Source organism: Staurois parvus, unplaced genomic scaffold (assembly GCF_062004578.1).
Source record: "Staurois parvus isolate SC_StPar_1 unplaced genomic scaffold, SC_StPar_1.0 ptg000159l, whole genome shotgun sequence".
NCBI lineage: Eukaryota > Metazoa > Chordata > Amphibia > Anura > Ranidae > Staurois > Staurois parvus.
The window spans coordinates 7,139,224-7,277,652 of NW_028317955.1; the positions used below are offsets into that span (position 1 = coordinate 7,139,224).

The 138,429-nt window shown below is 44.3% G+C and overlaps 1 protein-coding gene across 1 annotated transcript; it reads left to right on the top strand.

Moving 5' to 3' along the window:
* Window positions 1–64,134: 64,134 nt before the first annotated feature.
* LOC149463169 (coiled-coil domain-containing protein 73-like) lies at window positions 64,135–120,172 on the top strand (the record flags this gene model as incomplete). The annotated part of the gene is made up of 7 exons (XM_089675921.1): window positions 64,135–64,216; window positions 69,278–69,313; window positions 71,823–71,897; window positions 81,695–81,733; window positions 100,500–100,635; window positions 106,545–106,624; window positions 120,044–120,172. Coding segments are annotated over exons 2-7 (483 nt in total), but the record flags the coding sequence as incomplete, so codon positions are not given.
* Window positions 120,173–138,429: the final 18,257 nt, after the last annotated feature.

The following is a 138,429-nucleotide window of genomic DNA, read 5'->3' on the forward strand; positions in this document are numbered from 1 at the left end:
AAAAAAAAAGAATATTTCTGCTGTCTGTCACAAACAAACATGACATACTTACCAGCTCTGCACAGAGCAGCCTCAATCCTCTTCCTTTCGGGTATCCTCCGGGGCTCCTGGCTCCTCCTCTTTGAGCAGTGCCCCCAGGGAAAGCCGCTTGCCCTGGGGGCACCTCTGCATGGTCTTCCCCCGAGCTGCTGCTCTATAGGAGCACATAGGACACATAGAGCCATGGCTCGGTCCCGCCCCCTGCTCTATCCACATCTGTTGTTGTCTCAGCCAATGAGGAGGAAGAGTCTTCAGACAGTAGAGGCTGTCGAGAACATTGCTGGATCAGAGGGGGCTCAGGTAGAATAGAATACATGAAGATAAAAAAACCTTAGAACTGCTTTAATGAACAGATACAACTACAGGCGTACCTCGGTTTACAAACGCCTCAGTTAACATTTAACCACTTGAGCTCCTGAGGATTTACCCCCCTTCCTGACCAGGCCTCTTTTTGCTACTCGGCGCTGCACTAATTCAACTGATAATTGTGCGGTCATGCAATGCTACGTAAATTTACGTCCTTTTTTTCACACAAATAGAGCTTTCTTTCGGTGGTATTTGCTCACCTGTGCGCTTTTTATTTTTCACGCTATAAACAAACAAAGACCAAATATTTTGAAGAAAAACAATATTTTTTACTTTCAGCTATAAAAATATATAGTAAACTCAAAGTTAGTTATAAATTTAGGCAAAAATGTATTCTGCTACATGTTTTTGGTAAAAAAAAATCCCAATAAGTGTATATTGATTGCTTTGTGTGAAAGTTATAGCATCTACAAACTATGGTATAGATCAGCAATGGGCAAACTACGGCCCGCGGGCCGTATACGGCCCGGCGGACCTTTTAATCCGGCCCGCGGAGCTAGGCTCCCGCTAGGCTCCTCTCACAGTCCGCCCTGTTTCCTATGAGGATCTGTCCCCCCTCGACGTATCTGCGCATGTGCCGGAGATCGCCGATCGGCTGCTAATGCCTGAAACTGGCACATGCGCAGATACGTCGAGGGGGACAGATCCTCATAGGAGACAGATTTTCATGCTACACCGAACGGCGCGGGAACAAGAGGAACGCGCGGAGCAAAGGTAAGTGAATTGACACAGGGGGGGACATGGGGAATGAATTACTATAGAGGGGATGAATTACTATATGGGGGATGAATTACTATGGGGGATGAATTACTATATGGGGGATTAATTACTATGGGGGATGAATTACTATGGGGGATGAATTACTATATGGGGGATGAATTACTATGGGGGATGAATTACTATATGGGGGATGAATTACTATATGGGGGATGAATTACTATGGGGGATGAATTACTATATGGGGGATGAATTACTATATGGGGGATGAATTACTATATGGGGGATTAATTACTATATGGGGGATGAATTACTATGGGGGATGAATTACTATATGGGGGATTAATTACTATGGGGGATGAATTACTATATGGGGGATGAATTACTATGGGGGATGAATTCCTATGGGGGATGAATTACTATATGGGGGATGAATTACTATATGGGGGATGAATTACTATATGGGGGATGAATTAATATGGGGGATGAATTACTATATGGGGGATGAATTACTATGGGGGAATAATTACTATATGGGGGATTAATTACTATGTGGGGGATGAATTACTATGGGGGATGAATTACTATGGGGGATGAATTACTATATGGGGGATGAATTACTATGGGGGATGAATTACTATGGGGGATGAATTGCTATATGGGGGATGAATTGCTATATGGGGAATGAATTACTATGGGGGACGAATTACTATATGGGGGACGAATTACTATGGGGGATGAATTACTATATGGGGGATTAATTACTATGCTTACTATGGGGGAATATTACTATACTTACTATGGATGACACATACACATCATTCATCTACTCTTGGTCCGGCCCCCGGGTCCAATATATGAACCCATTGCGGCCCTCAAGTCAAAAAGTTTGCCCACCCCTGGTATAGATACTGCAATTTACGAAATTTTTTGCTATACAGCGCTGTGCTAGTTTAACGGACAATTGCGCGGTCATGCAATACGGTACATAAATGAAATTTCTGTCCTTTTTTAACACAAATAGAGCATTCTTTTGGTGGTATTTGATCACCTGTGCACTTTTTATTTTTGGCGCTATAACCAGAAAAAGTTTTGAAGAAAAAAAAATTTTTTTGAAAAAAACAATATTTTCTCATTTTGGTCATAAAAAATATCTAAAAAAACTAAAATTTCGTCATAAATTTAAGCCAAAATGTATTCTGCTACATGTTTTTGGTTAAAAAAATCCCAATAAGTGTATATTGATTGCTTTTTGTGAAAGTTATAGCGTCTACAAACTATGGTATAGATAATGGAATTTACACAGCTTTTACTTTCTGACTGCTCATCGCATTTCTTGAGGTGATAAAATACCAGGATAGTACAAACACCTTCAAATGACCCCTTTTCGGAAATTAGACACCCTAAGCTATCTGCTGAGAGGCATATTGAGTCCATGGAAGATTTATTTTTTTTCCACAAGTTTCTGCAAAATGACAAAAAAGTTGTCATTTAAATGATTTATTTCTCGCACAAGCCATGGGTATATGTGGAATTACACCCCAAAATACACTCTGCTACTTCTACTGAGTATGTCAGGGCCTCCGAAACTGTGATAGGTAGTCTGGAAGTGTAATGAGGAAATAAACCCCTTTAAAAGCCTGAAGGTGCTTATTGGATTTTGGGGTCCTGTACTTGGCTAGACTGCCAAAAAGTCTCTCACATGTGGTACCTCCATACCCCCATAGTAGCAAAATTTATTTTGGGGAGTAATTCCACATATAACCATGGCATGTGTGAGCAGTAAATCATTTAAGTGACAATTTTGTGTAAAAAAAAAAATATATTTATTTTTGTCATTTTCCAAAAACTTGTGGTAAAAAAATAAATTCTTCTATTGATTCAACATTCCTCTCAGCAAATAGTTTGGGGTGACTACTTTCCAAAAAGGGGTCATTTTGGGGGGTGGGGGCGTTTTATGTCCAGCATTAGAAGTTTATGCCACACATCATTCATTCTTCTAACCACCTGAAGACCAAGCCGTTTTGTTCACATGAAAAAAATCTGTATTTTTTGCTAGGAAATTAATTTAAACCCCCAAACATTATATATTTTTTTAAAGCAGACACCCTAGTGAATAAAACGGTGGGTACTACAATTTTTTATGGCACATAGTACTCGCGCAGCGATTTTTCAAAAGCAATTTTTTCAAAAAAAAATACACTTTTTTTACTTTTAATGCACAAAAACACAATATATTGGCCAATTGTTTGGTAAACTATAAAACATAATGGTATGCCGAGTAAATAGATACCAAACATGACATGCTTTAAAACTGCGCATGCCCCGTTCAATGGCGACAAACTGCAAACATTTTTAATATTCATAGGCAGCGCTTTAAAAGCCTTTAAAAGCCACCATTTTAGATTTACAGAGGAGGTCCAGTGTTAGAATTACTGCCCTTGATCTGACCTTCACGGCAATACCTCACATGCATGGTGCAACCGCTGTTTACATAACGTCACAGAGTCAAGGTCAGGTGTGCTCGCATGGGAGGGGCAATTTTTTTTTTTTTGTTATTTTGTTTTTTTTAAATTATTTTTACATTGTACCTTTCATTTTTTTTTATCACTTTTAATGCTATAACAGGGAATGCAAATAACCCCTATAACTTCAATGGGCATTGTCATATATTCTTTTTTGAGAAATCTGCTCGAGAAGGCCGTGGAAGGCAGCGGGGGAGGGGGGACATCATCTCCCACTGCTTGTAAAAGCAATCTTGCAGCTAATTATCCACTAGAATTGCTTTTACATGAAAGCCGATCACCGGCTGAAAAAAACGATACCAGGATGATGCCTGCAGCTGTAGGCATCATCCTGGTATAACCAGCCAGGTAATGACCGGCCGTGACCCGGCGGTGGAGACCCGCTGCTGACACCCGTGGGACAGGTAGGGCGGGCGCGCGCCTTGCTCGCTACCCCTACCTGTTTAGCAAAACCACGTTTTAAGACATGGTTTTGCGCAGCCGTGCCGCCCTGCAAACGTACTAATGCAGTGGCTGGGGCTGAAGAAGTTAAGTTAATTTTCGGTTAACGAATGAAAATCCATTGAAAATAATGCCTCGGTTTACAAATTTTTTTTCGCAATACAAACGGATTACTTGGTTTTCAATGCATTTACAAATTTTTTTATAATCATGTCCCTGTTCAGTACTATGTCTTTAAAGTGCACTTTATAAAGAGTTTTGAACAGATAAGACTTTTTTCTGACCTCCGGAACGGATTAATTAATTTTCAATACATTTACAAATTAATTTTTGATCAGGTCCCTGTACAGTATTTATGCCTTTAAAGTGCACTTTATAAAGAGTTTTGAACAGAGTTTTGAACAATTCATCCGTTCCGGAGGTCTTTCTGACCTCCGGAACGGATGAATTGGTTTTCAATGTATTCCTATGGGAAATAGCGTTTCGCATTACGAATTTTTTCGCAATATGAAAAGTTCCGCAGAACTAATTACATTCAGAAACCGAGGTACCTCTGTATACGCTTTCAGTGGTATGCTTAACACACCAAAGGGAAACAAATAGGAGAAGTTCTTATAGAGGTGCTTGCAAGTACCAGCAACAGTCTCCTTAACCCTATCATTACAGCAGAACCCTGAGACTGAGAGGCAGTCTCCCCTCTGATGATGTGCCTTAGCACGAAAGGCCTCAGGAGGAACTGACAGCCTGTGACGTCTTATTGCCGCACAGACCACGAGGAGGTCTGGCGGCCATCTCATTCAGGGTCAGTAATTTGTGTTTTTATGTGATTTTATGTTTGGGCACTTGCCAGCACTGTTACTGAATCACCCTGCACTTAGTCTGTTATTAATAAAGTTCTCTAAGAAATACTACACTATGGGTACTCTCCTACTCTTTGCCCCTTATTGAGGGGTCAGCAGACACAGCTCCCAACTTTATCCAGAAGAGGGAATCCTTTATCTGGATCCTTTTATCCGGCCGACCCACTCCGATCCTTAGGAGGTTCTGTGAGCCCAGCTGACCATCGCTTGGTAACACCCCTTTCCTGAGGGAGATCGGCATTCTGTGGAATTCAATATACATATGCGCATTTCCTATGCGCGGTCGGTGAGTGCGCATTTCTGCCATTTATTCCGGATTCTTCATAGCTGTGTCCAATTTATTACATTGATCATTTTATGAACATTTTATCACCTATCTTAGATCGAACTTTTTCAGGTTGGAATTTTTTATATCGAACTTTCTGTGTGTTATTTTTAGCGCTGCACTTTTTATATATTTATTTTTACTTAAGGCTGTTGTGATCTCCTTCAGTGCTATTAGCTGCTTAGTTTACTGTTATACAAGAAGAGCTCACCACATCTTTTATATTCTGAGCCGGGAAGAATTGTCTGACCCACTACTGATGATGTCACATTTCTGGACCTTCTTTATGGACACTTTATTTCTATGGGTTGCTTCTGATTTCGATTTGCTTCATTTCACTTCCTTACACTTTTCGTGTATTCTCTGTGTATTGGCAGCGCAGCATTGATGTCAGATAGAAAAGCGATCCCCAGCCCCGGGAGAACGACTTCTTACATTTACATCGGCTGAAAGGAGAAATCAACAAACCTGTCTATACTTACCTGCTCTGTAATAGAATTGCTCAGAGAGGCCCTGATCCTCCTCTTCTCAGGTCCTCCGTTGCTGCTTCTGGCTCCTCCCCTCTTGTGGTGCCCCCAGTAGGGAGCAATTCCCATGGAGGCACTTGTGCGGGCTCGCTCCCGAGTTCCATTGCTGTGTCCATTGAGACAAACAGCTGGACTCGGCCCCACTCCCGTTCCTTCGTCACTGGAGATGATTGACAGAAGTGTGAGCCAGCGGCTCCTGCTATGGATCTGCCCAGTGCCCAGGAGGGACAAAGACAGGAGAGCTGCAGCTCTCATGCACAGCGCTGGATCGTGATGGGGCTCAGGTAAGTACAAGGGGGGGGAGGTAACCAGGTACCCAGGTAATCCGGTACCAGCAGTCATATGTCGAATGGGAAGTGAGCAGGGAGGAGCAAACTACAGGCCTAGTTAACCCCTCGCCTACCGAGCACTTATACCCCCTTGTTGCCCAGGACCATTTTCAGCTTTCAGCTCTGTTGCACTTTGAATGACAATTGCGCGGTCATGCAACACTTTACCCAGATGACATTTGTAGCATTGTTTTCACACAGAGCTTTCTTTTGGTGGTACTGATGATGCTGCACTGATAGGTAGCAATGATGCTACACTGATAGGCAGCAATGATGGGCACTGATAGGCAGCAATGATGGGCACTGATAGGCAGCAGTGATGGGCACTGATAGACAGCAGTGATGGGCACTTATAGGCAGCAATGATGGGCACTTATAGGCGGCAGCAATGTTGGGCACTGATAGGCGGCAGTGATGGGCACTGATTGGCGGCAATGATGGGCATTGATTGGCGGCAGTGATGGGCACTGATTGGCGGCAGTGATAGGCACTGATGGATGACACTGACGGGCGACGCTGACTGATGGCATGGTATTTTTGCTAAACAAAAAAAAGACAAATTAAAAAAAAAAATGTTTCTTTGTTTCTGTCGTAAAATGTTGCAAGTAATGTTTCTCTTCACTGGTGGGTGTAACAGCGTATACCCAGAAATGGACGCGGTTCAACCATTTTGGCTTCAACCTCCATCTTGGCAAAGGGATTAACCATCCTGACAAACATATTTCTCCCTCATTCTTCCCCCCTCCCTCCTTAGAGAGGCCCAGCGACATTTGGCCAGTATGTGTGTGAGTTGGGAATGTCACAGGAGGTTCATAGGAGCTATAAAGCCCCCCAAGGGAGCCGGGACCTCCCTGTCCAAAGAACCTGCAAATTGTAACACCTCGGAAGAGATAAGGCAAGCTTTCCCAGGAGTTGAAAGAGATTCCAACCTAATAAACCCAAGTCAGCGTAGGTGACAGAATCAGATAAACACTTTTCAAAATCCATTTGTCCCCTATGTCTCATATCTTGGAATATGAGAGACTTACATAAAAACCGGACATATCGTCAGATTGGATAAGAGGAGGCGAACAGTTTGATAGGTCACTCGCATTGTCTCGAATACATAGGAAAACAGAAAAGTAGATCTTGTGAACCGTACAGTGTATAATTTCATAATTCATATCTAATCAATCCTCAGACGTGTCTGCATAATAATCTACCTGCGGGTGGAATGTCACTTGTGCAGCTGGAAAGTTATGGGCCAAAATATGAGTTACGGGAAATTTTGGCTCTAGTTGAGGTATCCACCCATACCTCCACGCCCTAAGCCGGGTATTGGTCCTTGACGTCAGAGACACCCCCTGCTGGGGAACTACAAAATAGACTGTCAGGCCTAAGAGTCTAAGTTGTAGACGTCTCCCATTTTAACATCAATACCACCTGGGGAGACCCGTGCCCTTTTGCTCTGAAACTTGTATCTGCTAACCCAGGACTTTGGCAAGTACTTTAACCCTTTCACCTCTTTCTGATATCTCTTTGCTGTGCTGTTGGTCTCTGTATGTTTATATATATATCTTAGTTACATCTTTTCTGTAAATATTTTTATTGCACCCGTTTGAACTTTTAGTAATAAATCTTTCCTTCTGAAATTGTTGAACTGTTTCTATAGCGCTTTATTGCAATTTACAAATTCCTGCCTCTAAAGAGAACGCTACTGTGTTTGTTTAACCTTCTGTATAACCGGCCTGCGGTGACCGTATTATGCAGATGATTATCTCAACCATTATGCTGTTTTAGCTGATATTGCCGAGTTTCCTCTTTCTCTGTACAAAAAGGAGGTGGTGGCAGTGTGAAGGGTAATTGCGTAATTAACCTGACCCAGTAACAATCGCTCAGGCTGCCGGTGCATCGATTGTGGTCCAATTAGCTGGAAAATCGTTGTGCAGGGTGCAGCTGGGTGGGGCATTGTTACGCATGTGACATCGCAGTTTTAGATTGGCTAGTCCTTCGGTCACAAGTTTGGTGAGAAGAGCTGGGATCTGATGCCACGATCGTGACAGTGGGCACTGATGAAGCCGTACTGACAGTCACCAACTCTCTGCTCCCAGAGCACTGAGAACTGAGCGATTGGCAGGCTTTGATCGCTCAGTTCTCATTCTTAGAGCCAGCGGGGGGACAGATGCAGCATCCACCTGGGGCAGGGAGGGGCCTTTCTTGGGGAAGAAACATAGAAGAGTGACGGCAGGAGAAGATCAAGTGGTCCATGGAGTCTGCTCCAGCGGGTGATCGCAGGAAAGGGACCTTCTAGGACTGACACATGGAGCACAGAGAGGTGGATCCCCCCTCCCCCCCCGGATGGTTCTATTCTTCATCCTCCCCTCATCCTGGTATAAGAGACAAGCAAGATATCCCCCCAGGTGGGACTCGAACCCACAATCCCTGGCTGAGAAGGCCAGTGCCTGATCCATTAGGCCACCGGGGCTTTGTTATCTAGCTTTATCTCCACCCCCCCCCCCTCCCTCCCTCCATCCGTCTATCTATATTATTTATTTATTTCAGGTACTTATATAGCACCGTCAGTTTACGCAGCACTTTACACATATATATTGTACCTTCACATCAGTCCCCGCCCCCGAGGAGCCTACAATCTAAGGTCCCTAACTCACATTCATACATACACATATTAGGGCCAATTTAGACAGGAGCCAATTAACCTACCAGCATGTTTTTGGAGTGTGGGAGGAAACCGGAGTACCCGGAGGAAACCCACGCAGGCACAGGGAGAACATGCAAACTCCAGGCAGGTGGTGCCGTGGCTGGGATTTGAACCAACGACCCGAGTACTGCCAGGCGGAAGTGCCAACCATTTAGCCGCTGTGCTGCCCCTATATCCATTTATCTATCTATCTATCTATCTATCTATCTATCTATTATCTATCAATCATCTATCTATCTATCTATCTATGTATCTATGTATCTATGTATCTATCTATCTATCTATCTATCTATCTATCTATTATCTATCTATCTATCTATCTATCTATCTATCTATCTATCTATCTATCTATCTATCTATCTAATCTATCTATCTACCTATCTATCTTTTGTTTGTATTGTTTTTTTATATCACTCTATATGTCTTTTACTATTTTTTATATTTATCTATTGTGTATAGTACAATCCTGGACCCTGAGCTCTGTGTATAGTGCGATCCTGGACCCTTAGCTCTGTGTATAGTACAATCCTGGACCCTGAGCTCTGTGTATAGTACGATCCTGAACCCTGAGCTCTGGGTATTGTGCGATCCTGAACCCTGAGCTCTGTGTACAGTACAATCCTTGACCCTGAGCTCTGTGTATAGTACAATTTTGGACCCTGAGCTCTGTGTATTGTGCAGTCCTGGATCCTGAGCTCTGTGTATTGTGCAGTCCTGGACCCTGAGCTCTGTGGAAGACATGATGCCTTTTTTAGACCCCTAAACCTTCCGATGATCCAGAGGAAGGCAAACCCCCCCCCCCCCCTTGGTCAGATGGTCTCCAAAGGGGAAAAAAAATTCCTTCCTGACCCCCTCAGGCGTTTGTTTGTCCCTGAATCATCAGTCTGGGGTGCCCAATTCATGTCCCTGTACAGTGCTCAGAAGGTAGAGGCAGGGCCACAACATCCTGGGGGCCCCATCCAGAAAGTTGGACACTGAAGGTATCATAGACACCCTTTAGAATTGGGTCGGGTCGCAGCAGTGAAAGTGTCGGTGCTTACACCCAGTCCATGTATGTGTCACAGACGGGTCTATGAATGTGTCCATGTCTGCACTGGGGAGAGAGCGCCAAACCGGACAGTCCTCCCCCAGCGCCCTCCCTGCCTGGCCGCTGCACCCATCACACTGACAGGCGCTTGGCCGAGGATTTGTATATTAGGAGTGGGCGGAGCCTGATGGGGGAGGGGAGAGACTAGTTCTCCATCAGGTCCGCTACACTTTTCATTGACAGCACAGGTACTGGGCGGGTCCATAGCTGCTCTTTAATCCAGCGGCTTTCAGATCCGCCCACTGCTGGGCACCGTCAGTCACAAGTGAAGTGGACCTGATTGGGCACTAGTCTTTCAGCTCCTCATCAGGCTCCGCCCACCCAGTGCAAGTCATTCCCCAAATATGGGCAGTGGCCAATGACATCCCTGTATCCTCCCCTCATTGTGTACATGAAGCTGTCGTCCGGGGAATCTCCTGGCTGATGGCTCAGGCTGGCCATCCATTCCTAGAGAAGTGCGGGTTTATAGAAAATCATCCTCCTTACCTAGATGGCTGCAGCATGGATCCCAGCTGCATCTGTCCCTGACCGGCTCTACCCCGAGAACTGAGCGATCAAACACCGCCCATCACATGACCGCCCATCACATGACCACCCATCGCTCGGTTCTCCATCCTCAGTGAGCAGAGAGAAGTGACTGTCAGACTCTGGCTCTCTTCTCTATCCCTCCAGGACTCACCAGAGCTCCGGGCTGTGGAGGGGGCGGGGACGGCTGGCTCTAGATCACAGCAACACACTGAGAGGCCGAGTCAGCTGACGGTCAGTCATGTGGGTGGATCCCAACAGTACGGTCGGGATCCCTGCAGAGCCAGAACTGACTCTGTGATGTCAGATGACAGCTTAAACGTAAGCTCCTAACCATAACCCCAACCCTAACCCTTTACCCCCCACCCCTAACCCTTATCCCCTAACCCTAATCCCCCCACCCTAACCCTAATCCCCCCACCCCTCTTACCCCCTCCCTAAATCTAACCCCAACCCTGTCACCTGACATCACAGAGCCGCTCCTGGCTCAACAAAGGTCCTGACAATATTGTAGGGATCCACCTAGATCCCTGACCGGCTCGCTGGTTCACACTTCTCTGAGCATGGTGCCGTGATTCTGAGCCAGCCGCTACCACCCACTCCACAGTCCGGCTCTCCAGTGAGCTCTGGGGGGGCAGAGCAGCGAGCGGTCACTGACTGTCATCCCTCTTCTGCTCTCTGAAGACCGAGAACCGAGTGATCAGTGGTCATGTGATCGCTCAGTTCTCGGGTCTTGGAGCCAGCGGTGGACAGCTGCAGCCATGTAGGTTGGGATGGATGTCTGTTATTTTCAATCCCACACTTCTCCTTGAAGAATATGTCACGGCCATACTTGAAGTGGCGGTAGTAAGAACTTCCTGAATTTGCGGCACGTGTCGGTAATGTTAGTGACACCGGAGCAAATGCTTGCCTGAATTAGGCGTAGGTAGCTCTTAAAGGGGACTCCCGCCAGAAAAGTGGTGTTAGAGCCGTTCTGAATTCCCCTGAACATACACAATAAGTACAGGAGGAAATGGAGAGGAAGAAGGAAAGGGTCTTCCTTCTGGTGTCATACTAACGCCACCGAGACCTGCGTAGAATCTGTTGGCCCTCTGGCGGTGCTGGAGATGGGGCCATTGGCTGCTGCTGGAAACACTCACTCATGTAGGAGAATTCGCTGATATGCAGCTCTTCCGTCTCCGAATACTCCTTGGACATGAATTCTGTCATTTCTATTTTTCCATCTTCCGGTTCCTCAGGTCCCATTATCAGGGGTGAGGGTGATTTTCCGTCCTTCAACTCTGCCCAGTTGATGTCCTTGAAAAATGAATGGCGTCTTAGACCCTTTACAAGGAGCGTTCTCTTATCCTGGTCCTTATGTAAGAGCTGCAATGAAGAAGGGAATAGAATTAGAAACATTGAATAACTAGAACGCCGTTTACTATTAAATTCTGACAGTGACATATTTCATCTTCCTTACTTGTCCCTTTAAACTCGCTCCCCAACCCAAGGGAGCCTGGGAAGGAAGGAAGAGAAGGTAAAACCCTGCAAATACTTACTCTTTCCATGAAGTCCCGCGGGGAGGACCCAATTCTCTTGGGGTATCGAGGATTCTTGTTGATTACATCCAACGCATACTCTTTCAGAGTCTTTTGGCGTCTGAGGAAGGGATGTCTGTGGAACGTCATCTCATAGACTATCACTCCCAGGGAGAAATAGTCTATGGTGGTGAAGTACGGCACATTTTGCAAGACCTGTAGAAACAAAAGAGGAGATAGAAGGATTAGGACCTTGTCAGACCAGGCAGAGGACAGAGGAGACTCCATGCTGACATATGTGACGTATGGAGCCTCCAGGAGTCCTAACATAGTACTCAAAATACATCAAACTGAGGCGGAGCTTGTGAGCATTGGAGGTGGGGCTTAAAGTGTATGTATAGTCAAATCTTTTCTTAGTGTTGGATCCAGTAATTTAGGGTTCGGAATCCTGGCAGATTATTCATTGCTGTCTTTGTACCATTGGACAAATTTCCCTTCACTTCCTGTCCTAGAGGAAGTCAGACGGGACAACTTTCTCTTTATTTCTTTTTCGGTGAAAATGATCACCGGTACAAATAGAGGATGAATCTCCCCAATGGTGACACCAATATAAACCTGAGAGAGGGTCTAACCCTTCCTCGCTCTATCCAAAACTAAAAAGCAGGTTGCCTTGAGGTACACTTTAATTGTGCATGTTAAAGGAGACAGACAGAGGTGTACGGAGCCCAATAGCTCAATGTTCACAAGCGCTCACCATGGTAAAGAGAAGGCGTAGAGCAGGTGAGGCGTTCCTGAAGCTTTTATCCCATTTGTATGTGTGAATTGGGCAGACAGATCCATCCATCTACACCCGGCCTCAATGTCCTCTACAAAGAGGCTCCAACACTGCTACAACTCTCAGAACTTCCCACCTTTTGTTGGATATAGTTCTGACCTGGGGACCCGGTGACAGCAACCGGGGCCCCAGTGGGGGAATTCTCCATCTAATGAAAGGGGAGCCCCCTTTATGTCTTCTCTATATCCCATAATAAACATTACAATGGCGTCTAATATCAGGATGTCATGAAACTTACCTCTGGAGCCATGTACAACATTGTACCCGAACGTCCTCTGATCCTATTCGACTCGGTGACACCGAACATGGCCAATCCGAAATCGGCAATTCTGATGTGTCCGGCGCCGTCCACAAGAATGTTTTCAGGTTTGAGATCTCTGTGAAGAAAAGAAGAGAACAGTTAGCTCTGCATATCCCACATTATATTAAAGAGAGAAAAGATACAAATATACATCTATACAAAGAAGAATGAACATTGATGGGTGGACATCGGCTTCTTTTTTTTATCCGACTACAGGAAGATCTCTGTTCCAGGGTTCCCAGCTCCGCCCACCTGCTATATTCATTATGAGGTGCTCTCACTCCTCTTGCTGGATTTTGTATAAATCCTACATGAAGCAGAATATGGCATGAGCAGGGAGACTTCTGCAGCAGATGGAATGAGACTTTACAGGAGAGAACACAACGGGGAACTCTGGTGGAAAGTCTTCCTGATATCAGAAGCCAAGGAGAGATTCCACCCAGAACTACAAGGACTCATTAAAGCAGAATTGGGGGAATAAAAGAAAATACTTGTAGTGGTCTCCCCCCCTCCACACTGCAAGGGTTACATTCTGGTTTATGCCCGGGAACCAGGAAAAAGACATTGACCTAATCTCCCGCTCCCTCAATGCACCGAGGACACCAAGGGACCGCCCCTAAATGGGAATATCGGGGAGAAGAGGGAAGCGGGGAAGGTCAGTAAAAGTCCTTGTTATTGGTCCCCTAGACATAAATAACTATTTAACCCTTGCAGTGCAGTGGGAGCCCTAGTGGAAGGGAGGATTTTCCTTTTTCCTGAGGTTCAGCTTTAAATATCCCATTATTATTCAGCGGATCCAATACTCACCTGTGCACGATTCGGTGAAAATGCAGGTACTGCAGGCCACATAATATTTCAGCAGTGACGAATCTGATGGAGAAAGAAAATATGAATTAGTATTCAAAATCATCACAAACCAATAAAAGCTAAATGTACATCGGGTATATGGATGGAGGGGTATGGATGGAGGGGTATGGATGGTGAGGTATGGATGGAGGGGTATGGATGGAGAGGTATGGATGGAGGGGTATGGATGGAGAGGTATGGATGGAGGGGTATGGATGGAGGGGTATGGATGGTGAGGTATGGATGGAGAGGTATGGATGGAGAGGTATGGATGGAGGGGTATGGATGGTGAGGTATGCATGGAGGGGTATGGATGGAGGGGTATGGATGGATGTGTATGGATGGAGAGGTATGGATGGAAGGGTATGGATGGAGAGGTATTGATGGAGGGGTATGGATGGAGAGGTATGGATGGTGGGATATGGATGGAGGGGTATGGATGGAGAGGTATGGGTGGCTGTGTATGGATGGAGGGGTATGGATGGAGGGGTATGGATGGAGAGGTATGGATGGAGGGGTATGGATGGAGAGGTATGGATAGAAGGGTATGGATGGAGGGTTACGGATAGAAGGTTATGAATGGAGTGTTATATATAGAGGGTTATCAATGGAGGGGTATGGATGGAGGGGTATGGGTAGAGTGGTATGAGTGGAGGGGTACATGTAGAGGGGTATGGATAGAAGGGTATGTATGGAGAGGTATGGATTGAGGGGTATTGGTAGAGGGGGATGGATGGATAGGTAGGGATAGAGGGGTATGGATAGAGTGGTATGGGTGGAGGGGTATGAGTAGAGGGGTACACGTAGAGGGGTATGGGTAGAGGAGTACATGTAGAGGGGTATGGGTAGAGGAGTACATGTAGAGGGGTATGGGTAGAGGAGGACGTGTAGAGGGGTATGGGTAGAGAAGTACATGTAGAGGGGTATGGGTAGGGGAGTACATGTAGAGGGGTATATGTAGAGGGGTATGGGTAGAGGAGTACATGTAGAAGTGTATGGGTAGAGGAGTACATGTAGTGGGGTATGGATGAAGGGGTATGAATGGCCTGACTACGTGATTGCCTATGCTCAGTGGTCAGTCACCCCAACTGTAGTGTGTCCCTATCATTGACTTACCTTATGGTTTTTTCATTCAGAGCGTTGTTTTCCATCAATCCGAAGAGCTCCCCTCCGCTCAGGAATTCCATGACAAATACCAGATGAGTCTGTGTGAAAAGAAGAGGTAGAGGTTACATTAGACATAGAAGATTTCACGTTGTGGATTAATATACAGAAACACGCACACGAGTTCGGAAAACCAAACAGAGTAAATACGTAGGCCGCCATGGCTGGACTATCCTGATCACAGTACTAGGTTTGTCTGGCTGTTAGGGTGATCCAGTCACTTCAGTAGTTTGGTCACCATCCTAGAAGTCTCATGTAGATCAGGAGGTCTGACTTCTGTCCTAGCTGTAGGCTCCTTCTGGATCCATGACTCAGAGTTCTGAGTCCAGAGGCAGCCAGGCAACTAGTGATTTCGGAAGAAGGTCAGCAATGGCAACCTCTGTAAAGAAGACCCCTACTCTGTACAGTTGTCCTAACCAACCTCCAGCTTTGTAGGAGGCGCTCTAGAGTTCTGCTCTTACCTATACTGCTCACCCGACTACAGCCAGAGCCCTCTGTTGTGGGACACAAGTGGAGCTCCCTTCTGCCTCTCACCTTTCAACACTCATTGGCTGAAGGACTAATTGATAGGTCCGAAGACAATCATCGGTGGAAGAGGGAGGCCTTGTGTAAGTTCTGACTTCCGATATGAGTATTTTTGGGTCTGGATCAGTGTTGGGGCGCAGTACAGGAAAGAGAGGAAGAAATTGAAAGATGGAAAGACTTACCTTTGTCTGGAAGGATCCAAATAGGTGCGTGATGAACGGGAGCCTGCCACAGACTTGCATTACAGTGGACTCTATACGCGCCGATTCATAGTGACCTTTCAGTTTGCTTTTTTTGACCAGCTTCACTGCCAGCTTCCGCTGAATGGCGGAATGGGAGGCCAACAACACCTTCCCGTAGGACCCCTGTCCAAGGATCTTATGGAAGGTGAATGTTTCCATCGATAGTGTACATGTCTGGTCATAGCGATCGGAACTGTTTGAAGATGATTTGTTAAATATTTCAGCGCCGCATGCGATTTGTGAGCGTGAAGCGCTACATATCAAGCTGTGCAATGGTCTGGAAGCAGAAGGACCACTCAATACTGCGCTGTGGAATGATCCTGATGAAGATGGACCTTTCAGTATGGCACTATGGAATGATTCGGGTGAAGATGGACCCTTCAGTATGGCGCTGTGGAATGATCCGGGTGAAGATGGACCCTTCAGTATGGCGCTGTGGAATGATCCTGATGAAGATGGACCCTTCAATATAGCGCTATGGAATGATCCGGGTGAAGATGGACCCTTCAGTATGGCGCTGTGGAATGATCCGGGTGAAGATGGACCATTCCATAGTCCTGTGTAGAATAATCTGGATGAAGATGGACCATTCCATAGTGCTGTGTAGAATAGTCTGGATGAAGATGGACCATTCCATAATGCTGTGTAGAATAATATGGATGAAGATGGACCATTCCATAGTGCTGTGTAGAATAATCTGGATGAAGATGGACCATTCCATGGTGTGCTGCGGTCTGAAGCCAGTGGGTGGAGCCTCCTCAATGTTCCATTGCTGGGTCCTGGGGTTAGATAGATCTTGCTGATAAATGGAACCCCTTTGGTCGTCGTTCCATCGTTGGCGGATTGGATCTTATATTCATCTGGAGAGAGAAAAACAAACAGTTATTCCTATTCCTCTGACTACACATCATGTATAGATAACCACAGAATCTGCGGACATTTCATTCCTTTCTACATATGTAAGTGAATGTCATCCGTGTTGTGGAAATGATCTTGTATCACCCGGCCCCCTTTATGGGAATTCTATACATGGACAATGTGGGGGTTTTTGGGCCCCGGGAGTCCATTCTCCCATTATCCTAAGAATCATTCCAATGTCCTGTATTGGTTTTATCTCAGCAGTTGTACAACAAGGGGGCTTCCTGAACTCTGTGAATGATCTATAGACAGAAATATACGTAGTGCACTCACTAGAATGACATCATTGAAGAATACACCCCACATTACTCCCTGTGTACCCCAACCGTCTACTATAGGTGGTGACAGTACAGAGACGTGTATATACAGAGATCCCCCCACATTACTCCCTGTGTACCCCAACCTTCTACTATAGGGGGTGACAGTACAGTGCTGTGTATATACAGAGATCCCCCCACATTACTCCCTGTGTACCCCAATCTTCTACTATAGGGGGTGACAGTACAGAACTGTGTATATACAGAGATCCCCCCACAATACACCCTGTGTACCCCAACCGTCTACTATAGGGGGTGACAGTACAGAGCTGTGTATATACAGAGATCCCCCCACATTACACCCTGTGTACCCCAACCTTCTACTATCGGGGGTGACAGTACAGAGCTGTGTATATACAGAGATCCCCCACATTACACCCTGTGTACCCCAACCTTCTACTATAGAGGGTGATAGCACAGTGCCATGTATATACAGGGATCCCCCCACATTACTCCCTGTGTACCCCAACCGTCTACTATATGGGGTGACAGTATAGAGCCTTGTATATACAAAGACAGGGGTCTGAACACTTCCCTACTCTATGCAGTTACCCCTCTAGGTGTATATAGCTGTGACCCCTGTAGGTGTATATAGCGGTGACCCCCCTAGGTGTATATAGTAGTGACCCCTCTAGGTGTATATAGCAGTGACCCCCCTAGGTGTATATATCAGTGACCCCCCTAGGTGTATATATCAGTGACCCCCCTAGGTGTATATATCAGTGACCCCTCTAGGTGTATACAGCAGTGACCCCCCTAGGTGTATATATCAGTTACCCCCCTAGGTGTATATAGTAGTGACCCCTCTAGGTGTATATAGCAGTGACCCCCCTAGGTGTATATATCAGTGACCCCCCTAGGTGTATATATCAGTGACCCCTCTAGGTGTATATAGCAGTGACCCCCCTAGGTGTGTATAGCAGTGACCCCCCTAATTATATATCAGTGACCCCCCTAGGTGTATATATCAGTGAACCCCCTAGGTGTATATATCAGTGACCCCCCTAGGTGTATATATCAGTGACCCCTCTAGGTGTATATATCAGTGACCCCCCTAGGTGTGTATAGCAGTGACCCCCCTAATTATATATCAGTTACCCCCCTAGGTGTATATATTAGTGACCCCTCTAGGTGTATATATCAGTTACCCCTCTAGGTGTATATAGCAGTGACCCCCCTCGGTGTATATATCAGTGACCCCCCTAGGTGTATATAGTAGTGACCCCAGTGTATGTAGTATATATGTGGGTGACATACATTACATTTCCCTGCAGTGTTTGCATTATATCTCTCTATTAGAATACTTACCATCAGCGTCTCTCCTGGTTTTCGGTCGACAAATGGGACAAAAGGGCCAAATCCTGTGTGCAGCTGCTCTAACCCCCCGCCTAATTGCCCTACGCACACCCCTTTTAGGGGCGATAACATGGGGCTGTGCGGTTTGTTGGCAGCCCTCTGCCGATGGTCCCGCCCTCTCCTGTGTTGGATCCTCTTGGTTGGTGTTCAGAGGGTCAACTTTCTTGTCTTTCTTGAATAGTCGTCTAATTGCCCCAGCCACACCCCTTTTAGGGGCGGTAACATGGGGCTGTGCAACTGGTTGGCAGTCCTCTACCAAGGGTCCCGCCCTCTCCAGTGTTGGACCCTCTTGGTTGTTGTTCAGAGGGTCAATTTTCATGTCTTTCTTGAATATCCGTCTAATTGCCCCAGCCACACCCCTTTTGGGGGCGGTAACATGGGGCTGTGCGGCTTGCTGGTGATCCTTCATTGGGAATTCGTCTCTCTCCTGTGTTGATTGTGCTGGAATTCTGCTCAGAAAATGATCTCTGATTAGCTTGTTGAAGTTGAACATCGTACGACGAGCGATTCTGAAGAGAAAGTACAATTGCTTCCTCTCTCTTCAAAGGTCAGTCACAATCTGAGGCTCCCTCACCGTGTGATGTCACAGTGAGCATGTGACCTGTGATGTCACAGCCTCTGCTCTGTTGCCATGACAACCGGAATATGCAAATGAGGCTAGTCTACTTTCAAACTGAGCATGTGACCTGTGATGTCACAGTGAGCATGAGGTCACATGACCAAGCCTGTGCTCTGTTGCCATGACAACCAGAATATGCAAATTAGGCTACTTTCAAATCTGTTGGCAGCCATTTTTTTTTTTTTTTAATTTGAATTCCTTTGCTGCTTCTGAGAAAATAACTGACATTTTTTTTTTTTTAAATTTGAATTTCTTGGCTGCTGCTGATGTGGGGGGTGGGGGAGGGTAGTGCAAACACCCCCAAAATGAAGGTGTGACCCCCGGGGTGATGTCTCATTTTTTAAAAATCAAGAACCAGGCTGGTATTGAGGGGATAAAAAATACAGGAAAGTGTCCTTAGACTTGTTAGACGTCCAGTGAAGCCGAGTGCAAGTTCCCTGGAGGAATAGAGTGCACTGCGCTGAAACTGCATTATGTGCAATGGCTGGATGTCCTGTATATTCCCCGAACACCAGGAAATCCTGCAAAACAATCCCATCATTTCTGGGGGTCAGGGGACTCTTCCACCCCCCTCCCCCACCACTGTGATTGCTTCTTCCCCACTGCGGCCTAATGGATTTAATGAATGGATGAAACCATCTACTGGGGGGGGGGGGGACAGTGCTGTGTACATACAGAGATCCCCCCACATTACACCCTGTGTACCCCAACTGTCTACTATAGGGGGTGACAGTACAGTGCTGTGTACATACAGAAATCCCCCCACATTACTCCCTGTGTACCCCAACCGTCTATTAAGGGGATGACAATACAGTGCTGTGTGTATACAGAGATCCCCCCACATTACTCCCTGTGTACCCCAACCGTCTACTATAGGGGGTGACAGTACAGTGCTGTGTGTATACAGAGATCCCCCCACATTACGCCCTGTGTACCCCAACCGTCTACTATAGGGGGTGACAGTACAGTGCTGTGTATATACAGAGATCCCCCCACATTACACCCTGTGTACCCCAACTGTCTACTATAGGGGGTGACAGTACAGTGCTGTGTACATACAGAGATCCCCCCACATTACACCATGTGTACCCCAACCGTCTACTATAGGGGGTGATAGCACAGAGCCTTAAATCCAGCCCATCCTGTTACACTCCGCAATAAATTAGTGTTTAATGTTTTCCCTGCTTTGGTTCCTTGATGAGCCCTGATCAGACATAGGGAGGAACAGGTTTAATTGACAGCAGCACAGAGATAAGACAATATAAGTATCTGAGCATAAAATCTATTTTCCACTCTCTCCCTGCGAAGGATTATAAATGATATAAACAATCGGCATGAATTCCATTAATTACTCTGTAACTACATAAATGATGAGAGAAATTTTTGCTCATAACAAGACATCAAGTTTCAAATGAAACCAAGAGTGCAAGGAGCAATGTCTCTACATATTCTCCAATTACATTTTCCATCCACACAACGGATCTGACAAATGTGACATATGTTGTAGTTATGGCCTAAGTTTAGTTTTTTTTTAAATCAGCACAAGGGATGGCACTTACATACTGTCTCTTGGGCTGGTGGCTGCTCTCTTAGTAGAAATCCTCCCTCATATTTTCCCCCACAACATCAGAAGCTATTAATTTGTCAACCCTACCGCCACTCATAGAACACTTCATTGATGGAAGCCATAATACAGCTTTGATGAATAGAGGAGGGGGGCAGGAAGGGCAGGCATTGCTTGCATTCTTGATGAGTGCCTACAACAGGTCCAGTTTCTTTATTAACACCCTGCAACACCAAAATATTACCGTTGCTGGGGTGTCAGGGTGAGCAGAGGACAGGAGACTTCAACTTAGAGAGCAGCAACCAGTAAAAGGGACACTTCTCATATGACTGTAGGAACTGTTCCTTGTGATGATAAAAAGTTCCTTAACTTTAAAGTGTATCTAAACCCAAAAACAAATATGTTATTATTGCCAGTTCTTAGATGTGGTGGCCACTTTTGTTTTTTCATGAGCCTTTTTATTACTTTATTATCCCCGGGGATCCTTCTATTCACACACTTCCCGTCTTGTCATGACAATGCTCACTAAGTGTACTCTATCTATGAAGGAGTACTGTTGTCACCCTGGGACAGGACTGCAAACACCCCCTCCTTTTCTCCATAACATAGTGGTGAGGTGTTTTGTAGTCCATGGTAGATGGGAATAATGGTAACTGATAACAGTCAGCAGAGGCATTGAGCACAGGAGTAATCAACTCTCAAGATGTTTGGTAAGAATAACAGGTAGGTATGTGCACTTAAAGTGACACTAAAGTTCTTTCTTCTAAAATAACAATGTGAGGGAAGCGTAGGCAGGACAGAACACACACGGAAGATGATAAACACACAAAGTTTTATTGAAATCTGGGAGACACTCAATCTGGGTAGGAAGGTAGCGTCTGGGTACCCAAAAAAGGGGAAGAGAGGGGCGGAGCCCAAAACAATTGTAATCCGGCCCACGATAGGGCAATTTAGGCAGCGATGGCCCGAGTAAATGGACCCATACCGCAACTCTGAGCCAATCACTAGGCTTGTGGTGCGGTGTTTACATAAAAGATGTTCATTAGGCTGGCAAAAAAAGGGGTAAGGTAGTGTGTCCCATTTGAATGAGGCCTCGATCCAATCAGAGTGGCTCTGTGCCTTGTGATCACCGTAAACCAATCAAAGCTATTACAGTAGTAAACAATGGCCTTCTAGTGGAGGCTGGGTTCATTCTTAACATCCCTAGTGGTCTGATTGTTTCAGATTTTTGGTGCTGAAAGCGGTACCATTATTTTGCATGGAAATATGTATTTTTTTTATTGTAGGCTGTAATTTTAGGAATAACTCACTGAAATCTGTACGAACAAGAGTCTATTAAACATCCCGGGTATGATAAAATTTGAAACACGAAATCATAAATTATAATTTAATAAATAATCATAAAAAATAATAATATAATAATAATACATTTAATTCAATAATATAATCAAACCAAAAACACTGAAATTTGAAATATAGCGCCAAGTTCGCACATCACTGAGCAAAGTTGCAAAATCGTTTTCAGTGTCTGATGACGAATTTCCCCCATGAATCATTATCACTCATTTCTGCAAGTGGTTCTGATTTACTATCGCTGTTCTCTAGCTGATCTAAACCCGCTTTTGACCTAAAGGGACACTTTTTGGACGCCATGGACTTTTCTCAGTTTCCAGGCAGAAAGAACAGACAAAATGCAGGCAGGGCACAGGACAGAGCACTAGGGACAAAATGTATGTGAAATGGGTTGAAACAGCAATGTTTTGCTATGTAAAATTTTTTTTGAAAAAAATGACATTTTTTAAAATTTTCAAATTTCCCGCCGCCAGCAGCGCCCGTACGTCTCGACGTCACAGGGACCAGAACACAGAAGCCAGATGCCGGCATCGGCCAGAGGAGATGGCCGGGGACGCTGCAGGGGACACATCGTGGGAGCGTAGGACAAGGTAAGCTCTGCAGGGACTCAGCGTAGCTCGGGGTTACCGCTTTTGGCACTGACATTTTACCCCGAGCTACACTCGGGAATACCGCTATGGAGGTTAATATTCATTCATTATTAATTAAAAAATAATTTTCTTTACTTTCCCAAAAAACTATTAGAAGTGAAGAAGAGTATTTTCCTAACTCAAACCCTGGGGTAATACACAATCACACAATGCAGCCCACAGGAAAATGACTAGTTTTGTGCTGAGAGAATGCCATTTGTGTAACCCCTCATGGTAAATGCCCAGCCAGAGCTAATACAACCCCATGCAAAAAGTATGGAATCGCCACTCTTGGAAAATGTTCATTCAATTGGTTATGTAGAAAACAAACTAATCACAGACATGCCTCAAAACTATTTTCATTTAACATTCCAACCTTCTGGTTTTAAGAAACACTTAAAAAAAAATAAAAAAGAAAGAAAACTGTAGTCAGTTGCAACTGTATTTGGAGATCAAGCAGAGGAAAAAAATATGGGATCACTCAATTCTGAGGAGAATATTATGGAATCACCATGTACTTTACGGTTCTAAAACAAACATCTGCGTGCTTGCACACCTGTTGCACCAAGCTGATTGACATGAATCATGGTTCAAACACGAGAGATGTCAGTTGTTACTATAACTGACAATTGCGCGGTCATGCAACCCTGTACATAAATTAAGTTTATGTCCTTTTTTCCCACAAATAGAGCTTTCTTTCAGTGGTATTCGATCACCTGTTCATTTGTTATTTTTTGCACTATAAGCAACAAAACACCGACAATTTTGAAAAAAAAAAATTTTTATATTTTTACTTTTTGCTATAAAACATATCCAGGAAAAAAATGTAAAAAATCAAATTTCGTCATAAAATTAGGCCAAAATGTATTCTGCAACATTTCTTTGCTGAAAAAAATCCCAATAAGTGTATATTAATTGGTTTACGTGAACGTTATAGCGTCTACAATTGGCGGTATATATACTGGAATTTATTTATTTTTTAATACTAATAATGGTGGCGATCAGTGGTACTGTGGCGTACATTCTGGCACTGGGTAGGAACTGACTAACTGCCACTGACATCCCAATGACACTAATACAGTGATCGGTGCTAATAAAAAGCAGTGACACTTTACTAATGACACTGGGAAGGAAGGGGTTATTGTCTGGGGCGATCAAAGGGTTAACTGTGTGCTGTGTTTTACATAATGTGCTGTGTGTGTTTTACTAGTGAAACATCCTGCTGTGTATTACTCTGCTGTGCCGAGAAATACACAGCAGCATGTTATTGCTTGCAGGAGAGAGACCTGTGTTTACACACAGGTCTCTTCCCTGTCAGTGTTACTCGCGATCGCCTGATACTGGCGGGGAATCTCCAGCCGGGACCCGGTGATTGACATCTGTAGCCGCCAATGGCGGTGTGGGTGGGGTGCGCCCCCTATCCGGAAATGAAAATCACGTATATATATATATATACTTGATTTTGAGCACCCCTGCCGCCTGGTAGCACTACTTCTGCTTTAGGGCAGAGGGGAAGCTGTTAATTTGGTAAAATATATTGATATATATTTTCGTCATGTAGGTTCTGATAAAGAAAGAGGGGATAGAGAGGAATAAAGGATCGAGAGAATGGGTCTTGGGGCAGAGAGCAGCAGCTGGATCCCCCTAGCTGGGATAGACTTTTCTTTATTTTTTTTTTAATCCACCATTTACCATCTGTATACTCCAAAATATAACAGATAAAGCCCTGTGAATAATAGGATATCACGTAAGTCAAATTTGTATGTAACACAGAATAATGGAAACCATCAAATGAAAGTTCACATAGGCCTAGTTTACACTTACAGTAAAGAGGTGGTAAAAAGCAGATTGAGCTGCGTTTTTACTGCTCCCAACTGGAGATACACTAAATTGCCAAAAGTATTGGGATGCTTGCCTTTACACTCAGATGAACCTTAATGGCATCCTAGTCTTAGTCCGTAGGGTTCAATATTGAGTTGGCCCACCTTTTGCAGCCATAACAGCTTCAACTCTTCTGGGAAGGCCGTCCACAAGGTTTAGGAGTGTCTATGGGAATGTTTTCACCATTCTTCCAGAAGCACATTTGTGAGGTCAGGCACTGATGTCAGATGAGAAGGCCTGGCTCACAGTCTCCACTCTAATTCGTCCCAAAGGTGTTCTATCGGGTTGATTTCAGGACTCTGTGCAGGCCAGTCAGGTTCCTCCACCCCAAGCTCTCACTCATCCTTGTCTTTATGGACCTTGCTTTGTGCACTGCTATGCAGTCATGTTGGAACAGGAAGGGGCCATCCCCAAACTGTTCCCACAAAGTTGTGGGCATGAAATTGTCCAAAATGTCTTGGTATGCTGACGCCTTAAGAGTTCCCTTCACTGGAACTAGGGGGCCAAGCCCAACCCCTGAAAAACAACCCCACACCATAATCCCCCCTCCACCAAACTTTACACTTGGCACAATGCAGTCAGGCAAGTACCGTTCTCCTGGCAACCGCCAAATCCAGACACGTCCATCAGATTGCCAGACAGAGAAGCGTGATTCGTCATTCCAGAGAACATGTCTCCACTTCAGTCCAGTGGCGGCGTGCTTTACACCACTGCATCTGACGCCCAGGTACAAGGCAGTTTGCTGTATGTCCTAATGCTTCAGTTCACACCAATGCACTGAAAGAAAATAACACATTGCATTTTTGTGCAGCCTGCTGACACAATGGGAGAGATGTACTAAAGCTGGTTCACTCAGAATTTAGTGCACCTGTGCATGGTAGCCAAATCTGCTTCCAAACTCATATTGTTCAATTAAACGCTTCCGGTCTGCCCTATAGCAGAAATACTGCTACAGGGAGGCACGATTCGTGGCACGATTCGTGCTCCCGCAGTGATTGTGGTCGGGAGAGCGCCCTCCGACCCGCGGGTGCTGTGATTCGGTGCCCAAGGGATCAGTCATCCGATTTAGACCAGTGATGTTCGGCCTGAATCGGTTGATCGATCCCTGCCCTATCAGGGATATTCCTGTACCTGTGTTTACACTTACACAGGTACTGGAAATGATGCAAGTTCTCTCTCTAGGCACATTCTGTCCCAGAGAGAGAAGAAAGAAGACAGAGTGAGTGAAAGCAGCACACAATTTCAGTTAGAACACTTTTAAGACACATTTAACCCCTTGATTGCCCCCCCCCCCCCAGTTAACCCCTTCACTGCCTGTCACCAGTGTCATTAGTACAGTGTACAGATTTTATTACTGATCACTATCACTATTAGCGTCACTGGCGACTTCAGATAGCGTTAGCGTCAGTTAGCGGCCCTCCCAGATAGCGTCAGATTGCCCGTCACTACATCAGTCATCACATTTAACCGCTTGATTGCCAGGAACACGCTCACATACACAATACACCTCCATTGCTAGTATAGTGTCTGAACAGATCAATATCTTTGATCAGATCAGCACTATACCAGAGTTCACATTAGTATAGTGTCCCCAAAAATGCAGCGTTAGAGGGATCAGACCCGGCACCTGCCAGCACCTGCGTTTAGCCCCTGCACTTACCCCCCTTCTCCCCCAGCAAGTGCAGTGTCAGTACATCACTGTCACTTGATACATTTATTTTAACAAAAACCACCTCCTAAACAAATGTGATAAACAATAACCCTTAACACAAACAGCACCTTCCCCTGAAGGTGTAACAGATTTATATATGTAAAAGTGTTATAAGCAAACTTTAAATAAAAACTGTGAAGTCCATCAATCAGTCCATCAAACAGTTATTAACTCTCACTATCCTATAATATCATAGTTCAAGATGTTCAGAAATTCTTCTAACGATCTCCCATGTGCATGTACCTCAAAAAAAGGAAATAACATATAGTGCATTATCCTTTATATAATATAAACTTAATTCATCTCCCACAATCCAGTGACCAATAGTGATAGTGGTGAAAAAAACGGTGGAAATAGTGAAATAATCAGTGAAAACACTGTGTGTGTGAATCACCCTTCAATCCCACACACAAAAAAAAATACATACATTGATACATTGCATGCAAAAAAACCTTAGTGTTTGCAGAATCAGGCCTGATCTCTGTTAGCACTTGCAGGTAAATTGCTTTGTAGCGGGTCAAGCAGTTCCTGACAACCAGGTGCTCTTTTTCCGTGAGTCGCAATAGGTACCTATAAATTTAGTGGCCAAAATGTCTAACCAAAGGTACTCTAGTGAAGAGGCCTACAGGATTCTGAGCATCTGAGCATGTCAGATGAGAGCGAATGGGAAGCCTCACTGACAGAATCAATCTGCCTCAGAATACAAACCTGTAGACAGCAGCAGCACCCTGACAGATAGCTCAGACGATGGGGAAGAGGTTCCTGCTAAGATCAGGTGTACCCAACCCCATTACCAGGTTGCTGAGATGTTACAATCGCATGATGATTCTCATATGCAGCCAGTACTAGTGCCACTCTACCTTTTGGTGAACTGGCGAGCACCAGCGGCCTAGTCTGTCCTGGTCTTATACATACCAGCACTGCAGTATCACTTGGTGATGTGGCGATTGCCATAAGTGCAGTACAAGCAGCCCACAAATTCTGCAACACCCGTACTTCCCCCATTCACTGCCCAACCCGGAATTCAGGTGGAAACAGCAAATTTAACTACTGCCTTTGATTTTTTGGAGCTGTTTTTCACGGAAGATCTGTATGCATTGATTGTGGATCAAAGGAATTTATATGCACAACAATTTATCGCCACCAAACCTTGCCAGACCATTTGCATGGAACCCATTACGGTTTCCGAATTTAAAGCTTTTTTGGGCCTAACCCTCAACATGGGCATTACAAAAAAAAATGAATTGCGATTGTATTGGTACACAGACCCGATTCATCATATGCTGGAGTTCTCTGCTGCCATGGCCAGGCATAGATATGAGAATATAATGCTTTTTATGCATTTCAAAGACAATTCACTCTGTCGTCCTTGGGGTGACCCTGAATTTGACCAGATCCACAAAATTCGGCCCCTCGTAAACCACATTAACCAAAAATGTGCAGATGTCTATACTCCCCAGCAAAACATCTGTGTTAATGAGCCCCTCGTTAGTTTTTCTGGCCACCTTGCATTCAAACAATTTCTCCCCAGGAAGCGTGCCAGATATGGAGTCGAGATGTATAAGACCTATGAGAGGGCAAGAGGCTATACATGTAATTTTTGGATTTACGAGGGAAAAGATAGTCACGTGGAGCCCCCCGGATGCCCAGACTACATGGGGAGCAGTGGCAAGATAGTTTGGGACTAGGTGTTATCCTTTTTCCATATGGGGTACGTTGCTGGTCCTTGTTGGGTATATATGCTATGTTCTTTTTTTTATGCAGCCTGTGGGCTGAATGAAAAAGAGAGAAGAAATCTCTGCCAGAGAAAGTGTGTGGTATGCCCACCAATAAAATCTACCACCCTGCATCCACCCACTTTTAATTGTGGGCACAGCCATTTCTCTAAGGCCTCATTTATGTATGTAACCTTCCTCTGAAAAGTGATCCACAATGTATCACATTTAACAGGCAGTACAGAGGTGATATGTCGCTAAGTCGGTGATGTTGAAGGCTAATTTTTAAAGCATGTCATGTTTGTTATCTATTTACTCAGCATACCACCAGCTTTTATATTTTACTAAATGATTGGCCAATATTGGCCAATATATTGTGTTTTTGTGCATTTAAAGTAAAAAAAGTGTATTTTTTAAAATAAATTTGTGTTTGAAAAATCGCTGCGTGAGTACTATGTGCCATAAAAAATTGCCACACCCACCATTTTATTCACTAGGGTATCTGCTTTACAAATATAATGGGGGTTCAAAGTAATTTTCTAGCAAAAAATACTGATTTTGTTCATGTGAACAAAAAGTGTCAGAAAAGGTTTGGTCTTCAGGTGGTTAGAAGAGTGAGTGATGTGTGGCATAAACTTCTAATGCTGGGCATAAAATGGCCACCTCTCCCCCCCAAATGACTCCTTTTTGGAAAGTAGACACTCCAAACTATTTGCTGAGAGACATGTTGAGTCAATAGAAGAATTTATTTTTTTTACCACAAGTTTTTGGAAAATTACACATTTTTTTACACCAAATTGTCACTTAATTGATTTATTGCTCACACACGCCATGGGTATATGTGGAATTACTCCCCAAAATACATTCTGCTACTTCTCCCGAGTATGGGGGTACCACATGTGAGAGACGTTTTGGCAGTCTAGCCAAGTACAGGACCCCAAAATCCAAAAAGCACCTTCAGGCTTTTAAAGGGCTTTATTTCCTCATAACACTTCCTGACTACCTATCACAGTTTCGGAGGTCTTGAAATGCCAGGATAGCAGCAACCCCCCCCCAAATGACCCCTTTTTGGAAAATAGACACCCCAAGGATTTGACACGAAGCATGGTGAGTATTTTGCAGATCTTGTTTGTTGCCACAAGTTTTTGGAATATGAAGAAAGAAAACAAAAAGATATTTTTTCTTTTCTTATTTTATATTTCAACAATCACATTTCATTGGAGAAGTTCTATGCCATATTCTTGTACTACTCTCCACTCCTACGCCTCCCATTTAGGGCAGCTTCACGCTTCTGTTCAGAAAAACTCACATACATTCACCAACATTTATCTGTTTTTATGTGTGTTTCTATTTCTTATATTGTGTTTAGCTGCACTTTGTTCCTGTGAGTTTTCTGGCTATTCCTTGTGTCATCGTCCCTCTGTTTGTGGGGGATAGAGAGGAGAGATAGAGGAGCGTTCTATTTCATGGGGGTGTTCTGAGAGTTCTGTAATATCTTCAGCTCTGCCCTGATTAGTGTCCTAGCTCCAGTTATTACAGAGGAGGAGGATGAAGATGAGATTGGGCCATCAGCGTTGGTACTGGGTTCATCCAATGAAAGAAAGAATTATTGTGTGGGGTCCCACCCGCTGCCTTTATGCCTGGTCTGACTGAAACCCCCTAAAAATGTGTGTGGTCCCCCACCCCCCATAAAAAGCTGTACCAGGCCCTTTTGGTCTGAAGTGACTGGAACCCCAAAAAAATCAATAGACTCCCCTGAAAAGCCATACTAGACCCTTTAGATCTGGTCTGACTGGAAACCCAAAATTATACATGAGGTCCCCCCAAAAGACATACCAGGCCCTTCTAGCTGCCTGGGACCTGCTGGGGAGATTTCACTTTGGGGCTCATTCACACCAGCCCTGGTATCAAACACCAGGGGCACCCCTAGGGTTGGTGTCACCCGATGCAATAACACTTGGCGACACCCCCCTCCGAACCATTATGCTCCCCAATCTGCAGATCCGATCCATCCTGCAGGGATCGTCGGCTTTCTTTACAACTTACCTTTTTGTGGAGCGGGTCCGGTGTCACCCCGTATAGGTTGCATGCTGACGATCCCCGCAGGATGGATCAGATCTGCAGATTGAGCATAATGGATCGGAGTCCGATCCATTATTGCTCCCCAATCTGCAGGGGATCGTTGGCTTGCTTTACAACTTACCTTTTCTTGGAGCGGTATAGGTGTCACCACATGCAGTAGGTGTCACCCGGTGCGGCGCGCACCCCCCACACCTGCCTCGGAGTGCCACTGCCAAACACATTGACAAGGCAATGTACCCCACAGTGGAAACGATGTGCTGGCAGCATTCTGTGAGGATTGCATGTGTTTATGCAGCAGGTTGCTTTGTGCTCAGTCTGGTCTGACTGGAAACCCAAAAATATGCATGGGGTCCCCCCAAAAGACATACCAGGCCCTTTAGGTCTGACTGGAACCCCCAAAAAAGTGTTTGATCCCCCCCAAAAGCCATGCCAGGCCCTTTAGGTCTGATCTGAGTGGAACCCCTTAAAAAAGCCACACCAGATTCTTGAATTCTGGTCTGACTGGATTCCTCCCCCCCCCACAAAAAAAAAGCGTAGGGTCCCCCCCGAAACCATACCAGGCCCTTGAGATCTGCTAAGGCTTTTAAGGGGAACCCCATCTTTTAAAAATCTGCGTGGGGTTCCCCCTCAAAAGCCATACCAGACCCATAATCCGAGCATATTGCCTGGCAGGACAGAAAGGGGGGAGTGAGCGTGCAGCCCCCCCCCTCCTGAACCTTACCAGGCCATATGCCCTCAACATGGGGGGTACCTTGCCAGGGGCGTCCCCGAGGCAAAGTACCCTGTCCCCATGTTGATGAGGACAAGGGCCTCTTCCCCACAACCCTGGCCCGGTGGTTGTGGGGGTGCGGGGGTGACTTATCAGAATCTGGAAGCCCCCTTAACATTAAGAGGACACCCAGATACCGGCCATCCCCCTCCGTGGATGAGTATCGGGTACATAGTACACCTGATTACTCATTCACAAAATAAAATCCAGCAATAGATAAGAAAGACACCACACCGTGATAAAGTCCTTTACTGAAAAGAAAACACAGACACAATAAGAATGCAGCCATGTAATGGTGAACTGAGGTGTACCTATCCCGTCTCGGTGTTCCCGACCACGCCGCTACATCCCAACTGAATTTATTGACCGCTGTGTTTTCACTGGGTGGGAGCATCCCCGCCCCTTTTTACAGGGCGGAGAATACCGGAACAGTACTCTCAGCGGTTGCTCCCCAACATATTTCTGTCCACCAACACTGTGATTTGGGCGGGAAGTGGTGAGTAGTGAGGTGGAGGGGGATGTGAGGAAATGTGTGTAACATGTCTCTGTACTCTGTCACCTCAGAGAGCCCAGCTACCTCATGATTGGATTCTGCCATTATCAGACAGAAACATGAACAGTGACGTGATGGGAGCAGAGCTATTATCAGAGATACAAAGAGATTTGGGAACCTTGGGCAGCCAGTCATGTGTCCCCTCTCTACAGATATCACAGTGATATGGTTCCCATGGGTTACCTCAGTGTGCACTACCTCAGGCCTTGTGTTGTCACCATGCACTTTACTCAGGAGGTGACCTTAATGTATATATGAGGGCGACTTCATTCCAGTGTGATAATACAGCGACTGGTGTGCGGAGTGGTCTGGCACATTGCGCTCTTCACTCTTTCTTGAAAGGAATTGTGTTGAGATGTCAGAGACATTTCTTTCAGCTCAATTGCTGACCACGCAGTATGAAGCGATGGATTTCTTCGCGCTGAACCGTGCCGGATAAAAGTAGTGCACACCGCCGCAACGCAGTGCTGTGAGCCGGGCTCCCCGGAGACAAGGTATGTTGTCTTGTCATGTGGGGGGACTGTGCTGGAATAGCCGCCCAATGCAGTCCCACCGCATCCAGTGTGAAGGAACCCTGAGACTGCTTGTTTATAATTGTTTGGGGAGTGAGGATCGGCTAGAACAGTTTTTATTTTTCTGGCTGCCTGGGACCCGCTGGGGCTGGTATGAATGAGCACTTTGGGCTCATTCATACCAGCCCTGGTACCAAACATTAGAGGCGTCCCTAGGGTTGGTGTCACCCGATGCGATAACTTGGTGACACCCCCTCCGACGATCCTTGCAGGATCGATCGTATCTGCGGATTGAGCATAATGGATCAGACTCCGATCCATTATGCTCCCCTATCCGCAGATCTGATCCATCCTGCAGGGATCGTCGGCTTTCTTTACAACTTACCTTTTTGTGGAGCGGGTCCGGTGTCACCCCATATAGGTTGCATGCTGATGATCCCCGCAGGATGCATCGGATTTGCGGATTGAGCATAATGGATCAGACTCCGATCTATTATGCTCCCCAATCCGCAGATCCGATCCATCCTGCGGGGATCGTCAGCTTTCTTTACAACTTACCTTTTTGTGGAGTGGGTCCGGTGTCACCCCATATAGGTTGCATGCTGACGATCCCCGCAGGATGCATCGGATCTGCGGATTGAGCATAATGGATCGGAGTCCGATCCATTATGCTCCCCAATCCGCAGATCCGATCCATCCTGCGGGGATCGTCGGCATGCATCCTGTACGGGGTGACACCGGACCCACTGCACAAAAAGATAACTTGTAAAGGAAGCTGACGATCCCCGCAGGATGGATTGGATCCATCCTGTGGGGATTGTCGGCTTGCTTTACAACTTACCTTTTTGTGGAGCGGGTCCGGTGTCACCCTGTGCGGTAGGTGTCACCCGGTGCGGCGCGCACCCCCCACACCTGCCTTGGGATGCCACTGCCAAACACATTGACAAGGCAATGTACACCACAGTGGAAACGATGTGCTGGCAGCATTCTGTGAGGATTGCATGTGTTTATGCAGCAGGTTGCTTTGTGACAGTAAAAAAAAAAAGGTGCGATGTGTTACACCGTGTGCACTTTTCCCTGACATGTAAATAGAAGTCCAGAGTTCATGCCGCCATGGCCTGCCTATAGTCACACAGCCATTCCTCTAAGGCCTCAATTATGTATGTAACCTTCCTCTGAAAAGTGATCCACAATGGATCACATTTAACAGGCAGCACAGAGGTGGTATGTTGCTAAGTCGGTGATATTAAAGTCTAATTTTTGTTTTATAAAAAAGAAGTTATATGAGGGTTCTTCAAAAAGTTTCAGCATTTCTAAAATTTCTATTATATATTTTAAAAGTCTAAAATTCTATAATACATACCTGTGTTTCCCCGAAAATAAGACAGTGTCCTATATTAATTTTAGGTGAAAAAAATGCACTAGGGCTTATTTTTGGGTAGGTCTTATTTTTATTGACGTCTCCACCAGCTCCACAAAAAGGTAAGTTTTAAAGCAAGCCCCCCCCTCTCTCTCTCTACCCTCTTTCTCCCCCCCCCCCCCCTCTCTCTCCCCTACCTACTACATGAAGCTGCAGTACTGTCACCAGGGTCGGGGGATTACATACTTACCTGCTGCATACTCTGGCCGCCCCTCCAGCACTCCGACTTCAGCACCGTGGCAGTGATGTGGACCCGCCCCTCAATGCCTGCTTATTTCAGAAGCGGCATATACAGGGACAGACTGAGCCTCTCATGGGGCCCTGCAGTGACCCTGGGTGACAAAACTATGGCTCAGCTGCCCTTTTATCCCACCCCCCATCTGAAAGAGACCCATTTCATGGCCTATTTTGTACTTATTATCCCTAGCACCAGGTGTTGTTTTTTTGTATGTTTATGTACCTACAGACCTTCCCAGGTCCAAAATTATTATTGAGCAGAATTAAGTTTGGTCCTCCACAACAGTCCCCTTGGGAAAATGAATTGTCCACCTCTGCACTAACCCTTCCACACTCCAATCTAAAAGTCAGAGGAAAAAGTTTTTTTTACTTTAACTCTTTTGTGTCCAGGGGTGGTTATTGATGCCTAGATGTCCAGAGCACATTGAGCACCACATGTCAGTGGTATGCATTGATAAAAGTATATGTAGAGCCAAATTCATTTTTTTTTAGTGTTGAATAGAATAGGTGATAGTTAAGCCCCTATCACTGGCCCTTTACTTGTTCTTTATGCCGGGGAACATCCTACTGTCTCTGGGCTAGAAATAGTGAGTGGGAGCTTAGTCACAGTGCTGGGGGAGCTGAGTTACCATGCTGTCAGCACAGAACTGCAACACTGGCTCTGCGCATATATGTTACTGCACAATGTTAAAGCCCACCACTGTGTACGGCCAGCAGCAATGAGTCAAGGTTACTTTTGTTGTCTGTGTCCTGTTACTGAGATTTCTCCTCACTTCCTGTTCCAGAGACACCGAAGGAAGTAAGAGGTTTCTTCAAAGCAAGTGGATATCCCCCATTTTCACCCGGGGGGGAGGGGGGTCAGGCTCTGAAACATGATCAGCCAAGGATCACTTTTTCAGACTGATCTAGAGTCAGTGATCTACAGGCAGACTGACACCTACTGAACTCCTGTTTTCCAAGGGTTTTTAAATTGAAGTACCACACCACAGCTGCTATAGATGTGTTTGGCACACACTTGCATGGTTGTCCTATTGACTTTCAAGGGCAAGTTTTGCAGGCATATTGCCAAGTTAAGACTAGCACACTGCATCACAAGACTTTCTCTGATTGGACAAGGTCAAGACCACCACCTTGTCCAGCCAGAGTACGCCTTGTATTCGTTAAAAAGAAACAAGGTAATCTGTGAATAGCAGCAAAGAGCTGTGGTCAGTGTGCAGTGGGGCAGCCGTTGCTATCACTGGAGAAGTGCTGACTTGACAGTTTCCCCAGCAGTCCTTAAGGTCTGAGTAATGGATTTTTTTGTTTTTTTGGGTTTTATATACAGTATTTGCATTGTCTAAGATAATTTTTTTTTTTGCATTGTGTAGGTATTGGTAATTATGGACAAAGATGAAGTCAGGTCAGAAGAAGTTTGCTTTCCATTAAAAGGTTCCACAGAAACACTGCTGCCTATTCAGCTATTTGAGTTTAAAACACATTTATTCGAAGTTGTGGAAGAACTACGTATGGTGCGGGTAGGAGACATTATTTTTCTTATTTTTTTTATATAGATAAATGTGTTTACAGGCATCATTAGAATGTTTCAGTATTCGTAAATACAGGAATGACAGCCAAAAAAAAGAAAAACATGTTAAAAAAGTTTAAAAATGTAATAAATAATTATTTCACCAGTTATGCTGCTGTACTACACTGGCGACATTATGTAAAAAAGAAATGCAAATAAAAAACAATTTTTTTTTATTTCTAATTTTCTAAAATAATTATGAAAAAAAAAATTACAACTTAAAAAAACTTGCCATTCCTATTACTAAATACTTCAGACTGTCTATGTTTCAAAAAGGGGACATTTGGGGGGTATTTTGTCCTGGCATTTTAAGGGGCTGAAGAAGTGAGATAGGCCGTCAGTACATCAGGACTGATCAGTTGTCAAATACACAGTATATACCATAGTTTGTAGACACTATAACTGGCGCACAAACCTATTACTATAAACTTATTGGGATTTTTCTTTGCCAGGGACATGTAGCATAATACATTTTGGCCTAAATGTATAAAGACATTTGATGTTTTAATTGAATACTTTTTATAACAGAAAGTAGAAAATACTGTTTTGTTTTGTTTTTTAATTTTTGGTCTTTATTTGTTTTTATAATAAAAAATAAAAAAAACCTAGTTTTGATTAAATACCACCAAAAGAAAGTTCTTTTTGTGTGAAAAATTTATATACATTTTATTTGTGTACAGTTTTGCATGACCACCAATTGCCAGTTACAGTAGGGGAAGTGCTGAATAGCAAAAAATGACCTGGTCATGAAGGGGGTAAAACCTTCCAGAGTTTAAGTAGTTAAGTAGCGCAGGCACACAGATGTCTCATTACGTCTGTGCACATGCTCTATTTTAGGGAAATAGCGCCTTTACATCGGCCTTCATCCATTCATGTGTATGAGTGACTGTACATAACTCTAGGACATCAGGGACATCGGAAATAAGGAGTGTATTTAAGCCTAACAAGCATATTGACCGATGTACATGAAGCCAGTACCAGGAATTATTAACCTGTTACTTCTGAGACTGTGAAGGTAAAATGTGGGAACTTGCTGACTTTTAAAGCTGAATGCTGATCAACAGCTTATTGATACTGTGGTCCCTCTCTCAGATTTAAGAACAGTTGTAAAATATTTCCCCCAAAAATGAATGCTAAAAAAACTACATAACCATCACCTGCACCCCATCATATTTTCATCCACTGTGTGGGTCTGTGGAAGGGAGCAGCAGGAGGCTCTATATAATATCCTTTACCTACAGCTCACAAGAGCCAGCCTAGGCACATGGAACAAAGAATGTTCAAAATTTGCCCCATCATTGCCCCAGGCTCACTCTTACAAATGTCTCAGTTTTACAATGTGCAGGCGCCATCCCACAGATGCCATTATTCACATCAGTGTGGAGTTGTGTGATTCATTTTGATTGGCATCCCAATACACCTTTCCAGCACACTTGCATTGCAGTGCAGTTCATTGTAGGGCAATGCATAAATGTGCTTTACCAGATGCTGCACTGCCAAAGCTACTGCATGCACAATTTCTGGTACGTTGTGGTGCTTTAGGCATCCAATTCAAATTAATGGGCTGCCGTACCCTAACGTATATCAAAGTGCATGCATTTAATGCACCGCAGGCTGCTGTTAATAGTCCTCCTAAAATTGTTGTATCCAATTCAGTATTGGTTTTATCAGTGAATCCCTAACCAGAAGAAAAAATAAAGTATTGGTGGAGTGTTAGGGCTCGTTCACACGTGACTAATTTCTAACGCTTGCCAAATGCCCCTATAGCATTTGAGAGGCATTAGACAGGCATCTGGGAAGCACCTCAAATGCTCCCTAAACGCCCTATGCGAGGTTTTGTGGTGTTTGATAGGCATTTGCCAAGCATTAAGACCGCACCATAAACACCTATAATAAAGTTTAATGGTATTAACGCTACAAAAACACCTTGCGAACGCCCCGCAAACGCCTGCCAGGCATTTTAGGAGCATCACCATAGACTTGAATTGGAGGCTTCAACTCCTTCTGACTGACATGAGGCATCAATTTTGCCGCGACGCTAACGCTTCAGTGTGAACAGCACTGGTTGCTGCCATGTGTAGAATTTTCATAGGCATTTGAGAATCGTTAAAAACACTTCCCAAACGCCTGTCTAACGCCTGCTGACAAAGCTAGTGTGAACTGAGCCTTAGACCCTTATTTGATAAATACTTCTCAGGTCTAACTTAGGGGTAGCTCTCTGTTCATTGGCACGACCAGTAAGGGTCACCATAATACTTGAGAATGGTCAAAAGATGGCAATGCCACAGATCTTTTAGCAAGTCCAATTCATTTTTATTTGCCACAGTAAAATTCACAGAAGTAACCGATGTACTTCAGGGATTCAGCAGTCCCCTTACAAAAGTCACAAGGATATAACATATATGCAGACATTTGTCAATGACCGGATAAAGTACAAATATAGGTACATAAGAGCTGCCTTATTAGATATTCAAAAGCATAAATGCAACACAATTGTGTAGACAATATCACTATTAACAGTCCATAATGCTTGGTGCAACAGTCCAGTCTCTTATCTGTGCCAGTGTGCTACTCTTCATAAAAATTAGTGCCAGTTCACATGCTGTGCTCCCTGCCAGTGGTCCCACTCACTCACCAACTTCAGTGGACTCTTAAAGATAAATAAGAGTCTAGTGCGCTTAATAGAAAAATCCAGCTCTGCTGGGGCTTGTAGTCCTCCTTGATTTGGACGATCTCTTTATATATCAGGGCAGTCACAGCAAATGGATGTCATATGTGGAAACTAAAAGATGAGGGCCGTATAGTGTAATTCCACTTATTTGTTAAAAGAACGAACAGTGTAAGTTACTCACATAAAAGAAACGATCCCACGCATAAAATCCAGACCATACTAACAGCACCACATGCAGTGAATGATAAAAGTGAGGCTTTGCACCTTTTAGCTAGGTGTCTCATCACACAGCACATTAAAAGAATTTTACATCACTTCCACTTTGAGCACAAAACATGTTGTCACTTTCCCACCTGCGAATCATGTAGTGTTTCCATTTTTTTTTGTCTAACCCTTGTTTTTTCACTGTGTTAGTACTGGAGTCGGTAATCAAATGCTTTTTTTTTGTCCTTGGACACAGTTGATAAAGCTGATTCTTCCAAAGATATTTAAGTAAACAATTTAAAAGTCAAAAAGTGAGGTAAAAGATGGAATTGACTAAGTGTCATGGAAACTTTTCTTATTTTGTAGGAGGCAGATTATACGTTAGGGAAAAAAAAATGTAAAAAACATCAAGAACACTAGCCATATGTATTCTCTCCCTAAATCAGTTCTGGGTCAACAGCAGAGAGGCCCGAACAATTCTGTGTCCAGCTTGTAAAACTACAGCCCGGAGCAAACATTTTAAAGAAGGCTTGACACTTTGTAAAGGTTAGAACTGGTAAATAAACCATCAAATTACTCATCTTTGAGTTTTATGATGGTGTTTATATAAAAACACTTAAATGCTTGTAGTCCTAAGGCATGTAATAAAATAGAACATTTTAAAGGTCTTGTTTCCTAAATTACGACTTTTTCTGCCTTTTTGTAACAGAGTTTGGAAGCTTAGGGATTATTTCATTTTGGCAGGGAAAGTTTGTGTGGTGTTTGTGATTTATTTTTTTTTGTTCTTGCTAAAAGGCTTCTTTTTAAGTGTGTGTATGTGTGAGGGGGGGGATTTAAATTTGCCTGATAAGCTCCTTTGGGGCTCTTACACACAGCCGTACTTTAGGTGGGCAGATGTACAAAGTAAGATACGCTTGTTGTTGTGAAGCCCGGGAGTATACAGTAGGTGTATTTTGCAAAATGTGCAGTTTTAGGTTTTAAAAAATATGGCCACATGTGTGTACATAAAAACACAAGTGCCAGCAGTTATGCACGTATAGCCACGCATGACTTTTTTTGCAATGCATCTCAATGGGCAAAAATATGCTACAGCTGTGGATCCCACACACACCACAACAACAAGCGTATTTTACTCTGTAGAGCCGTACCCCTAACATACAGCCATGTGCAAGCACCCAGTGTTTTGTTGTGCATCCAAAACCAACATTATATGTGAATACTAAGCACCTCCAGCCTTCCACTACCACCTCCCCCCATACACCTGCAACCCCCCCCACCCCTGCGAGAGAGGACACTAACCTTCACAGTTCTGGACATCCCTGGGAACAAGAATCAGGCTCTGCATATACCATCAAGCAGCCCGCGGCCTCTCTCAGATCCCACCTTGTCCCCATGCTGCGTGTGTCCCTTCTTAAATCCCTTCTTTCAGGGGGGCGGCATTGCCCCCCTGAAAGATGCCGCTGCCCCCCTGAAAAATGCCGCCCTAGGCAAATGCCTTGTTTGCCTTGCGGTAAATACGCCCCTGCCTAGAGGTGCCCGTTGGTATTGATGACTTTTGAATTCATAGCACAGTGTGCAACTCTATGGTTTTAGTAAGTTATGTGGGTCCACCACAGGATTTACTATCTAGTTGCCAACATCCCGGAGGTATAGAACAATACATTTTCCCCATGAATGTATTGGGACTTTTCAGGCAACATACACAAATCTATATAAACAAACTGATTTTTCTACAGAACGTTAAAACATTATTAGATCAACATATTGTACAAACAGCTAAAATCAATATATAAAAGGTGGTAACAGAGAAACATGCTGACTTGCTGTGAAGGGATGGCCAAAAAGCATTCTATAGAATACAATAAACAGTAATAAGATTTTGCAGTTATATAATTTGAAACAATGGGGTTAGACATTTATCTATGTTACATACCATTCAATTCCTTTTGTCATGGAAATTTTGTATTGTTGGTCGAACTTTAAATGTGTCATGTATTCGTGTTATTCATATGTCTCTCGTGTGGCTTAATTAAAGCTCTGAAGGCTGCAATTGGGCCATGCGCATGTACAATGTATGTATTACAGTACTCGGCTTGGTAATGGATGAGATGGCAGATCTGCGCTTATAGACCGGCGTGTATACCACCACGGCATTCCATGCGAATGCTGCTGTCAGTAGACCGTGGGCCTGTATCCACATATCAGCAGCATGGTACCACGTGGGCTTCATAACGCAATGCGCAAGCGGTGTGAACTCCGTGTGTAGGCTTATGCATATCTTACAACCCATTACTAATCTGAACTGTATCTCGGATGGATGTGTTTTAATAAAGATCGTATCGGGCCCATCCAGGTACAGACTGATATTTTTAGGGAGTGCTTGTGCAGAGAATTTTGCATACCAATAGAAGCTAGTAGGACAGGAAATATGACCTCAGATGGCTCATAGGGGGGAAGGGGAGGAAGTCTGCTGACCTCAGAAGACTCATGGGGGAGGACCAGTGATAGATAATAGCAAAGGCTATGCTCCAATTGGAATGTATATCCTCTGTATAGGCAATCCCCATTGTATTGTTCGGTGGGAGGGTTTGACTTTATTCATGTGGGGGGCATGTGTGTATTCTTAATAAAAACAGAGAGCTGAGCCTAAAGCCGGCCCTTATGTGAGTTGCAACCAGCCTTAGAGTGTCGTGTGATCATTCCAGGGTAACGGAGCTCCATCACCCACAAATTCAACAGAACCAAAGTATTTGGATGGGCAGGAATCGTGTAGTTTGGCTGCAGTCGTGGTAAGCGAGATTCGCACAGCTTTATGGGGGATTTCTGCGCATCCAACTGCGAGTACTCACGGTAAGGAGAAATTCGTTAAAGCGAATTTCCAAGACAGTTTGGCGAGCCTGGTGGATACTAACGCGTATTCTTGCGTAGCTAACCTAGAACGAGGGGGGAATGGCCATCATGAACTAGCAAAAAGTATGCCGGCACATTTCAGGTCTCTCTGCCATTAAGAGGATCGCTTTTTGCGTGTTCGTGTGGCTGATTTCGCTCTCTGTTAGCTAACAAGAAATACCGCTTAACAAGGACCTCGTTTTTTGTCCTAAACTCTTGATTTTGTGGGTGAAAGACGAGGGTTTGTCTCTGCGGAGAGCAGCAGAGGGGTGGGTTTGGTTGGCTGGATTTGGTCAAGTTTAAAAATCTTCCAACCAAAAATTAAACGGGTATATGTTTTAGTGGGTAAAAGTTGTTGCATAGTGTTAGGTAAGTATTTGTGGGCTGTAGGTACTGTGGTGATTGCTTTACCCCCTCCACGTGAGGTAATTATTACAGTGCTGAAAGGCTTAGGTTAATTGTTAACTGTTGTAAGATCTGTGTTATGTGGTCTGTACAATGTTTTGTGGTACTACTGCTCCCAGCAAGCATGCAGCAGGGGGTCCTTTCTGTTACATGTGCATGTTAGTGTGATATATTGGTGTTTTATGTCCGTTCTGTGATTGTGCCCAAATTGTGTTGTATGTGTACTTCATATTGTTGTGTAATTGTCCAGTGTATGTTCTGTCTAAAAGTCTGTTTTATGTAAGAGGCAATTTTGAGGCTAGAGTCTGCCGTGTGCTCCTCTGTGGGGGGTCATTCTAGTATCTGCCATGTGCTCCTCTGTGGGGGGTCATTCTAGTATCTGCCATGTGCTCCTCTGTGGGGGGTCATCTTCTTGACAAACCACATGGACTCCTTTTGTTTGGTGGCCATTTTGTTGGCTACCAAATGTGCAGTAATCTCTATGCAATGTGCATGAAGTTTCCTATATGCATTTGACCCATATTGTGTTTTTAATCCAAATTTTTTTACAGTTTCATTTGTTTGCTTTTAGCTTTAAATTTGCGTATTGCCAGCCAATTTAAAGTGTATTAAGCGAGTTTTCCCCTCACGTGTTCCACATTTAGTGAGCGCGGTGTAGTCTGGGTTTTTGCACATAGATTTCTTGTATAGTGATTATGTTTTTCTTGTGTTTTTCCTGTTAAAAGTAGTTCCTTATTGTAAAGCGGGTTTGTTTTAAGCTGCTGTGTCGCGTGTTTCACGTCCAGCAGACTTTTTGTGTAAACGGTTCTAGGTGGTTGCAGTAAAGATTGTGTGTATAACGTGGATCGTTTAGCGGTGCTGATAGGAGTGATTTTTGCGTCAGCAACAAGGTTACTTTTGGCGCAGTTTTTCGGTTTACCTCTGTGTAATTGTTTTACTGTGAAACGTCCCGTGTTTTTCATAAGGATCCACTTTGTCCTTTTTAACAGTTTTTCAGGTTGAAAAAGGGTTTTTCTGTGTGTATTAGGAAAGTTTTTTTCTTTACACAAATTTCCTAAAGGTCAGTTAGCAGGTTTCTGCCCAACCAGTGACCCCTAAGTAACATCCAAGAACCCCTCTTTTTGTTTTGACTTGTGTTAGCTACTGTGTGCAGGGAGAGAAAAGCCACTTTCATCATTGTGCGGTGTGGCCTGCCAAACACAGTGGGTGATGAGAACCACATAAATTACGCTGTGTGAGTGGGCGGTCCAGGGAAGTCCTGGTTACCACAAACACTTCGGGTGGTCAGGATCACACAAATTGCGCTGTGGGAGTGGGAGGTGTGCTCTCAGTCTGACCGCCACTTGATGCGCTTCGGGTGATCGATAAGTATCACATAAATTACGCTGTGCTGGGAAAGTGGTGGAATCAGGCCTCTCGGTAGGATCCCACCGAGTGCTCCAGGGGGTAAACAGGTACCCGGACGCGGGATATATACCAGTGACTAGTCACGATGGGCAGTAGTCAGTCCATGAAGAGAGAGGGGGAACCAGCCCTCTTCAGGGTAAGGACAGCTGCACAACTGATGAAGGTGAGTTTGGGGGGGAAGTCTACAGAACCCCTCAAAAGGTGGAATAAATGGTCGAAGGGTACCAGATGGGAAATTCCCCGGGAAGGTACATTTGACGCATGGAGGTGGGAAAAATTCATCTCTGAATTTGGACCACGGATGCAGGCGTCAGAACTAGAGATCGCACAGCTATGGCTTCACAGGTCAATCCGATTAGGGAAGCAAGGCATACATAAACTGGTGTCTGTCCGGAAGAACCAGGTGATGTATACCTGGCCTCCAGAGGGAATAAAACAGGAGGATCCAGTGTCAGAGGTGGAAGAAGCTCTTTCAGGGCTGACTCTACTAAGGCAGGCAGGATCAGGGTCTGCTGGGGTCCCCCAACAACCAACAGTGGCTGAGATAAGTATAACTGCACCTGTCTCTTCTGTTAGTGACGTCACTCTTGATGTACCTTCTGTGTCTTCTGTCTCTATGCCTCTGCCTCTACCTCTCCCTTCTCCCTGCTTCACCCCAGCTCCTTCTGTTTCCAACTATGAAGCCTTCTCAACAACCGATTTGCAGACCATCTGTGAATCAAGGGGAATAGACACCCGGTTAAAAAACAGGGCGGATTGCATCAAAGCGCTACGAACCACTGATCAGACCCCTGCCCCCCAGCTATACCCTGATCTGAGGGACCTCAAACCTGAAGGTGCAGTAAGCGAGGTGGTTAATCTAAGCCCACCGATGATGCTGGGTCAGCCCTTGCACTCTTCCCGGACCGAGGCCTATCCAGTCAGGGTGCAGCAATTTGAAGGTCCTCCCAATGCACGGGGGGAACGGACTTTAGGGGAACGGGTAGTTTGGCATGTCCCCTTCACCCCGGCAGAGATCCGCACTATTCTGGCTGAGCTCCCGGACTATCGAGTCAATCCGAGAGGATTTGCTCGAATGTTTGGACAAAACCAGTTCAGCTATGGTATGAGCGGGTCAGATTGTGCACAGATCCTACGGGCAAAGGTGGGCATGGAAGTGGCCAGTACAGTGATTGCAGGGTGCTCTATAACCACGCATGAGGAGATGACTTCAGGGGGCAAAGAGTTCTGTACACAGCTAAAGGCAAAGCTTCCAGAAATGTATGGTGCTACCTCTACTACGGACATGATGAAGCTCACCCAGGGTCCTAATGAGGAAAGCGCCTGCTTCTGGCGCCGTCTCAAGCAGACGGCACTGGATGCGGATCTGGAAGTTGGACCTGATGCTCCAACTGAAGGGGTAAAGGTGACCGCGACGCACATTCTGTTGCGGGCCAAATTTTTGGAAGGCATCGATACTAAAATTCGGGAAAGGCTGGTTCTGGCCCGACCCGAATATAATGAGATGTCTATCCCTGCTATCCTTTCCACTCTTGCGGCAATAGAGAGGGAAATGGATAGAAGAAAACAAGACAAGGCCAAAGTTCTTATGTCCCAGACCCCACACGAAAAACCAAGGGATCTGGGTCACAGGAAGGATAGGCCCCCACCCAGGTGCTTCCAGTGCCACCAAACGGGGCACATGAGGAGGAGCTGTCCCCAATTACCTAAAGGTCGGTGGCAGTTCATTCCTGATGAGTCCTCCGCCCCTATGACCACCATGGTAAGTAACTCCTATGAATTCTCATAGGAAGTTGACAAATCGGTGTCGGCCCAGATCCATCTTTTTCTAGAGGAATTAAAATATCCCCTCCCTTGCCTCACTGACACCGGTGCAACAAGAACGGTCCTGCGAAAACAGGACATCCAAGGCAAGGTACCCCTCTCAGGGGAAAGCCCTCCTAACCCCTACTAACCTCACTATCAAACGATGCACTATTCTTAACCCAGCTTCTCTTCTTCCTGTGTCGGAAGATGAGAAGGGGGGGGAGGACAGCAATGACAGTGCTGAATTTTGCAACACGACTAACAATACTAACACCTCTTCTGCTAACATGTCTTCTTTGTCCACTACTAATCTCTCTTCCAAAGGACACGACTGCATTTCTTTGGTGGAACTGGAGTCAGCGGCGACACACCCCATATCACCCCGAGAGTAGCGGTAAGGTTGAACGTCTTCCGATACCCAAAAACCTTGGCCTGAGTGTCTCCCCATTGCCCCCTATTCCATCCGGAATGCCCCTCGGCAACCACATGGGCTGTCACCCTACGAGGTGTTGTTTGGGGGACCTCCCAAAACAGGGTTGTACTTTCCTCAACAGTTGTTGTCTTTGCATTCACAGCTTACAGGTTATGTGCAATCTCTGCAACGGGAGCTGCAGAAGATACACCATCGGGTTCGCGAATCGCTCCCCGATCCAAATACAATAACAGGTGTTCTTTCTATTGAGCCAGGTGATTGGGTCGTCCTAAAGAAACATCAAAGAACCGGACTCGAGCCACGGTTCACCGGACCATACCAAGTCCAGCTGACGACACCTACCTCACTCAAGCTCGAGGGACGAGACAACTGGGTGCACGCAAGCCACTGCAAGAAGCTTCTCAGCTACACCAGAGAATGAGGGGTGTCATTTTCCTTTTTCTTTTTGTTTGTATGTCTTACATGTGTGTGAACGGAGGAAAAGACGGCAGATACCCCAACCTTTTATTTAAAATGCACCTACGTTTAGCCAGAACCGCCAACAAAACCAACTGTTGGGTATGCTCTAAGCCCCCACCCAGTCATCACATGTCCGCAATGGCCGCTGTTCATGCCCTATATGACATCCGCGTCGGCATGAAAAAGCAAGGGACCCCTGGTCAGCCCCCACGTAGACATTTGTCGGTAGAACTTAATGACACATTTTTAGCAGGTAACATCAGTTTCAGCACCAATATTAGCTCTAGCTCCTGTAGGGCCCTCGTCAGTCCATTATGGGTAACTGGGCAGCTAGGCAGCCCTCAGGTGTGCTTTAACATCAGCTTTGGCACAGGTAACAAGTTTGTTGGGACTACCACCTGTGAGGGAGGTATAACTGTCAATCTGACTAACCAGACTTCCTTTCTGAGTAACCACACTGACCGACCAGACCACGTGTGTTGGAAGGACGGATGTGATGTGCAGACTGAGGGAGCAATCCCCCAGTCTGTGCAACTGTTGCTCAGTGCCAGAGGCCGAACGAGGAACTCCTCCTGCTCTGCTCTGACAGGTCCATACTATTTTCTGTGTGGTTCGGCAGCCTATAGAACATTTCCCCAGAACGCGAAAGGTTTGTGTGCCCTCATAAAGCTAGTCCCCGCATCCTATGTAGTGATGGACCATGAAGAGTTGATGGTCCACAAGAAGGTAAGGATGGCAGGGAGAGTTCGCAGGGAACTGTTCTCTGAGGGCGACCAGGCATGGGCTTGGCTCCCCTCATGGACAGGATGGGGAATAGAACTTATGAAGCGCCTGAACAATTTTTCTGTCATCGTGGATAGTATGTTTAACGAGACCGTAGAGGCTGTCAGAGAAATTGCCCAAGAACAACGGCAGATGGGAATTTTAGTGCTTCAGGAGAAGATGGCCCTTGATTATCTTTTAGCCGCCAAAGGGGGGTTCTGTGAGTTCATCAGAGAGGATTGTTGTACTTGGATAGAAGACACCGATGACAAGGTCCAGGCCCATATGGACAAAGTTAGTGAACTACAGGGAAAAGCTAGAGCTATAGCTAGTGAGGGTTGGAATCCGTTCAAGGGTTTGGGAGGATTGGGAGATTTCCTGTTCTCCATCGGATCTTGGTTGAAGGAAGTGGGAGTGTATATCCTGATGCTTCTCTTTTTCATCTGCCTTTTATATGCCGCGGTGAGATGTTCCTGTTGCCTCATCGACCGTGTAAGCCAAGCTCGGGCAGACGACCATATCTCCATGCCCGCTCCGGGGATCCCACTCCAACCACTGATCGGGGGAAGACCTCACCAACCAACCACCTTCTCTACAGATTACGTCCTGGCTTCCCTCTAATTTATCTCTCTGAAGACCACATTCTCCAAGACCTTCAAGCAAGCTTCAAGCCTCATCATTGTTTGTGTCTGCGATTTGGAAAACTGTCTGGGTCGAGACCAGCCTTGTGTGGCCCCGTCTGCAGGGGCAATTTGAGAATCTGTTGCTGGATCTCCCCAGACCACCGTGGGATCACAAGCTTTATTCATACCACAAGTCTGTTTGTGGTTTTTGCAAGAGCCTTCCTGTAGTGAAGGTTCCAACGCTCTTGAGGATCATCGCTTCAATCAAGCCTGTTTGCGTCGAGTCTGCGTCGGGTCTTGTTGTTTCAGGTACCCCGTGGAGCTTTATTCTCAGGGACAACTACAGGAACTCTTTGAAGTTTGAGACTACACCCATCAAGCTGAAGAAGATCAAGAAGGGACACGAGGAGAATGTGATAAAACAGGAGGGAATGTCATGGAAATTTTGTATTGTTGGTCGAACTTTAAATGTGTCATGTATTCGTGTTATTCATATGTCTCTCGTGTGGCTTAATTAAAGCTCTGAAGGCTGCAATTGGGCCATGCGCATGTACAATGTATGTATTACAGTACTCGGCTTGGTAATGGATGAGATGGCAGATCTGCGCTTATAGACCGGCGTGTATACCACCACGGCATTCCATGCGAATGCTGCTGTCAGTAGACCGTGGGCCTGTATCCACATATCAGCAGCATGGTACCACGTGGGCTTCATAACGCAATGCGCAAGCGGTGTGAACTCCGTGTGTAGGCTTATGCATATCTTACAACCCATTACTAATCTGAACTGTATCTCGGATGGATGTGTTTTAATAAAGATCGTATCGGGCCCATCCAGGTACAGACTGATATTTTTAGGGAGTGCTTGTGCAGAGAATTTTGCATACCAATAGAAGCTAGTAGGACAGGAAATATGACCTCAGATGGCTCATAGGGGGGAAGGGGAGGAAGTCTGCTGACCTCAGAAGACTCATGGGGGAGGACCAGTGATAGATAATAGCAAAGGCTATGCTCCAATTGGAATGTATATCCTCTGTATAGGCAATCCCCATTGTATTGTTCGGTGGGAGGGTTTGACTTTATTCATGTGGGGGGCATGTGTGTATTCTTAATAAAAACAGAGAGCTGAGCCTAAAGCCGGCCCTTATGTGAGTTGCAACCAGCCTTAGAGTGTCGTGTGATCATTCCAGGGTAACGGAGCTCCATCACCCACAAATTCAACAGAACCAAAGTATTTGGATGGGCAGGAATCGTGTAGTTTGGCTGCAGTCGTGGTAAGCGAGATTCGCACAGCTTTATGGGGGATTTCTGCGCATCCAACTGCGAGTACTCACGGTAAGGAGAAATTCGTTAAAGCGAATTTCCAAGACACTTTTAAGAAATTTAATCGCCAAAATTGGAAAGATTAGAAAATTCTCCAATTAATGTGTCCACCACCAGCATCTTATGGTATCCCAGATTAGGTGTAAGCAGATCGTGGGGAGAACAGAGAAAGCCCTCACAATTCTCACACTGGGGTCACCCCAAAAAAACAATGGAACCGGATCAAAGATTATGATGCCAAGAGAACATTTTATAGAGAGACAAAAAATGATTCGCTAAAAATTATATATTTTGTCAGAGAGAGGTATGCATTAAATTACATATAATAATACCAACAGTGAGGGTCCATATATGGGGAAGAAAAAGGAAATCTATTTATGTATAGTTGTATTACTTTATAAATGTTCCCCATAAAAACATGGAACCCTCAGACATAAGTTGTAGACCACATATCAGGCACAGCCAAAGATCAAGGTTCAATCAGATAAAGATCATAAAATAGAGCTCTCTATGAATCGTCCTTATATTATTATTATTATTATACAGTATTTATAAAGCGCCAATAGTTCGCTCAGCGCTGTACATTACAAAGGGGGACAGAACATGTGACAGAACAATACCAATACAATGCAAAACATGAGGGGTGCGAGGGCCCTGCTGTTTGGAGCTAACAAACTAGGAGGGAGGGGATGGTGGCACAGGAGGAGATAGCTGTGGGGGATGGAGTGGTAGGAAGAGTCGAGGAGGTCGGCAAGTTAGCAGGGGGTGGGGTAGGCTTCCCTGAAGAGATGTGTTTTCAGGGTGCACCAACCATAGCCATATTGCTCCAACCAGACAACACGAATCCCAAAAAGGGCGGCACGTACCCTAGATGAAGTCTGAGGGGACTCCTATCTAATATCTTGAAAGCTCAAACATAACAATGAATAGGTGTGCAGCGAAGACTGAGAACACACAAAAATAAGGATATTTAAGCATAAAGAGAGCCCACCAGTCCCATGCTCATCTGTCCAAAATTCCAGAATATATACCTTCATTTCCCACTAGCACATGGTCCCCCCCAAAAATATAGCCAATTCTCATTTCAAAGTGCCCACATGTCCAACAGAGGAGCACCACCGCTACATCACAGACTGAGTGCCAGTGGATAATACCACTCAGGACAGACTTAATCTTGGCTATGTCCCTACCTTTTTGGGATTTGTGTTGTTTGGTTGGAGCAATATAAGGATGATTCATAGAGAGCTCTATTTTATGGTCTTTATTTAATTGAACCTTTATCTTTGCCTGTGCTAGATATGTGGTCTACAACTTACTGTATGTCTGAGGCTTCCATGATTTTATGGGGAACATTTCTAAAGTAATATAAATATACATGAAGAGAGTTCCTTTTTTCTTTGCATATATGAACCCTCACTGACTGGTATTAATATATGTAATTTAATGCATACCTCTCTCTGACAAAATATATACTTTTTAGCGAATAATTTTTTCTCTCTCTATAGATGTTCCCTTGGCAACATAGTCTTTGATCCAGTTCCATTGTTTTTATAGGGTGACCCTAGTGTGAGAATTCTGAGGGTTTCCCCTGTTCTCCCCACGATCTGCTTACACCTAGCCTGGGACGCCATGAAATGTTGGTGGTGGACACATTAATAGGAGAATTTTCTATCCTTTGCAATTTTGGCGAATACATTTATTGAAAGGAATTGGATGGTATGTAACATAGATATACTTCTTTAACCTCATTGTTTCAAATTATATAACTGCAAAATCTTATTACTGTTTGTTGTTTTCTATAGAATGCTTTTTGACCATCCCTTTTCGTCAGCTCCCCCCTGAGGAAAGACTTAGTTCTGAAACGGGTGGGGTTTCCCAGTTAATTCGCCTTTCTCTCCTCTCTTGACCAACTTGAAGAGGGAAATTACACCTTCACAGCAAGTCAGCGTGTTTCTCTGTTACCACCTTTATATATTGATTTTAGCTATTTGTACAATATGTTGATCTAATAATGTTTTAACTTTTTGTAATAAAATCAATTTGTTTATATAGATTTGTGTATGTTACCTGAAAAGTCCCAACACATTCATGGGGACAATTTCTTGTTCTATGGTTTTAGTAATGCCAGCACTTAGAAAAGCCACTGGCACATCTCACAAGGCAGTGGAAGGTGACATGCAAATTGTTGCTTAGGCTCTGCATTGCACTGTGGGATGCAGTAGGGCATGCTTAAGTGTTGAAGCAGAATTTGACTATTGCTGCTCCCAGACTCTTAGGATGTGCTGCTGAAACACATTGTTGAGCCATTGGCACCTCAAGATTTATGTATTTCAGGTACTTATAGCATTGTAAATTTATGCAGCGCTTCACATATATATTATACATTCACATCAGTCTCTACCCTCAAGGCGTGTTCAATCTAATGTCCCTAACTCACGTTCATACATACACATACTAGGGCCAATTTAGACAGCAGACAATTAACCTACCAGCATGTCTTTGGAGTGTGGGAGGAAACCTCCGCAGACACAGGGGGAACATGCGAACTCCAGGCAGGCAGTGCCACGGTCGGGATTCGAACCAAAGATCCTAGTGCTGCCAAGCGGAAGGGCTAACCACTTAGCCACTGTGCAAGATGCCAAGTTTTCATCCATGGTTACATCCCTGTACTTGACTTTGCTGTAAATACCTAATAATATTGAGTTAACATGGGAGCAATTATTGCGGTTGATATTTGGGTACATTTTTAGAGTTCTACTTTCCAGTGCAGTAAAACATAAACATCCCTGCACTACTTGCAGTAACACATGCAGGAGGTCTATAGGAAGGAATAGCAGCAGGAACTAACAGGTGGAGTGGTGGTGGGCTCTTATATGTGCAAATATAAACAGCATGCATGCCTATTATGGCACACTTACCTCCTAGTGTGCCCTCCTCCAGCAATGGTAGTTCCAGGTTTCATTCACAGCTCTGTCTACGACTGTCATTTTTCCCGCCCATTTGACCATTAGACAGCCATAGATAATGTAATTTAGGAATGACCTCGTCCCCACAACTCAGGTCTATTCTAGGCATGCCAATAATGAGAAAGAATGTACATGCAAAAAGCAAAACTAACAAAAAAAATTAGACCACTGCTTACAGCGAAACCATTTATAGTACAACAAATATTTACAATGAGGTGTCATATGAAATAATTGCAAAATAAAAACCCAGTGGTCTCCTATAAGACACCATATAAAGGAAGCAAATCATCATGAACACCAGAAAGTGTCTCAGCAATCAAAGATTGGAAAATCTTTCTTTACATTTTTACAATCTTTATTACAAGAAAATCAATAAAACCATCTAAAAACATATTTGAGGCATTGCTTGATCTGTTCATGTCTATACACATTGTGTGGCACTGACTAATAGGATTGTGGACAGTATATATGTGTCGCCTAGGTTTCACACCTACAAATAATATGGAGCTCCAGGGTTTATGACTGATATGGAGATAACACCCTTTGTTTTTTCAGCATCTTAAGCTCTCCTCTGGAGCCCGAGGCTTTGTAGAAATTTGTGGGGAATAAAGCCTCTCTTCCTAGGTCCACATGTTCCTAGTCTCAGCTGTCCACAAGCCTTTATATATGTGAGCTGACTGATGCTCGAAACTCTTCCTTTCTCTGCTGTGAGAGGCTGCGGCTGGGGGAAAAGACTGACTGCTGACAGAACACTAAAAAGGTACATGTTCTGCCTGTTTGCTTTGGGGAACCTGTTAGCGGACCATCCAAAAGATTGGACAGTAGAAAAGAACTCAATGAGGTGACATGTTTGAGGTTGTATTTCCTTGCTTCTATAGACATTTCAAAAGGATTGTCATTTGAGGTGAGTATTGTGCATGCAATCTTTATTTCTGTGACTGTGTTGAGGAATCAAGCAATCTTCTTTCCTACTACTCATGGTTGAAGATAAGAAAATTGCTTAATGTATGGCCAGCCTTAATCTAGGAAATTGAAAATCAGTCGTTTTGCTCTTCAAACATTTTGTAACTGTTATGTTCTAAAAACAATATATTTATTTAGATTTTAGAGTCAATTGGTTATTTTAATTTGTATTAGCCTCTTTGTAGCTGTAACTAATATGAGAATTGAATAATATTTCTACATTTGTAAAAAGTACACCCACAAGCAGTTTTAAACACAAGCAAAACAATTTCAATTTTGTCAACTCATGTAGGAGTAAAGTAAGACTCTTTCTAATGTCATTTTTGCACATTAGTGATGCAAAATTATCTGACTTTAATGATTTTAATTTTTTTTCATATGTTGTTTGTGATTTTTGTAATTGACTGAAACTCATTTACACATTTTCAAATGGTGTTTGGTCATGAGGAAAAATGAACTGACTTAGGGGATACAGTTTATCGTTTACTCCCAAAATGTTTTAGTTTGAAATGTAATAATTTATGTCATGTCCAATAGCAGAAAATACAAATAGTTCACCCAGACCTATATATAATAAAAAAATATAAATATATATTATAGTTTAGGAAAATCTACCAACTACAAGTGGTTGGCTAAAATTGAAACCCGCAAACATTCTCTGACCTGAGATCAGCATATTAATGTGTATGTCATGGCAAAAAAATCTGAAGTAAACTTTTGCTATATACAGATTTCCTCATGTTTTATCCCCAAAATGCTGCGAGTATAATAAAATACCTATTGATTTGCCAGAATAGCACTCAGCCACTGATTTTCTATTTCCTCTTATTTTGCTGACAAAAACAGCATATTTGTGGACTGAATGGTGTCAGCCCAGCCTAGAGGTCTTTTGCTAAACTACTTAAGCCCTCCCAGTCTTTTTATCTCCACAATATAGGGATTTAATTGTTCAGTAGGCCAAGATAAGAACTTGGAGGGCTAATTACGCTCTTTCAGATAACACAGGAAGTGTGCACAGGACATATTTGAATTTTTCACATGATCAACAGGTATTTATTTTTACACTTATCAAATAGATTTAACAAAACTCTTTCAATGGTATATTAAGCAGATCAATGACAGATTATTCATCATTTAACCAGCTGCCGACCGCAGATAGCCGAATGACGGCTGCACTGCGGCCGGCCAGTTCTGGGTGGACGTCATATGACGTCCTCCCAGAACGCGCTCTCCTGCGCGCCCCAGGGGGCGCGCACCCGGCGATCTCCGTGATCGCTGTGTCCTACGGACACAGCTGATCACGTGATGTGGTAAAAGGCCAATCACAGCGGCCTTTTACCACGTGATCAGCGGTGTCCAATGACACGCTGATCACAGGGAAATGCAAGTGCTGGTTTTCGGCTGCACTTTCCTCACGCTGTCAGATCGTGAGGAAAGTACTGCCGAGAACCGGCAGTTGTCAGAGCGGGGATCGGCACCGATCATCAGGGCACTGATGATCAGTGCCCTGATGATCGGTGCCCTGCAGTGCCACCCGCAAGTTCCGCCCAGCAGTGCGCCCACTAGCTCCGCCCACCCGTGCCCAGCAGTGCACCCACCTGTGCCCAGCAGTGTACCCACCTGTGCCCAGCAGTGCACCCACCTGTGCCACTCTGCAGTGCCACCTACCTGTGCCCAGAAGTGCCACCTACATGTGCCCAGCAGTGCCACCCACCTGTGCCCACCCACCTGTGCCCACCAGTGCCACCCACCTGTGCCCACCCACCAGTGCTGCCCACCAGTGCCACCCACCAGTGCTGCCCACCAGTGCCACCCACCAGTGCAGCCCAGCAGTGCTGCCAGTCAGCGCCACCAGTCAGTGCCCAGGGGTTGTGCCAGTCAGTGCCGCCAGTCAGTGCCCAGCAGTGATGCCAGTCAGTGCCGTCTATCAGTACCCATAATCAGTGTCACCTATCAGTGCCGCCTATCAGTGCTGCATATTAGTGCCGCCTATCCGTGACCCCTAATTAGTGCTGTCTATCAGTGCCGCCTATCCGTGCCACCTCATTAGTACTGCCTATCAGTGCCCTTTAGTGCTGCCTATCAGTGCCCATCAGTACCACCTATCAGTGCCCATCAGTGCTGCCTCATCAACGCACATCAGTGAAGGAGAAAAAATACCTGTTTGAAAAATTTTATAAAAGAAACAAATAAACTTTTTTTTTTTTCAAATTTTTTGCACTTTTTTTATTTATAGCACAAAAAGTAAAGCGCCCAGTGGCAATTAAATACCACCAAAAGAAAGCTCTATTTGTGAGAAAAAAATGATCAAAATTTCATATGGGTACAATGTTGCATGACCGCACAATTGTCAATCAAAGTGCGGCAGCGCTGAAAGCTGAAAATTGGCCTGGTAAAGAAGGGGGTATAAGTGCCTGGTAGGCAAGTGGTTAAAGAATCTGTACTGTTAGCATTAAAATATACTTGCAGAAAGAAAGTGTGCTTTTCAAACAGATTATTGTATGTCTTATTGTATATGTTTTTCAATTGCCTCTGTCAGCCTGATGCAAGCCTTTAACCATTTGACCTCCAGAGGATTTACCCCCCTTCCTGACCAGGCCATTTTTTGCAATACGGCTCTGTGTTACTTAAACTGACAATTGCGCGGTCATGCAACGCTGTACATAAATGAAATTTATGCCCTTTTTTTCCCACAAATAGGGCTTTCTTTCGGTGGTATTTGATCACCTGTGTGTTTTTATTTCTTGCACTAGAAACAAAAAAAAACACAATTTTGAAAAAAAAACCAATATTTTTTACTTTTTGCTGTAAAACATATCCAGTAAAAAAAAATGTAAAAATAAAATTTTGTCATAAATTCAGGCCAAAATGTATTCTGCTACATATCTTTGCTAAAACAAAGCCCAATACATGAAAATTAATTGGTTTATGTGAAAGTTATAGTGTCTACAAATGGCAGTATGTCCTTTCCTCATCTCTTCTTTCGGGGGTAGCACTGCCCCCCTGAAAAATGCCGCTGCCCCTCTCAAAAATGCCACTGCCCACCTGAAAAAATGCCACCCTAGTCAAATGCCTTGATTGCCTTGTGGTAAATACGCCTCTGTGTGTGTGTGTATATATATATATATATATATATATATATATATATATATATATATACACACACACACATGCACACTATGTTGCCAAATGTATTGGGACACTCCTCTAAATCATTGGATTCAGGTGTTCCAATCACCTCCATGTCCACAGGTGTATAAAATATTCTAGATAAATATAATAATAAATATATTAATAAAAAAACGTCGGGTCTGAGCATGTAGGCCCTTTCCAAAATAATCTAGAGTGGGTGACAGGGGACAAAGAGAAGACAAGTTTATTAAATACCTTCTTCAGCTCTGTGTATACAAAGGAGCATGGGGGATGGTATTGACACAGCTCCAGATGATCCACATTGGCTCACATTTGATATGATCCAAAAATATTTAGACAGAATAAAGGTGAATAAAGCACCTGGACCAGATGGCATACACCCACGGGTCCTTAAAGAATTGAGCTCTGTCATTTCAAAGCTATTGTTTCTAATTTTTAGGGACTCTTTAATGACTGGCCAATGTGGTGCCAATATTTAAAAAGGCATCAAAATCTTTACCAAGTAATTATAGACCTGTTAGTTTAACTTCTATAGTTGGGAAGATACTGGAGAGTTTAATAAAAGACCATATAGATAAGTTCTTCCTGGAAAAAATGTTTTAAGCAACAGACAGCATGGATTCATGAAAGACAAAAGTTGTCAAACAAATCTGATTTCTTTTTATGAGGAGGTGAGCAAAACCTTGGACAGAGGGGTGGCGGTGGACGTGGTATACTTGGATTTTGCAAAAGCATTTGACACAGTTCCCCGCACACAGCTAATGTGTAAGGTAAAGTCTACAGGCTTGGAAAAATCTGTATTGTAAATGGCTGGAAACTGGCTAAAAGATCGTATTCAAAGAGTAGTGTTTAATGATTCATACTTTGAATGGTCTAGGGTCATCAGTGGTGTACCCCAGGGTTCAGTGTTGGGACCCTTACTTTTTAATATATTTATAAACAATATAGGGTCTGGGATTATAAATCCCATTTCAGTCCTTGCAGATGACACCAAGCTGTGCAGTGGAATAATGTCCTTACAGGATGTCTCCAATTTACAAGCCGACCTCAATGCACTGTTTGGCAAATGAGGTTTAATGTTGATAAATGTAACGTTATGCACTTGGGGGCTAAGAATATGCATGCATCATACATACTAGGGGGGGTACAACTGGGGGAATCAATGATGGAGAAGGATCTGGGAGGTCTGGTAGATCACAAGCTTAATAATGGCATGCAATGCCAAGCTGCGGTTTCTAAAGTGAGCAAAATCCTCTCTTGCATTAAAAGAGGTATAGACTCCAGAGAGAGAGATATCATATTACCCCGGTACAAATCATTAGTAACACCTCATCTGGAATATGCAGTTCAGTTTTGGGCACCAATTCACAAAAAGAACATTGGGGAACTGGAGAAAGTACAGAGAAGGGCAACCAAACTGATAAGAGGCATGGAGGAGCTGAGCAATGAGGAAAGATTAGAGGAACTGAATTTATTCTCTCTTGAGAAGAGGAGATTAAGGGGGCTTATGATCAACATGTATAAATACATCAGTGGTTCATATAGTGAACTCGGTGTAGAGCTATTCACCCTGAGGTCATCACAGAGGACAAGGGGGCACTCTTTACGTCTGGAGGAAAATAAATTTAATCTCCAAACACGGAAAGGTTTCTTCACAGTGAGCTGTGAAAATGTGGAATAGACTCCCTCAAGAGTTGGTTCTGGCCAGCTCAGTGGATTGCTTTAAAAAAAAGCCTGAATTATTTCTTAGATACACAGAATATAACTGGATACTAACATTTATAGGTAAAGTTGATCCAGGGAATATTTGATTGCCTCTCGGGGGATCAGGAAGGAATTTTTTTTCCTGCAGGAGCAAATTGGATCATGCTTTGCTGGGTTTTTTGCCTTCCTCTGGATCAACTGTGGGTATAGGATTACAACTTTTTTTTTTTTTAATGGTTGAACTGAATGGACTCTTGTCTTTTTTCAGCCAGACTAAATATGTAACTATGTAATGGGCCGCTCTCAGATGCTCAATGAATTCAAGCGTGGTACCGTGATAGGTTGCCACCTCTGCAATAAGTCCATCCGTGAAATTTCCTTGCAACTAAATATTCCATGCTCAACTGTTAGTGGTATTATAACAAAGTGGAAGCAACTGGGAACAACAGCAACTCAGCCACGAAGTGTTAGGCCATATAAAATGACAGAGCGGGGTCAGCACATGCTGAAGCGCACAGTGCACAGAAGTCGCCAACTTCGTGTGGCTTTCAGATTAGCACAACAACAGTGCGTAGAGAGCTTCACGGAATTGGTTTCCATGGCCAAACAGCTGCATCCAAGCATGAAATTGTCCAAAATGTCTTGGTTTGCTGATGCCTTAAGTGTACCCTTCACTGGAACTAAGGGGCTTAGCCCAACTCCTGTAAATCAACCCCACACCAGAATCCCTCCACCAAACATTACACTTGGCACAATGCAGTCAGGCAAGTACCGTTCTCCTGGCAACCACCAAACCCAAACACATCCATCGGATTGCCAGACAGGGAAGCGTGATTGGTCACTCCAGAGAACACGTCTCCACTGCTCTAGAGTCCAGTGCCTGCATGCTTTACACCACTGCATTCGACTCTCTACATTACACTTGGTGATGTAAGGCTTGGATGCAGCTTCTCGGCCATGGAAACCCATTCCATGAAGCTTTCTATGCACTGTTGTGCTAATCCAAAGTTTGGAGGTCTTTTGCTATTGACTCTGCAGATAGTTGGTGACTTCTGCGCACTGCGCATGCGCTGAGCCTGCTCTGTCATTTTACGAGTTGCTGTTGTTCCCAGTTGCTTCCACTTTGTTATAATACCACTAATAGTTGACTGTGGAATATTTAGTAGCAAGGAAATGTCACGGATAGATTTATTGCACAGGTGGCAACCTATCACAGTACAGCTACATTCACACTAGCTTTGTCAGCAGGCATCAGACATGCATTTGGGAAGCGTTTTTAACGCTTCTCAAACTCTTCTGAAAATTCTGCACATGGCAGCACACAGTGCTGTTCACATGGAAGCGTTAGCGTCGCGTCACGGCAAAACTGATGCCTCTGGTCTAGTCAGGAGGAGTTGAAGCCTTCCATTCAAGTCTATGGTGCCACTCCGCAAACGCCTGGCCGGCGTTTGTGACGCGGTTGTGAGGCATTTGCGGAGCATTAATACCATTTAAACTTAATTATAGGAGTTTGTGGTGTTGTTTTAACGCTTGGCAAACGCCTATCAACCGCCTCAAAACCGCTCATAGGGCGTTTTGGAAGCGTTTGCGGAGCGTTAAAAACACTTCACAAACGCCTGTCTAATGCTTGGCAAATGCTATAGGGGCGTTTGGCAAGAGTTAGAAATAGTCAAGTTTGAACAAGCCCTACCACACTTGAATTCACTGAGCTCCTGAGAGCGACCCATTCTTTCACAAATGTTTGTAGAAGCAGTCTGCATGCCTAGGTGCTTGATTTATACACATGAGGCCATGGAGGTGATTGGAACACCTGAATCCAATGATTTGGAGGGGTGTCCCAATACTTTTGGCAAAATAGTGTGTGTGTGTATATATATATATACGTATATACATACAAATGCATATTATAATGTTGACATTGTGTACTTCTGCTTGTCTGCTGCCATCATTAGGAAGATTTTTTACATTAAACCAATCATATGTACAGTACATGTAGGTTAATTGGCTTCTGTCTAAATTGGCCTTAGTATGTGTATGTATAAATGTGACTTAGGGACCTTAGCCTTGAGGACAGGGACTGATGTGAATGTGCAGTATATATGTAAGCGCTCCGTAAATCGACAGCACTGTATAAGCACCATTATTAAATAAAAATACATTAATATACAAATATGTATGAGTTTTGAATTAAACATGCCAGGATTTTTTTGTTTTTCAGCTTGCTAAACTTCAGTATGAAGAGCAAATTAGCAAACTCCTCATGGAAAAACAGGAACTTGCATGGAAAAATGTATGTACAAAAGATTTATACTTCTAGCATAATGTGTTCACAGTGACCCTCTCCTATGCCTATCCAGGGAAAAAGTAAAAAGGTAATTTACCCCCCCCCCATTTCCTCCGAAAGAATATACTCATACTGTATTTCCTTCCCCCTGTGCTACTCCGTTTGAGATCTAGGATCAGCGAAAGAAAGCCCTTGGTGAACTACTAACCAACTCTTTGGAGCTTACACAGGGCTAAGGACTGCTTTCCTGCCCCAATATGACAGCGCTGATCAATCTCGAAGCGCTAGCATAGCCAAATTGGAGAAAGGAAGTGAATTATATATTATAGGCAATGGTAATTAGAAATCTGAAGTAAGGATGAATCTCTACAGCAGGGGCAGAGACGGCAATAAAAACCTGACAGACTTTCTAATCTTACCCTACCCTAACCAAAGCTAAAATAATGTTTTGGCTGTACATACCATACTTCCAAATCAATATGAATCTATGGTAATTACCAAACCAAATAATTTCCTTGCGCTAGCAAAAAAGGGGATGTAAATAAAGACTGCTGCATCTACTACACAATCTAGATACTAGATGTAAAACAACTACTTCAACAAAAGTGGGCACGTTGTCTTTTAAAAATTCCAAAGTACAATTGTGTATAGAATATAACTATATCAAACCATATTATTTTATATGGAAATAATAATAGTGTAAACTTAATAGATGCAATAACCTAAAAAAAATAATTGAAAATCAAATATAAACACAAAATTGTGCTGTATGCTTAAAAGCAATTCAAACATTAAAGCATGTGTATTACTCTACTTTCAAAATAAAGATAAACATAAAAAAGTGTATATACGTTTACAGTGAACGCGGTAGGGCGGGCCTGAACAAGTGAAATTATCATGCTTGGGCATCAAGCTTCATGTTTTTTTTGCCACACATTTTGCCAAAATAATAATAAAAAAAATATAATAAATTTAGATCAGCTCATGGGGGGTGGTCACAGATCGGGGGGCATAGTCACAGATGGAGTGCTGTTTTTGATGGAGAGCTAAGATGCAGTTGAACACAGCAGTTTAACTAAAGCAGGATAACTCAAGCAGCAGGAAGATACAACAACAGCAAGAAACTCTACTGCACGCTGGACAGACTGCAGGCAAACACCCTGGGAAACATCTCTTACAAGTCTGAGTCCCACTCCATGTACCTTTTAGTATGTTCCCTCTACACCTCCTTTTCATATTACTATCCTGCGTTCACAAAATCTCACTTCTTTACCCCTCTGCTCCACCCCAAAACTTGTACATCTCACCCTTACTGCTACCATCTCCCTACTACTGCTCTCTTCACCTCCTGCTGATACTTTACTGTTCTGCTGACTCAAACACCAGGACTGGAAGGCATGTGCACTCATGTACATCTTGCTCCCATGCTACTTTCCTCAACCTTCTTCTCCTAACCTCTGGGGATATCTCCCCAAACCCTGGTCCTCCAGTATCTCACCCCCACACCAGGCATCCTCTTTCTTCTGGGAATAGTCGCAATCCCCTAAATTTAATATCAGTCCCCATGCTCCCAAACACCACCCTCCCTTTTTCATGTGCGCTCTGGAATGCCCGCTCTGTCTGTAATAAGCTTACCTCTGTTCATGACCTTTTTGTCTTCTGCTCCCTTAACCCACTAGCAATTACAGAAACCTGGCTTCAAGCAGCAGATTCTTTTTCTCCCGCAGCACTTTCCTATGGAGGCCTCCTCTGGACCCACTCACCCAGACCCAGTGGTCGAAAAGGTGGTGGAGTTGGTTTGCTTCTATCCCCACTGAGCACCTTTCAAGTCCTCCCTAACCCTACCTCTCTATGCTTCTCTTCTTTCGAGACTCACTGCATCTGGCTGTTTTCTCCCATCTCTCTGAGGATTGCAGTGATCTATCGGTCTCTTGGACTGCTGTCCCGCTTTCTTGATGATTTCTCCTCCTGGCTACCCTACTTTCTCTCCTCTGAACTACCCACTATCATTCTCAGAGATTTTAACATCCCTATTAATGTCAACAACTCAGCTACATCCCAACTCTTCAACTTAACTTCTTCTTTTGCATTAGCACAATGTATACAGTCCTCCACTCACTCTGATGGGAATACATTAGACCTTGTTTTCTCCCATCTTTGCACTTCCTACAACCTCACAAACACCCCCTTTGCTCACTCTGATCACAATCTGATCACCTTCACAGTGTCCTCGTCTTCAAACACCTATCCCTTCAAGCAGCAAACAATTACCCGCAGAAACCTTCACAACTTGAACCCTGCTCCTTTTCTCTCTGCAACTGACCAACTCTATGACAGAATCTCTCCCCTGTCCTGCCCTGACCTGGCCACTACTGTCTACAACAGTTCGCTTTCATCCACATTAGACTCACTTGCTCCTCTAACCACACAAAGCATCATGCCCCGACCATTACAACCTTGGCAGACTGACAACACCAGAACTCTTAAACGACATAGTCATGCGCTGGAGCGATTGTGGTGTAAAACCAAATCTCAACAAGCATTTACCCTATATAAATCTGCTTTCTTAACATACAATTCCTCCGTTCATGCTGCCAAACAAGCCTCCTTTGTCACTGTTATTAATACCTTGTCATCCAGTCCTCGTTGTCTCTTCTCTACTTTTAACTCTTTACTTTCTCCACCTCTACCCAGTACCTCACTCACTGCTCACGAGATTGCAAATCATTTCAAAAACAAGATTGACGCAATTTCTAGGGGCATCGCCACTGCACAGACATCCATCCCACTTGGCATACCTTATATTAAACCTCCCTCAACACTTTCCACTTTTGACCTTGCTACTAACGAAGAGGTCACTAAAGTTTTCTCAGACGCCCATCTCAGTACCTGCCCCCTGGATCCTGCCCCTTACAACTACTACGGTCACCCTCTTCTTCCATCCTATGCTCCCTCACTCACATCTTCAATCTTTCCCTCTCTACTGGTGCCTTCCCCTCCCCTCTAAAGCATGCACGCATCACTCCCATGACTTCTCCATCAAGATCAATAACACAATCATCAGTCCCCCCCTCATGCCAGGGTACTAGGTGTAATCCTAGACTCCCATCTGTCCTTTCAGTCCCAAATCCAATCACTGTCCAAATCTTGTAGACTTCACCTCCGCAACATCTCCAAGATACGCCCGTTCCTAACCTCGGAAACCACTAAGCAACTTATTCACTCCCTTGTTATATCTCGCCTTGACTATTGTAACTCCCTCCTCATTGGCCGACCTAATCGCAGGCTATCCCCTCTTCAGTCTATCATGAATGCTGCAGCCAGATTCATCCACCTCACTAACCATTCCGTATCAGCCACCCCTCTCTGCCAATCCCTCCACTGGCTTCCCATTGCCCAACGGATAAAATTCAAAACATTAACAATAACGTATAAAGCCATTTATAACTCTGCCCCAAATTACATCACCAATCTTGTCTCCAAATATCACCCAAACCGTACTCTCCGCTCCTCACAAGACCTCCTACTCTCTAGCTCGCTTGTCTTCTCCTCCCATGCTCATCTCCGGGACTTCTCCAGAGCTTCCCTCATCCTCTGGAACTCTCTACCCCAATTTATCAGTCTAACGCCTACTCTGCTCACGTTTAGGCGATCTCTGAAAACCTATCTCTTCAGGGAAGCCTATCCTGCCCTCAGCTAATAATGGAATCTTCTACTCTTCCAACCAGTCCATCCCCCACAGTTACTACCTTTTTATACCACTAGCCCTTCCCTCCTAGATTGTAAGCTCCAAGGAGCAGGGCCCTCCTAACCCTCTTGTATTGAACTGTATTGTTGCTGTATTGTCTCCCGTTATATTGTAAAGCGCTGAGCAAACCGTTGGCGCTATATAAATCCTGTATAATAATAATAATAATTTATGGTGTGTTTTTTTTATGTTTGGGGTGCCATTAGCAATAATGGCACCACAAATGTGATGCACGGTTTTTTACACATTTTCTGCGTACTCTGGCAACAGGCATGGAAACTCTAGATTCTGCAAATGTTCCCAGCATGCACAAATGTGAATGGGTCCTTTTGGCTTTTTTTTTAGCAGAGATTCAGTAGTTAGATTAGTAGTGGAAGGCAGTGGTTTACATTAGCAGTATGTGAAGTTGAACTAATGTATAACATCATCCTGCATTGTTACAACATAAATGTTCAGCAGGCACCCATGAAATATGGTTGCTGGTTTTTGCCCATGCTTCGTAGACTGTTAGGCCTGTAGATAAAAAGGAAAGACACACAAGAGCCGTGCACTCTGACTAAATAGAAAAAAAAATAAAAAACATAGTAGAATTTTTTTAATATGTACTAGTCAGATGATAGTGACACTTTTTTAATAGTATATGTTTTTTTTATTTGAATATTATTATTATACATTATTTATATAGCGCCAAAAGGTTTGCTCAGCGCTGTACATTATAGTGGGGGACAGAACATGAGACAATACAGTAACAAGACAAAACACGAGGGCCCTACTCTTTGGAGCTTACAATCTAGGAGGGAGGGGATAGTGGTACAGGAGGAAGTGGCTGAGGGGGATGGAGTGGTAAGAGGAGTGCAGAGTGTAGATCGGCTGTTAGGTCAGGGTGGGGTAGGCTTCCCTGAAGAGATGGGTTTTCAGGGTGCGCCTAAAGGTTAGGAGGGAAGGTGACAGTCTGATGGATTAGGGTAGTGAGTTCCAGAGGATGGGGGAAGTCCTGGAGAAGTCCTGCAGTCGGGCGTGGGAGGTGGAGACCAGGGAGCTAGAAAGTAGGAGGTCTTGTGAGGAGCGAAGATTACGGGTTGGGTGGTATTTGGGTATCAGGTCGGTGAGGTAGTTTGGGGCAGCGTTATGAATGGCTTTGTATGTCAGTGTTAGTAGTTTGAATTTAATGCGTTGGGCAATCGGGAGCCAGTGGAGGGAGTGACAGAGGGGGTTCCTGTATTGTTATTTCACTGCATGCACAAATGTAAGGTAATTAATTGTGTCTTTGATTAGGAATCCTTATCTAATCAAGAAGAAATCATTGAAAAGAAGCACAAGGATGCTTTATCTGTTTTAAAGAAACAGGTACTGTATAATTACAATTTTAGTTATAACCTTTCATTTGTGGTTAACATTTTATAATTTTTTTGTCGGTTCACACTGCTGTGGTGTGGGTTTTGCAGCAATTCATGTTTCCCGTACCACATCACAATCACACTGTGTTCATATGATCTTCTGCAGGTGTCAATGTTAACAACACCAGAAAAACAGGTCACAGAACGCAGTGCAATTGCCTGAATCAGATGCCTACACCTTTTTCATGTGGATGTGGTACAATTTGAGCAATACAAAATTAATGGAGTCAAATCACAGCACACAGAATCGCATGTGATTTGAACAGGAATGCGGTACAATTCCTGTACGAATTTCATGTGGTTCCCCGCATCAGTGTGAACTGAGACTTAAGCAGTACCAAATGCTTTGTTTTTATTGCAATAATACATCTGTGTTTACAAGTTCAGGACAACACTTTAAATCAGGGGTGGGCAACTGTGGCCCTCCAGCTGTTGTAGAACTACAAATCCCATGATGCATTGCAAAACTGACAGTTACAAGCATGACTCCCAAAGGCAGAGGCATGATGGGACTTGTAGTTCACCAACAGCTGGAGGGCCACCCTTGCATTAAATTATTGCTGTAAAAAATGTCCAGAAACACTTAGAGGAATTCATTAACTAGTAGCCGACCGCAGATAGCCGAATGACGGCTGCACTGCGGCCGGCCAGTTCTGGGTGGACGTCATATGACGTCCTCCCAGAACGCGCTCTCCTGCGCGCCCCAGGGGGCACGCACCCGGCGATCTCTGTGATCGCTGTGTCCTACGGACACAGCTGATCACGTGATGTGGTAAAAGGCCAATCACAGCGGCCTTTTACCACCTGATCAGCGGTGTCCAATGACACGCTGATCAGAGGGAAATGCAAGTGCCGGTTCTCGGCTGCACTTTCCTCACGCTGTCAGAACGTGAGGAAAGTACTGCCGAGAACCGGCAGTTGTCAGAGCGGGGATCGGCACCGATCATCAGGGCACTGATGATCAGTGCCCTGATGATCGGTGCCCAGCAGTGCCACCTGCAAGTTCCGCTCACCTGTGCCCAGCAGTGCGCCCACTAGCTCTGCCCACCCGTGCCCAGCAATGCCCCCACCTGTGCCCAGCAGTGCCCCCACCTGTGCCCAGCAGTGCACCCACCTGTGCCACTCTGCAGTGCCACCTACCTGTGCCCAGAAGTGCCACCTACCTGTGCCCAGAAGTGCCCACCCACCTGTGCCCACCAGTGCCACCCACCTGTGCCCACCCACCAGTGCTGCCCACCAGTGCCACCCACCAGTGCAGCCCAGCAGTGCTGCCAGTCAGTGCCACCAGTCAGTGCCCAGGGGTTGTGCCAGTCAGTGCCGCCAGTCAGTGCCCATCAGTGATGCCAGTCAGTGCCGTATATCAGTACCCATAATCAGTGTCACCTATCAGTGCCGCCTATCAGTGCTGCATATTAGTGCCGCCTATCCGTGACACCTCATTAGTGCTGTCTATCAGTGCCGCCTATCCGTGCCACCTCATTAGTACTGCCTATCAGTGCCCTTTAGTGCTGCCTATCAGTGCCCATCAGTGCCGCCTATCAGTGCCCATCAGTGCTGCCTCATCAACGCACATCAGTGAAGGAGAAAAAAATACCTGTTTGAAAAATTTTATAAAAGAAACAAAGAAACTTTTTTTTTTTTTTAATTTTTTGCACTTTTTTTATTTATAGCGCAAAAAGTAAAGCGCCCAGTGGCGATTAAATACCACCAAAAGAAAGCTCTATTTGTGAGAAAAAAATGATCAAAATTTCATATGGGTACAATGTTGCATGACCGCGCAATTGTCAATCAAAGTGCGGCAGCGCTGAAAGCTGAAAATTGGCCTGGTAAATAAGGGGGTATAAGTGCCTGGTAGGCAAGTGGTTAAGGGTGTCTTAGACATACCTTAGAATTCCACTGGGGTACAACACCAATAGTGTCGGTGCTGGCAAACGATTCATGTACCTGTCAGAAACGGTACTGTCTATGTCTGCACTGAGGAAGCCGTTTCCACGCTGGGTACTCCTTCCTCAGTTCACTCCCCTGGCCACTGACACTGACAGGGGAATGGCCGTGGAGTTTTGTACTAGGGGTGGGCGGAGCTTGAACGGGAACAGAGAGCTTAGTTCCTCCTCAGGTCCACCTTACCTTTGATTGACAGCCACAACAGTGAGCCGATTCATAGCCACTATTCTGTCCAATAGCAGCTTTCGAATACACCTACTGCTGTGCGCTGTAAATTAAAAGTAAAGCAGACCTGATGGGAAACTAGACTCTCAGTTCCCGATCAGGCTCCCCTCACCCAGTGACAAGTCATTTCCCAAATTTGAGCTTTGCCCACCTGTTTCTTCATTCTCATTTGGCTTTTGGCTGGGGAATCCCCTAGCCAACACCTGAATGGAGCCAGGGATACAGCTTTGCGTGGGAAGCTACCACATACATGAAACGGCCTGCTGGTACCTCTGTATACCAGCTCAGAGGTGGACTTAATGCTCCTTAATGCTTAAATGCTTCTTTATGAATTAGTCACTGCCATAGCGACAGATTCTTAAAGTGGTGGTAATAGGAACAACCTGAATTTGACACGCATGTTGGTAATGTTACTGACACTGGTGCAAATGCTTGCCTGAATTAAGTGCCAGTAGTTCCTAAGAAAAGTATTGTTAGGACTATATTAAATTCCTTTGACTCTCTTTTTATTAATGTTATGGCCACAGCCTCCAAGTCCCTCTGCACTATTTCCTTGGAGAGTGAACATTCATCACTTCATTCACAGTAACTTTATTATCCTTCCTCAGGGAATACGTCCCGTAATTTATTGAGCCACTGTGCATGCATGCCTCTTGCAAGATGCTGTCAATCTTTTACTTGAGGCTTGTCTATTCCTGGAATGCCTGTGCATGATGATGCAGCAACATAATTACATTCGTTTTTTAGTACCGGGTCTGCGTATGGATGGATGGCTCAAGCCAGACGTCATAGAACCTTGCAAATCAAGGAACAACCCTTACAGCAAAAATTGAGGCCCAAATCAGGGGACTAGGTAAACATGGAGCATAGAAAACTAAAAATAAGCATCAGACTATTTAAGCCAAGGCATGGGATCCTAAATTGTTAAATAGAATTTAAAATCACTTTAATTACTGTTGAAAAAAGTTTAGTTATCCTTATGACTTTTTATTACTTCATGTCACACTTGACCCATAGACGTACATAGAAAGGAGAACAGGGAAACACAGTCATTGTGCAGCACATCCAGTCAGGAAGAAGAACTAACTTATAATGAGCAAATATCCCTGACCACATGTGAATATGTATACAAACATTTTTAAAACCAGAACACCCATTGATAACATTATTTTCAATTAGGTGGTCACATATACATAAAACAGACTATATTTTATTTTTAAGAAGTAGAGTCTTGTACTGTACTTTTTGTTGACTATAGTTAGCAAGCTTTCGAGATTTTAGTTCCCTTCATCAGGCTTCTTACCTTCAAGAAAGACTTTCCTACCTATGTGTGTAAATTAAAATACATGTAATTTTATTAAAGTTAATACATTGACAATATAATTGTAAAGCATGTAAATTTTATTTTTTCATTTATATGTTTTTATTTTGTAAGTCAGTCAAATAATACAGAGCACGTTTGTCATGGTCATGTCAACAATACAAGCACATCTCAGAAAATGCCATGCATATCAAGATAGGAAATATAAAATGTACTGTTCCAGCATAAAAACAAATAAATGATTTGCAGGGTGACCACTTAAGTGTGCTAGGTGTTCCAGAACCATACAATGAGGCAATACATGTCAAAACATTAGGATTTGTAGTAAGGCTGGTGTACTAGTTTTCTTTTGTAAAGCTCCAAGGTAAAGAGGATAATTATGCAGATATAGCAAATGAAAGAATAAAGAATCAGTGGAGATAAGAAAAGGATTTTTGGATGATAAGTACAACAAAAAGGTACAGGAAGGAAAGGGGGTGGGAGTTAGAAAAAAAAGAAAGGGGTAGGGGATGTTGGGGGAAGTTTGCACTCAGCATCACTGTGACGCATCCTGGGAGGTCAGAATTGTGTTGTATGCCCGAGAGTATAGGAAATCGTACCAGTAAACCAGGTTTTATTGAACCCCTCCTCTGTTTTTGGGCTGCCATTAGCTTTTCCATCTCGTTAATTTAGTTCAGCACAACTATCCACTGACGAACAGTTAGAGTATTTTGGCATTTCCACTTTTGAGGAATGCATATTTTAGCGACATTTAATAGATGAATCAGGAGGGTTCTCTTGTATCTACGCCTAAAAAGTGGGGTGAGATGGCGCAGACACGGCTCTGATTTATCTGCCAGTGAGATATCCGTCAGCTTAAAAATCAAGCTTCTAACAGTGTCCCAAAAGGAATAAACACCAGGACTCGTCCAACAAATATTTAGCAGAGTACCTTCAGCTTGTTGGCATCGCTAACAGGTAGGGGGGACCAATGTGTAGATCTTGTGTGGGAGGGCTTGCACTCTGTACCAACACGACATAACTTTGTAACCCCCCTCTTCGAGTCTACTTGCAATAGAGGAGCGGTGTGCAAAATATAAGACACGTCTATTTGTTCATTGGTGAGCCTTCGATGTAGATGCTGTTCCCGCTTTGTAAAACATGGACCTTATTTAACCTTGTTGCTCTCTTGGTGGGCTTGGAATTCCTGCACTTTAGTATTTGCATGTATCCTCCACTTACTCCTGCTATAAACACATGCCATTATCCATACATAACATTGGTCACACACCGTGCAGTTCTGGGTGCATAGGAATGTGTATCCATGCAGGTTGTATACACTGAAATGCACTGTTGCACTGACCTGGGATGTTTCCCTTATTGCAGCCAGTGATTACTATAGAGACTAATGCAGACTACTGCATATATTTCCAAGGACATCTGCAGCACATTCTGTAAGGAAGTACCTTTTGCAATTTACTTCTCTTTGTTCAAATAACTGTTTGTATTTACTGAAATATTATTTTTCCTTCTAAACTACAGTTTAATGCAAAGATGTGTGCAGTGGAACTGGAAAAGGTATGGATAACCTATACTCTCCTAAAATGAGGAACATGCCCCTTTGAGACTTGCAATTAATGTGATTCAGTTGTAAAAAAGCTCTACTGTGCTTAGATTTCAAATAATCACTGTCTGGATTGATTAAACCTAATATAATTTTTTGCTTGGATTAAACCATGTGATAAGAGCAGCTAGCGCAGTTGAAAGATACACAACCTCAAATACCATCATACTAAACGTGCAGCGCTAAAATTAAATAATCAACTATAATAGAACTCCCCTCCTAAAAATTATGTGCTAAAATACATGTCCACAGTGATCCATCAAAAAAAAGTCCATTCTCAATAAATGTCTATAGTAGTGAATGTGTGTCCAACCATACAAGGAGAAGAAGAGACCCACTTTTCCAATGAGGCTGAAGAAAAAGAGTGGGTCCAAACATCTAGTGGCAACCACAGGCACGTAAGAACCCTTATTGGAGCTGTTGGGCTTTTAACCTAATGAAAATCCAAAGCGTGCTTTGGTACTCAACCCCAAATAAATCCGTGGCAGATGACGAGACCCCAGTCCTGCAGTACCACCTTGAACTTCACACTCCACTATTACCTTCCAGCTCACACGCCATCTTGACAATTGGAGTCCAGTCAAATGCACCGGGATCCTTCCTCAGCCACTTCTCTACCTCTGCTCGTTTTTTCTCAACAAAGTGATGATATTGTTGAAAGCTTCACATGCATAGGGAAGCTGATAAATTGTAGGTCCAGTTCCAAAGTCAATTAGCAGGTCTCCTTTAACACCACCTTTATTGGTGAATCACAATAAAGGGCTGAGGAAGGATCCCGATGCATTTGACTGGACTCCAATTGTCAATATGGCGTGTGAGCTGGAAGGTAATAGTGGAGTGTGAAGTTCAAGATGGTACCGCAGGACTGGAGTTTCATCATCTGCAATGAATTTATTTGGGATTCAGTACCAAACCGCATTTTGGCTTTTCATTAGGTTAATGAACAGGTCTTACACACCTGTGGTTGCCTCTAGATTTTTGGATTTCCACTCTTCTTCTTCAGCCTCATTGGAAAAGTGGATCTCTTCTTCTTCTCCTTGGATGGTTGGAAAACATTCACTACTGTGGACATTTATTGAGCACAGACTTTTTTTTTTTGATGGATCATTGTGGACATTAATTTGAGCACAGAATTTTTGGGGGGGAGTTCTATTATAGTTGATTATTTAACTTTAGCACTGTACCTTTTGTATTATGTCTGGATTGATTGACTGATAGAAAACACACATGGTCAGCAACATACAGTATATTTGTGAAGATTTTAGCCAGTGTTATTTTGCAAAATTCTAGCTGTATTTACATAAGAGACAAAAGGCAGGTTTTGAAGGAAGGAAAAGGTACATCCAGCAGTTTTTAACTAAACTTAGAACTTCATGTTCTTTCAGTGCACTCAGGTTGTTAGGTACATTCTTAGTGGGGACTGAAGGATGAAAGAGGTCCTAATCTTGTTTTTTTTTCACCAACTGTGTCCCATTAAACTTAACATATTGTAAATGACAAGGGAATATAAACAACCTGCTTTTAATTTACTCTGCTCTCAAAGCTTGCAGTTCTAAGCTGGTCAGTTAGTGTAATTGACAAGCCACATGTTTGTTTCCCTCACTAATGACTCTTAATTGTGCTCGATTTGTTTCAGTAAGCACTTTTCTAAAAGCAATTACTTGTACAGCAGTACATTTGTCACAAATGGTTAAAGTGGCACTCCAGTTAATATCTAACTAAGGCTAAACCTGTTTCCACCCCATTCTAAAGCTATTCTATCTAACCCTGTTAAGAAGAGATCCCTATACTTACCCAATCTGAAGCAAGTCTGGTCCGGTCTTCAGCGGCGGCTTCTGTGTGCAGGAGAGAGCTGATGGCGGCTGGGATATGCCGGGGAGGTGACATCACCCATAGACTTACTATGAGTATCTGTTGTTGGCTTCCCCTCTACACAGAAGCTGCCACTGACAGCTCATCCTGTGACTGGACCTGTGTCAGAATAGGTACTTATTGGGATCTTTTCTTTACAGGGTTAGATGGAATAACTTTAGAATTGGTGTGGGAGTAGATTTAGCCTTAGTTAGCTATTGACTGGAATTCCACTTTAATTTATCAATGTTTTAATCCAAGATTGACCCAACTTTCATCCAAGATTCAGGCATTCTTCAATTCAATTTAAAAACTGTGTAAATCTTGGATGAAACATTGATAAATACCCTTAGAATATTACAGAAACACTTCAGAAAATATATATAAGCATATCTGGTGAAATGGTATATTTATTCCCTGGCTGTGATTGACCAATAGATAGGAAAACACTTTAATGTGATTCAGGTAAGATAGGCTTTTGATTTCCCAAACACATGAATAGTAAACTATCATAAACCTTCCCTGAAGTAGTATATCTGATATCAGATACTAATATCTTGTCTCGTAATAAGTGTTATACATACCAGTATGTTTCCATTTTTTTCCTTCAAGGGAAGATTTCGGCTAACTGCAGAAACAAAGGAACGAGAAAATCTTGCCCTAAGAGAAGACATAAAACTTCTGCAGGTGATTTCACATTTTATTATTTGGTACATTTAAGGCTTCTATGCAGAGATGCTTTTCTGCGGGTCCTCCTCACATTATGGACAAAAAGTGGCCTGGTGACAATTTTAGACCTCTTCCTTAAATGGCTAACTGGCATACTGGGTAAACAGTAAACTGGTCAATAAAGTTTTAGGCCCCTTTCACACGGGCGGACCGATCAGGTCTGCCTACTAGTCTTTTCCGCAGGCTCGATCGGACCATCCATTGCCTTCTATGGAGCGGCAGATGTAGATAGACATGGGTCTGACCCCCCGCATCCGATCCGCTAAAGACAGATGGATGGGGATCCATTTCACATCCATCTTGTGGATCGGAAGACAGTCGGATGTACATGGACAGGCAGTCGACCACTCATGGAGGAGAGCAGGCTGTGTTTGTGTCCACTCTGCATGAATAGAGCAGACACAGATGTGTCATCCATCCGGTTAGCAGGGATCAGTGGACACATTGCCTGGTGAAGTCCGTCTGTGTGAAAGGGGCCTTAGACTAAAATGGCGTATTTTTTTGGGAAAAAGTGGGGTAGGTTTTAAAAATTATGGAATAAACCAGCTGAACTTGTTTAGAAGAAGAGGGAGATGCCACAAAACATGCAAAGGTTTTGCTCTCAAAGCCTGTGTAAGCCTGAAAGTTTAAAAGTTTCACATTGTTCACTAAAATGCAACAAAAATTGTTGGAAAAAAGGTCTAAAAATAATGAACTGGAAAAGGGGTTAAGTGACAAATTCTCCAGGTGAAAAAGTCATCAAACATGCTTTTATACATAGGATGACAAAAAATCAATCAAAAAGCAATGAAAGAACCAACATTTAACACAGAGTGATGTGTACAGCTATTCAAACATTTTAGGTGCATGACATTTTTAGCATGACAATATGCCTACTAGTATCCCATTCATCCCTACTCATCATTGTAGTTGCATACATTAAAATTTTCTCTTAGAGCCAGTTCACACCAGGTATTTTTTGGCAATGCACACCAGGCATATGGTTTGGTGTTTTTCCAATGTGTTTTACAGTACATATTGTTCTTCTCACCCCTATAGAAGTTGCAGTAATGGGAAACCAAACTATAAATGCAGCAAGTGAGATAAAAAAACCCCATAAAATACATAAATGTAAACTGTGCCTAAGGCTGGCCATACATTATACAATTATCTGCAGATTTTTGGTTTAGATTTACCAAAAACCATATAATAGGAGGACAAACCTAAACAACACTTTCAGTTGTATCCAATTAGGCAGGCCCTTGCACTACAGAGTTGAAGGTAAATCTAAAGGAAATTGGGCAGAAAATCTGCAGATAATTGTATAATGTATGGCCAGCCTTAGTGTAAGGCCTTAGGGCAGAGGTTGTCAACTTAATAGACATAGAGGATCTCATCTGTGACCCTGAAATCCCAATGCGGATCACACATAATATTCAGTATATGTAATGCTGCAGAGGATTACCACAGACTGCTAACATACCACTGGAGGTGGTCAGAGACTTGCAACTTGTTACAGGTGAAGTTAAAGGCTGGGGGCATGCTGCAGGAGACTTCTAGAGACTGGGGATGTTACATGAAACTTCTAGAGATCACTGCCATTATAGCTTCTTTGCAAATCAATGCTCCTATTATTAGCTGCTGAGGTCTGAGGGCTGCTCCATAAGCACCAAAAAGCAGCAGTTTGGGCAATAGGGGATTAGGGAGGTTAATAATAGGTAAATGACTTATAAAACAAAGATTGTGTACCTGCTATATATGGTTAAAACAAATCTAAAACAACAGGTTAAAGGTGAATACACTTTAAAAACATTCCAATAAAATTGGCCCACTTAATAAAATAAATTATGGGGAAATGGGCAGAACAATTGAACAAAATGATGGTGTTTGAATCTTCATTCATAGTAAATGTGAAAAACATTAGTTTACATAAGAAAATTAACCAGATGTTCCCTTGTACCTGGAAAAATATTAAAAAACATTTCAAATATCTGGCTTTTGGTTATTTTAGTACAAGGATTTCCAACATTATTTGCTGTTAGGATTGGTTAATTGTATTGTTGGAGATAGGGTGCATTTGATTCTTATTAAAATTCTTCTACAAATAGCTTGTTTTCCCTGTCAGCTTGGGCATGCTCAATCATCTTCTTAATGCTTCTTGCATTTTGGAACTAAAATAAATGCCCCCACAAGGATGACCTTATCCATGAGATCAGTTGGGATTTGTTTTGCCTAGTTCACTACATGCCACGGTGTAAGTGATGTATAGTGTATCCTATGGTCCACTGCTCCTGATACACAGACGGATGAGAAATTGAGTAGCAGTGTCTAAGTGAAGGCATGGCATTTTGTACTAAATGGTATTCTGACCTGTATATGAAACACTAATGCCTGTCATAATAAAATATAGGCAGTATTTGTATCTAGCTGATCTGTTTTAAATGGAAATAATACATATCAAAATCAGCATCCTATTTTCTTTGTTCTTGTGTATTTTATCAATACTTGCCTTTACAAATTTTAAATGTATTTTTTTTCATTTCTGAAAACTGTTGTCTGCGTTGCTTTAATTTTTAAAATCCAAAACCTAACATTTTTAGAAACACACATTTTCCAGGAATTTTTTTTAGGGGGGATACGAGTGGTGTTCAAGTCAAACCGGGACTTTTGAGTTTATATAATAAAAGAACAAATTTCAATGGGTGGACTATGGCCGAGATGCATCACTGACAGACGTAGAGCCATCTTTGAAATGTTTACACCATTCAAATGTCTTACTGCAGCTGAGCGTCTCATCACCGTACTGTGCTTTAAGTCTTCTGTAGATATCCGCGGGTTTTCATTTGCAACAAATATTGCCTGCCATCTTGGTTAACGGCCTATGAGTAATAGGTAATAAGTTCCTGGTGTGTGTGTGTGTATATATATATATATATATATACATATATATATATAGTGGTGTATTTAGGTTTCGTGCTGCCCTAGGCAACACAAAAATCGCTCCTCCCCCCATCTGAATGAACACAAGAACAATTTCCAAAATTCTGACTGTTAGTGGGATTATAACAAAGTGCAAGCAACTGGAAAAAACAGAAATTCAGCCATGAAGTGGTAGGCCACGTAAAATGACGGAGTGGGATCAACGCATCTTGAAGCACACAGTGTGCAGAAGTCGCCAACTGTCTGCAGAGTCAAGAGCTAACAACCTCCAAAGTTCATATGACCTTCAGATTAGCACAACAACAGTGCATAGAGAGCTTCATAGAATGGGTTTTCATGGCTGAGCAGCTGCATCCAAGCCTTACATCACCAAGTGCAATGCAAAGTTTCAGATTCAGTGGTGTAAAGCATGCCACCACTGGACACTAGAGCAGTGGAGACGTCATCTTTGGAGTGACAAATCACGCTTCTCTGTCTGGCAATCCCATGGATGTGTCTGGGTTTGGAGGTTGCCAGGAGAATGGAACTTTCCTGACTGCATTTTGTCAGGTGTACAGTTTGGTGGTGGGGGGATTATGATTTGGGGTTGTTTTTCTGGGCTTGGGCTTGGCCCCTTAGTTCCACTTAAGGGAACTCTTAAGGCGTCAGCATACCAAGACACTACGGACAATTTCATACTCCCAACTTTGTGGGAACAGTTTGGGGATGGTCCATTCCTATTCCAACATGATTGCACACCAGTGCACAAAGCAAGGTCCATAAAGACATGGATGAGCGAGTTTAGGGTGGAGGAGCTTGACTGGCCTGCACAGAGTCCTGACCTCAACCCGATAGAACACCTTTGGAATTAATTAGAGCGCAGACTGCGAGCCAGGTCTTCTCGCCCGACATCATTGCCTGACCTCACAAATGTGCTTCTGGAAGAATGGTCAAACATTCCCATAGACACCCTCCTAAACCTTGTGGACGGCCTTCCCAGAAGAGTTGAAGCTGTTATAGCTGCAAAGGGTGGGCCAACTCAATATTGAACCCTACGGACTAAGACTGGGATGCCATTTAATTTATGTGCGTGTAAAGGCAGGTGTCCCAATCCTTTTGGCAATATAGTGTGTATATACAGTGCTCAGCATAAATTAGTACACCCCTTTTAAAAAGTAAGATTTTAATCAATATCTCAATGAACACAAGAACAATTTCCAAAATGTTTACAAAACTGAGTTTTATAGAATATTTGTTTAGCTCATTACATGAAAGAAAGGTTAATAATATAATTTAGATTACAAAATCGTTAGTTTTACTCAAATAAGTGGATGCAAAAATGAATACACTCCACAACAAAAACTACTACTTCTAGTATTTTGTATGATCTCCATGATTTGTAAGGACAACACCAAGTCTTCTAGGCATGGAACAAACAATTTGGAACATATTGCAACATCTATCTTATTACATTCTTCAAGAACGACCTCTTTTAGAGCCTGGATGCTGGATGGAGAGTGATGCTCAACTTGTCTCTTCAGAATTCCCCATAGGTGTTCGATTGGGTTCAGATCAGGAGACATACCTGTTCTTCTTCAGAAATGCAACAGTGACCTGTGTGTTTTGGCTCATTGTCATGTTGGAAAAGTGCATGACGACCAAGGCCACAGAGTGATGGTAGCATCTTCTCTTTCAGTATAGAGCAGTACATCTGCGAATTCATGATGACATCAATGAAATGCAGCTCCCCGACACCAGCAATGCATGCAGCCCCACAGAAGGACACTGCCACAGCATGTTTCACTGTAGGAACCATACATTTTGATTTGTACTCATCACCTTTACTACTCCATACAGTTTTGAAAGCCATCAGTTCCAAAAACTTTTATCTTGGTCTCATCACTCCAGAGTACAGAGTCCCAGTAGTCGTACTCTTTTTCAGCACGAGCAAATTCTAGGCGGGCTTTTTTCTGCATGGGCTTTTAGAGAGGCTACCTTCGTGGACGACACCCATTCCTCTGCAGTGTACGCCATATTGTGTCACGGGAAACAGTCTCCCCAGTTTGGCTTTCTACTTCTTTAGCTAACTGCACTGAACTTGCATGGTGGTTTTCTTCAACCCTTCTCATCCTGTTGAGGTGTTAACTTCCGTGGACGTCTCTGTGAGATTGTTGCAGCTCCATCTTTGTTAAATTTTTGTTTCACTTTTGCTACAGTATTGTGACTGATAAGTAAAGCTTTGCTGATCTTCTTGTAGCCTTGACCTTTCTTGTGTAAGGAAATTATTTTCTTCTCGGGTCTTCTGACATTTCTCTTCCATGTGGCGCCATTGCTGACAGCATGAAATGGGAAGGGGTTTTCTTTGTTAAGTAACACCCTTTTATAATCAACTGTCTGCTGGACACCTGTTTAATGAGTAATTAGACTCATCTGTAGTTGAATTCTTGTTAATTAGGATTTTGTTGTCTAAAATTTAGCTTTGCTCCTAAGACTTTTATTGGGATGTATTCTTTTTTGCAACATTAAAATTAAATTAATTTGTTAGGAAAAATACTTTTTTGTGTGTGCAAAATGGCCCTCATTTGTAGGAGTATTTTGTAGTATAGAGTCCCACAGAAAATGTTGCTTCTGAAAGAAAAGTAAAGGTTTTCTGACAAATCTGTTGGGTTGTACACATTTATGCTGAGCACTGTATGTATGTATATATGTTAATATATATATACACAAGCATACCTCGGTTTACGAACGCCTCTGTTAACGTAATTTTCGGTTTACGAATGAAAATTCATTGAAAATAATGCCTCGGTTTATGAATGTTTTTCGCAATATGAAGCAAGTTTCCCCAGGATGCATTGCACCTCGGAGGTTTATAGCGCTGGCCCTGTGACTTTAAAGTGCACTTTATAAAGAGTTTTGAACAAATAAGACTTTTTTTTTTTACTTTTTTCTGACCTCCGGAATGGATTTATTGGTTTTCAATGTATTTACAAATTAATTTTTAAGCTTGTCCCTGCATAGTATTTATGACTTTAAAGTGCCCTTTATAAAGGGTTTTGAACAGATAGAAGACTTTTTTAAACTTTTTTCTGACCTCTGGAACGGATTCATTGGTTTTCAATGCATTCCTATGAGAAACCGCGTTTCGGTTTCCGAATTTTTCACAATACGAAATGTCCCGGAGAATGCATTAAATTCGTAAACCGAGGTACGCCTGTACAGGGGCGGACTGACCATTTGGAAACTCGGGCACTGCCCGGGGGCCCGGGGTCAGTGTGGGGCCCCATGAGATGCCTCTGGTACCTTTTTCATATGCTTTTTTGAGTTTGGGCAAGGACACAAGGGCCCCATGATCCCGTAGTGCCCGGCGCCCCTATGAGTTGCCAGTCCGCCCCTGCACCTGTATATATATATACACATGTATGTGTGTGTGTATAAATATATAAAATATATTGTATGTATGGTGTATGTTTGTGTGTGTGTGTGTATATATATATATATATATATATATATATATATATATAATCTTTTTTTTTTTAATATATACATAGTATACACATACTGTAATTTAATTCATTCTATCTATCTATGCATGCATAACAATACAAGTCATCTGTACTGTATTATTTTCTACAAGTCCTGCTTCACAGAAGTGACAGTTTCCTTTATGAAGCTGCATAGAAGTCTGCATATTTTAGGCAGTGAATTTGGCACAGTTATGAATTAGCATGGGTCTTGTAATTGTTGGCCAATTGCGTTGTGTTAGTTCATTTTTGTGATTAACAAGGTTAAACGTGTATAGAATCTGTGAGTATCTACGTATTGGAACTGCCATTGCTGACTTGATCATTTAAGGCTCTGGGACTATCACAGCCATGCTAGGTTCATTTAGTGAGTCGGTCACCTAGAATCACATGTAGCCAGGAAAGTCTAAAAAGTGTGAATTCTTGCCCTGCATTCTTGTTCCAGGTCACCGCTTCACTAGATAGTCAAGCCAGGATGAGAATGACAGCTCTTAGGGTCCTTTAACAACCATGTTAGGTATGACAGTTCTATTATTTTTGTTCTCATGGGTTTCATTTTAAGGCTTATGTTGAAGCTAGGCTTAGAGTCTCGAGTCATAGGGCTACACGTAAAGGCCCATTTAGACAGGTCTAATGTGTTGTGGTACATATTTTAATAGACTTGTTTTTTTTTCAGTGCACCACAACACAAATGGTTCACAAGTGCAGTGGCTATATGTTAGTATACCATTCAAACTTGGCACTGCAATGCAGCAATGTTAACTTAAAACAGAACTTTACAGTCACATACAGCCAAGCTGTCTGAATGGGCTGAGTTGGGGTCTTATTTTAGAAGGGGATTATAAAGTACAGTTATAAAGTTCAGTGATGGTTAAATGTTAATGGGTATATTTAAGTGTAAAGTCAGGGGTTAAATTTAGGAGCTGATATTTAGGGTTATATAAAAAGATAGGTTTCAGCGTTATGTGATTGGTTAAGGTTTTAAGTTGTAGGATGCAGCCTAATTCCAGCCCATATTTAGTTTTGCATAGGGTGGGGAAGAGTCAACATTTCTGTAAAATAACATTTTTGTTGGTGTCCCTGTGATGTCAGTGCAATAAATGGAATGGTGGTGGGGGGGGCTATGATTGTAATTTTGATATGAGGGCAAGGACAACAGTAAAAACGCTGTCATAGGTTCTAACTCTTCCCAGTCTACTAGGCTAGGTTCACCTTCACAGAAAAACATGCTAATGGTATGCTGCATGTCATGGAAATCACTCCTGTGCTGGGAATCGCTGCTGCACTTGCAGATCCCGTGGAGGCTGAGATTCCAGAAATGGTACAGGGACCTTTTTCCTATGTTTCAGGAGGCACGGCAGCCCATCCAAATGAATGGGCTGCCATGTCCATACAAATCATGGCTCACAGAGCTTAAAATGTTTTTTATATTTGTCTTGTGTCCCTGTTGGACAGATTTCCCATCACTTAAACTGTCCATATATGGATAGGTTTTATTTTTTGTTCTACCTGCAAGCACAATGAAAAAATAACAATCCTTCATCCATGCTATGTAGCTTAGATGGACAAATCTCTCATGGGGCTATTATATTTTGAAAGCGTAATCTGATCCATTCACTGGAGTATAAGGGGAAGGTTGTACTGATGCAACAGGAAGTTTGAGTCCAAACATATTTGATAGGTTTGTTGTGTTTGCAATAGATTAAGAGTTTCAATTGAGCCATAAGGCAGTTAAAGAGGAGTTAGGGAACCAAAACGTTCATGTGAAGATCCTCATGGTAGGTACATTACACACATAATAAAATGCAGCCAGCTTGTAGAGGAGCAACCCAGTCTCCTTACAGAAGAATAGTGGCCACAACAAATCAAATACAAATTTACATTGTCACCAGAGTACAATAAAACCCAGCACTCCCTGCTCTGCACACACCCCATCTTGTGCGAGCATATATCCCAAACAGTCCAACAGTGCAAACATCATACAGTAGGAGACTCCAAGATCTGAGCAACATACAAGGAGGAATGGTCATGCTAGTACCGTGTGGCCAAGGACAGAATGCGGAAAGTCAGGGCAGCATGGCTACCCTAGCAACAAGAGTACTCACAATTAAAGCAGGATCCAGTTGATCCAGCCAGGTGTTAGCGGCCTCCGGTTTTCAAAAAAGTGCACCTGGTCTTCCATGACCACTTGAAGGGGTGCCAGACAGAGCATGGCTTACTTAAGGTGACAGATTAAAAAACACCTTTCCCTTTCAACCTGCAATGTTTTGATTTTCTGTAAAATTCAATACAATATGGCAACCTTCTGTACACAGCTGCTGTACAGAACTAGTACTTGACTGGTTGATTTTGCCAGACGTCTGCACAAGATACAAGTCCGATTTTAGCCTCCGCAACAAAAATTTTATTTTTGGCTAGATACTCCTAAAGGGTCAATTACTTCTAAAGGGATGCAGACAATGCAGTTTTCCTCATTTGAAAATGGCAAGTGCATCAGCTGATTAGATTGAACACAGACACTCCCATTCAGGAACCAGCCTTCCAAGGACATAGTACAACAAATAACAAAAATAAAAAATAAATGGGTATTTTTTTGTGTGTATGTGATCAACCAGCAGGCTAAAAAAAAAATAAAATAACAGACTTCCTTCATTCACACAAGCAAGGTGGATGGGGAAATCCCCTCCACTAGGGCATTGTATTCTGACAGCGGGACTCTCTGCTATCAGAATACACTGACCAGTGACTGAAGCTGATGATCGACAAACGTTTTCCAACCTTCCTGTTCAACAGAAGTCGATTTAACATTCGACTTCTGTTGAACAGGTATGCCCATACAAAAGAACCAAGTTTTGCCTGGTCCCTGCTGAACCGACCAAAGTTTTTTAATTGAAGTTTGTTGAGCCAGGTGTCACTGACAAAGCCACCAATAGCTGGAATTTCAGCCAAGTCAGCAGGAAGCCAATCCGTGCATGGCTAGCCTTAGAGACTGAATGTATTTCTAGCAGATCAATACATCATTTTCTGTACTTGCAGGGACTTTAAAAGGATAAAACACAAGGAAATGATCGTGTATTCAGAGATGTAGTGCATACTTTTTTCCCTTGACTTACATTTTCACAAAATTTATTGCGCTGTTCTCTGCTCCTGTAGTAATTCAGCATCTAAGAATAAGGTAAATAGTTACACAGTAGCAATGTTTCCTGGTAGATGTTTCTGTTTATTGATTGACCTTACCTGCTGTGAAAAATTGCTCAATAATTATTAAGAGTGTGTTACTTATTTCTTGCTGTTGTGATATACTGTATGTAAGTAATGTTGTTTTTCTTGTTGCAGTTGTCTAAATACAACTTACAGAAAAAGGTAGATGAAATGGTAAGTAACATAATATAATTACAGTTTATTTTATAATTTTATTCAGAGGCTATAAATACATAAATCCTTAATGCTATTATTCAGTTATGATGGTTTCTACAAATTATTTTGTAGCTAAATAGCAGTATTAATTATTCTTTACATGCAGATTGTAATGTCTGAATTAAATTAGATTTTGTACTTAAAGCTGGTCTAGTGCCAATTGTTATAAAATTAAATATCATTTACATGAAGCAATACAAAAATATAATTGATCACCCTCCAATTGTATTTAATCATGTACCATGCTGGGTCTCTGTGCAGTACTGTAGTGTTACTGATTGCTTGAGCCATCTTCCTGATACTAGATGCCTGCCCGCTGATCAAGAATGTGGCATCAACCACTTTGAAGGCTGACGTTCCTCAGCCTTGCAATTATGACCCTGGGACAGGGGCTGACTGACCATTTGGGCACTCAAGCACTGCTTGAGGGCCCGGTGCCAGTAGGAGGCCCCAGAGCATGGACAGCAGGGTGAAGCAGGATGGGGGGCAGTTACAAAAGGATGCCCAGTGCAGATCTCTGCAGCAGCTGAAAGCCAGTTTCTCTCCCTCCCGTTGGCTTTCATCTGCTGCAGGGAGAGACACAGACATAGGGCATCGATCTGTACTTGCCCCCCCCCCGCACTGATCCCCCTTCCTGTCCTGGCCACATCTTATACCCCCCGTGTGCCCAGGCCCCACTCCCGCAGTGCTGCTGGCTTCCCTCTCCTGCTGGTTGCTGTGGGTACACAGGGGGATGTGTCAGGATGGAGAGAGGTGAAAGGGCCGCTATGCATGCCACAGGTAACCAAATCCCTGATAGGGGGCCCCTGTACATTACTTTTCCCAGGGACCCATGATGCTGTTAAAGAGGCACTGCCCATGAGAGGCTCATGGTACCTTTGTTGGGTCACCAGCTTTAAGTCTCTTCACACTCTCATCTCACCGAGCTCGATACCCCTCCACGCTGGCTTGCCACATTAATGTTGCATCATAAAGATGGCTGTTGTGTGGTGGCCATCTTTGAAACCTGGGAGGCCCATGATCTTCTATTGCCTGGGGGCCATTAGTTGATGGCAGTCTGAAAAAGCTCCTCAGTGTTAGTACGTCCTCTGCCTTGGCACAGGTCATGTGAATGAGTCACATTGCTACAGGATCATCAAAGTTAGAAATAATGGGTGCAAGTTTAACCTTTTAATTATCTAGTGATAGTGTGATGAATGTTTTATGATTCCTTTTGTTGGCTTTTTCTTACTTCCTGCTTATAAAATTGCTTTATGCATTGCACAACAAATGTTTCAAGCAACTGTAATTTGTCAAGAGATAGTACTGCTTAACAGCAATATCCCATTTGTTTGTCCAGCCATGTTACAACTTAATTACTTTCTTGGAAGCCAATAATAAGCAAAAGTAGTAAAGAGAAAAAATGCCCTGTCCTGTTTGCAGAGGGTCTAAAAAGACCTCACCCAGTATGATCATTTCTGGAGGAGGACATTCATAAATTTAAAACCTTCACTACACCAGAGGCTGTATGATGTTAGATTACTCTTTATTACCATCTTATATATCAGGTCAGGAAGAATGAAAACCTGACTAACTGGTAATGTACTAGGATGAAAAATGGGAATAGAAAACAGCGCCATAACATACAGTATATATATTAAGCAAAAGATAAAGTGTTACTAAACCTAGGACCCTGCATTCGCTATATAGTTGTATAGTTAGTCTGGCTGGAAAAGACAAAAGTCCATCCAGTTCAACCATTAAAAAAAGTAAAGGTTATAATCCTATACCCACAGTTGATCCAGAGGAAGGCAAAAAAAAACAGCAAAGCATGGCCCAATTTGCTCCTGCAGGGAAAAAAATTATTTCCTGATCCCCCGAGAGGCAATCGGATATTCCCTGGATCAACTTTATAAATGTCATGTCTTTGGTCTTCAACAGCACCTATATTTGTGAGCAACTATTTTCAAGGATGGAGCACATGAAGGTCACAATTAGAACCAAAATATCTGATTAATACATTGAGGATTAATTGAGAATTGCTACTACATCCATGGAACTAGATATTGATGCGTTCGTTTATCAAAAACAGTGTCTAATATCACACTAGTTTTATGTTGCTAGACAGGTGCAAGGGAAACATGGTTTCTCTATGGTTTCCTGAGTCTTGGAAGCAGCATTTCAGTTGGCTACACTGCATCCTGGTGACCCTGTGTGGCCATCTTAAGTCAGCCGAGCCTTTTATAAGTCCCTTCTCACAGATTTTGGTGCACATTTGCAAAGTGACTAATGTAGGGGGAGAGACCCCGGCTGTCAGGGAAAGTGATAGCAGCAGGGAAAGGTTCCAGACAAGCAGGGACAGGCTAGGGACTCACAATCCTGCAAGGGGGCTTCCGCATTGGGACCTGACCAGCCAGCTACATTCTATGCTCTAAAACATACACTGTCAGCACATTTCCTCCTGCTACATCTCTGCATTTGAACTGAACTGTGTTTTCCCTTAGTGGTGTTCTGCTGGGGTGTTTGTACACTGCTCAAAAAAATTAAAGGAACACTTTTTAATCAGAATATAGCATTATGTCAATTAATCTCCTGGGATATTGAATTGGTCAGTTAAGTAGCAGAGGGGATTGTTAATCAGTTTCAGCTGCTTTAGTGTCAATTAAATTAACAAAAGGTGCACTAGATGGGCAACAGTGAGATGACCCCCAAAACAAGAATGGTTTTACAGGTGGAGGCCACTGATATTTTTTTCCCTACTCATCTTTCTGACTGTTTTTCATTTGACTAGGGTCATTATCACTGCTGGTAGCATGAGGTAATACCTGGACCCTACAGAGATTGCACAGGCAGTCCACCTCCTCCAGGATGGCACATCAATACGTGCCATTGCCAGAAGGTTTACTGTGTCTCCCAGCACAGTCTCAAGAGCATGGAGGAGATTCAAGGAGACAGGCAGTTATTCTAGGAGAGCTGGACAGGACCGTAGAAGGTCATTAACCCATCAGCAGGACCGGTATCTGCTCCTTTGTGCAAGGAGGAACAGGATGAGCACTGCCAGAGCCCTACATAATGACCTCCAGCAGGCCACTGGTGTGAATGTCTCTGACCAAACAATCAGAAACATTCTTCATGAGGGCCCTCTGCTCACTGTCCGGCACCATAGAGCTCAATTGGCATTTGCCATTAAACACCGGAATTGTCAGGTCTGCCACTGGCACACTGTGCTTTTCACAGATGAGAGCAGGTTCACCCTGAGCACATGTGACAGATGTCTGGAGAAGCCGTGGAGACCGTTATGCTGCCTTTAACATCATTCAGCATGACCGTTATGGTGGTGGGTCAATAATGGTCTGGGGAGCCATATCCATGGAGGGACTCACACAGACCTCTACAGGCTGGGCAATGGCACTCTGACTACCAATAGGTATCGGGATGAAATCCTTGGACTCATTGTCAGACCCTACTCTGGTGCAGTGGGTCCTGGGTTCCTCCTGCTGCACGACAATGCCCGGCCTCATGTGGCGAGAGTGTGCAGGGAGTTCCTAAATCCAATCCTAAATCCAATCCAATGACCTAAATCCAATAGAACACCTCTGGGATATCATGTTTCAGTCCATACAACGCCACCAGGTTGCACCTCAGACTGTCCAGGAGCTCAGTGATGCCCTGGTCCAGATCTGGGAGGAAATACCCCAGGACACCATCCGTCGTCTCATTAGGTGCATTTTTGAGATTTTCAAGAACTGTCTGTATTAAAGTGACTTTGAGGGCACACTACAGCTTGGTAGAAGGCATCACTTCCTTGCTGTTCTGATCCATTGGCTCAACCTACTGAAAAACCCCATGTTTTCAGATCTGGGGCAATACATGATCCTCTTCCTGCCTCACACCTATAGCCAGCCACACACCTGTTCGTTGCTTAGAGCCTCTGTATCCTCTGATACTCCTGGAAGAGGATTTTCCTACAACTAAGCATCATCTAGTGGCACAGACAACAGGAGGGGTTAAATTCACTTTATTCTTTACGAGCATTAAAACAAACCGTTCCTTGTTCAGACCTTTCATTATGAAGCCTTTTGTGTCAAGCTTGAGCAGTTTGTGCACAATTTAATTGTTAAGAATTGTAACTAATGCTCTCTGGAAACTTTACAAAGTTCACTTTAAATGGCAGACATTATTTTGAGTAAAGTACAAATTGTAGTGCTATGTAAAATTAAAATTTTCCAATAATGTACATACTGTATTTTCAAAGATAAGTAGAGATCTTAAAGAGTAACTCCACTTTCATTGAGAAAAAAAAAACACATTCGCCTCTGGGTGATCTTTGTACATTGCAGGGATTTTAACAAACTTTGTGGCAGATTCCTACCTTTTTTGTTTTTCTGAAGAAACGCTGTTTGCCCATGAAAGTGAATGTGAATGGGAGTGACATTTTCATTACTGATCAGCTGCTGCACTTGCAGTGTTCTAATGAGGAAAGTGTCAGGGTCTGAATCTCTTTAGACATGATTAACCCTTTGGAAGTATCTCACAAAAGAAAATGTTTTTTGCAGAGGATGTGAGGGTGCCCAGGATCTTATTTCTTTCTTAGTGCAGACTACAGAGAAAATCAGTAAAAGCAATCACATAAGCAGGAAATTACATATCTAGAGGTGTTTAATACATCTTCTGTGTACAGGACACCTCCAGGTTGCCATATTGCATTACATTTTACAGAAAATTGCAGCACTGCAGTTTGAAAAGGAAAGGTAATTTTTAATAACTTTATATTACATTATGGCTTGTATTGCAAATAACTAGGCTTTTTTTTTTTTTGCAACATTTTTTTCCCACGAAAGTGGAGTTACCCTTTAAATATATTTATTTTTCTGTATATAATAATTGACATTTAATAGTTCACAAATTGGTAATCCACAAAGGTACATGCCATGAAACGTGCAAATTAGGGAGAATCTGTCTCCGACAGATCTCTAAAAAAAACAAATAGGTGGCGCTGGGAAATTATATACATAGGGAGACACTCATGTATGAGCGATCAATGTCATTAGGAAGGGTTAAAAACTAAGTAGGTAGGGGAAGGAAAAATGTCCATAGTCCTAATAAGACTGTAAGAAAAAACACTCAGAGTGATGCAGCCAGTCTGCAGAGTAGAAGCTCTTCTGTAGTGGAAACAAGAAGTGGAAGAAAACAGCAGCGCTATCGGAGTGTAGTACGTATATAAAACAACATGGAGCAACTCACAAGATGTAGTAGGAAGGAGCACGCATGCTCCGAACACGCACCTGCTGGACAGCCTTGTCTTCACTTCTGGTTCCGGTGATGTCACCGTGATCAGCATTGGATCTCTCAGTGTGGCCGAATCCCTGGAAGCCACCAGTGTGACGATTCCTGGAGTCACCATCCGCAGAGGTCCAGAACCTACACTCCCTAGTAGATGGCTGTTATGTGATATGCAAGCCCTTGCACTACATCTTGTGAATTGCTCTATGTTGTTTTAATTAAACCGATTTTATATACAGTATATACTACACTCAGATAGCGCCGCTGTTTTCTTCCAGTTCCCCTGACAGATCTCTGCATCTGTTATCTGACTGCCAAAGGTTTTGCATGTCCTCATGGTGCCAAAGCTAACTTCCCATCTGCTGCACACTCCTATAGGCCTGTGAGGCAGCCCATGATACTGATAGGCCAATAGGAATGTGAGGAGGGTAAAAGGTAGCAGTAAGCTCCACTACTACCTTGAAGTGACTAGAGGTCCAGAACAAGTTTTGCAGCTTCAGTGTGCATCTGTTAATGTTATTAGAAAGGCTAGTTTTCTTTTATTAAAAATAAAAAAGAGGTTATATTTACCTGCTCCATGGAATGATATTGCACAGAGCAATGGCTTACCTCCTCTTTTTCTGTCTCCCACCCCCACTGGAGATCTCTGCTTCTCTTTTCTACAGGTGCCCAAGAATTAAACTGTGTGCTGAGGGGAACTCATGCAGGCCCCCCACTCCCTCCTATGTGGAAGAATATGGCTCCCACTGCTCTCAGTGTATTCTTTGAGACTATGGGACTAGGAAGAGGGAGCAGGTATGCTGCAGATGGGACATCCCTGGATCCGTGGAGGAGTGTTATAAATGCTTGGAGGAGGGGGTGGGGGGATTGCACAACAAGCAGTTGTACCTCAAAGTGGTTGTAAACCCTTACATATACCCAGTAAAAGTGACTGGCCTAAGGTAATACACTGAGAGGAAACAAATTATTCGTACATTGTACCTATCTGCAGTCTTCTCTTCTGTACATCCATTCAAGGTACGGATTTTCTAAAGCTTGTCTGAGCTGTCAGAAAACAGGGGCAGAGAGCTGAAATTACACTCTACAGAGCTCAGTGAGGAAAAATCTGAGAGCTGGTTGGAGGGACACAGAGCACACAGGAACATAGCTGAGGTTGTGCAATCACAAGCTGTGTGCTCAAGCTCCCTCCCTTGTCACCTTTTTTTTCTTGGTGACAGCAAAACTTGTCAGACGTGATTCATGCTATTAGCAGAGGAACAGAGCAGCAGACAGAAGTGACACTAGTGCTTTGGAGTTAGTCAAGCACATACTATAGAGGGATTTGCTTTGTTCATATTTAATGTCTGAGGTTTACAACCGCTTTAATGCAGGGAATGCATTGAAGTAAAAAACATTTAGACTTTAGAACCATTTTAACTTGCCAAACAATATGATTCATTTGCCTACTTTAATTGTTGTTATTTTGTAAAGAGCTGCATAAACTATTGGCGTTATATAAATCCTGTATTATAATAATAATAATACAAATATTTTTCAAGAGCAGATAAGACTTTTATTTGCTACTTTGTTTTAAATTCCCTGCTCATGTTTTTATTATAGGGTGATAAATCAACAAATTAAAAAAAATGCTTTTTTGGTTATTTTACACAACAGTTTCTAAATGAATTACCATCATAGAATTTTGACACCAAAATTATGTTGTATGTTATGAAATATTTTAGTAATATCTGCAGGATTATTATAGCTATTGTAGGATTAAGGGATAACTTTAGTTTGAAAGTTGTGGTTACCTGGAGGCCAGAATTTTGGTTGAGGGTTTAGCTTAGCTGATAGGGTACATTAGAATTTTTTTTTAATTTAGTATGCCAAACATCTTATACAGTGGAAGCATTGATACTGTGCGTGTATGTTTAGCATAGATTTATTGCAGATGATACGTTTTATGCTAAAAATCCTTTTGCCAGTGTTCTCACCTCATAAATGACCGCAATAACTTTCAAAAGCCAAATTACTGTGTGTGTAGGGGAGAGGAAACTATGGCTGGAACTAAGATAGCCACACTATTGCAACATGCCTTTAATTTTGGAATATTTTATTTATTTATATATTATAGGTACTTGTATAGTGCCATCAAGTTACACAGCGTTTACATTTATTGTACATTCACATCAGTCCCTATTCCTCAAGGAGCTTACAGTCTAAGGTCCCTAACTCACATTCACAAATACACCCATACTAGGACCAATTTCGACAGGAGCCAATTAACCCACCAGCATATCTTTGGAGTGTGGGAGGAAACCGGAGCAACTGGAAGAAACTCACGCAGGCACAAGGAGAGCATGCAAGAGCAGGGCCCTCAAACCCCTTGTATACTGTTTTGTTACTGTATTGTCTCATGTACTGTCCCCCACTACTCTGTACAGCGCTGAGCAAACTTTTTGGCGCTATATAAATACTGTATAATAATAATAATAATAACATGCAAACTGTGCAGATAGGTTTGTGGTTGAGATTCGAACCGACGATCCTAGAATATACTGTATATCATTCTTTTTGCTTCATTAAATCGGATTAGTCTGCTGAACGGTCTCTCAGTATTTAAACACTGTATTCACAATTTATTAGAGCCATATAATTCTTGCCACTAAAATAATTGAATGAAAACAAAGCTCCCTGTGAAAATCCCGCTGCAGGTCCACTCTTTAGTGCTAATGACGGATATGGAAAGCCTTGCTGTGGACACACCGCCAAGCATGATTGAATAAAAGCTGTGAAATTCTTCTGCTCTACTGGGAAGAAAAACGATAATATTATCAGACTATTACAAAAGGGGATTTTAATTAACCGGCTAAAAAATAAATGTCTGATTTAGCTTTAAGTACCCTGACATTTGGGCTGGAAATCATCTTTAACGCAACGCTGATTTCACACAGAATATGGTGAAATTGAATAACGTGTCCTTTGACCTGAATGCAAGTTAAACATCAACACCTGATAGAAGATAAACATATCTTATGTGTTAATAATTTCAGACCAATGTACCCGCCAAATCCTCACATACCGTTTACAGAATGTGAGCATCCAAAGCTTTTTTCACAAATGGCTTATAGAAGCATCTTCTACAGATGCATAGCCTACGTCTCTGACTGGCTGCAACTAGATAATTATTTCTATATGTTCAGCCTGCATTTTTTCAGTTGTGAGCATAGACTGTAATACATTAATAGGCAATGAAGAATCACTTTTACTAGATTCTGCAGACTTATATCATGGTGCCTCAAAGTGAAGTAAATGCCTTGATCTATGCCATTGAGACAGTGGCGTCCCTAGGGTTGGTGTCACCCGGTGCGGGAACACTTGATGACACCACCTCTCTCTCTGCTCTCTTTCTCCTCCCAATCTCTCTCTCCCCCCTACCTACTAAATGAAGCTGCAGTGTTGTCACCAGGGTTCGGGGATTACACACTGACCTGCTGCATACTCTGTGCTCCCCTCCATCTCTCCAACTTCAGCACTCGTGGTAGGGATGTGGACCCGCCCCTCTGCTGAAACTTCGAGGAGGAGAGGTGTCCGAACTGCCTGCCTCACTGTCCGTCCCCTCAATGCTTGCTTATTTCAGCAGCGGCACATACAGGGACAGACTGAGCAGGCCCTGTAGAGACCCCAGGCCCTCGGTCAGTCCGCCCCTGGTGGAGCGGGTACGATGTCACCTCCGTGCAAAAGGTGTCACCCAGTACAGCGCGCAACCGCCTAGGGACGCCCCTGCATTGAGACAAGGTGGCAGGTATGAGGAACAAGTGACAGAGCTTAGTCTAAAACAGGGGTCTACAAACTTTCTACGTAAAGGGCCAGTTTACTGTCCTTCAGGCTGTAGGGGAGCCAGACTGTGGCCAGTTGGAGTAGAAAATGCCCTGGCATCAGTACCCCATCATTGGTTTTAATGGAAGGAATAGTGCCCCATGTCAGTAGCTTTTCATGAAATAAAAGCTTCCATTCCTTGACTTAAGGATTATTATTATTATTATACAGGATTTATATAGCGCCAACAGTTTGCTCAGCGCTTTACAATAGAACGGAAAACAATACAGCAACAATACAGTTCAATACAAGAGGGTTAGGAGGGCCCTGCTCCTTGGAGCTTACAATCTAGGAGGGATGGTATACTAGTTCCAGGGAAGTAGCCTCACTTGAAGTGAACAAAACCAAAAACCTGAAAACTAACAGGTTCCCTCCCTGGAACTAATAGGCAATCTGTGAGTCAAAGGATGACTACAGGTGTTCAATTTTCTGTGAGATTCTTCTTCTATTGACGCTGCTTGTGAATTGTCATGATATTATTTCTTACAGGTGTCATATTGCCTGTCCAAGTCTTTTTAATGTAAAAATTAGTGGAGCAAAAATGTCAGTCGGTCAGCTGAAAAAGATTTTTGTCTTAGATATACTATCAAATAATGGCACTATTGTTTCACTGGCAGCCAAAATATGAACATTTGGTCATGAATCTTAATGCAAACGGGCCAATAAAATGTTAAATGTCTATATAAGCTTTAATCTAAATATGTACATTTGTCTAGGGTTTCTGCTCTTCTCTACTACTGTAAATGTTAATTGGGTCATTCTTGCCTCAGTAAGGCTACGTTCACACTAGCGTTGTGTGCAAGCGGCAGAGAGGCGTTTGGGAAGCGTTTTTACCGCTTCCCAAACGCCTCGGACAATTCTGCACATTGCAGCACATGGTGCTGTTCTAACGGGAGCGTTAGCGTCGCGTTGTGGCAAAACGGACGCCTCTGGTCGAGTCAGGAGGCGTTGAAGCCTCCTATTCTAGTCTATGGTGCCACTCCGCAAACGCCCGGCCGGCGTTTGCGGTGTGGTTGCGACGCAGTTGTGGGGCGTTTGCAAAGCGGCAACACCATTTAAACTTCATTATAGGCGTTTGTGGGGCATTTTTAACGCTCTGATAACGCCTAACAACCGTCGCTAAACCACGCATGCGGCGTTTGTGGAGCGTTTGCCGAGCACTAAAAAACGCTCTGCAAACGCCAGACCAACGCTTGCCAAACGCTATAGGGGCGTTTGGCAAGCGTTGGTAAAACAGTCAAGTGTGAACGAGCCCTAAATAGTAATTACTTACACATAACTGTTATGTTCTCTTAGATGTAATACTAGGCCTCGTCCCAGATAGAAGATTTTAAAGATAAATGCAAAAAATGTAGTGCCTCATGTACAGACCCTTCCCATAATCCTAAAAACAAACCCACTTTGTAGAACTGCTAAGTCTTGGTACTTTAGTCATTTTGTGTGAAAGCAAATTGGCTTAGACAAACAAGAATATTCTATAATACCATAATTCTAGTGTTTGGAATCCTGTGGAAACATGCTGTTCACCTTTTCAAGAGCACCCCTGCTACTGTGCATTGACATCTCTTGCATTTTGCATCTACAAGAACTCTATTGTAAGGGAATTTTCCCTTAGGTCCCTTTCAGTTGGGTACTCTCCAGCCCATTCAGCAGGGGATCAGTGCACAGGTCAGACTACTTATGATCCATCACATTTAGGTGCAGAAAAATGGAAAAAGGTGCAGACATTTTACATATTTCTTTCCAGACTTGGACGGAGGTGGGCCTTATTGGAACCCCATGTGAAAGGGCTATTTAGGTCAGGGGTAGGCAACCTTAAAGAGGTACGATGGAGGAATTCAAAGATCACAGGGCACAGTGTCGGCCAGTGACACCTCCTCACACCTGATTTAAACTTCTAATTGCCTTACTACTGTGTCACAATCACGTGCATTTGCAGGGCAATTATGCGTTTAAATCAGGTGGTGAGGAGGCAACACATTGCCTCCTCACCACCTGTCAAACTCACTCGGATCGCTTTGCAGAGGAGCAGTAGCGTGTGCTGCACTTGTGAATGAGCCCTTAGTTGCATCCGGCAGCAGCACACTCATTCATATGTAAAGTTGACGGGTGGTAAAACCCTGCGGTGGAGTTATGGTTTTACTGCCCCCAAATCCTGCCCCGTTTAGCTGCTGAGTCAGAATCCAAAGGTATACACATACCGCAGGAGGGATTTCACTCCATATTGCTTTTTGGTAGGTGCTAACGCCTGTCAATCAAGACATAAGTAAATGTGGCCACTCTGCAAGTGCCCCATAACTGCATGATTCTGCGGGGTCCAAGGGGTTAAAGCAGGTGGAGAGAAAGCAATACACCGCTGCCTGTTTAACCCCTTATTTGTACTGCACAAGGTTGCAGGGCACTTGCAGAGCAGCCTCATTCACTTAAATGGGTCGTGTTTGGCAGGTGCTACACCCACCAACCATGACAGGGAGTAGGAGCGCCAGGCACTACAGAGATGACATCAGCTTATGCAGCTCTTGCTCCCTACTACAGTTCCAACTTTAAACTAGTCCCTCTGCATTGCACTCAGCTTGATGCTCTGGGATAGCAAGCCCAGACCGTGATCTACCAGTCACCTGGCCAAGATCTACTGCTACATCATAATCTACTGGTCGCTGACCCCTGATTTAGGTGTTAGTCCAGCCAAAGCTTTTTGTTTTGTTTTTTTTGGATATAGTGGAGAAACATTAGACCCCTGTCTGTTTATTACTGTTATCTGAAAGGGGTGGGAATTAGAGAGATTTTCTCTCACTTGCAATGACTTCACCATACAGAAAGAACAGCCTGTATGTACTGCGCAAACATGGTTGCCCATACATTCATAGAAAAAATATTTTAAAAAATTGTATATTATACTGATTTGATACTTATTATGAGCTGGTCACATACATATAAATATCTTAAAAGCAAACTAAGACAATACTGTATATCTTTTTTTAAGCTGGTGATAGGTAGTTCAAAGAATTAGAATTTTGTCATAATACTGCAGCATTTACTTTCAGAAATAGCTATATGTGCTATTATTTACTCGTGGTGTCTTCCTGTCAGAACTGAAATGTCAGACTATAAAGCAGGGGTAGGCAAGTTTAAAGAGGTGGAGATCTACCTGAGCATCATGGGAGAGGTCAAAGATCACCAGGCACAGTATTGCCTCCCCACACCTGATTTAAACCTCTAATTGCCGTACTACCAAGTCACAATTGCATGCATTGTACGGCAATCATGGGTTTAAATCAGGTGTTGAGGAGGCAACATCTCGCCTCCTCATCACCTGTCAAACACACTTGGATCGCTTTTCAGAGGAGCAGCAGTGCCTGCTGCACTTGTGAATGAGCCGTTAGTTGCATTTGGCAGCAGCACCCTTAGGGTTTATTCATATGTAAAGTGTGGGGGGGTGGTTGAGTCAAGGATTTACCACTTCCAATCCCTACTCCCTTTTAGCTCCAGAGGCAGCAGCCAGCAAAAATTAAACACCCTGTTGCTTTTAGTGGGTGCTTCTGCATGCCAGTCGCGACCCATTTAAGTAAATTTGGCTACAAGTGCCCCACTGCAGGTCTCTGCGGGATCCAAGGGGTTATGGCAGGTGGTGAGAAAGCAACACAATGCTGCCTGCTTTAACCTCTTATTTGCTGTACTGCACAAGGCTGCAGGGCACTTGCAGAGCGACCTTATTCACTTAAATGGGTTATGCTTGGCAGGTGCTACACCCACCAATCATGACATGGCATATAACTCCTGCTGCAGCTGCGATATGTGTACACCCCTGGCCGCTGCAGCTAAAGGGAGTGTGGTTGGGGTGTGGGTGGTAAAACCATGTCTTAACTATAGGGCTTTACCACCACCCCCCAAGCTGGAAATGTAAATTATCTCTTACTGTTCTGAGCAATCCTATAAGGCTGCTTTCATATGGGTGCATCCACCACTTTCCTGGGTTTGCTGCGCTTTGCCAGAAGGTATGGTGTACTGACCTAAAGACCTGACCTGCATTAGGGAGTTTTGTTGTGCTTTCAGAAAGTGCACTAAACCTGCACAGGCGCGGACTGACACCTCATGGGGCCCCCGGGCAATAGGGGATCATGGGGCCCCTGTGTCCTTGCCCAAACTCAAAAAAGCCTATGAAAAGGGTACCAGGGGCATCTCATGGGGCCCCTTACTGACCCAGGGCCCTCGGGCAGTGCCCAAATTTCCAAATGGTCAGTCCGCCCCTGCCTGCAGGATAATAGAAGTCCAAGGCTAAGCGCAGCAAACCCACAGCAAAGCTGCAGGTACATTGCACTGAACCCACTGTGTGGGTAAACTGCAGCACATCAGTGTGAAAGCAGCCTTATACTATTATGCCCAGTATATTGCTTCACACTGAAGATCTCTTCTTTCCTGCTGCTGGCACCACTCTGGAGACTGCTAGCCGGGATAAGAGGTGGAGTGCAGTTGGTATCACTCCACATGGGACAGGAACCGGCACTACAGAGGAGGCATTGGCTTATGTGGCTCTTGCTCCCTACTACAGCTCTAACTTTCCAAGTTGTCCTTCTGCATTGCACTCTGTTTGATGCTGTGAGATAGTGGGTCAGCAAGCCCAGGCCGTAATCTACCAGTCACCTGGCCATGATCTACTGATAGATCGCGATCTATGGGTTCCTGCCTGAGCTTGTGGCTTATAAATCACTCTCTGTCTGGACTGCTGGAGAAGGGTGAAACTGTTTTCTTTTACAGTAAATATATCTAAAATCAAACCCATTTTTTAGTACTAGATCGAGTGTGGAAGGATTAGGACCACTTTCAGGTTTTCATTGTTTCTGTGTACATGTGATGAAAGATCATCTCAAATGATTAGCTGTAAAAAGAACGATTACAAACTTCATTAGTCTTTAACTTTATTTAGCTGGTATTAGGTACCAGCACCTTGCCCAGTACCTCTAGAGGTTGAGCAGCCCAGGACTCTAGTAAAAAAAAAAGAATTTCCAATAGATTTTTAATTCTGACAGTGTTCCCGCTGGGGAAACTCACTCTGCTTGCCTTAGTGACTATTGTCATGAGGGTCAGAAATATCCAGGGAGTAATAGAAGCCTTTGAGCCATACATCATTCTGAAAGGGAGTGACCTACTGTAGTGTGCTAAATAAAGGGTATGGTCCCCAAAACAAACAGCACAGACTTGGTCACACACTCAACCAGAAGGCAAGGTTTGTGAAAATTTTTGAGAAACATACTGGAAATTACATGTGCGCATGCACAAGATATCAATCCAAGATGGCACCACTGTAGCAGATCACCGGGAAAGAACTTTGGACTACAAAAGGACAATGCTGAATTCCATTGGCATACAGGAACAGTTACCAAGGAATAAAATCAAATTTTTAGATAGGTAGGGTGAAGTTCCTCTTTAGGAATTAGCACTTAGACTCCAGGACTTTTTGGTGAAAAATGGGGATTGTTACAAACAAGATTCATGTTTTTCATTGGAGTAGGAATGCACGATACTAAAATTATGCATAAAAACTGAGGTGGACCCTGGGTACAGTCAATGCATTTCCATGAATTCACTTACACAGATTGTGTTTTAAATTTGTTTGGGTTGTAGATGCATGAAACACAAGGGTAAGGCCTAGTCCCCCTTGTGGCTGGGATACACGCCGATGCCTTGTGGCCTTCAAGGTCTGCCTGGTTGTGAGTGGCCCAAGGCCTGATAGCACAGCTGCTCACTTTCTCACTTAACTCACTACTTCACTTGTAGTATTCATGTATTTTAGCCATATATTCAGGTACCAGTTTTGGGGAATAGTGCTACCTCCCCTCAATACAGCTTGCACAGTCCATAGGATGTTTCATGCTTTCCCCCTGTACAATTACACAGACTTAATGGTGTCCAAAGTACGGTTCCTCATTCTTCCTATAGACCAGGCCAGGAGTGGAATCCTCAACACTCTAAGTTTCCAGTGGAGAATAGGGCATTGGCTACTCCAGCCCTCAGTAGTAGCAGACTCTGCAAGGGTGCACACAGATTCAATACTGAATAGTTGACTCTACATCCCAGCTCCACAGCCAGGTATGGAATATCTAGCCAGATATTGCTTTTAGTTTATAAAAAAAAAAATCATTTATAACCAGAATTTACCGTTAGTCAGATTGTTGTAAGTATGTTTTTTCAGAAGGATCGCTTTTCAAAAGGCTATCTCTTTTCTGCTGTCTGAATGAGGATGAATCCGCCCCTAATAAAGGGTTGCACACTAGGGGGATAGAAGTCCAGACTGGCTGTAAAAGGGCAGGGAAACCTAAGATCCCTTTCACACAGGGAGGACCCTGTTCGTTTAGCTTGGGATCCACTCACAGGCCCCTTGCTGATCAGAGCAGAGCGGGCAGATGACAGGTCCATTGCCCACTCAGTTTATGCAGATATCGGACACAGACAGAGCCCGCTTTGCTCTATAGGTGGTCTTGTGTAAATGGAGTCCACCCTCCCATCCTATCTGCCTAGACTAAGGGGGACAGATCCCCTTCCATTTCTTTTTAGCAGACCGGATTGGACTTGAGGTAGGCAAATGTAAGCAGACACAAGTCTGGGTACACCCATTGTCCATGGGGCTGAATAGAGGGTCTGATCAGATTCGAATGGAAAATGGACAGATGGACCGTTCATGTGAAAAGGGCCTAAATGGGACTAATACCCTGGTATATTTATCTCTATATTTTGAAATCTTTGGCTATGCAGTTTTCTCTCCTGTGAATACCGTGGGTCTCGGTACACCCATTGTCCATGGGGCTGAATAGAGGGTCTGATCAGATTCGACTGGAAAACGGACAGATGGACCGTTCATGTGAAAAGGGCCTAAATGGGACTAATACCCTGTTATATTTATCTCTATATCTTGAAATCTTTGGCTATGCAGTTTTCCCTCCTGTGAATACCGTGTATCATGAAATAAAACTTTCTGAGCACAGACATCTTGGGAAAGTACAGTGAGAGCCATATTACTACCAGGACAACTCATTTTCTTGATGTTGTAATTGCTGTAAGTATTCTATTGCCAATTTTATTATGTAATTAAAACATGTCATTGAGAAGTGGCTTGGGGCAGACTCAGCCTTAGAGGAAAGTGATTTTAAAATAGTTGTTGTTTCTTTGCTTATTATGATATTCCGTTTATTGTGCTGTGTTTAATTTCATACCTTATAAAACATGAAAAATGAGCACTGTATATTCAACTCTGCTCATGTTATGTTACCCATTTCTTTTGATTATAGTCCCCTTTTATTACTGATCTTTATGCACATATAATACTTTTAAACCCAAAAAAAGCCTGCTCATGAGAAAAATAAAGTATATTTTATTTAATAGACTTTTAATAGAAATTTGTGAATGGCATTTAATAAGCCTTCAGTAGCTGGTAATTACATCCAGTCCCAGTGTTATTTTTTAATCTAGGGACATCACATTAAACAAAGTTGTGCTATGAGAGGTTATGCTTCAGTGAAAGAGAGCTTGTAGTTTAAACAGTTGAGTTTTACATTCAATCAATGTTTAAAAAAAAGAAAAAGTGTTCATGTGGGGTTTTTTTGTATGTTATATATACAGTATGTGTTTAAAAACCTATGTGTGATATTTGGTACAGTATTTTTTTTTTTGTTTATTTGGGCAAATGTACGGTATATATACCATTATGTTTTGTTTTGGGCCAATGAAAAAGAATACATTTTCTGTTGTTGGGTTTTCGTTTTTACTATTTTAAGGGTTCATTTACACCGGAATTGCTCTTTTAAGAGCAATCCACGATGGATTGTTTTTCCTCCTTGAATGCCTTTTGTGTTTTTGTTTTTGTTTTAATTTTCTTTTGACAGCCGTTTATGCTGTATGAATGGCAATACAGCACTGCAACCACAAGCTTGGCATTTGGCTCGTAGTTGTGACACAGCCCTACTCACTTGAATGGTTTGCAATCAGCAGCAGTATTGCCCGATGAAAACAACAGGGAGGATAATGTGTATGACCCTGTCAGGCTGCTTTTGGGGGGGGGGGGCAGTAAAAACTAGACTCAACTGTCTTTTTTTCTACCTTACCAATGGCAAGTGTAAACTAACTTGATTAGTTTATATCTTAATTCATATCATATTGATATATTCTATCATATTCTATCTTGAATGCAGTAATACTGCAAATCGAGTAGAAGGCTGAGCAGAGGGTGCAGGGAGAATCAAAATTCTAACAAGCTAAAACAAATTGGGAGCAGGCATCCCCAGTGAGGGATAAGGATTCCCAATACTGAATTCCACTAGATAGAGTAATGCAGGCCATAGATGGGGAGAAAAACGGCCGATTTTTCGTCCGAAAATAAAACCGGCCGATTATCTTATCGTTAGTGGACGATTTTGTCGGCCGTTTTTCGTGTATTTTGGACTTTCAGATTATCGGTGATGTTGGAAAATTTTCGAAAAACGCCCGACTTTATCCTCATTGATGGTCAAAAACGAACGATCGTTTTCCGAAAAAGGATCACAAAGGCCACAAAATGACATCATTTCCCGTTATAGGTTACTCATTAATCGGCCGATTTTCGTAATAATTGGTGGTCAGGTAAGTTTTTTAGACCGACCGATAGTTCGTTAATCGGCCGAAAATCTGCCGTTTTTCTCCCCATCTATGGCCTGCATTAGTCTCTTGTAAACACACTGAAGTTGACTACACACTCCTAGGCGACCAGATCTTGTTAAATCAATCCAAATTTGATTTAGGTGTTACATGGTTAGTCTGGTAGTAAAAAGACACAAGTCCACCCAGTTCAACCAATAGAAAGGAAAATGTTTATGTACAATCCTATATACACAATCCTATACCTACAGTTGATCCAGAGGAAGGCAAAACCCCCCCAATAAAGCATGAAGCAATTTGCTCCAGCATGGGTAACATTCCTTCCTGATCCCCCAAGAGGTAATCGGATATGACAAGTGTGTAGGACAAGTATTGATTACGTGATCAACAATACAGAATGGATCAGGAGAGCATTCAAAAACTTTTACAATTTTGAAAAACCATCAACAGTGAAATCAGCAGAATGGGCACAAGCAGTCTACATCCAAGGCCGATCACTCGCATGTAATGCATGAGAGATTACATGCGAGTGGGAATGAGTAGCTGCGGGAGCCTGAAGTCTCCCATTGCTTTCAATGGGTCTGCCTCTTGCATCTAATCGCCCAGTGGGTGCATTCGCAAGTGTGAATGCACCTGTAGGCAAATAAGGATTTCTGACTTCCCTTTGACATCACTGGCTTTTTCCAAGTTATTATAACTAGAAGCAGCAAAAAAGTTAGCATTTGCAAGAGGGAACTACAGTGGCAGCCTCTATATTTCATTGAAGATTCTTTCATCTGTAAGTGCTCTTCTGAAGCTGCAGTAACAATGATAAGTATAGCTGACCAAATCCTGTTGGTTTTAAACAGTATATCTTCCAGCTTGAGTTGTGCTGGTAGCGGAAGAAAAATCTTGAAGTTGTTTTTGACACTGATTTTGTAATAGAAAATACAGTGGGCATTATTTCATTATAATATAATGTATAATTTTTCACAAACAGGAGCAAAAGCTGCAAGTTCACATATTAGCAAAAGAAGACCACATGAAACAGTTCAGTGAACTTGAAAAATGTTTTGAAAATTTGACACAGCAAATACTTTCAGTAAATGAGGTGCATGAAGAGCTTGAGCAAAAAGGTAGGTACATTTAAAGTGGAACTTTAGTCAGAAAGTTAACTCCTGCTCAGGGGCGGACTGACAACTCATGGGGCCCCCGGGCAATAGGGAATCATGGGGCCCCTGTGTCCTTGCCCAAATTCAAAAAAGCCTATGAAAAAGGTACCAGGGGCATCTCATGGGGCCCCCTACTGACCCCGGGCCCTCGGGCAGTGCCCGAGTTTCCAAATGGTCAGTCCGCCCCTGCGAGTCCTGCTAGATCCCTTTAGGCTGGCTTCTTTTCAGGTATAGCTATGTAAAACATTTAAAAATAAGTGCCTATACTGTTTAACTGTCTCACCCTGCTCTACACATGCTCAGTTGCTCTGTACCAAAAATGTAGAGGTCGATCTGCTGACAACTTAAAGATTTACTGCTGCTCAGGGGCTCAAGGCTTCAGCAAAATAGCAGCCTCCAACAAGAAGAAACAGGAACAATGCTGGAGGCAATTTATAGCACACACTCATTTTGGTAGCACAATTATTTGTGGAATGTATGTTCCATGCTAAAGAACATTGAACTCCATTCACAAAGCAGTATCTACCGCTTTAAGAAATGCGGTAAAATACCATTTAGCATTTTTCAAAAATTTTTTGGGCATTCACTAAAAAAAGGCTCCTAAAGTACTGCATGCAGTATTTTTCTGAAATATGCGGTATTTCTCTCATTAAACCATGCAGTATTTTATCCCATGCGATATCCAGTGGCATGGATTCAGTGTAGAAGAATCAGAACACCTGTCAGTTTTTATTGCTATTAAAGAGATAAAATGGTTTAAACTGTAGAAATATGCCGGCTCACTAGGTCAGTACAGTCCCTGCAGCATATGTATTAATATAAAAGAAAAAAGGTGACTAGAATACCAATCAAAGTGAAGCTGCTTTCATAGGAGACACATGGTGTATCAAAAACAACTAAGCCCTGGTTCACACCGAATGCAGTTGTGAAATCGTGCTACTTCAGTTGAAGTAGTGCGATTTCAAAGCCACCAATCAGTGCGATTTCATGTGCGGCTTGTCAACATCTATGCAACTTCATGCACAGATGCCAATGCTAATCGCACATTAAATTGCCAAAAATAATGCAGGAACATTTTTCAAAATCTGAGTCACACTGATTTTAAAGGTGCCATAGGCACAAATAGGGTGTGACTGGTTGTGCGATTTTCAAATGACAAGTCGTATTGGTGTGAACGTGGGGGCTTAGCTAAATTAAGTAAATACAAAATATCTTTATAAATGTCAAATATTGAATGAAAATAGTATAAAAAATCACACACATATATAAATACCCCTTTCACCAATAAAAAGACAACGTTGTATTTATATGTGTGTGATTTTTTTCATACTATTTTCATTCAATATTTGACATTTAAAAGATAGTTTGTATTTACCTAAATTATAACTAAAGGAAAAACAACTTTTTTAGTTTTGGCTAGGGTGGAGAGCTATTAGAACACCTATTAAGTTTCTGCTTCTGTCTGTGCCCTCATTAGGGAGATTCACCCTCTCTATTTGTCCTGTTTACCATTAACATTGAACGTGCAATTAAAAGAAAATCCCAAATTTTGGGTTGTCACCAGAAAAGTAAAAGAGTGGAAATTTTTCGATGGGCATACTAGTTCTGGTGACCTGGGGAACCTCAAGGGATTCTTTTAATTTACAGGGATTTCTGCTTACTTCCTGTTTTGACAATGGGACAGGGAGGGAAGGTAAATCTCCCAAATGGGGCACAGATAACAAATAAATTAAACTGATCCTGTCAGTACCTAGTCAGTTAATAACCTAGAACAATCATGCAGAATAGGAATTCAGACTTTCCTGACTGCATACATGTTCCTGGTCAGTGACTATATAGATAGTGATTCAGTGATCAGAATTAAAGCCCTGGAGCTTTCACCTTCTAAAAACATATTTGCAATAGCAGTTCCTTTATTTACTGTACATCACATGTTCCCATTAAAGAGTAAATCTACTCTGTTTCATTAGACACAAGTGGGTCAAATCACACAGTGGTTTTGCATAAATGTATAGAGTCAGATGTCTTTAAAATTAATGTATGGTGGTTTGTTAAGTGGGGAAGATACCTTCCCCACTTAACACTCCATGTCCAGATGTACAATCATTTCCCTCATTAAACCTCGTCACTATAGACGAGTTTGCTAAACTTTTTTCTAACTTCCACCTAACTGCCTGCCCCCTGGACCCTGTTCCCTCACAAATGCTACGGTCACTCTCTGGCTCTTATCCTACACTCTCTAACTCACTTCTTCTATCTCTGGCATGTTCCCAAACTCTCTAAAACATGCACTATTCACCCCCATACTTACAAATCCCTCACTGGACCCCACCAATCTTAACAAACTATGCCCCATCTCCTTGCTCCTCTTTTTGTCCAAACTCCTTAAATGTCTAGTCTACAACTGACAGAGCGTCCACCTCACTGAAAATAACCTTCTTGATCCCTTTCAGTCTGGATTTTGCCCTCAACACTCCACAGAATCTGCGCTTCTAAAACTCTCCAACGATTTGTTAACAGCTAAATCCAATGGACACTATTCTGTACTTCTACTCCTGGTCCTCTCTGCTGCCTTTGACACAGAAGACCATCCCCTCCTCCTCAAAAAACTCCATGCCTCCACCCTTGCTGGTTCCCATCCTACTTATCCAGCCGCACAATTCTACTTCTTCCTCTCATTTTCCTTTCTCTGTCGAGGTTCCCCAAGTTTCTGTTCTTGGACCTCTCCTATTTTCCGTCTACACCTCCTCCCTGGTTCAGTTGATATCCTCCCTTGGCTTCCAATACCATCTCTAAGTTGAGGACACCCAAATCTATCTCTCTACCCCCCAGCTCATTCCTTCATTCTCCTCATGTACTACTAATTTACTAACAGACATATCAGACTGAATGTCACACCACTTCCTCAAACTCAATCTATCTAAAACCGAGCTCATAATATTTCCTCCCCCATGTACCTCTTCCCCTGATTTCTCTGTCAAGATCCATGGCACAACTATCAACCCATCCCCACATGCCAAGGTTCTAGGTGTAATCCTGAACTCTGACGTATCTGTTCATCTCCACATTCACTGTCCAAAGCTTTCCGCCTCAACCTACGCAACATCTCCAAAATACACCCCTTCTTAGCCAATTACACCACAAAGCTCCTAGTTCACTCTAGTCAGCTCTCACCTCAACTACTGCAACTCCCTCCTCACCGGCTTACCTTTACACAGGCTATTCCCCCTTTAGTACATCATGAATGCTGCTGTCAGACTCATCCACCTTACCAAACATTCAGTGTCTGCTACCCCCCTGTCAATCCTTCCAATGGCATCCTTTCACCCAACTAATTAAATTCAAAATACTAACAGCTTACAAAGCCACCCACAACTCGGCCCCCAGGTACATCACTAACCTAGTCTCAAGTTACCAACCTAATCACTCTCTTAGGTGCGTCCAAGACCTCCTGCTCTTTAGCTCCCTTGTCACCTCCTCCCATGCTCGCCTCTAAGACTTTTTCCGAGCCTCTCCCTTCCTCTGTAACTCCCTACCCCAGACAACTATCCTCTACTCTGTTTGCTTTTAGACAGCCCCTGAAAACCCCTCTCTTCAGAGAAGCCTATTCTGCCACCACCTAACAACTGTCTGATGTTTAATGTCTGACGCATTTCGAGAACTAGCCTCTTGCTCAGAGGCTCTGAGGAAGAGGCTAGTCCTCAAAATGCATCAACCATTTTGGATGTCCATCATTCTCATCACCATTCAGAAACGCAGTGCGATTTGGACCGAGCGGTCTCATATGATGTGCTTATATTCATGTACTTTTGTGAGTAGAATACCTTCTTTTAAATTTAATAAACATATTTTTAAAAGTAATGCACAAGGTCGGTGCGCCCTCTGTTTTGTTTTTCTCTAAATACGGGTGTAACCTGTTTAAAAAGATGAACTTATCCTTTAACCCTTTGAGGACCGTAAGGTTTTGGAACGCCAAAAGAATCAATTTTTTTGTATTTAAAGTTCATACACTTCAGTTGCTGTAACTAAGCCATTTCATTAAATAATTGGCAAAAAGCTAGATCCATTTGTTGTTTGTTGATAAGAACTAATATTTTGACTTAAACCAAAAAAAAAAAAAAGAGTTTTAAGTTCTTAATCAGATGATACACGCAATTACAAACATGGGACAAATACGTCCCTTGGTCCTCAAAGGGTTAAATAAATAATTTTACTTCTTCAGATAACCACAGAACAGTCATCTGGTTTACTGAGTTATAAGTCACTCCCTATTACCATTTACCTACTTTCTGGCTATCCAATATTATAGTACAATATACTAAGCTCAAGAACAAAAATGTAATATATTGCTGAGAACTGAAGGGCTTTCTTGGAGAAAATGCTTTTCTAGGCCCCCTCCAGTTTAGTCACAAGACCAAAATCCTAGGCATTTGGCAGCAGGATCACAAGCAAAGGGAACATCCACCACTGAACTCTGACCCTCTTCCTTGGGAAATAACAACATGATTCAAGGTCAAGACATTTTGTTTATGTGAGCAACACTGTAGAGAGCCTGAAGCATTATTTTCTCTAAGAAAGGTAAGTAGTTTATGATGTCTATTGTTTTTGTTCCTCCATTAAAGCACTCCTGTCATCATTTTATTATAGGCACAGTTTAGTTCACAAGAGCAGTTACGGAAACTGTAGCTTCCCTGCACTTTTGCATTTAACAGGCGTTGAGACCACAGCTAGGGCTTCATTTACACTTTATGATGCCTTAGGGAAACCTAAGTAATGATGTCCTTTTTGTACCATGTAATTGCTTTAGCAAAAACTGCTGCTAGAAAGTACAATTGGAGGCAGTGTAAGGGTCCTCTTAGTATTAACATCTGCTTCTCAACAGTACACATTGCCAAACAAGAGAAAAGAGAAATGATTCCTGCATTTTTGCTTTTTAAGGAACCTTTAGTTCTTTGGATGATAGTGGAGTCCAGCATTGTCTCGGTTGAGACAGAGGTTCCGCCTTAACACCTCTTCCCCAGTGCCGCTGTCTTTACTGAAGATCCAGTGCAAGCACAGAATACACAAGTCTCTGACAGACTCCTCATGGTGTGTCTGCACATACATGACATCTCACAAACAGCTTCTTGGATTCTACATCACCAATCCCAAGAGTTAGGTGATTACATTCTGGCCTAAGCCAAGAGTTAGGAATTCAAGGATGGAGAGTGAGGAGACACAGAGAAAGGAACTTTAAAGTGAAAATGGACTGTACCTAAGCACCACAAACCAAAAACACTATTTAATTCATTTTTAATATTCAAACCAAATTCACTCATCCATCCATGTCTTCGTGCTTTATTTTGCTGAGAAGTCACGTTGAAAAACAACCCCAAGGCTTTCATGGCCATGGCCATCTTGATTAAGGGCAGATCATTCATGTGGCATTTACTTCCTGGAATCCATCTGCCCTTGGCTCAGGCATGCATGCAGGAGGGTGTGTTTAGCTGAGAAAACCCCTCCTCCCCTACTGAAGACTCCTGGAATGTATGACATAATTTGCCTAGGTCTGGAAACCAGGAAGTACTAAAGACATTTTAAAAAAAGTTTAAAACAAGTAAATCTGACATACTTTCAATAGTTAATGTTGATTGAGAAAGTGAAGCTCCGTTTAAAGGACGAAGTTGTGCTTTGTGTATCCATACTTCCGTTGCTGACATCTGCTGTGTCAATATGCCCACTCAGAATCCCAGAGCTGTAGCTTACAAATGAATGGCCTATATGCTTAGAAATGATAGAAAGTTAATAGTGATCAATTTATACTTATAAATATAGTCTACTCACTAATGAAAATATTTAATATATGTAATAATTTGTATTTTCTTGTCTTATAGCACATGCAGCAAATCAAAACATAAAAAACCTGAAAGCTGAAATCAAGCAAAAAGATGATGAGACTGATCATCTTAAAGAGGTAAAATAAAATGAAGTGCAATTTTTGAAAAATAATTTTATCTTGTTTGTATTTAACATAAACCGGTAATTTGCCTTTTGAGGGTAAAGGTAACAGGTTTACCTGATAGCTTACTATTTTCGGGCAGACAGAGCCCTGTGAAATGTCTGATACTTCTAAGTGTGGGTGAGCATGCGACCCTCTTTCCTTCCTACCACTGAAGTGCTGGGCACCTAAAGGCTAAGCCTCAGATTTGAAAACTCACAAGGGGGCACGGCTTATTCCATTGTACGTTCCAAAATGGAGCTTCCACAGGGCTGTTTGCTCAGGGCTCCATCAAGGGATCAGGTTAGTGATGGGAAGGTATGTGTCAGTGGCAGAGGGAGCAGACCGCTAACAGACCCATTCACTTTCATGATTCAGATTCACTTTAATGTTCCACTTTGTTTGTAAGTTAGCTACATATATGCTTTGCGCTTATATATTTTATTTAGATACATACTTTAACCAGGTCCTAACCACGCTATAGTAGAAGGATGGCTACAGCGTGGCTGTATGGTTCTGGGACAACGTCCTTGGACGTCAGTTCAGAACACGCCCCCAGCAGTGCACTGGTGATCGCTGTGTCCTACGGACACAGCTGTTCACATTGTACGTTAAATGGTCAATCATGGCGGCCTGTTACCAATGACACAGCAGATTACCGGGTAAATACAGTTGCCAGTTATCGGCTGCACTTTCCTCACGCTGTCATAGCATGAGGAAGTACTGCCGAGCACCGGCAATTGTCAGTGAAGGGATCAGCACTGATCATCATGGCACTGATGATCAGTGCCCTGATGATCAGTGTTCAGCAGTGCCACCCACCTGTGCCCATCAGTGCCACCCACTTGTGCCCATCAGTGCCACCAACTTGTACCCATCAGTGCCACCCACTTGTGCCCATCAGTGCCACCAACTTGTACCCACCAGTGCCACCCACTTATAACCATCAGTGCCACCCACCTGTGCCCAGCAGCGCCCCCATCAGTGCCACCCACATGTGCCCATCAGTGCCACCCACCTGTGCCCTGCAGTGCCACCCACATGTGCCCATCAGTGCCACCCACCTGTGCCCTGCAGTGCCACCCACCTGTGCCCATCAGTGCTGCCCATCAGTGCCGCCTATCAGTACTGCCCAGCAGTGCCGCCCATCAGTGCCCATCAGTGATGCCTATCAGTGCAACATCATCAGTGCCAGCTCATCAGTGCTGCCTATCAGTGCCCATCAGTGCTGCCTATCCATGCCACCTCATCAGTGCTGCCTATCAGTGCCCATCAGTGCTGCCTATCAGTGCAGCCTCATCAACGCACATCAGTGAAGGAGAAAAATTACTTGTTTGCAAAACGTTAAAATAGAAACAAAGAAAAACTTTTTTTTAAATTTTTTGTTTATAGTACAAAAAATAAAACACCCAGTGGTGATTAAGTACCACCAAAAGAAAGCTCTATTTGTGTGAAAAAAATGATACAAATTTCATATGGGTATAGTGTTGCATGACCACGCAATTGTCATTCAAAGTGCAACAACGCTGAAAGCTGAAAATTGGCCTGGGCAGGAAGGGGGTAGAAGTGCCCAGTAGGCAAGTGGTTAATAACAAATTCCTAGCCTTTTTTCTTTTTAAATTCATTATTTTATTCTGTACATCATCTATGATATTCTTTACGTTTATTATGTGAATAGGGTTAAATTAAAAAAGATTGTTTTAGAATTTCCTGAATGAACTCCTTCCCCTCTGAGGTTCCTGTGAGCTATTTTATTTTTGACCTTCACTTTAGGAGAAGGCATTTCCAGTAGCTATTTTGTTCTGTGCACACAGTGGCTCCCTTTTGTACAGATCACCTATAACAACTAGCATATTTGTAAAAGGCGGGCAGGTCCAGAAGGATAAAGCAAAGTGAAAAATCAAGGGAGAAATCAAATTCATTTAAGGAAGCAAATAATGAGACAGTATACCCATACAGGTTATGGTGAGAAGGGATTGAAAGAATTAAAGAAGTAAAGTCAAACCTATATTGGCTATACTTTTCCCAGGGATCACAGGAGTGCAGTTCATTCTGCACACCTGTGACCTGTTGTCAGCCGACAGTAGGCCGAAGCCTGTTGTCGGCTGATGGCACTCATCTGGTCCAAGCTTGGGAAAGATCCTGACTTTAAAGTTGGGATCCACCCAGATGACTTGACCAGCAGCTAGTTCAGCCTCTCAGCAAGCCACTAAGCCATCTGCTCCCGCCCCCCTCCACAGCCCTGCGCTCCAGTGAGAACTGGAGGGGCAACGCAGAGAGCTATTGACTAATAGTCCCTGATTCTCTGCTCACTGAATACCAAGAGCTGAGTTATCAGCAGTCTTTGATCACTCTATCGCTCTAGTCTTAGAAGTGGCGGTAAACAGATACACGTGGGATTGTTGCTTTGGCCATCTAGGTGAGTATGATTTTTTTTTTTTTCGTATTCCCATACTTACAGATGGTATTCTCACATATCATTTTATCACATATCCCAAAAATAAGAGGATTATTCCACATTACAGGACCTTGGGTTGGACCAAATCATTCTTTTTTGTCCCAACAACCAAATACACATCCAGAACCACTGGTGTTTAGTGCAAATATAGAGCCATTTATTCCAAACTGTATACAGCCATTTCTGGCTTTTTGGCCATCACCACTGAAGCAAATTGTAACCACAGTAGCTATATTTTCAACAAACTGCTCTGGTGATAGTCAGAAAAGCCTGAAACAGCTGTTGGGGCATAAAGGAATGATTTGCATGATCTTTTCCACTGTCCTGAAATGAGGAATAACCTTATTTTTGGGATATTTGATGGAACGGGACATATTATTTGCTTCTGTTCTATGGAGGTTTTAAAGTACTAAGCAATTAATGCATAGTGCATATGTCACTTGTACCAAATGTATAAAGGGTAAAATTTGTATTTGCAATGACCTCTACAGTGTTAATAGTGCTATGGTGCCTACACTATGGATCACTGTGTACTTACAGTATGCTGTCTTTAGTAGTTCTTATGCTTTAAAGCTGAGCTCCATGTTTTAGTGAACTTTAAGTAGTTGATTTGGATCATGCTGGTACAAACAAACTGTTTTTACTTCACTAAAAGGGCTGTGTGTGCTGCATAAACTGTATGTAGCATCAACTACATACAGTGTACATCACGGTGCTCTGGCAGTGGGACGTGAACTTCCCCTCCTGCTGTCAGAACAAAATCAAGTCAGGCTGAGCATTGCTCAGTCATTCACTGAAAGCTTTGTATTTTATGAATGAATACAAAGCTTCCTCTGTTTGGATGAGGCAGTAACTGTGATGTTATCTGCCCACCTCGCTGCCTCCTGTGCAGGAGTATAGTCATCCCAGCACACAAAGTATGTGTTTGAGTGTAAACTGAGTTTGCATTCTACAGAAAACTAAGAACAGGCAGGTAAGTTTATTGGTAGCCTGTCTGCTGTGGTATTTTTATTTAAGACTTCTGATCCTCTTCAAAAGTGGTTCACCTGTGAAAGCATAATTAAAGTGTTACTAAACCCAGGACCCCGCATTAACTATATTTGGTCTCCTACAGTACACAGAACATGGAAATGCAATTATTTTACTAAATATACACTGCTAAATGCCTTTTCTCATCAGCAGTATATAGCAGTCTTGTGACTTCTGTCAGTGTCTAGCTGAGCCCTGGTTAAAGCTTGTAGGAGGAGGTTTCATTCTGCTCTGACTGTGTTATGAGGCAGCATAACCTCTGATCCTTTATCAGGACAGTGCTGATTGGCCCTGTGCTGATCATATGTCCCAAAGAAAACAAAACCTCTCTAGCAATACACACCAAACTCAGCATGTGCGGAGTGACTCCTAGAGCTCTGTACTATCAGCAGATGGATTGGGGACAGTAGAAGAGGAGGAGGATCAGAGAAGGTGAGATCAAACAACCTTTTTACATAATGCAGAGGATTAACCCCTTAGGTTCCACAGTGAGTTGCCATAATGTGTTAGTATGTGCCACACATTATGGCAGAGTTACCTCTCATAAATTATCCTCCACTACTGCACTGTCAGCACTCCCGTTGATTATGGGTACTTTTGGTCTTCCTTCCGGGTTTGGTCTCTTGGGCCACCTGAAAGGCTGGGCCATGATGTTGTCACTCCTGAACATGTGTATGGGAGTCATATCATCACAGAACACAGGGTACTGTTAATGTACACTGAGCTACACATAAACAGGTCAGTGTAAATTACCACTGAAAGGCAAAGGGAAGTTTTGTCATAGAAACCCTGTCTGTCAGCCATTTTAAATATTTTAAATTCAATTCCACTTTAATCCTGGCAGTAAGTCTGTTATTTTTCAGCTTCCTTTTATAGACTAAGTTGTCCAGCGAATGGCAGTTAGAGGGTTGAGACAAACCATTTATCACTGACAGGGATGCTTATAGTGGTCAGCTTTTATTCATTTTTGTAAAACATTTTTTACAAAAGGAAAATAAATCTTTTGCTGTAACTGCTTCTAAAGTGTTAGCTGGAGTGTGGCTATAGCTTGTTAGTTAAATCCATTTAAATTTGGTAGGGCATCTAACACGACCCTTTTCACAGGCTGACAATGCTGCTCTCCAAGAGTGGCTTAAAGTAATATTAAAGGCAGATTTGTTTTTGTTTTTAAATAACAAACGTGTTATACATACCTGTTCTGTGCAGTGGTTTTCTACAGAGCAGCCCCGATACTACTTTTTTTGGATTCCCCCCTGGTTCTCCTGGCCCCTCCTTTCAGCCTACTGTCCCCATAGCAAGCAGCTTCCTATGGGGTCAGCCGACCAGGTTTGCTCCCGAGCTGTTGCTCTGTGTGTCTATTCACACACAAAGAGTGGTTCAGCCCTGCCCCCGCTCTCTCCTCATTGGCTGTGAATGCCAGTCCTGGGAGCCAACGGCTACCGCTGCTGTCTCAGCCAATGAGGAGGGAGAGACCCAGGAGAGCCAGGGCTCTCTTGCACATCGCTGGATTGAGATCAGGATTAGGTGAGTTTTGAGGGGGATGCTGCACACAGAAGGTTTTTTTACCTTCATGCATAGAATGCATGAAGGTAAAAAAACCTTAAGCTTTTACAACAACCTAAATAAAACTGGAGTTCAATCTCTGGAGCCAACTGTCAGAATACAATAGCCGGAAGGGAAGATTCAGCCATCCGTACTGTTTGGAATGGATGGAGGAATCTGTAAAATTTCTTGGCTGAACAAGAACTATTACATAAAGCGCAGATTGTATGACAATAAACTGCAAGCCAAGAGTGAAGCCAAAAATCAGGATCAAGACTTTGGATCTGTGGTGTGGGCATGAGGGTCCTAAGAGCAGTGGCCCGTGGGAAAACACTTTTTATTCATTATTTAGTATGCTTCTGGGAAAATGTACAAATAAAAAAAGCGCTTTACAAGTAGTGATGATTAAATAGGCATGGCTAAATATTATCTTCTTTTGTATTCTACTGGATACTTGTAGCCAGATCTGTGGAGAACTATACATATCAGCAAGTTAGATAATTGTGATTCATGAATTGTACTTCCCCACAAAATGAACTAAAAGCGTCAAAGCTATAAGTAAAGTTTAAAAACTTTTTTTTAGGATTTTATTGTTTTAGATTAATAGCTGTGTATACATATTCTTTACATAAAAATATTTTTAGAGCTTGCAAAAATAACATAAGCTTAGTCTTCACATAACTCTACAATACAACAAGTAATATTTTAGGATTAGCTTGAATTTAGTTGATTCTGTAAACTATAGGAAGCATATAGAATCATATTTGTTACTCTATAAGATTGAGATTGGATTTATGGTCCCCATACAGCGTTTTTATCACTCTCATGCGTGTTATTTACACATTCATGTGAAAAGGTAATGTTGTGTTACATATAGTTTGGACAGTGTTTGATTTTTAGCCATAGGACTATCTTCTCTTTTTTCCTGTATCGTTATTTGATTTTGTCCAGAGCAGTTGAGCCACAGGTCTGTGATAAGATGGAATTCCAATTTTGTGCAGAAAAGCTAAACAGACCAAACTTTGTGGCTAGATAAAACTATTACTACACTAAATGCTTGGTTACCACTGTGGCATTATGAAGAATTCTTGATACTATCGTCAAACAGCATTCATAACCTCTGCTATTCGTCTGGTTGAATGTCAGAGCACTCAAGGAGAGAGAGATATAAAACAGACTACCCCTGGAAGGGGAAGGAGAGGGGTGAACTAGAGAAGGGCACAATATTTATGGCTAAAGAATCTATAACTTATTTAAAGAGATGAAAGTATCTCCTGTGCTTGGAGCTTTTTCATTAACTTGTTTTCCAAAGTATGTCATCCGATACATGCTATGTACACTGTAAAGCCAAACTCCAATAAATCTACTGTGTGTGCATTGATAAAAAGGCAATAGCTTAACGGGGCCCATTTAGGCAAGTAGTAAATTAGCTCTTTTTTTGCTGACTGGCAGATAAGCACAAGGTTGTCAAGTTTTCTGTGCATTTAATTGACTAGTAAAGTTACAATACAAAGCACCTTTATGAAAGCAGGCTTAGGACTCCTATACACAAGCCAATTTTCACAAGTGATAAAACAGATTCAAACAGTGGATGGTGCTGGGCTTCCTTTGTGAGAAAAAAATACCAATAAGTGAGTATGTCGAGCGATGGCTATCACCCTCAGAAGTTTTGAAAAATCTTTGTGCTCAAATGACAATTGTTTCATTTTCGTGTGACAATCCTTTCAGTGCACATGCACTGGAGTGTAAACTTTGACAGTACTACATAAATAGTTTTACAAGGTCTGGCGGAACAGCTATGCAGGTAGATGCACTTTAATGAGATTAATAGACATCAGGTCAACTGAATTTAGAGAGTTTTTTATTCACAATACAATTATTTCCTGTAAAGCATATTTCCACTTTTGCAATCAAATTTGAAAGAAATCCACAATATGTATGTCGTGTTTCCATTCATAAAGGTTGCCTAAAAGTTTTTTTTAACCGCCCTGGCGGTATTCCTAAGTGTAGCTCAGGGTTAAGTTACAGTACCAGAAGCGGTAACCCCGAGCTACAGTTGGGATTACACTGCAGCGTTGCTCTGGGATCCCTGGATCACTTACCTTGTCCCGCGGTCCCGCGCTGTCCTCCCGCTGCGTCCCTGGCCATGTCCTCCGGCCGATGCCAGCATCCGTCTTCCGGGTTGCGTTCCCTGCAAGTGTCGGGACGTACGGGGGATGGAACCGGGGGGAGATTCAAAAATGTCAAAATTTTACATACACATAATACACTAAAATCTGATAGTATTACATTACTGTATCAAACCATTTCACATACATTTTGTCCCGAGTGCTTTGTCCGGTGCCCTGCCTGCATTTTTACTGTTCTTTCTGCCTGGAAACTGAGAAACGTCCATGGCATCCAAAAAGCGTCCCTTTAGGTCAAAAGCGGTTTTATACCAGCTAGAGAACAGCGATAGTAAATCAGAACCATTTGCAGAATTGAGTGATAATGATTCGTGGGAAAATTCATCATCAGACACTGAAAACGATTCTGTGACTGAGCTCAGTGATGTGTAAACGTGGCGTTCTATTTAAAATTTCAGTGTTTTTGGTTTGATTACATTATTGAATAACTTTTACTATTATTATATTATTATTTTTTATGATTATTTATTACATTATAATTTATGATTTCGTGTTTCAAGTTTTATCATACCCGGGATGTTTACTAGACTCTTGTTCGGACAGATTTCAGTGAGTTATTCCTAAGAATTACAGGCCTACAATAAAAAAACAACATATTTCTATTGAAAACAATGTACCGCTTTGAGCACAGAAATACTGACATAATCATTCCACTAGAGAGGTTAAAGAAGATTTCTTACCTTTTAAGCCTCGTGCACATTGGACATTTTCTGAACTCTCCTAGAAGCCTTCCTCCTGGCAGCTATAATTTGGCAAACACAAGCCTAACATGTGTTAACACATTTAGCCACATTTACTTGTATTAAACATTTGGGCATTAATTAATTTCCGTGGTCAGAATAAATCATTTATTCTGTCCATATAAATGAATTAACAATCAAGCGTTAAACACGGTTATCGCAAACAGGGGCGGACTGACAACTCATGGGGCCCCCGGGCAATAGGGGATCATGAGGCCCCTGTGTCCTTGCCCAAACTCTAAAAAGCCTATGAAAAAGGTACCAGGGGCATCTCATGGGGCCTACAAAAAAGGAGGGTTGTGAAAAGAGATTCACAGAAAAGCGGCTACATAATGAACAGAACGTGACACTAAGGGGATAATTTCCAAAAATTATGCTTTATTACACACAAATGAATATGACATATGGGCATTTGCCCTGGTTTACCATCACCTCAGTATGAGACAATACACACAGACCTAAAACCATTTAAAATGACACAAAAACCGGTCTAAATGTATGTGTAGCAGGGAAAATGGCTACATGAGTCTAGTGTCCCTGCAACACAAACACACAGGTGAACACTTCCCTAGGGAGGTGTATCCAAAAATTATGCCATGGGCATACCATAATAGAGGATATAAGGGATTAAACAGTAACCATAATGGCAAATCCCTATCAAAAAATCCAAAAAATTATGCTGTAAATATATATCTCACATGTATGCAATGGAGCAAGCACAATATGCGTCAAAAAGGAGAGTAGCAGGCCTCAGGCCTGTATGAAGGAAGACATAAATGTCAAATATATTGTACAATACATTCCTGTGCCTGATTAATCTCTGATTAATATCGCCACCTTCTGGTTAGAGTGTGATGGGTGCTTTAGTTGACGAATATATTTAATTCATGATTTTTTGATCAATATGTGTATCGTCAAAATTGCTAAAGTCTCTCCCCTCTCTGTTGTCTCCGGATATCTGTTTTTTAATTTTATTCAATAATGACCAGCAGCTGTGCTAAGTATTTAGCCCTTTCTTTCTTCCATTAGGAATAACTGCAGGTTGGCTTTTTGCATAAATGGGTGGGTCTTTACCCACTATAAATAGGAAATTGAAATGCGGTTGTTTCATTGGTCCTGACGAAGCTGAGTGAGATACGCCCATCGGCGAAACGCGTTGACGTCATACGTCAGATACGTCACTTCCGGTCATGCGCACTAGGTGGAACGCACGCTGACCCATAAGGAGGAAGCCATCTTTACAAGCCATGAGGCAAGCCTAAGCAGCACAAGCGCCGAGAAGGGGCTGGAACCCGCGGTATATCGGCGGATGTCAGCGGTGGTTCCTTGGCCGCCTTGGCCCTGTATGGCAGTACCTATGAAGGATTTCTCTTTCATTCCCGTTATCCATAGCACAGGTGGTGAGTGGATTGTTGCAGGACATTAGATATATGGTCCTCTGTGATCTATATGACCTATATATCTTCTATAGAGTGTGAGCTCTGTCAGTGACTTCCCACATATTGTTTGTTTCACTACAGGATGGGGACATCATGGTGCTTTGTATAGGAAACAAGATATACCATATATATTTCAACAGGCAGAAGAGTCTTTGGGATGTGTCTTGTTTTTTCCTACAAAAAGTGGTGTATAGTCCACATGTAGTGGTGAAGAAACCATTTCAAGCAGAGTGCTGCTGTGTGCATCTTTTCTTCCATCCTGGAAATAAATGGGGCATATTCCCATCCAAGAGCTCTAGGAAACAGCTATCTATATTACAGATGAATGGGCCCCAACCACTTGTGCCGGCACAGGAATGTATTGTACAATATATTTGACATTTATGTCTTCCTTCATACAGGCCTGAGGCCTGCTACTCTCCTTTTTGACGCATATTGTGCTTGCTCCATTGCATACATGTGAGATATATATTTACAGCATAATTTTTTGGATTTTTTGATAGGGATTTGCCATTATGGTTACTGTTTAATCCCTTATATCCTCTATTATGGTATGCCCATGGCATAATTTTTGGATACACCTCCCTAGGGAAGTGTTCACCTGTGTGTTTGTGTTGCAGGGACACTAGACTCATGTAGCCATTTTCCCTGCTACACATACATTTAGACCGGTTTTTGTGTCATTTTAAATGGTTTTAGGTCTGTGTGTATTGTCTCATACTGAGGTGATGGTAAACCAGGGCAAATGCCCATATGTCATATTCATTTGTGTGTAATAAAGCATAATTTTTGGAAATTATCCCCTTAGTGTCACGTTCTGTTCATTATGTAGCCGCTTTTCTGTGAATCTCTTTTCACAACCCTCCTTTTTTGTATGCCTCTTTTGGCTACTGAATGGAGACCATACATTGGGTGACACGTTTATGTATTTAATAACCTCTTTAATAACTTTCTTAGCATCTCATGGGGCCCCCTACTGACCCCGAGTTTCCAAATGGTCAGTCCACCCCTGATCGCAAACACAGCTAGCATGAGCACACATTTACACGCATCAAGCGTTTTTTCTGCCAAACATCTGCTGCTTCTGGATGCATTGGCAGTAGGTTTTTTTTCCTGCCACTTAACCCCTCTAAAAATTTGTGTGCATGGACACATAGGCTAACATGTAGGTGAGTTTAGTGGCAGGAAAAAAACACCCAATAATCCTAAGAGCAGCTGTAAAAACATCCAGTGTGCATGAGGCCTTAGATTGTTTTCAGTAGGGGGCGCCATAGCTGACTGCAAGGTTTTTTGAACAAAGTTAGATTGAGTCTGTTCCAAATCTGTCTGCATTACCATACAATGCAAGCCCAGACTCTATACCTTTAACCCCCCCTGTTAGGACAAATAGTGTTCAAGTCTACAGTAGTTACAATTGATAATGAAGATCTGCCAGCACAGTAAGGACAGTATTAATTATGGCAGACACCGCTGCCAAGCTTCCTCATAAACAAAGAGAACTACTTAGGAATTTTCCTTGCTGGAGGGTCCAGAATAGAGCATCTAGGGTAAGCTGCAATTTGTTTTTTCAAGTTATGCTACGTGAATGGAAACAAGTGACAAGTATAAAGTAGGTGTTATCCCAATTTGGCTACAAAAGTGGAAATACATTTTAGGTTTGGATATATATTGATAAAGTTACATGTACAACTTTGAATGATGTTAATTTATATATTGAAACCAGGTTGTGTTTTAGGTGAAATGAACTATAGCTAGCCATAGACATCAGAAAGCAGTGAGATGTAATGGTCACATAGCTGTAATTTTAGTAAATTATTTTTTCTTTATTAGCATGCGTTCTGATAATGATCCAGCATGCATTTATTGTCACATAGAAGGAGAAATATACAGGACATTCTCTGTGCTGGCCTTATGTTATGGAAAGCAACAGCAGTCAGTGGAGTGTGTATAGGACCTTGTTAAACAATTGCCTTTTTTATCAATATCAAGTGCGGACAATCACTACCTTCTCCAAACATGCCAGGCCAGGGGGTCTACATTGGCTCATAAACATGAAGACAATGTCCAGTCAGGCTGAAATTCGTTGGCTTGGGCATGGATCGTCTTATGTGTGTGGGTAGCTTAAATCTCTGTGTTTAGGAAAATTATGAAAAGTGCTATAAATCAGCATTATGGTTGGTGCTCACATTTTTACCATATATACAGCTGTCCACATCTGTCAAACTCCATGCCCTTTTCTTGCAAGTCTTCAGCAGTTATGCAATCAACTGAATCAACATGGAGAGGAGGAGGTTAATGTAGAACAAAAATTAGGTCTGTGGAAACACGCTATTTAGCTCTGCACAAAGCTCTAGAATCAGATAACATGCAGCCTGTACATTCTGAGCTTAAAGACGATCTTCAGTGGCCCCCCAAACAATTAAAAGTCAACAGCTACAAGTACTGTATCTGCTGACTTTTACCCCCTTCACGTCTAAGGGTAAAACAAATCTTAAAGCCTAAGTAAAATTTTACAACTTTGACATGTGTTAGTAAAACCGTACAGATCATCACAACTACTTTGTACATCCAGGTGAATTATACCGTGGTTTTTTTTTCAGGACAAATTGGGCTTTCATTTGGTGGTAAATGGTAATGGATATCTCCTGATTTCTTTTTATTATCAAAGGAAAACTGGCCCAAAATAGTAAACAAAATATATATTTTTTTAATTTAGCTGTGTGTTTCTTGTGACTTCCATAGCCTACCACCAAAGAACAACCCAAAATAAATTTTACAGCTCTTGACCATCGCAGCAATACCATATATGTGTATATTATTTGTACCTGTACTACAGCCCAGAAACAATAGTGTGCATTTTGTTTTTTGTTTTTTTCACCTAAAACACACTGACACTGATACCAATTTAAAAAAAAAAATCCTGACCTTGACCTTTGACCCTGACCTTGACACAAACACTAACCCTAGCACTGCACTAGATCAAACCGTCATCTAGGTATTTTCTCTTTATTTTTTATTTTATTTCTTAATATTTTTTTATCTTTTTTTTTTTTTTATAGTTATTTTTTTTCTCTCTGCAAGGAGAGAGAGAGATACAATGTATCTCTCTCCTCCATTCAGAGAGAAAGAAAAAACCAAGGGGGCGAACTTCACAGTGACTGATCACTGTGATAGCCAATCTTTGTGCTTGGAGCGTGATGTGCGGCGCACTCCCAGCACAAAGACAGGTACGCAAATATGCTGCCCCACGGAAAAAAGCCCAGTTCTGTGAGGCCACATATTTGTGTTACATCAGCATGAAGGTGTTAATATAAGGACATTTACCTGTCCAGAAATCCATCACCGTCCTCACCCAAGCCAGTTCTTCACTGGTCTTTGGGTCTTTGGCGTCAGCAAGTTTACTAAGCCTGCTGGGACCTGTGACTTGTCCCAAGAAGCTGCGAGGAAAGGGGTGGGGGCGAACTTCTGCTTGGATAGCATAGGCAATCCGAGTGGCAGTGGCTATCTGTCAAAACTTGCTACCTGCTCCCCCCCCCCCAAAAAAAAATAATAGTGTCCAAAGATGTTAGATGAAGGGGGGGGGAAGGAAGTGAAACAGAAAACTTCCCCTCTTGAGTAAAGTTCTGCTTTAACTGTCATTGACAGCATTTGAAAAATTGTAGTAGAATATTTTGCCGAAAGCTAGTACAAACAATTTTATTCTGCTGCTTTCATTCTGTGTTTACTCCTTATGCTCTCACTTACACTTGTGTTATTTGTTGTATGAAATCACAACTGAGAATTCAGTTTTCAGATTGTCATAGTCCATAGGGGATGCTATAATGGGTCATTTCTCTGCTCTGATTGAAGGTATTAGCATTGTTAAATTTCCAGCAGAGCAAACCTCAAAATGGGGAACAGCCAAGAATCATGTCTTTTACTAATGAGAAAACTTAATTCTTATACAATCCCATTTTGATCTGAATACCAAGATAGGAAAATTGCTTTCGGTCCCTTTGTAGGAATTGCAAAAATTGTCTTCTGACTTTATGAAGTATAAAATGACCTATCAGGAAAGAGCAAACAAGGAGAAGATCGGTCTACTTGAAAAAGAACAGCAGCTGAAAGAGCTGAAAGAAAAACTTCAAACGGTAAGGCCAGAATGTACTTTCATTATACAAAGCATAGCAGAATCTTAAGCATTTGGCGTGATGTGTCTCCACTACATAATTCTGATGATTCTTGCAATAAATAGATTGCATCCTTCCCAGAGATATAACTGCTTATGTTGCTGTAATGTCCACGTTTGGTAAGTCTGGTTACTGTTGGCTGTTCAAAGAAGCTCTTTCATGCTAGAAAAGAAAAAATGATTTTCTCCCTTCCCATAAAGATATTTGCCAAGATATTCACAGCACTTAGACTAATATGAATGTTTCACTGTTAGGAAGTACAGACAAATTCAGTTCAAAGCACATCTCTGTCAGGAATCCTTTTTTATATAAATTAATATTTTAAGATCTTTTTCATTTAAATTGTATGGTGAAAAAGAGCAGATTTTTTTGCTTTTAGATTTAGAGCTAACAATGTAACTTGTATCCTACACAAAGCTGTCAGTTTAAATGGTGAGCCCTTTTTTAGTCTCACACAGGGACGGACTGACAACTCATGGGGCCCCCGGGCAATAGGGGATCTTGGGGCCCCTGTGTCCCTGCCCAAATTCAAAAAAGCCTATGAAAGAGGTACCAGGGGCATCTCATGGGGCCCCCTACTGACCCCGGGCCCTTGGGCAATGCCTTTTTCACCAACAATGGTTACAGTTAAACCTTACCTGCTTTTCAGATAGTTTGGCCGTAAGTGTCTGCTTTAAAGTAAGCCTGTCATGAAAAAATGCAACAAAGGGGACCCTATGCAGCCCTGAAACATCATGTCACATAAGGATAGTGACATAAAGAAAGCCTCCTTCTTGTGAAGCAATTCTCTGGTGTATGAGAGATATTTGTCTGTTTTTTTTATCTGTGAAACTGGGCAACCCATTGGCATTGGTATCCTTGAAGGGTAACGCCACTTTCTTGAGAAAAAATAAAGTTAATAATATAGCATATACATTACCTAAATAATAAAATAACCGTGCTTTAAATATCTATAAAATACACTCCCAATCAGTGTAACTTAGCCAGCTGGTAATGAAATACACACCCCTGTGCTTACAAATACCATATATATATGCAAACGTAAAAATAAAATTATTATAATAAAGTCTGTGATACCTTGAAAGTTAAAAGTGTACTGTCCTATAAACAAAACAGGTTGTGCAGGTCCCCTTCAAATTGAGGGAATTCCTTGAGACCAACCCAGTCCTAATAACTAATGTCCCTGTTGGAAAATTTCCTCTCTGTTGCTTTTCTGGAGAGAGACAACCCAAAATTTGGGGTTTTCTCTACTTTTACTTTCAGTGATAACAATAAACAGGACAAATAGAGAGGGTGAATCTCCCTAACAGGGACACAGACTGCAAAAAAATAAAACTTAACAGGTTTTCTCATCCTTCCCCACTTTCTCCAAAACTGAAAAAAAAATGTTTGCCTTTAGGTACACTTTAACCTCCTTGGCGGTATTCCCGAGTGTAGCTCGGGGTAACATTTCAGTACCAAAAGCGGTAACCCCGAGCTACACTCGGGAATACCATGCGGCGCTGCTCCGGCATGTGTTCTTCACTTACCTTACCCTGCGCTCCCACGATGTGTCCCCTGCAGCGTCCCCGGCCATCTCCTCCGGCCGATGCCGGCATCCGGCTTCTGTGTCCTGTCCCTGTGACGTTGGGACTAGAGATGAGCGAAGAAATGAAAAATTCGATTCGACTGATTCGGCGAATTCGTGGACAATATTCGATTCGAGTCGAATAAATTCGCTGTGAATTTAACTTAAAAAAGGGTGTTTCTAGGCTTCAGAGAGACTTAATATTAGTGCAGAACACTGTACCTTTAATTTAAATGCCCTTGGAGTCTGCTGGGGAAGAGAAATAATACTGTCAGTCAGTATGACATGCAGATGAGTGCCGTCGATCTTAGAATCACCGCACACTTCACTCATTTGGGCAGTCACGGGGCCAAAACCAGAGTGTGGAGCCACAGTGTGGCGGTGGAGGCAGCAGCAATGGGAGGCCATACAGCACCCTATGACAAAAATGGAAACCACCAGCAGTGTGAGGAGACCTGAAAGTGGCACATGGCAGAGTGTGGCGATAGAGACAGCAGCAATGGGAGGCCGTACAGGGACCCATGACACACTCTGGACCTGGCAGCAGCATGAGGAGGCGGTACAGGGGCCCATGACAGATTACGGGCCTGGCAGCAGCATGAGGAGTCGGTACAGGGGCCCATGGCAGATTACGGGCCTGGCAGCAGCAATGGGAGGCCGTACAGGGACCCATGACACACTCTGGACCTGGCAGCAGCATGGGGAGGCGGTACAGGGGCCCATGACAGATTACGGGCCTGGCAGCAGCATGAGGAGTCGGTACGGGGGCCCATGACACACTCTGGACCTGGCAGCAGCATGAGGAGGCGGTACAGGGGCGCATGACAGATTACGAGCCTGGCAGCAGCAACTTGGACAGGAGGACGTTCAGCTTCTGCACCGTCGGGTGCGTGCTCGCAAACTGTTGTCTCTTGGAAACGGATTCCAAGAAAGACTGCTGACGGAATCCGTGAAGAGGAGTAGCAGGAGAAGGAGCATCTGAACGAGCGGAATATGCCAACAAGCGACAACAGTGGCCCATGACAGATTACGGGCCTGGCAGCAGCATGAGGAGTCGGTACGGGGGCCCATGGCAGATTACGGGCCTGGCAGCAGCTATGGGAGGCCCGTAATCTGCCAGCACCCTATGACAAAAAATGGAACCCACCAGCAGTGTGAGGAGACCTGAAAGTGGCACATGGCAGAGTGTGGCGATGGAGACAGCAGCAATGGGAGGCCGTACAGGGACCCATGAGAGACTCTGGACCTGGCAGCAGCATGAGGAGGCGGTATAGGGGCCCATGGCAGATTAGGGGCCTGGCAGCAGCTATGGGAGGCCCGTAATCTGCCAGCACCCTATGACAAAAAATGGAACACACCAGCAGTGTGAGGAGACCTGAAAGTGGCACATGGCAGAGTGTGGCGATGGAGGCAGCAGCAATGGGAGGCCGTACAGGGACCCATGAGAGACTCTGGACTTGGCAGCAGCATGAGGAGGCGGTATAGGGGCCCATGGCAGATTAGGGGCCTGGCAGCAGCTATGGGAGGCCCGTAATCTGCCAGCACCCTATGACAAAAAATGGAACACACCAGCAGTGTGAGGAGACCTGAAAGTGGCACATGTTTGGGGCATGATTCATGGCGGATTTAGTCAGTTGTGTCAGGAACTGGTGGTTTGAAATCCAGACTAATCCACGCCTGATTCATTTTCACAAACGTGAGTCTCTCCACACTTTGGGTGGACAGTCGTGTCCTCCGCGGAGTTGCAATACCTCCTGCCGCACTAAACACGCGCTCCGATGCCACGCTACTGGCCGGGCATGACAGCCTTTCAAGGGCAAATTCAGCTAGTTGGGGCCAAAGGTCAAGTTTCGTTGCCCAGTAGTCAAGGGGATTGTCTACCTCGGTTGGCAGGGTGCTGTCCAAGTAGGCCTAAGCCTGTTGTTTGAGGTCCTGCTCCAGGTCCACCTGATGCTGCTGCTGCTGCTGCGGCTGGTTAGTAGTTTCCTCACTGCGCTGGTGAAGAAAGCTACTCATCATCGACTGCAGACTGAGGCAGCCGCTGCTGGTGGAGCTGCCACTGCTCCTACCACCCCACCCCTCCCCTGCTGCCATGGCAGCGGAACACGAGCGCACAGGGCCCACAGTGTCTGAGGATGGACGTTGGCGCAGACAGGCAGAGACCAGCTGACTACATAGGTGTTTTTTATAGTACGTTATTTTGGCCTCCCTCTCAGCAGGTGTGAAAAAGGCCACCATTTTTGAACGGTAGCGAGGGTCCAACAAGGTGGACAGCCAAAAGTCATCCCTCTGTCTGATGGTTATTATTCGGCTGTCGCTACGCAAGCAACCGAGCATGCTATGGGCCATTTGTGCCAAGGAATGCGAGGGACTCCCTGCCTCCATCTCCACAGCATACTGCCACGGTGCGTCTAGGTCCTCTGTCTCCTCTTCCTCCTCCTCTACCAGATGCTCCTGCTCCTCCACTCCTGTCCGCTGAGTGGAAAAACCACCCATTTCACTCAATAATTCCTGAGCACCAATGTCCTCCTCTACCTCCTCCTCTTCTTCCAGTCCTGCCCCCACAGGGGCCATGTGGCGTTGAGATCTGTGCGCCACGTCTACCGCACCCTGACCAGCCATTGTTAACAGCATTTGTTCCAGGACGTGCAACAGAGGAATGACGTCGTTCATCCCATAGTCCTGCCGACTCACGAATAGCGTGGCCTCCTCAAAGGGCCTGAGCAAGCGCAGGTGTCACGCATGAGCTGCCAATGGCTGACATCTAAGTTACACAGGGAGTACCTTTATCTGCTTTTAACATCAGGAAATCTGTGATGGCCTTTTGCTGTTCGTAAAGGCGGTCTAACATATGTAGGGTTGAATTCCACCTTGTTGCAACGTCACAGCATGAGGAGTCGGTATAGGGGCCCATGGCAGATTAGGGGCCTGGCAGCAGTTATGGGAGGCCCATAATCTGCCAGCACCCTATGACAAAAAATGGAACACACCAGCAGTGTGAGGAGACCTGAAAGTGGCACATGGCAGAGTGTGGCGATGGAGACAGCAGCAATGGGAGGCCGTACAGGGACCCATGAGAGACTCTGGACCTGGCAGCAGCATGAGGAGGCGGTATATAGGGGCCTACGGCAGATTAGGGGCCTGGCAGCAGCTATAGGAGGCCCGTAATCTGCCAGCACCCTATGTCAAAAAATTTAACACACCAGCAGTGTGAAGAGACCTGAAAGTGGCACATGGCAGCAGAGTGTGGCGATGGAGACAGCAGCAATGGGAGGCCGTACAGGGACCCATGAGAGACTCTAGACTTGGCAGCAGCATGAGGAGGCGGTATATAGGGGCCCATGGCAGATTAGGGGCCTGGCAGCAGCTATGTGAGGCCCGTAATCTGCCTGCACCCTATGTCAAAAAATTTAACACACCAGCAGTGTGAAGAGACCTGAAAGTGGCACATGGCATGAGAGACTCTGGACCTGGCAGCAGCAGGAGGAGGCGGTATAGGGGCCCATGGCTGATTAGGGGCCTGGCAGCAGCTATGTGAGGCCCGTTATCTTGCAGCACCCTATGTCAAAAAATTTAACACACCAGCAGTGTGAAGAGACCTGAAAGTGGCACATGGCAGCAGAGTGTGGCGATGGAGACAGCAGCAATGGGAGGCCGTACAGGGACCATGACAGACTCTGGACTTGGCAGCAGCATGAGGAGGCGGTATATAGGGGCCCATGGCAGATTAGGGGCCTGGCAGCAGCTATGTGAGGCCCGTTATCTTGCAGCACCCTATGTCAAAAAATTTAACACACCAGCAGTGTGAAGAGACCTGAAAGTGGCACATGGCAGCAGAGTGTGGCGATGGAGACAGCAGCAATGGGAGGCCGTACAGGGACCCATGAGAGACTCTGGACCTGGCAGCAGCAGGAGGAGGTGGTATATAGGGGCCCATGGCAGATTAGGGGCCTGGCAGCAGCTATGTGAGGCCCGTAATCTGCCTGCACCCTATGTCAAAAAATTTAACACACCAGCAGTGTGAAGAGACCTGAAAGTGGCACATGGCAGCAGAGTGTGGCGATGGAGACAGCAGCAATGGGAGGCCGTACAGGGACCATGACAGACTCTGGACTTGGCAGCAGCATGAGGAGGCGGTATATAGGGGCCCATGGCAGATTAGGGGCCTGGCAGCAGCTATGTGAGGCCCGTAATCTGCCTGCACCCTATGTCAAAAAATTTAACACACCAGCAGTGTGAAGAGACCTGAAAGTGGCACATGGCATGAGAGACTCTGGACCTGGCAGCAGCAGGAGGAGGCGGTATAGGGGCCCATGGCTGATTAGGGGCCTGGCAGCAGCTATGTGAGGCCCGTTATCTTGCAGCACCCTATGTCAAAAAATTTAACACACCAGCAGTGTGAAGAGACCTGAAAGTGGCACATGGCAGCAGAGTGTGGCGATGGAGACAGCAGCAATGGGAGGCCGTACAGGGACCATGACAGACTCTGGACTTGGCAGCAGCATGAGGAGGCGGTATATAGGGGCCCATGGCAGATTAGGGGCCTGGCAGCAGCTATGTGAGGCCCGTTATCTTGCAGCACCCTATGTCAAAAAATTTAACACACCAGCAGTGTGAAGAGACCTGAAAGTGGCACATGGCAGCAGAGTGTGGCGATGGAGACAGCAGCAATGGGAGGCCGTACAGGGACCCATGAGAGACTCTGGACCTGGCAGCAGCAGGAGGAGGTGGTATATAGGGGCCCATGGCAGATTAGGGGCCTGGCAGCAGCTATGTGAGGCCCGTAATCTGCCTGCACCCTATGTCAAAAAATTTAACACACCAGCAGTGTGAAGAGACCTGAAAGTGGCACATGGCAGCAGAGTGTGGCGATGGAGACAGCAGCAATGGGAGGCCGTACAGGGACCATGACAGACTCTGGACTTGGCAGCAGCATGAGGAGGCGGTATATAGGGGCCCATGGCAGATTAGGGGCCTGGCAGCAGCTATGTGAGGCCCGTAATCTGCCTGCACCCTATGTCAAAAAATTTAACACACCAGCAGTGTGAAGAGACCTGAAAGTGGCACATGGCAGCAGAGTGTGGCGATGGAGACAGCAGCAATGGGAGGCCGTACAGGGACCATGACAGACTCTGGACTTGGCAGCAGCATGAGGAGGCGGTATATAGGGGCCCATGGCAGATTAGGGGCCTGGCAGCAGCTATGTGAGGCCCGTTATCTTGCAGCACCCTATGTCAAAAAATTTAACACACCAGCAGTGTGAAGAGACCTGAAAGTGGCACATGGCAGCAGAGTGTGGCGATGGAGACAGCAGCAATGGGAGGCCGTACAGGGACCCATGACAGACTCTAGACTTGGCAGCAGCATGAGGAGGCGGTATATAGGGGCCCATGGCAGATTAGGGGCCTGGCAGCAGCTATGTGAGGCCCGTAATCTGCCTGCACCCTATGTCAAAAAATTTAACACACCAGCAGTGTGAAGAGACCTGAAAGTGGCACATGGCAGCAGAGTGTGGCGATGGAGACAGCAGCAATGGGAGGCCGTACAGGGACCATGACAGACTCTGGACTTGGCAGCAGCATGAGGAGGCGGTATATAGGGGCCCATGGCAGATTAGGGGCCTGGCAGCAGCTATGTGAGGCCCGTTATCTTGCAGCACCCTATGTCAAAAAATTTAACACACCAGCAGTGTGAAGAGACCTGAAAGTGGCACATGGCAGCAGAGTGTGGCGATGGAGACAGCAGCAATGGGAGGCCGTACAGGGACCCATGAGAGACTCTGGACCTGGCAGCAGCAGGAGGAGGCGGTATATAGGGGCCCATGGCAGATTAGGGGCCTGGCAGCAGCTATGTGAGGCCCGTAATCTGCCTGCACCCTATGTCAAAAAATTTAACACACCAGCAGTGTGAAGAGACCTGAAAGTGGCACATGGCAGCAGAGTGTGGCGATGGAGACAGCAGCAATGGGAGGCCGTACAGGGACCATGACAGACTCTGGACTTGGCAGCAGCATGAGGAGGCGGTATATAGGGGCCCATGGCAGATTAGGGGCCTGGCAGCAGCTATGTGAGGCCCGTTATCTTGCAGCACCCTATGTCAAAAAATTTAACACACCAGCAGTGTGAAGAGACCTGAAAGTGGCACATGGCAGCAGAGTGTGGCGATGGAGACAGCAGCAATGGGAGGCCGTACAGGGACCATGACAGACTCTGGACTTGGCAGCAGCATGAGGAGGCGGTATATAGGGGCCCATGGCAGATTAGGGGCCTGGCAGCAGCTATGTGAGGCCCGTAATCTGCCTGCACCCTATGTCAAAAAATTTAACACACCAGCAGTGTGAAGAGACCTGAAAGTGGCACATGGCAGCAGAGTGTGGCGATGGAGACAGCAGCAATGGGAGGCCGTACAGGGACCATGACAGACTCTGGACTTGGCAGCAGCATGAGGAGGCGGTATATAGGGGCCCATGGCAGATTAGGGGCCTGGCAGCAGCTATGTGAGGCCCGTTATCTTGCAGCACCCTATGTCAAAAAATTTAACACACCAGCAGTGTGAAGAGACCTGAAAGTGGCACATGGCAGCAGAGTGTGGCGATGGAGACAGCAGCAATGGGAGGCCGTACAGGGACCATGACAGACTCTGGACTTGGCAGCAGCATGAGGAGGCGGTATATAGGGGCCCATGGCAGATTAGGGGCCTGGCAGCAGCTATGTGAGGCCCGTTATCTTGCAGCACCCTATGTCAAAAAATTTAACACACCAGCAGTGTGAAGAGACCTGAAAGTGGCACATGGCAGCAGAGTGTGGCGATGGAGACAGCAGCAATGGGAGGCCGTACAGGGACCATGACAGACTCTGGACTTGGCAGCAGCATGAGGAGGCGGTATATAGGGGCCCATGGCAGATTAGGGGCCTGGCAGCAGCTATGTGAGGCCCGTTATCTTGCAGCACCCTATGTCAAAAAATTTAACACACCAGCAGTGTGAAGAGACCTGAAAGTGGCACATGGCAGCAGAGTGTGGCGATGGAGACAGCAGCAATGGGAGGCCGTACAGGGACCCATGAGAGACTCTGGACCTGGCAGCAGCAGGAGGAGGCGGTATATAGGGGCCCATGGCAGATTAGGGGCCTGGCAGCAGCTATGTGAGGCCCGTAATCTGCCTGCACCCTATGTCAAAAAATTTAACACACCAGCAGTGTGAAGAGACCTGAAAGTGGCACATGGCAGCAGAGTGTGGCGATGGAGACAGCAGCAATGGGAGGCCGTACAGGGACCCATGAGAGACTCTGGACCTGGCAGCAGCAGGAGGAGGCGGTATATAGGGGCCCATGGCAGATTAGGGGCCTGGCAGCAGCTATGTGAGGCCCGTAATCTGCCTGCACCCTATGTCAAAAAATTTAACACACCAGCAGTGTGAAGAGACCTGAAAGTGGCACATGGCAGCAGAGTGTGGCGATGGAGACAGCAGCAATGGGAGGCCGTACAGGGACCATGACAGACTCTGGACTTGGCAGCAGCATGAGGAGGCGGTATATAGGGGCCCATGGCAGATTAGGGGCCTGGCAGCAGCTATGTGAGGCCCGTTATCTTGCAGCACCCTATGTCAAAAAATTTAACACACCAGCAGTGTGAAGAGACCTGAAAGTGGCACATGGCAGCAGAGTGTGGCGATGGAGACAGCAGCAATGGGAGGCCGTACAGGGACCCATGAGAGACTCTGGACCTGGCAGCAGCAGGAGGAGGTGGTATATAGGGGCCCATGGCAGATTAGGGGCCTGGCAGCAGCTATGTGAGGCCCGTAATCTGCCTGCACCCTATGTCAAAAAATTTAACACACCAGCAGTGTGAAGAGACCTGAAAGTGGCACATGGCAGCAGAGTGTGGCGATGGAGACAGCAGCAATGGGAGGCCGTACAGGGACCCATGAGAGACTCTGGACCTGGCAGCAGCAGGAGGAGGCGGTATATAGGGGCCCATGGCAGATTAGGGGCCTGGCAGCAGCTATGTGAGGCCCGTAATCTGCCTGCACCCTATGTCAAAAAATTTAACACACCAGCAGTGTGAAGAGACCTGAAAGTGGCACATGGCAGCAGAGTGTGGCGATGGAGACAGCAGCAATGGGAGGCCGTACAGGGACCATGACAGACTCTGGACTTGGCAGCAGCATGAGGAGGCGGTATATAGGGGCCCATGGCAGATTAGGGGCCTGGCAGCAGCTATGTGAGGCCCGTAATCTGCCTGCACCCTATGTCAAAAAATTTAACACACCAGCAGTGTGAAGAGACCTGAAAGTGGCACATGGCAGCAGAGTGTGGCGATGGAGACAGCAGCAATGGGAGGCCGTACAGGGACCATGACAGACTCTGGACTTGGCAGCAGCATGAGGAGGCGGTATATAGGGGCCCATGGCAGATTAGGGGCCTGGCAGCAGCTATGTGAGGCCCGTTATCTTGCAGCACCCTATGTCAAAAAATTTAACACACCAGCAGTGTGAAGAGACCTGAAAGTGGCACATGGCAGCAGAGTGTGGCGATGGAGACAGCAGCAATGGGAGGCCGTACAGGGACCCATGAGAGACTCTGGACCTGGCAGCAGCAGGAGGAGGCGGTATATAGGGGCCCATGGCAGATTAGGGGCCTGGCAGCAGCTATGTGAGGCCCGTAATCTGCCTGCACCCTATGTCAAAAAATTTAACACACCAGCAGTGTGAAGAGACCTGAAAGTGGCACATGGCAGCAGAGTGTGGCGATGGAGACAGCAGCAATGGGAGGCCGTACAGGGACCATGACAGACTCTGGACTTGGCAGCAGCATGAGGAGGCGGTATATAGGGGCCCATGGCAGATTAGGGGCCTGGCAGCAGCTATGTGAGGCCCGTTATCTTGCAGCACCCTATGTCAAAAAATTTAACACACCAGCAGTGTGAAGAGACCTGAAAGTGGCACATGGCAGCAGAGTGTGGCGATGGAGACAGCAGCAATGGGAGGCCGTACAGGGACCATGACAGACTCTGGACTTGGCAGCAGCATGAGGAGGCGGTATATAGGGGCCCATGGCAGATTAGGGGCCTGGCAGCAGCTATGTGAGGCCCGTAATCTGCCTGCACCCTATGTCAAAAAATTTAACACACCAGCAGTGTGAAGAGACCTGAAAGTGGCACATGGCAGCAGAGTGTGGCGATGGAGACAGCAGCAATGGGAGGCCGTACAGGGACCATGACAGACTCTGGACTTGGCAGCAGCATGAGGAGGCGGTATATAGGGGCCCATGGCAGATTAGGGGCCTGGCAGCAGCTATGTGAGGCCCGTTATCTTGCAGCACCCTATGTCAAAAAATTTAACACACCAGCAGTGTGAAGAGACCTGAAAGTGGCACATGGCAGCAGAGTGTGGCGATGGAGACAGCAGCAATGGGAGGCCGTACAGGGACCATGACAGACTCTGGACTTGGCAGCAGCATGAGGAGGCGGTATATAGGGGCCCATGGCAGATTAGGGGCCTGGCAGCAGCTATGTGAGGCCCGTTATCTTGCAGCACCCTATGTCAAAAAATTTAACACACCAGCAGTGTGAAGAGACCTGAAAGTGGCACATGGCAGCAGAGTGTGGCGATGGAGACAGCAGCAATGGGAGGCCGTACAGGGACCATGACAGACTCTGGACTTGGCAGCAGCATGAGGAGGCGGTATATAGGGGCCCATGGCAGATTAGGGGCCTGGCAGCAGCTATGTGAGGCCCGTTATCTTGCAGCACCCTATGTCAAAAAATTTAACACACCAGCAGTGTGAAGAGACCTGAAAGTGGCACATGGCAGCAGAGTGTGGCGATGGAGACAGCAGCAATGGGAGGCCGTACAGGGACCCATGAGAGACTCTGGACCTGGCAGCAGCAGGAGGAGGCGGTATATAGGGGCCCATGGCAGATTAGGGGCCTGGCAGCAGCTATGTGAGGCCCGTAATCTGCCTGCACCCTATGTCAAAAAATTTAACACACCAGCAGTGTGAAGAGACCTGAAAGTGGCACATGGCAGCAGAGTGTGGCGATGGAGACAGCAGCAATGGGAGGCCGTACAGGGACCCATGAGAGACTCTGGACCTGGCAGCAGCAGGAGGAGGCGGTATATAGGGGCCCATGGCAGATTAGGGGCCTGGCAGCAGCTATGTGAGGCCCGTAATCTGCCTGCACCCTATGTCAAAAAATTTAACACACCAGCAGTGTGAAGAGACCTGAAAGTGGCACATGGCAGCAGAGTGTGGCGATGGAGACAGCAGCAATGGGAGGCCGTACAGGGACCATGACAGACTCTGGACTTGGCAGCAGCATGAGGAGGCGGTATATAGGGGCCCATGGCAGATTAGGGGCCTGGCAGCAGCTATGTGAGGCCCGTTATCTTGCAGCACCCTATGTCAAAAAATTTAACACACCAGCAGTGTGAAGAGACCTGAAAGTGGCACATGGCAGCAGAGTGTGGCGATGGAGACAGCAGCCATGGGAGGCCGTACAGGGACCCATGAGAGACTCTGGACCTGGCAGCAGCAGGAGGAGGTGGTATATAGGGGCCCATGGCAGATTAGGGGCCTGGCAGCAGCTATGTGAGGCCCGTAATCTGCCTGCACCCTATGTCAAAAAATTTAACACACCAGCAGTGTGAAGAGACCTGAAAGTGGCACATGGCAGCAGAGTGTGGCGATGGAGACAGCAGCAATGGGAGGCCGTACAGGGACCCATGAGAGACTCTGGACCTGGCAGCAGCAGGAGGAGGCGGTATATAGGGGCCCATGGCAGATTAGGGGCCTGGCAGCAGCTATGTGAGGCCCGTAATCTGCCTGCACCCTATGTCAAAAAATTTAACACACCAGCAGTGTGAAGAGACCTGAAAGTGGCACATGGCAGCAGAGTGTGGCGATGGAGACAGCAGCAATGGGAGGCCGTACAGGGACCATGACAGACTCTGGACTTGGCAGCAGCATGAGGAGGCGGTATATAGGGGCCCATGGCAGATTAGGGGCCTGGCAGCAGCTATGTGAGGCCCGTAATCTGCCTGCACCCTATGTCAAAAAATTTAACACACCAGCAGTGTGAAGAGACCTGAAAGTGGCACATGGCAGCAGAGTGTGGCGATGGAGACAGCAGCAATGGGAGGCCGTACAGGGACCATGACAGACTCTGGACTTGGCAGCAGCATGAGGAGGCGGTATATAGGGGCCCATGGCAGATTAGGGGCCTGGCAGCAGCTATGTGAGGCCCGTTATCTTGCAGCACCCTATGTCAAAAAATTTAACACACCAGCAGTGTGAAGAGACCTGAAAGTGGCACATGGCAGCAGAGTGTGGCGATGGAGACAGCAGCAATGGGAGGCCGTACAGGGACCATGACAGACTCTGGACTTGGCAGCAGCATGAGGAGGCGGTATATAGGGGCCCATGGCAGATTAGGGGCCTGGCAGCAGCTATGTGAGGCCCGTAATCTGCCTGCACCCTATGTCAAAAAATTTAACACACCAGCAGTGTGAAGAGACCTGAAAGTGGCACATGGCAGCAGAGTGTGGCGATGGAGACAGCAGCAATGGGAGGCCGTACAGGGACCCATGAGAGACTCTAGACTTGGCAGCAGCATGAGGAGGCGGTATATAGGGGCCCATGGCAGATTAGGGGCCTGGCAGCAGCTATGTGAGGCCCGTAATCTGCCTGCACCCTATGTCAAAAAATTTAACACACCAGCAGTGTGAAGAGACCTGAAAGTGGCACATGGCAGCAGAGTGTGGCGATGGAGACAGCAGCAATGGGAGGCCGTACAGGGACCCATGAGAGACTCTAGACTTGGCAGCAGCATGAGGAGGCGGTATATAGGGGCCCATGGCAGATTAGGGGCCTGGCAGCAGCTATGTGAGGCCCGTAATCTGCCTGCACCCTATGTCAAAAAAATTTAACACACCAGCAGTGTGAAGAGACCTGAAAGTGGCACATGGCAGCAGAGTGTGGCGATGGAGACAGCAGCAATGGGAGGCCGTACAGGGACCCATGAGAGACTCTGGACCTGGCAGCAGCAGGAGGAGGCGGTATATAGGGGCCCATGGCAGATTAGGGGCCTGGCAGCAGCTATGTGAGGCCCGTAATCTGCCTGCACCCTATGTCAAAAAATTTAACACACCAGCAGTGTGAAGAGACCTGAAAGTGGCACATGGCAGCAGAGTGTGGCGATGGAGACAGCAGCAATGGGAGGCCGTACAGGGACCATGACAGACTCTGGACTTGGCAGCAGCATGAGGAGGCGGTATATAGGGGCCCATGGCAGATTAGGGGCCTGGCAGCAGCTATGTGAGGCCCGTAATCTGCCTGCACCCTATGTCAAAAAATTAAACACACCAGCAGTGTGAAGAGACCTGAAAGTGGCACATGGCATGAGAGACTCTGGACCTGGCAGCAGCAGGAGGAGGCGGTATAGGGGCCCATGGCTGATTAGGGGCCTGGCAGCAGCTATGTGAGGCCCGTTATCTTGCAGCACCCTATGTCAAAAAATTTAACACACCAGCAGTGTGAAGAGACCTGAAAGTGGCACATGGCAGCAGAGTGTGGCGATGGAGACAGCAGCAATGGGAGGCCGTACAGGGACCCATGAGAGACTCTAGACTTGGCAGCAGCATGAGGAGGCGGTATATAGGGGCCCATGGCAGATTAGGGGCCTGGCAGCAGCTATGTGAGGCCCGTAATCTGCCTGCACCCTATGTCAAAAAATTTAACACACCAGCAGTGTGAAGAGACCTGAAAGTGGCACATGGCAGCAGAGTGTGGCGATGGAGACAGCAGCAATGGGAGGCCGTACAGGGACCCATGAGAGACTCTAGACTTGGCAGCAGCATGAGGAGGCGGTATATAGGGGCCCATGGCAGATTAGGGGCCTGGCAGCAGCTATGTGAGGCCCGTAATCTGCCTGCACCCTATGTCAAAAAATTTAACACACCAGCAGTGTGAAGAGACCTGAAAGTGGCACATGGCAGCAGAGTGTGGCGATGGAGACAGCAGCAATGGGAGGCCGTACAGGGACCATGACAGACTCTGGACTTGGCAGCAGCATGAGGAGGCGGTATATAGGGGCCCATGGCAGATTAGGGGCCTGGCAGCAGCTATGTGAGGCCCGTTATCTTGCAGCACCCTATGTCAAAAAATTTAACACACCAGCAGTGTGAAGAGACCTGAAAGTGGCACATGGCAGCAGAGTGTGGCGATGGAGACAGCAGCAATGGGAGGCCGTACAGGGACCATGACAGACTCTGGACTTGGCAGCAGCATGAGGAGGCGGTATATAGGGGCCCATGGCAGATTAGGGGCCTGGCAGCAGCTATGTGAGGCCCGTAATCTGCCTGCACCCTATGTCAAAAAATTTAACACACCAGCAGTGTGAAGAGACCTGAAAGTGGCACATGGCAGCAGAGTGTGGCGATGGAGACAGCAGCAATGGGAGGCCGTACAGGGACCATGACAGACTCTGGACTTGGCAGCAGCATGAGGAGGCGGTATATAGGGGCCCATGGCAGATTAGGGGCCTGGCAGCAGCTATGTGAGGCCCGTTATCTTGCAGCACCCTATGTCAAAAAATTTAACACACCAGCAGTGTGAAGAGACCTGAAAGTGGCACATGGCAGCAGAGTGTGGCGATGGAGACAGCAGCAATGGGAGGCCGTACAGGGACCATGACAGACTCTGGACTTGGCAGCAGCATGAGGAGGCGGTATATAGGGGCCCATGGCAGATTAGGGGCCTGGCAGCAGCTATGTGAGGCCCGTTATCTTGCAGCACCCTATGTCAAAAAATTTAACACACCAGCAGTGTGAAGAGACCTGAAAGTGGCACATGGCAGCAGAGTGTGGCGATGGAGACAGCAGCAATGGGAGGCCGTACAGGGACCATGACAGACTCTGGACTTGGCAGCAGCATGAGGAGGCGGTATATAGGGGCCCATGGCAGATTAGGGGCCTGGCAGCAGCTATGTGAGGCCCGTTATCTTGCAGCACCCTATGTCAAAAAATTTAACACACCAGCAGTGTGAAGAGACCTGAAAGTGGCACATGGCAGCAGAGTGTGGCGATGGAGACAGCAGCAATGGGAGGCCGTACAGGGACCCATGAGAGACTCTGGACCTGGCAGCAGCAGGAGGAGGCGGTATATAGGGGCCCATGGCAGATTAGGGGCCTGGCAGCAGCTATGTGAGGCCCGTAATCTGCCTGCACCCTATGTCAAAAAATTTAACACACCAGCAGTGTGAAGAGACCTGAAAGTGGCACATGGCAGCAGAGTGTGGCGATGGAGACAGCAGCAATGGGAGGCCGTACAGGGACCCATGAGAGACTCTGGACCTGGCAGCAGCAGGAGGAGGCGGTATATAGGGGCCCATGGCAGATTAGGGGCCTGGCAGCAGCTATGTGAGGCCCGTAATCTGCCTGCACCCTATGTCAAAAAATTTAACACACCAGCAGTGTGAAGAGACCTGAAAGTGGCACATGGCAGCAGAGTGTGGCGATGGAGACAGCAGCAATGGGAGGCCGTACAGGGACCATGACAGACTCTGGACTTGGCAGCAGCATGAGGAGGCGGTATATAGGGGCCCATGGCAGATTAGGGGCCTGGCAGCAGCTATGTGAGGCCCGTTATCTTGCAGCACCCTATGTCAAAAAATTTAACACACCAGCAGTGTGAAGAGACCTGAAAGTGGCACATGGCAGCAGAGTGTGGCGATGGAGACAGCAGCAATGGGAGGCCGTACAGGGACCCATGAGAGACTCTGGACCTGGCAGCAGCAGGAGGAGGTGGTATATAGGGGCCCATGGCAGATTAGGGGCCTGGCAGCAGCTATGTGAGGCCCGTAATCTGCCTGCACCCTATGTCAAAAAATTTAACACACCAGCAGTGTGAAGAGACCTGAAAGTGGCACATGGCAGCAGAGTGTGGCGATGGAGACAGCAGCAATGGGAGGCCGTACAGGGACCCATGAGAGACTCTGGACCTGGCAGCAGCAGGAGGAGGCGGTATATAGGGGCCCATGGCAGATTAGGGGCCTGGCAGCAGCTATGTGAGGCCCGTAATCTGCCTGCACCCTATGTCAAAAAATTTAACACACCAGCAGTGTGAAGAGACCTGAAAGTGGCACATGGCAGCAGAGTGTGGCGATGGAGACAGCAGCAATGGGAGGCCGTACAGGGACCATGACAGACTCTGGACTTGGCAGCAGCATGAGGAGGCGGTATATAGGGGCCCATGGCAGATTAGGGGCCTGGCAGCAGCTATGTGAGGCCCGTAATCTGCCTGCACCCTATGTCAAAAAATTTAACACACCAGCAGTGTGAAGAGACCTGAAAGTGGCACATGGCAGCAGAGTGTGGCGATGGAGACAGCAGCAATGGGAGGCCGTACAGGGACCATGACAGACTCTGGACTTGGCAGCAGCATGAGGAGGCGGTATATAGGGGCCCATGGCAGATTAGGGGCCTGGCAGCAGCTATGTGAGGCCCGTTATCTTGCAGCACCCTATGTCAAAAAATTTAACACACCAGCAGTGTGAAGAGACCTGAAAGTGGCACATGGCAGCAGAGTGTGGCGATGGAGACAGCAGCAATGGGAGGCCGTACAGGGACCATGACAGACTCTGGACTTGGCAGCAGCATGAGGAGGCGGTATATAGGGGCCCATGGCAGATTAGGGGCCTGGCAGCAGCTATGTGAGGCCCGTAATCTGCCTGCACCCTATGTCAAAAAATTTAACACACCAGCAGTGTGAAGAGACCTGAAAGTGGCACATGGCAGCAGAGTGTGGCGATGGAGACAGCAGCAATGGGAGGCCGTACAGGGAACCATTAGAGACTCTAGACTTGGCAGCAGCATGAGGAGGCGGTATATAGGGGCCCATGGCAGATTAGGGGCCTGGCAGCAGCTATGTGAGGCCCGTAATCTGCCTGCACCCTATGTCAAAAAATTTAACACACCAGCAGTGTGAAGAGACCTGAAAGTGGCACATGGCAGCAGAGTGTGGCGATGGAGACAGCAGCAATGGGAGGCCGTACAGGGACCCATGAGAGACTCTAGACTTGGCAGCAGCATGAGGAGGCGGTATATAGGGGCCCATGGCAGATTAGGGGCCTGGCAGCAGCTATGTGAGGCCCGTAATCTGCCTGCACCCTATGTCAAAAAATTTAACACACCAGCAGTGTGAAGAGACCTGAAAGTGGCACATGGCAGCAGAGTGTGGCGATGGAGACAGCAGCAATGGGAGGCCGTACAGGGACCCATGAGAGACTCTGGACCTGGCAGCAGCAGGAGGAGGCGGTATATAGGGGCCCATGGCAGATTAGGGGCCTGGCAGCAGCTATGTGAGGCCCGTAATCTGCCTGCACCCTATGTCAAAAAATTTAACACACCAGCAGTGTGAAGAGACCTGAAAGTGGCACATGGCAGCAGAGTGTGGCGATGGAGACAGCAGCAATGGGAGGCCGTACAGGGACCATGACAGACTCTGGACTTGGCAGCAGCATGAGGAGGCGGTATATAGGGGCCCATGGCAGATTAGGGGCCTGGCAGCAGCTATGTGAGGCCCGTAATCTGCCTGCACCCTATGTCAAAAAATTAAACACACCAGCAGTGTGAAGAGACCTGAAAGTGGCACAT